The following is a 144,179-nucleotide window of genomic DNA, read 5'->3' on the forward strand; positions in this document are numbered from 1 at the left end:
GGCCTGGATTCGGTGTACTCACCCAGAACCCTGTACTGGCCTGGATCTGGCATACTTGCCAGTGCCCTGTGCTGGCCTGGATCTGGTGTTCTCGCCCGGGGCTGGCCTGAATCCGGCGCCCTGTGCTGGTCTGGATCTGGCGTACTCACCCAGTGCCCTTTGCTGGCCTGGATCCGGCGTACTCGCCCAGTGACCTGTGCTGGCCTGGATCCGGCGTACTCGCCCAGTGACCTGTGCTGTCCTGGATCCGGCATACTCGCCCAGTGCCCTGTGCTGGCCTGAATCCGGTGTACTCACCCAGTGCCCTGTGCTGGCCTGGATCCGGCATACTTGCCCAGTGCCCTGTGCTGGCCTGGATCCAACGTACTCACCCAGTGCCCAGTACTGGCCTGGATCCGGTGTACTCGCCCAGTACTGGCCTGGATCCAGCGTACTCACCCAGTACCTTGTGCTAGCCTGCAACCAGTGTACTCACCCAGCGCTGGCCTGGTGTACTCGCCTAATGCTCAGTACTGGCCTGGATCCGGCGTACTCACCCAGTGCCCTGCGCTGGCCTGGATCTGGTGTACTCGCCTAATGCTCAGTACTGGCCTGGATCCGGTGTACTCGCCCAGTGCTCAGTACTGGCCTGGATCCGGCGTACTCACCCAGTACCCTGTGCTGGCCTGGAACCGGTGTACTCACCCAGCACTGGCCTGATTCTGGTGTACTCGCCTAATGCTCAGTACTGGCCTGGATCCGGCGTACTCACCCAGTGCCCTGCGCTGGCCTGGATCTGGTGTACTCGCCTAATGCTCAGTACTGGCCTGGATCCGGTGTACTCGCCCAGTGCCCAGTACTGGCCTGGATCCGGCGTACTCACCCAGTACCCTGTGCTGGCCTGGAAAGGTGTACTCACCCAGCGCCCAGCGCTGGCCTGGATCTGGTGTACTCGCCTAATGCTCAGTACTCGCCTGGATCTGGCGTACTCACCCAGTGCCCTGCGCTGGCCTGGATCTGGTGTGCTCGCCTAATGCTCAGTACTGGCCTGGATCCGGCGTACTCACCCAGTGCCCTGTGCTGGCCTGGAACCGGTGTACTCGCCCAGTGGCCAGTACCGACCTTGAGAGGGGATGGAAATCTTCACTTTCTCACATGAAGCCGCACGGTCCTTAGTTGCAATGGTCGTCATAATGATCAGACTCCACAGGAGCACATTACTGGGGCGGCAGAAGAATCCCGGGAATGTGATTGGTGTAATCTGCGCCGGTGACATATTGTACAGATCTATAGATGAGGACAGTCGCACTACACGACATTTCATATTTCTGGGAATTGTACAGCGAGCGATTGTCTAATATACTGTAACAATATTCTGAGAAGCACAGAGCGGACGTATCGGATCCTGAGCCCATGAGCCCGCTGGCCTCCCCGCCACAAATCTCCTACATCTGTAAAGGAAGCCATTATATTACATAGAAGACAAATGCTTGTAGTGCAACTCCCCGATGTAATAATGAAGGTCCAAGGATGTTAGGGGCGGAGGGTTGTTGTGTTTGCTTTTAGGAGATTTTTTGGTGATCAATAATCTTGGGAAATCTTTATTATTATAGAAGGTTGTACAGGTTGTCGCCAGTTGATAATACAGGGTTGTCAGATGATTATCCCGGGTTGTCAGAAGATTATCCCGGGTTGTCAGATGATTATCCCGGGTTGTCAGAAGATTATCCCGGGTTGTCAGATGATTATACCGGGTTGTCACATGATTATGCTGAGTTGTCAGATGATTATACCGGGTTGTTTGATGATTATGCTGGGTTGTCAGATGATTATGCTGGGTTGTCAGATGATTATGCTGGGTTGTCAGATGATTATCCCGGGTTGTCAGATGATTATGCTGGGTTGTCAGATGATTATCCCGGGTTGTCAGATGATTATACCGGGTTGTCAGATGATTATACCGGGTTGTTTGATGATTATGCTGGGTTGTCAGATGATTATACCGGGTTGTTTGATGATTATGCTGGGTTGTCAGATGATTATCCCGGGTTGTCAGATGATTATCCCGGGTTGTCAGATGATTATACCGGGTTGTCAGATGATTATACCGGGTTGTTTGATGATTATGCTGGGTTGTCAGATGATTATACCGGGTTGTTTGATGATTATGCTGGGTTGTCAGATGATTATCCCGGGTTGTCAGATGATTATCCCGGGTTGTCAGATGATTATCCTGGGTTGTCAGATGATTATACCGGGTTGTCAGATGATTATCCTGGGTTGTCAGGTTATTATGCAGGGTTGTCACTCAGGACTCTGGAAGAGCTGAGTGACCTGCCCGGTGGTGGTTGTAGTGGGACCATACTGGTAGTTCCAAGACTTTCCAGTTGGGTCTCCTGATGGCGCCTGGAGCTGCTCCGATCAGTCTGGTTTGGCAGCTGGAGGGTTACGGCCGGCTGGGACATTTGAGGCTCAGCGGCACCCCCACCCCTCCTCCATCCTCTGTTACATTGTTACCTATTATGGAAACTGTGAGATGACAGATCCCAGAACTGACCAGGAACTGGGGACTGGACGGCTGGAGCCAAGAGGGGGGGGGGCGGCTGGAGGATGTACTGGACGGCGGAGCCGAGGGAGGGGGATTGGACGGACGGACAGAGCCGGGGGAGGGACTGGACGTTCGGAGCCGGGGGTGGGGGACTGGACGGCCGGACCCAGGACTGGACAGAGTCGGGGGAGGCACTGGACGGCCGGAGCCGAGGGGGGGACTGGACGGACGGAGCCAGGGAGAGGGACTGGACGGCCGGAGCAGGAGGTGGGACTGGACGGACGGAGCCGAGGGGGGGGGACTGGACGGCCGGAGCAGGGGGTGGGACTGGACAGCCAGGACTGGTCGGACGGAGCCGGGGGTGAGGGACTGGACGGCCGGAGCTGGGGGATGTACTGGATGGAGGAGCCGAGGGAGGGGGACTGGACGGACGGAGCCGGGGGGAGGCACAGGATGGCCGGAGCAGGGGGTTGGACTGGACGGCCGGAGCCGGGACTGGTCAGACGGAGCCGGGGGATGTACTGGACAGCCGGAGCCGGGGGTGGAGGACTGGACGGCCGGAGACGGGACTGGACAGACGGAGCCGGGGGATGTACTGGATGGAGGAGCCGGGGGAGGGGGACTGGACGGACGGAGCCGGGGGGAGGCACAGGATGGCCGGAGCAGGGGGTTGGACTGGACGGCCGGAGCCGGGACTGGTCAGACGGAGCCGGGGGATGTACTGGACAGCCGGAGCCGGGGGTGGAGGACTGGACGGCCGGAGACGGGACTGGACAGACGGAGCCGGGGGAGGGACTGGACGGCTGAAGCTGGGGAAGATCGGTGTCCGAGCAATGAACGGCGGCGGCAGCGTGACGATGCGAGATTTCCCAGTGACCCCCAGTCCCCCGATCCTGGTAATGTTGTTCGATGCAAGGATTCGCTGTTGTTTTTGTTTTTTATGTCGCGAAAATCCCCCATTATGAACAGCAAATCCCCTGGTGTCCCTTGTTTATAGTCTGCTAATAATAATCTTTATTTTTATATAGCGCTAACATATTCCGCAGCGCTTTACAGTTTGCACACATTATTATCTCTGTCCCCGATGGGGCTCACAATCTACATTCCCTATCAGTCTCTGGAATGTGGGAGGAAACCGGAGAACCCGGAGGAAACCCACGCAAACACGGAGAGAACATACAAACTCCTTGCAGATGTTGTCCTTGGTGGGGTTTGAACCCAGGACTCCAGCGCTGCAAGGCTGCTGTGCTAACCACTGAGCCACCGTACAATGCTAACCACTGAGCCACCGTACAATGCTAACCACTGAGCCACCGTACAATGCTAACCACTGCGCCACCGTACAGTGCTAACCACTGAGCCACCGTACAATGCTAACCACTGAGCCACCGTACAATGCTAACCACTGAGCCACCGTACAATGCTAACCACTGAGCCACCGTACAATGCTAACCACTGAGCCACCGTACAATGCTAACCACCCGAGCCACCGTACAATGCTAACCACTGAGCCACCGTACAATGCTAACCACCCGAGCCACCGTACAATGCTAACCACTGCGCCACCGTACAATGCTAACCACTGAGCCACCGTACAATGCTAACCACCCGAGCCACCGTACAATGCTAACCACTGAGCCACCGTACAATGCTAACCACTGAGCCACCGTACAATGCTAACCACTGAGCCACCGTACAATGCTAACCACTGAGCCACCGTACAATGCTAACCACTGAGCCACCGTACAATGCTAACCACTGAGCCACCGTACAATGCTAACCACTGAGCCACCGTACAATGCTAACCACTGAGCCACCGTACAATGCTAACCACTGCGCCACCGTACAATGCTAACCACTGCGCCACCGTACAATGCTAACCACTGCGCCACCGTACAGTGCTAACCACTGCGCCACCGTACAGTGCTAACCACTGCGCCACCGTACAGTGCTAACCACTGAGCCACCGTACAATGCTAACCACTGAGCCACCGTACAATGCTAACCACTGAGCCACCGTACAATGCTAACCACCCGAGCAACCGTACAATGCTAACCACTGAGCCACCGTACAATGCTAACCACTGAGCCACCGTACAATGCTAACCACTGCGCCACCGTACAGTGCTAACCACTGAGCCACCGTACAATGCTAACCACTGAGCCACCGTACAATGCTAACCACCCGAGCAACCGTACAATGCTAACCACTGAGCCACCGTACAATGCTAACCACTGAGCCACCGTACAATGCTAACCACTGAGCCACCGTACAATGCTAACCACCCGAGCCACCGTACAGTGCTAACCACTGAGCCACCGTACAATGCTAACCACTGAGCCGCCGTACAATGCTAACCACTGAGCCACCGTACAATGCTAACCACTGCGCCACCGTACAATGCTAACCACTGAGCCACCGTGCCGCCCATCTGTTACCATGGAAACCTAGAGCTCTGCATAGGAACTGCAGACATAAATCTGCGAGACACTACAGAGACTCCCCCTATAGAAGTCAATGCAGTTTACTGGCTGAAGAGCCGATCTCACCAAATGAGAAGCTGCTGCAGAACCCCTTTGGGAGGGCGCTCTGTGACCACCTGTATTCTGTGCTGGAAAACCTGCAATAAATTCACTGTGAGGACGGAGACCCCAGAACTGCCGTAAAATGACCGAGAACGTAAAGAGCTGTTGTCACAGAAACCTCGTGATCACGTGAGGAGCCGTCATGTGACCCCGCGGACAGGCAGCGCTGCGACTTGTAGTGCGCAAGAGAGAAGGCCACATAGACATAGATGGCGGCGACTGCGGGGACAGAGGAACAGCTGAGGGGAATAATGAGCCACAGCCTGACATCACCCGGGCCCAATACCATGAGGAGGAGCGATGTTCTGCAGAGAGGTCAGTGGTGTAATAATCTGCAGGATATATCACTATGTATCTGTCAGGAGGTGGAGGAGCGATGCTCTGCAGAGAGGTCAGTGGTGTAATAATCTGCAGGATATATCAGTATGTATGTCAGGAGGTGGAGGAGCGATGCTCTGCAGAGAGGTCAGTGGTGTAATAATCTGCAGGATATATCAGTATGTATGTCAGGAGGTGGAGGAGCGATGCTCTGCAGAGAGGTCAGCGGTGTAATAATCTGCAGGATATATCACTATGTATCTGCCAGGAGGTGGAGGAGCGATGCTCTGCAGAGAGGTCAGTGGTGTAATAATCTGCAGGATATATCACTATGTATCTGCCAGGAGGTGGAGGAGCGATGCTCTGCAGAGAGGTCAGTGGTGTAATAATCTGCAGGATATATCACTCTGTATCTGTCAGGAGGTGGAGGAGCGATGCTCTGCAGAGAGGTCAGTGGTGTAATAATCTGCAGGATATATCAGTATGTATGTCAGGAGGTGGAGGAGCGATGCTCTGCAGAGAGGTCAGCGGTGTAATAATCTGCAGGATATATCACTATGTATCTGCCAGGAGGTGGAGGAGCGATGCTCTGCAGAGAGGTCAGTGGTGTAATAATCTGCAGGATATATCACTATGTATCTGCCAGGAGGTGGAGGAGCGATGCTCTGCAGAGAGGTCAGTGGTGTAATAATCTGCAGGATATATCACTATGTATCTGTCAGGAGGAGGAGGAGCGATGCTCTGCAGAGAGATCAGTGGTGTAATAATCTGCAGGATATATCAGTATGTATGTCAGGAGGTGGAGGAGCGATGCTCTGCAGAGAGGTCAGCGGTGTAATAATCTGCAGGATATATCACTATGTATCTGCCAGGAGGTGGAGGAGCGATGCTCTGCAGAGAGGTCAGTGGTGTAATAATCTGCAGGATATATCACTGTGTATCTGTCAGGAGGTGGAGGAGCGATGCTCTGCAGAGAGGTCAGTGGTGTAATAATCTGCAGGATATATCACTATGTATCTGTCAGGAGGTGGAGGAGCGATGCTCTGCAGAGAGGTCAGTGGTGTAATAATCTGCAGGATATATCACTGTGTATCTGTCAGGGGGTGGAGGAGCGATGCTCTGCAGAGAGGTCAGTGGTGTAATAATCTGCAGGATATATCACTATGTATCTGTCAGGAGGTGGAGGAGCAATGCTCTGCAGAGAGGTCAGTGGTGTAATAATCTGCAGGATATATCACTGTGTATCTGTCAGGAGGTGGAGGAGCGATGCTCTGCAGAGAGGTCAGTGGTGTAATAATCTGCAGGATATATCACTATGTATCTGTCAGGAGGTGGAGGAGCAATGCTCTGCAGAGAGGTCAGTGGTGTAATAATCTGCAGGATATATCACTATGTATCTGTCAGGAGGAGGAGGAGCGATGCTCTGCAGAGAGGTCAGTGGTGTAATAATCTGCAGGATATATCACTCTGTATCTGTCAGGAGGTGGAGGAGCGATGCTCTGCAGAGAGGTCAGTGGTGTAATAATCTGCAGGATATATCACTATGTATCTGTCAGGAGGTGGAGGAGCGATGCTCTGCAGAGAGGTCAGTGGTGTAATAATCTGCAGGATATATCACTATGTATCTGTCAGGAGGTGGAGGAGCGATGCTCTGCAGAGAGGTCAGTGGTGTAATTATCTGCAGGATATATCACTATGTATCTGTCAGGAGGTGGAGGAGCGATGCTCTGCAGAGAGGTCAGTGGTGTAATAATCTGCAGGATATATCACTCTGTATCTGTCAGGAGGTGGAGGAGCGATGCTCTGCAGAGAGGTCAGTGGTGTAATAATCTGCAGGATATATCACTATGTATCTGTCAGGAGGAGGAGGAGCGATGCTCTGCAGAGAGGTCAGTGGTGTAATAATCTGCAGGATATATCACTGTGTATCTGTCAGGAGGTGGAGGAGCGATGCTCTGCAGAGAGGTCAGTGGTGTAATAATCTGCAGGATATATCACTGTGTATCTGTCAGGAGGTGGAGGAGCGATGCTCTGCAGAGAGGTCAGTGGTGTAATAATCTGCAGGATATATCACTATGTATCTGTCAGGAGGTGGAGGAGCGATGCTCTGCAGAGAGGTCAGTGGAGTAATAATCTGCAGGATATATCACTATGTATCTGTCAGGAGGTGGAGGAGCGATGCTCTGCAGAGAGGTCAGTGGTGTAATAATCTGCAGGATATATCACTGTGTATCTGTCAGGAGGTGGAGGAGCGATGCTCTGCAGAGAGGTCAGTGGTGTAATAATCTGCAGGATATATCACTGTGTATCTGTCAGGAGGTGGAGGAGCAATGCTCTGCAGAGAGGTCAGTGGTGTAATAATCTGCAGGATATATCACTATGTATCTGTCAGGAGGTGGAGGAGCAATGCTCTGCAGAGAGGTCAGTGGTGTAATAATCTGCAGGATATATCACTATGTATCTGTCAGGAGGAGGAGGAGCGATGCTCTGCAGAGAGGTCAGTGGTGTAATAATCTGCAGGATATATCACTCTGTATCTGTCAGGAGGTGGAGGAGCGATGCTCTGCAGAGAGGTCAGTGGTGTAATAATCTGCAGGATATATCACTATGTATCTGTCAGGAGGTGGAGGAGCGATGCTCTGCAGAGAGGTCAGTGGTGTAATAATCTGCAGGATATATCACTATGTATCTGTCAGGAGGTGGAGGAGCGATGCTCTGCAGAGAGGTCAGTGGTGTAATTATCTGCAGGATATATCACTATGTATCTGTCAGGAGGTGGAGGAGCGATGCTCTGCAGAGAGGTCAGTGGTGTAATAATCTGCAGGATATATCACTCTGTATCTGTCAGGAGGTGGAGGAGCGATGCCCTGCAGAGAGGTCAGTGGTGTAATAATCTGCAGGATATATCACTATGTATCTGTCAGGAGGTGGAGGAGCAATGCTCTGCAGAGAGGTCAGTGGTGTAATAATCTGCAGGATATATCACTATGTATCTGTCAGGAGGAGGAGGAGCGATGCTCTGCAGAGAGGTCAGTGGTGTAATAATCTGCAGGATATATCACTCTGTATCTGTCAGGAGGTGGAGGAGCGATGCTCTGCAGAGAGGTCAGCGGTGTAATAATCTGCAGGATATATCACTCTGTATCTGTCAGGAGGTGGAGGAGCGATGCTCTGCAGAGAGGTCAGTGGTGTAATAATCTGCAGGATATATCGCTATGTATCTGTCAGGAGGTGGAGGAGCGATGCTCTGCAGAGAGGTCAGTGGTGTAATAATCTGCAGGATATATCACTATGTATCTGTCAGGAGGTGGAGGAGCGATGCTCTGCAGAGGTCAGCGGTGTAATAATCTGCAGGATGTATCACTATGTGTCTGTCAGGAGGTGGAGGAGCGATGCTCTGCAGAGAGGTCAGCGGTGTAATAATCTGCAGGATATATCACTCTGTATCTGTCAGGAGGTGGAGGAGCGATGCTCTGCAGAGAGGTCAGTGGTGTAATAATCTGCAGGATATATCGCTATGTATCTGTCAGGAGGTGGAGGAGCGATGCTCTGCAGAGAGGTCAGTGGTGTAATAATCTGCAGGATATATCACTATGTATCTGTCAGGAGGTGGAGGAGCGATGCTCTGCAGAGAGGTCAGTGGTGTAATAATCTGCAGGATATATCACTCTGTATCTGTCAGGAGGTGGAGGAGCGATGCTCTGCAGAGAGGTCAGTGGTGTAATAATCTGCAGGATATATCACTATGTGTCTGTCAGGAGGAGGAGGAGCGATGTTCTGCAGAGAGGTCCGTGGTGTAATAATCTGCAGGATATATCACTCTGTATCTGTCAGGAGGTGGAGGAGCGATGCTCTGCAGAGAGGTCAGCGGTGTAATAATCTGCAGGATATATCACTCTGTATCTGTCAGGAGGTGGAGGAGCGATGCTCTGCAGAGAGGTCAGTGGTGTAATAATCTGCAGGATATATCGCTATGTATCTGTCAGGAGGTGGAGGAGCGATGCTCTGCAGAGAGGTCAGTGGTGTAATAATCTGCAGGATATATCACTATGTATCTGTCAGGAGGTGGAGGAGCGATGCTCTGCAGAGAGGTCAGTGGTGTAATAATCTGCAGGATATATCACTCTGTATCTGTCAGGAGGTGGAGGAGCGATGCTCTGCAGAGAGGTCAGTGGTGTAATAATCTGCAGGATATATCACTATGTGTCTGTCAGGAGGTGGAGGAGCGATGCTCTGCAGAGAGGTCAGTGGTGTAATAATCTGCAGGATATATCACTGTGTATCTGTCAGGAGGTGGAGGAGCGATGCTCTGCAGAGAGGACAGTGGTGTAATAATCTGCAGGATATATCACTATGTATCTGTCAGGAGGTGGAGGAGCGATGCTCTGCAGAGAGGTCAGTGGTGTAATAATCTGCAGGATATATCACTATGTATCTGTCAGGAGGTGTAGGAGCGATGCTCTGCAGAGGGGTCAGTGGTGTAATAATCTGCAGCATATATCACTATATATCTGTCAGGAGGAGGAGCGATGCTCTGCAGAGAGGTCAGTGGTGTAATAATCTGCAGGATATATCACTATATCTCAGGAGGTGGAGGAGCGATGCTCTGCAGAGAGGTCAGTGGTGTAATAATCTGCAGGATATATCACTATCTGTCAGGAGGAGGAGGAGCGATGCTCTGCAGAGAGGTCAGTGGTGTAATAATCTGCAGGATATATCACTATGTATCTGTCAGGAGGTGGAGGAGCGATGCTCTGCAGAGAGGTCAGTGGTGTAATAATCTGCAGGATATATCACTATGTATCTGTCAGGAGGTGTAGGAGCGATGCTCTGCAGAGGGGTCAGTGGTGTAATAATCTGCAGGATATATCACTATATATCTGTCAGGAGGAGGAGGAGCGATGCTCTGCAGAGAGGTCAGTGGTGTAATAATCTGCAGGATATATCACTATGTATCTGTCAGGATGAGGAGGAGCGATGCTCTGCAGAGAGGTCAGTGGTGTAATAATCTGCAGGATATATCACTACGTATCTGTCAGGAGATGGAGGAGCGATGCTCTGCAGAGAGGTCAGCGGTGTAATAATCTGCAGGATATATCACTATGTATCTGTCAGGAGGTGGAGGAGCGATGCTCTGCAGAAGTCAGTGGTGTAATAATCTGCAGGATATATCACTATCTGTCAGGAGGTGGAGGAGCGATGCTCTGCAGAGGGGTCAGTGGTGTAATAATCTGCAGGATATATCACTATGTATCTGTCAGGAGGAGGAGGAGCGATGCTCTGCAGAGAGGTCAGTGGTGTAATAATCTGCAGGATATATCACTATGTATCTGTCAGGATGAGGAGGAGCGATGCTCTGCAGAGAGGTCAGTGGTGTAATAATCTGCAGGATATATCACTACGTATCTGTCAGGAGATGGAGGAGCGATGCTCTGCAGAGAGGTCAGCGGTGTAATAATCTGCAGGATATATCACTATGTATCTGTAAGGAGGTGGAGGAGCGATGCTCTGCAGAAGTCAGCGGTGTAATAATCTGCAGGATATATCACTATCTGTCAGGAGGTGGAGGAGCGATGCTCTGCAGAGGGGTCAGTGGTGTAATAATCTGCAGGATATATCACTATGTATCTGTCAGGAGGAGGAGGAGCGATGCTCTGCAGAGAGGTCAGTGGTGTAATAATCTGCAGGATATATCACTATGTATCTGTCAGGAGGTGGAGGAGCGATGCTCTGCAGAGAGGTCAGTGGTGTAATAATCTGCAGGATATATCACTATGTATCTGTCAGGAGGTGGAGGAGCGATGCTCTGCAGTGAGGTCAGTGGTGTAATAATCTGCAGGATATATCACTGTGTATCTGTCAGGAGGTGGAGGAGCGATGCTCTGCAGAGAGGTCAGTGGTGTAATAATCTGCAGGATATATCACTATGTATCTGTCAGTAGGTGGAGGAGCGATGCTCTGCAGAGAGGTCAGTGGTGTAATAATCTGCAGGATATATCACTGTGTATCTGTCAGGAGGTGGAGGAGCGATGCTCTGCAGAGAGGTCAGTGGTGTAATAATCTGCAGGATATATCACTATGTATCTGTCAGGAGGAGGAGGAGCGATGCTCTGCAGAGAGGTCAGTGGTGTAATAATCTGCAAGATATATCACTATCTGTCAGGAGGTGGAGGAGCGATGCTCTGCAGAGAGGTCAGTGGTGTAATAATCTGCAGGATATATCACTATCTGTCAGGAGGTGGAGGAGCGATGCTCTGCAGAGAGGTCAGTGGTGTAATCTGCAGGATATATCACTATCTGTCAGGAGGTGGAGGAGCGATGCTCTGCAGAGAGGTCAGTGGTGTAATAATCTGCAGGATATATCACTATGTATCTGTCAGGAGGAGGAGGAGCAATGCTCTGCAGAGAGGTCAGTGGTGTAATCTGCAGGATATATCACTATCTGTCAGGAGGTGGAGGAGCGATGCTCTGCAGAGAGGTCAGTGGTGTAATAATCTGCAGGATATATCACTGTGTATCTGTCAGGAGGTGGAGGAGCGATGCTCTGCAGAGAGGTCAGTGGTGTAATAATCTGCAGGATATATCACTATGTATCTGTCAGGAGGAGGAGGAGCGATGCTCTGCAGAGAGGTCAGTGGTGTAATAATCTGCAAGATATATCACTCTGTATCTGTCAGGAGGTGGAGGAGCGATGCTCTGCAGAGAGGTCAGTGGTGTAATAATCTGCAGGATATATCACAATGTATCTGTCAGGAGGTGGAGGAGCGATGCTCTGCAGAGAGGTCAGCGGTGTAATAATCTGCAGGATATATCACTGTATCTGTCAGGAGGTGGAGGAGCGATGCTCTGCAGAGAGGTCAGTGGTGTAATAATCTGCAGGATATATCACTATGTATCTGTCAGGAGGTGGAGGAGCGATGCTCTGCAGAGAGGTCAGCGGTGTAATAATCTGCAGGATATATCACTATGTATCTGTCAGGAGGTGGAGGAGCGATGCTCTGCAGAGAGGTCAGTGGTGTAATAATCTACAGGATATATCACTATGTATCTGTCAGGAGGTGGAGGAGCGATGCTCTGCAGAGAGGTCAGTGGTGTAATAATCTGCAGGATATATCACTATGTATCTGTCAGGAGGTGGAGGAGCGATGCTCTGCAGAGAGGTCAGTGGTGTAATAATCTGCAGGATATATCACTATGTATCTGTCAGGAGGAGGAGGAGCGATGCTCTGCAGAGAGGTCAGTGGTGTAATATGCAGGATATATCACTATGTATCTGTCAGGAGGTGGAGGAGCGATGCTCTGCAGAGAGGTCAGTGGTGTAATAATCTGCAGAATATATCACTCTGTATCTGTCAGGAGGTGGAGGAGCGATGCTCTGCAGAGAGGTCAGTGGTGTAATATTCTGCAGGATATATCACTATCTGTCAGGAGGTGGAGGAGCGATGCTCTGCAGAGAGGTCAGTGGTGTAATAATCTGCAGGATATATCACTATCTGTCAGGAGGTGGAGGAGCGATGCTCTGCAGAGAGGTCAGTGGTGTAATAATCTGCAGGATATATCACTGTGTATCTGTTAGGAGGTGGAGGAGCGATGCTCTGCAGAGAGGTCAGCAGTGTAATAATCTGCAGGATATATCACTGTATCTGTCAGGAGGTGGAAGAGCGATGCTCTGCAGAGAGGTCAGTGGTGTAATAATCTGCAGGATATATCACTATCTGTCAGGAGGTGGAGGAGCGATGCTCTGCAGAGAGGTCAGTGGTGTAATAATCTGCAGGAGATATCACTATGTATCTGTCAGGAGGTGGAGGAGCGATGCTCTGCAGAGAGGTCAGTGGTGTAACAATCTGCAGGATATATCACTGTGTATCTGTCAGGAGGTGGAGGAGCGATGCTCTGCAGAGAGGTCAGTGGTGTAATAATCTGCAGGATATATCACTGTGTATCTGTCAGGAGGTGGAGGAGCGATGCTCTGCAGAGAGATCAGTGGTGTAATAATCTGCAGGATATATCACTGTATCTGTCAGGAGGTGGAGGAGCAATGCTCTGCAGAGAGGTCAGCGGTGTAATAATCTGCAGGATATATCACTGTATCTGTCAGGAGGTGGAGGAGCGATGCTCTGCAGAGAGGTCAGTGGTGTAATAATCTGCAGGTTATATCACTGTGTATCTGTCAGGAGGTGGAGGAGCGATGCTCTGCAGAGAGGTCAGTGGTGTAATAATCTGCAGAATATATCACTGTGTATCTGTTAGGAGGTGGAGGAGTGATGCTCTGCAGAGAGGTCAGCGGTGTAATAATCTGCAGGATATATCACTATGTATCTGTCAGGAGGTGGAGGAGCGATGCTCTGCAGAGAGGTCAGTGGTGTAATAAGCTGCAGGATATATCACTATGTATCTGTCAGGAGGTGGAGGAGCGATGCTCTGCAGAGAGGTCAGTGGTGTAATAATCTGCAGGATATATCACTATGTATCTGTCAGGAGGTGGAGGAGCGATGCTCTGCAGAGAGGTCAGTGGTGTAATAATCTGCAGGATATATCACTATGTATCTATCAGGAGGTGGAGGAGCGATGCTCTGCAGAGAGGTCAGTGGTGTAATAAGCTGCAGGATATATCACTATGTATCTGTCAGGAGGTGGAGGAGCGATGCTCTGCAGAGAGGTCAGTGGTGTAATAATCTGCAGGATATATCACTATGTATCTATCAGGAGGTGGAGGAGCGATGCTCTGCAGAGAGGTCAGTGGTGTAATAAGCTGCAGGATATATCACTATGTATCTGTCAGGAGGTGGAGGAGCGATGCTCTGCAGAGAGGTCAGTGGTGTAATAAGCTGCAGGATATATCACTATGTATCTGTCTGGAGGTGGAGGAGCGATGCTCTGCAGAGAGGTCAGTGGTGTAATAATCTGCAGGATATATCACTATGTATCTGTCAGGGGGTGGAGGAGCGATGCTCTGCAGAGAGGTCAGTGGTGTAATAATCTGCAGGATATATCACTATGTATCTGTCAGGAGGTGGAGGAGCGATGCTCTGCAGAGAGGTCAGTGGTGTAATAATCTGCAGGATATATCACTATGTATCTATCAGGAGGTGGAGGAGTGATGCTCTGCAGGGAGGTCAGTGGTGTAATAATCTGCAGGATATATCACTATGTATATGTCAGGAGGTAGAGGAGCGATGCTCTGCAGAGAGGTCAGTGGTGTAATAATCTGCAGGATATATCACTATGTATCTGTCAGGAGGTAGAGGAGCGATGCTCTGCAGAGAGGTCAGTGGTGTAATAAGCTGCAGGATATATCACTATGTATATGTCAGGAGGAGGAGGAGCGATGCTCTGCAGAGAGGTCAGTGGTGTAATAATCTGCAGGATATATCACTGTGTATCTGTCAGTAGGTGGAGGAGCGATGCTCTGCAGAGAGGTCAGTGGTGTAATAATCTGCAGGATGTATCACTATGTATCTGTCAGGAGGTGGAGGAGCGATGCTCTGCAGAGAGGTCAGTGGTGTAATAATCTGCAGGATATATCCCTATGTATGTCAGCAGGTGGAGGAGCGATGCTCTGCAGAGGTCAGTGGTGTAATAATCTGCAGGATATATCACTATGTATCTGTCAGGAGGTGGAGGAGCGATGCTCTGCAGAGAGGTCAGTGGTGTAATAATCTGCAGGATATATCACTGTGTATCTGTCAGGAGGTGGAGGAGCGATGCTCTGCAGAGAGGTCAGTGGTGTAATAATCTGCAGGATATATCACTGTATCTGTCAGGAGGTAGAGGAGCGATGCTCTGCAGAGAGGTCAGTGGTGTAATAATCTGCAGGATATATCACTGTGTATCTGTTAGGAGGTGGAGGAGCGATGCTCTGCAGAGAGGTCAGCGGTGTAATAATCTGCAGGATATATCACTGTATCTGTCAGGAGGTGGAAGAGCGATGCTCTGCAGAGAGGTCAGTGGTGTAATAATCTGCAGGATATATCACTGTATCTGTCAGGAGGTAGAGGAGCGATGCTCTGCAGAGAGGTCAGTGGTGTAATAATCTGCAGGATATATCACTGTGTATCTGTTAGGAGGTGGAGGAGCGATGCTCTGCAGAGAGGTCAGCGGTGTAATAATCTGCAGGATATATCACTGTATCTGTCAGGAGGTGGAGGAGCGATGCTCTGCAGAGAGGTCAGCGGTGTAATAATCTGCAGGATATATCACTGTATCTGTCAGGAGGAGGAGGAGCGATGCTCTGCAGAGAGGTCAGTGGTGTAATAATCTGCATGATATATCACTGTGTACCTGTCAGGAGGTGGAGGAGCGATGCTCTGCAGAGAGGTCAGTGGTGTAGTAATCTGCAGGATATATCACTGTGTATCTGTCAGGAGGTGGAGGAGCGATGCTCTGCAGAGAGGTCAGTGGTGTAATAATCTGCAGGATATATCACTGTGTATCTGTCAGGAGGAGGAGGAGCGATGCTCTGCAGAGAGGACAGTGGTGTAATAATCTGCAGGATATATCACTATCTGTCAGGAGGTGGAGGAGCGATGCTCTGCAGAGAGGTCAGTGGTGTAATAATCTGCAGGAGATATCACTATGTATCTGTCAGGAGGTGGAGGAGCGATGCTCTGCAGAGAGGTCAGTGGTGTAACAATCTGCAGGATATATCACTGTGTATCTGTCAGGAGGTGGAGGAGCGATGCTCTGCAGAGAGGTCAGTGGTGTAATAATCTGCAGGATATATCACTGTGTATCTGTCAGGAGGTGGAGGAGCGATGCTCTGCAGAGAGGTCAGTGGTATAATAATCTGCAGGATATATCACTGTGTATCTGTCAGGAGGTGGAGGAGCGATGCTCTGCAGAGAGGTCAGCGGTGTAATAATCTGCAGGATATATCACTGTGTATCTGTCAGGAGGTGGAGGAGCGATGCTCTGCAGAGAGATCAGTGGTGTAATAATCTGCAGGATATATCACTGTATCTGTCAGGAGGTGGAGGAGCAATGCTCTGCAGAGAGGTCAGCGGTGTAATAATCTGCAGGATATATCACTGTATCTGTCAGGAGGTGGAGGAGCGATGCTCTGCAGAGAGGTCAGTGGTGTAATAATCTGCAGGTTATATCACTGTGTATCTGTCAGGAGGTGGAGGAGCGATGCTCTGCAGAGAGGTCAGTGGTGTAATAATCTGCAGAATATATCACTGTGTATCTGTTAGGAGGTGGAGGAGTGATGCTCTGCAGAGAGGTCAGCGGTGTAATAATCTGCAGGATATATCACTATGTATCTGTCAGGAGGTGGAGGAGCGATGCTCTGCAGAGAGGTCAGTGGTGTAATAAGCTGCAGGATATATCACTATGTATCTGTCAGGAGGTGGAGGAGCGATGCTCTGCAGAGAGGTCAGTGGTGTAATAATCTGCAGGATATATCACTATGTATCTGTCAGGGGGTGGAGGAGCGATGCTCTGCAGAGAGGTCAGTGGTGTAATAATCTGCAGGATATATCACTATGTATCTGTCAGGAGGTGGAGGAGCGATGCTCTGCAGAGAGGTCAGTGGTGTAATAATCTGCAGGATATATCACTATGTATCTATCAGGAGGTGGAGGAGCGATGCTCTGCAGAGAGGTCAGTGGTGTAATAAGCTGCAGGATATATCACTATGTATCTGTCAGGAGGTGGAGGAGCGATGCTCTGCAGAGAGGTCAGTGGTGTAATAATCTGCAGGATATATCACTATGTATCTATCAGGAGGTGGAGGAGCGATGCTCTGCAGAGAGGTCAGTGGTGTAATAATCTGCAGGATATATCACTATGTATATGTCAGGAGGTAGAGGAGCGATGCTCTGCAGAGAGGTCAGTGGTGTAATAATCTGCAGGATATATCACTATGTATCTGTCAGGAGGTAGAGGAGCGATGCTCTGCAGAGAGGTCAGTGGTGTAATAATCTGCAGGATGTATCACTATGTATCTGTCAGGAGGTGGAGGAGCGATGCTCTGCAGAGAGGTCAGTGGTGTAATAATCTGCAGGATATATCCCTATGTATGTCAGCAGGTGGAGGAGCGATGCTCTGCAGAGGTCAGTGGTGTAATAATCTGCAGGATATATCACTATGTATCTGTCAGGAGGTGGAGGAGCGATGCTCTGCAGAGAGGTCAGTGGTGTAATAATCTGCAGGATATATCACTGTGTATCTGTCAGGAGGTGGAGGAGCGATGCTCTGCAGAGAGGTCAGTGGTGTAATAATCTGCAGGATATATCACTGTATCTGTCAGGAGGTAGAGGAGCGATGCTCTGCAGAGAGGTCAGTGGTGTAATAATCTGCAGGATATAGCACTATGTATCTGTCAGGAGGTGGAGGAGCGATGCTCTGCAGAGAGGTCAGTGGTGTAATAATCTGCAGGATATATCACTATCTGTCAGGAGGTGGAGGAGTGATGCTCTGCAGAGAGGTCAGTGGTGTAATAATCTGCAGGATATATCACTATGTATCTGTCAGGAGGTGGAGGAACGATGCTCTGCAGAGAGGTCAGTGGTGTAATAATCTGCAGGATATATCACTGTGTATCTGTCAGGAGGTGGAGGAGTGATGCTCTGCAGAGAGGTCAGTGGTGTAATAATCTGCAGGATATATCACTATGTATCTGTCAGGAGGTGGAGGAGCGATGCTCTGCAGAGAGGTCAGTGGTGTAATAATCTGCAGGATATATCACTGTATCTGTCAGGAGGTAGAGGAGCGATGCTCTGCAGAGAGGTCAGCGGTGTAATAATCTGCAGATATATCACTGTATCTGTCAGGAGGTGGAGGAGCGATGCTCTGCAGAGAGGTCAGCGGTGTAATAATCTGCAGGATATATCACTATGTATCTGTCAGGAGGTGGAGGAGCGATGCTCTGCAGAGAGGTCAGTGGTGTAATAATCTGCAGGATATATCACTGTGTATCTGTCAGGAGGTGGAGGAGCGATGCTCTGCAGAGAGGTCAGTGGTGTAATAATCTGCAGGAGATATCACTATGTATCTGTCAGGAGGTGGAGGAGCGATGCTCTGCAGAGAGGTCAGTGGTGTAATAATCTGCAGGATATATCACTGTCTGTCAGGAGGTGGAGGAGCGATGCTCTGCAGAGAGGTCAGCGGTGTAATAATCTGCAGGATATATCACTGTGTATCTGTCAGGAGGTGGAGGAGCGATGCTCTGCAGAGAGGTCAGTGGTGTAATAATCTGCAGGATATATCACTGTATCTGTCAGGAGGTAGAGGAGCGATGCTCTGCAGAGAGGTCAGCGGTGTAATAATCTGCAGGATATATCACTGTATCTGTCAGGAGGTGGAGGAGCGATGCTCTGCAGAGAGGTCAGCGGTGTAATAATCTGCAGGATATATCACTATGTATCTGTCAGGAGGTGGAGGAGCGATGCTCTGCAGAGAGGTCAGTGGTGTGATAATCTGCAGGATATATCACTGTGTATCTGTCAGGAGGTGGAGGAGCGATGCTCTGCAGAGAGGTCAGTGGTGTAATAATCTGCAGGAGATATCACTATGTATCTGTCAGGAGGTGGAGGAGCGATGCTCTGCAGAGAGGTCAGTGGTGTAATAATCTGCAGGATATATCACTGTCAGGAGGTGGAGGAGCGATGCTCTGCAGAGAGGTCAGCGGTGTAATAATCTGCAGGATATATCACTGTGTATCTGTCAGGAGGTGGAGGAGCGATGCTCTGCAGAGAGGTCAGTGGTGTAATAATCTGCAGGAGATATCACTATGTATCTGTCAGGAGGTGGAGGAGCGATGCTCTGCAGAGAGGTCAGTGGTGTAATAATCTTCAGGATATATCACTGTCTGTCAGGAGGTGGAGGAGCGATGCTCTGCAGAGAGGTCAGCGGTGTAATAATCTGCAGGATATATCACTGTGTATCTGTCAGGAGGTGGAGGAGCGATGCTCTGCAGAGAGGTCAGTGGTGTAATAATCTGCAGGATATATCACTATGTATCTGTCAGGAGGTGGAGGAGCGATGCTCTGCAGAGAGGTCAGTGGTGTAATAATCTGCAGGATATATCACTGTCTGTCAGGAGGTGGAGGAGCGATGCTCTGCAGAGAGGTCAGCGGTGTAATAATCTGCAGGATATATCACTGTGTATCTGTCAGGAGGTGGAGGAGCGATGCTCTGCAGAGAGGTCAGTGGTGTAATAATCTGCAGGATATATCACTGTATCTGTCAGGAGGTAGAGGAGCGATGCTCTGCAGAGAGGTCAGCGGTGTAATAATCTGCAGGATATATCACTGTATCTGTCAGGAGGTGGAGGAGCGATGCTCTGCAGAGAGGTCAGCGGTGTAATAATCTGCAGGATATATCACTATGTATCTGTCAGGAGGTGGAGGAGCGATGCTCTGCAGAGAGGTCAGTGGTGTGATAATCTGCAGGATATATCACTGTGTATCTGTCAGGAGGTGGAGGAGCGATGCTCTGCAGAGAGGTCAGTGGTGTAATAATCTGCAGGAGATATCACTATGTATCTGTCAGGAGGTGGAGGAGCGATGCTCTGCAGAGAGGTCAGTGGTGTAATAATCTGCAGGATATATCACTGTCAGGAGGTGGAGGAGCGATGCTCTGCAGAGAGGTCAGCGGTGTAATAATCTGCAGGATATATCACTGTGTATCTGTCAGGAGGTGGAGGAGCGATGCTCTGCAGAGAGGTCAGTGGTGTAATAATCTGCAGGAGATATCACTATGTATCTGTCAGGAGGTGGAGGAGCGATGCTCTGCAGAGAGGTCAGTGGTGTAATAATCTTCAGGATATATCACTGTCTGTCAGGAGGTGGAGGAGCGATGCTCTGCAGAGAGGTCAGTGGTGTAATAATCTGCAGGATGTATCACTGTATCTGTCAGGAGGTGGAGGAGCGATGCTCTGCAGAGAGGTCAGTGGTGTAATAATCTGCAGGATATATCACTATGTATCTGTCAGGAGGTGGAGGAGCGATGCTCTGCAGAGAGGTCAGTGGTGTAATAATCTGCAGGATATATCACTGTGTATCTGTCAGGAGGTGGAGGAGAGATGCTCTGCAGAGAGGTCAGTGGTGTAATAATCTGCAGGATATATCACTATGTATCTGTCAGGAGGTGGAGGAGCGATGCTCTGCAGAGAGGTCAGTGGTGTAATAATCTGCAGGATATATCACTATGTATCTGTCAGGAGGTGGAGGAGCGATGCTCTGCAGAGAGGTAAGTGGTGTAATAATCTGCAGGATATATCACTGTGTATCTGTCAGGAGGTGGAGGAGCGATGCTCTGCAGAGAGGTCAGTGGTGTAATAATCTGCAGGATATATCACTATCTGTCAGGAGGTGGAGGAGCGATGCTCTGCAGAGAGGTCAGTGGTGTAATAATCTGCAGGATATATCACTGTGTATCTGTCAGGAGGTGGAGGAGCGATGCTCTGCAGAGAGGTCAGCGGTGTAATAATCTGCAGGATGTATCACTATGTATCTGTCAGGAGGTGGAGGAGCGATGCTCTGCAGAGAGGTCAGCGGTGTAATAATCTGCAGGATATATCACTATGTATCTGTCAGGAGATGGAGGAGCGATGCTCTGCAGAGAGGTCAGTGGTGTAATAATCTGCAGGATGTATCACTGTGTATCTGTCAGGAGGTGGAGGAGCGATGCTCTGCAGAGAGGTCAGTGGTGTAATAATCTGCAGGAGATATCACTCTGTATCTGTCAGGAGGTGGAGGAGCGATGCTCTGCAGAGAGGTCAGTGGTGTAATAATCTGCAGGATATATCACTATCTGTCAGTAGGTGGAGGAGCGATGCTCTGCAGAGAGGTCAGTGGTGTCATAATCTGCAGGATATATCACTATGTATCTGTCAGGAGGTGGGGGAGCGATGCTCTGCAGGGAGGTCAGTGGTGTAATAATCTGCAGGATATATCACTCTGTATCTGTCAGGAGGTGGAGGAGTGATGCTCTGCAGAGAGGTCAGTGGTGTAATAATCTGCAGGATATATCACTGTGTATCTGTCAGGAGGTGGAGGAGCGATGCTCTGCAGAGAGGTCACTGGTGTAATAATCTGCAGGATATATCACTATATCTGTAAGGAGGTGGAGGAGTGATGCTCTGCAGAGAGGTCAGTGGTGTAATAATCTGCAGGATATATCACTATCTGTCAGGAGATGGAGGAGCGATGCTCTGCAGAGAGGTCACTGGTGTAATAATCTGCAGGATATATCACTATGTATCTGTAAGGAGGTGGAGGAGTGATGCTCTGCAGAGAGGTCAGTGGTGTAATATTCTGCAGGATATATCACTGTGTATCTGTCAGGAGGTGGAGGAGCGATGCTCTGCAGAGAGGTCAGTGTAATAATCTGCAGGATATATCACTATCTGTCAGGAGGTGGAGGAGCGATGCTCTGCAGAGAGGTCAGTGGTGTAATAATCTGCAGGATATATCACTCTGTATCTGTCAGGAGGTGGAGGAGCGATGCTCTGCAGAGAGGTCAGTGGTGTAATAATCTGCAGGATATATCACTATGTATCTGTAAGGAGGTGGAGGAGCGATGCTCTGCAGAGAGGTCAGTGGTGTAATAATCTGCAGGATATATCACTATGTATCTGTCAGGAGGTGGAGGAGTGATGCTCTGCAGAGAGGTCAGTGGTGTAATAATCTGCAGGATATATCACTCTGTATCTGTCAGGAGGTGGAGGAGCGATGCTCTTCAGAGAGGTCAGTGGTGTAATAATCTGCAGGATATATCACTATCTGTCAGTAGGTGGAGGAGCGATGCTCTGCAGAGAGGTCAGTGGTGTCATAATCTGCAGGATATATCACTATGTATCTGTCAGGAGGTGGGGGAGCGATGCTCTGCAGGGTGGTCAGTGGTGTAATAATCTGCAGGATATATCATTCTGTATCTGTCAGGAGGTGGAGGAGTGATGCTCTGCAGAGAGGTCAGTGGTGTAATAATCTGCAGGATATATCACTGTGTATCTGTCAGGAGGTGGAGGAGCGATGCTCTGCAGAGAGGTCACTGGTGTAATAATCTGCAGGATATATCACTATGTATCTGTAAGGAGGTGGAGGAGTGATGCTCTGCAGAGAGGTCAGTGATGTAATAATCTGCACGATATATCACTATCTGTCAGGAGATGGAGGAGCGATGCTCTGCAGAGAGGTCAGTGGTGTAATAATCTGCAGGATATATCACTATGTATCTGTCAGTAGGTGGAGGAGCGATGCTGTGCAGAGAGGTCACTGGTGTAATAATCTGCAGGATATATCACTATGTATCTGTCAGGAGGTGGAGGAGCGATGCTCTGCAGAAAGGTCAGTGGTGTAATAATCTGCAGGATATATCACTATCTGTCAGGAGGTGGAGGAGCGATGCTCTGCAGAGAGGTCAGTGGTGTAATAATCTGCAGGATATATCACTATGTATCTGTCAGGAGGTGGAGGAGCGATGCTCTGCAGAGAGGTCAGTGGTGTAATAATCTGCAGGATATATCACTATGTATCTGTCAGGAGGTGGAGGAGCGATGCTCTGCAGAGAGGTCAGTGGTGTAATAATCTGCAGGATATATCACTATCTGTCAGGAGATGGAGGAGCGATGCTCTGCAGAGAGGTCAGTGGTGTAATAATCTGCAGGATATATCACTGTATCTGTCAGGAGGTGGAGGAGCGATGCTCTGCAGAGAGGTCAGTGGTGTAATAATCTGCAGGATATATCACTGTGTATCTGTCAGGAGGTGGAGGAGAGATGCTCTGCAGAGAGGTCAGTGGTGTAATAATCTGCAGGATATATCACTATGTATCTGTCAGGAGGTGGAGGAGCGATGCTCTGCAGAGAGGTCAGTGGTGTAATAATCTGCAGGATATATCACTATGTATCTGTCAGGAGGTGGAGGAGCGATGCTCTGCAGAGAGGTAAGTGGTGTAATAATCTGCAGGATATATCACTGTGTATCTGTCAGGAGGTGGAGGAGCGATGCTCTGCAGAGAGGTCAGTGGTGTAATAATCTGCAGGATATATCACTATCTGTCAGAAGGTGGAGGAGCGATGCTCTGCAGAGAGGTCAGCGGTGTAATAATCTGCAGGATGTATCACTATGTATCTGTCAGGAGGTGGAGGAGCGATGCTCTGCAGAGAGGTCAGTGGTGTAATAATCTGCAGGATATATCACTATGTATCTGTCAGGAGGTGGAGGAGCGATGCTCTGCAGAGAGGTCAGTGGTGTAATAATCTGCAGGATATATCACTGTGTATCTGTCAGGAGGTGGAGGAGAGATGCTCTGCAGAGAGGTCAGTGGTGTAATAATCTGCAGGATATATCACTATGTATCTGTCAGGAGGTGGAGGAGCGATGCTCTGCAGAGAGGTCAGTGGTGTAATAATCTGCAGGATATATCACTATGTATCTGTCAGGAGGTGGAGGAGCGATGCTCTGCAGAGAGGTAAGTGGTGTAATAATCTGCAGGATATATCACTGTGTATCTGTCAGGAGGTGGAGGAGCGATGCTCTGCAGAGAGGTCAGTGGTGTAATAATCTGCAGGATATATCACTATCTGTCAGGAGGTGGAGGAGCGATGCTCTGCAGAGAGGTCAGTGGTGTAATAATCTGCAGGATATATCACTGTGTATCTGTCAGGAGGTGGAGGAGCGATGCTCTGCAGAGAGGTCAGCGGTGTAATAATCTGCAGGATGTATCACTATGTATCTGTCAGGAGGTGGAGGAGCGATGCTCTGCAGAGAGGTCAGCGGTGTAATAATCTGCAGGATATATCACTATGTATCTGTCAGGAGATGGAGGAGCGATGCTCTGCAGAGAGGTCAGTGGTGTAATAATCTGCAGGATGTATCACTGTGTATCTGTCAGGAGGTGGAGGAGCGATGCTCTGCAGAGAGGTCAGTGGTGTAATAATCTGCAGGAGATATCACTCTGTATCTGTCAGGAGGTGGAGGAGCGATGCTCTGCAGAGAGGTCAGTGGTGTAATAATCTGCAGGATATATCACTATCTGTCAGTAGGTGGAGGAGCGATGCTCTGCAGAGAGGTCAGTGGTGTCATAATCTGCAGGATATATCACTATGTATCTGTCAGGAGGTGGGGGAGCGATGCTCTGCAGGGAGGTCAGTGGTGTAATAATCTGCAGGATATATCACTCTGTATCTGTCAGGAGGTGGAGGAGTGATGCTCTGCAGAGAGGTCAGTGGTGTAATAATCTGCAGGATATATCACTGTGTATCTGTCAGGAGGTGGAGGAGCGATGCTCTGCAGAGAGGTCACTGGTGTAATAATCTGCAGGATATATCACTATATCTGTAAGGAGGTGGAGGAGTGATGCTCTGCAGAAAGGTCAGTGGTGTAATAATCTGCAGGATATATCACTATCTGTCAGGAGATGGAGGAGCGATGCTCTGCAGAGAGGTCACTGGTGTAATAATCTGCAGGATATATCACTATGTATCTGTCAGGAGGTGGAGGAGCGATGCTCTGCAGAAAGGTCAGTGGTGTAATAATCTGCAGGATATATCACTATCTGTCAGTAGGTGGAGGAGCGATGCTCTGCAGAGAGGTCAGTGGTGTCATAATCTGCAGGATATATCACTATGTATCTGTCGGGAGGTGGGGGAGCGATGCTCTGCAGGGTGGTCAGTGGTGTAATAATCTGCAGGATATATCATTCTGTATCTGTCAGGAGGTGGAGGAGTGATGCTCTGCAGAGAGGTCAGTGGTGTAATAATCTGCAGGATATATCACTATGTATCTGTCAGGAGGTGGAGGAGCGATGCTCTTCAGAGAGGTCAGTGGTGTAATAATCTGCAGGATATATCACTATCTGTCAGTAGGTGGAGGAGCGATGCTCTGCAGAGAGGTCAGTGGTGTCATAATCTGCAGGATATATCACTATGTATCTGTCAGGAGGTGGGGGAGCGATGCTCTGCAGGGTGGTCAGTGGTGTAATAATCTGCAGGATATATCATTCTGTATCTGTCAGGAGGTGGAGGAGTGATGCTCTGCAGAGAGGTCAGTGGTGTAATAATCTGCAGGATATATCACTGTGTATCTGTCAGGAGGTGGAGGAGCGATGCTCTGCAGAGAGGTCACTGGTGTAATAATCTGCAGGATATATCACTATGTATCTGTAAGGAGGTGGAGGAGTGATGCTCTGCATAGAGGTCAGTGATGTAATAATCTGCACGATATATCACTATCTGTCAGGAGATGGAGGAGCGATGCTCTGCAGAGAGGTCAGTGGTGTAATAATCTGCAGGATATATCACTATGTATCTGTCAGTAGGTGGAGGAGCGATGCTGTGCAGAGAGGTCACTGGTGTAATAATCTGCAGGATATATCACTATGTATCTGTCAGGAGGTGGAGGAGCGATGCTCTGCAGAAAGGTCAGTGGTGTAATAATCTGCAGGATATATCACTATCTGTCAGGAGGTGGAGGAGCGATGCTCTGCAGAGAGGTCAGTGGTGTAATAATCTGCAGGATATATCACTATGTATCTGTCAGGAGGTGGAGGAGCGATGCTCTGCAGAGAGGTCAGTGGTGTAATAATCTGCAGGATATATCACTATGTATCTGTCAGGAGGTGGAGGAGCGATGCTCTGCAGAGAGGTCAGTGGTGTAATAATCTGCAGGATATATCACTATCTGTCAGGAGATGGAGGAGCGATGCTCTGCAGAGAGGTCAGTGGTGTAATAATCTGCAGGATATATCACTATGTATCTGTCAGGAGGTGGAGGAGCGATGCTCTGCAGAGAGGTCAGTGGTGTAATCTGCAGGATATATCACTGTGTATCTGTCAGGAGGTGGAGGAGCGATGCTCTGCGGCGAGGTCAGTGGTGTAATAATCTGCAGGATATATCACTGTATCTGTCAGGAGGTGGAGGAGCGATGCTCTGTAGAGAGGTCAGTGGTGTAATAATCTGCAGGATATATGACTGTATCTGTCAGGAGATGGAGGAGCGATGCTCTGCAGAGAGGTCAGTGGTGTAATAATCTGCAGGATATATCACTATGTATCTGTCAGGAGGTGGAGGAGCGATGCTCTGCAGAGAGGTCAGTGGTGTAATAATCTGCAGGATATATCACTATGTATCTGTCAGGAGGTGGAGGACTGATGCTCTGCAGAGAGGTCAGTGGTGTAATAATCTGCAGGATATATCACTGTGTATCTGTCAGGAGGTGGAGGAGCGATGCTCTGCAGAGAGGTCAGTGGTGTAATAATCTGCAGGATATATCGCTATGTATCTGTCAGGAGGTGGAGGAGCGATGCTCTGCAGAGAGGTCAGTGGTGTAATAATCTGCAGGATATATCACTGTGTATCTGTCAGGAGGTGGAGGAGCGATGCTCTGCAGAGAGGTCAGTGGTGTAATAATCTGCAGTATATATCACTGTATCTGTCAGATGGTGGAGGAGCGTTGCTCTGCAGAGAGGTCAGTGGTGTAATAATCTGCAGGATATATCACTATGTATCTGTCAGGAGGTGGAGGAGCGATGCTCTGCAGAGATGTCAGTGGTGTAATAATCTGCAGGATATATCAGTATGTATCTGTCAGGAGGTGGAGGAGCGATGCTCTGCAGAGAGGTCAGTGGTGTAATAATCTGCAGGATATATCACTGTGTATCTGTCAGGAGGTGGAGGAGCGATGCTCTGCAGAGAGGTCAGTGGTGTAATAATCTGCAGGATATATCACTGTATCTGTCAGATGGTGGAGGAGCGTTGCTCTGCAGAGAGGTCAGTGGTGTAATAATCTGCAGGATATATCACTATGTATCTGTCAGGAGGTGGAGGAGCGATGCTCTGCAGAGATGTCAGTGGTGTAATAATCTGCAGGATATATCAGTATGTATCTGTCAGGAGGTGGAGGAGCGATGCTCTGCAGAGGTCAGTGGTGTAATAATCTGCAGGATATATCACTATGTATCTGTCAGGAGGTGGAGGAGCGATGCTCTGCAGAGATGTCAGTGGTGTAATAATCTGCAGGATATATCACTGTATCTGTCAGATGGTGGAGGAGCGTTGCTCTGCAGAGAGGTCAGTGGTGTAATAATCTGCAGGATATATCACTATGTATCTGTCAGGAGGTGGAGGAGTGATGCTCTGCAGAGAGGTCAGCGGTGTAATAATCTGCAGGATATATCACTATGTATCTGCCAGGAGGTGGAGGAGCGATGCTCTGCAGAGAGGTCAGTGGTGTAATAATCTGCAGGATATATCACTGTATCTGTCAGGAGGTGGAGGAGCGATGCTCTGCAGAGAGGTCAGTGGTGTAATAATCTGCATATCCACTTTGTTGTCAGTTCACTTTTATTAAATGTTGTCACATCACAGGAGACTTATTGCCACAACAGCCGGGGGAGGGGTGGATGATGGCGGGAGGTGAGAGGTCGCGGTCGGTGAATTTCTCATTTGTCTCCTTTCAGTTCAGCGCCCCCAGAATAACACGGAGGGTCCGCGCCCCCAGAATAACACGGAGGGTCGGCGCCCCCAGAATAACACGGAGGGTCGGTGTCCCCAGAATAACACGGAGGGTCCGTGCCCCCAGAATAACACGGAGGGTCCGTGCCCCCAGAATAACACGGAGGGTCCGTGCCCCCAGAATAACACGGAGGGTCAGCACCCCCAGAATAACACGGAGGGTCGGTGTCCCCAGAATAACACGGAGGGTCGGTGCCCCCAGAATAACACGTAGGGTCTGTGCCCCCAGAATAAGATGGAGGGTCGGTGCCCCCAGAATAACACGGAGGGTCGGTGTCCCCAGAATAACACGGAGGGTCCGTGCCCCCAGAATAACACGGAGGGTCCGTGCCCCCAGAATAACACGGAGGGTCGGTGCCCCCAGAATAACATGGAGGGTCGGTGTCCCCAGAATAACACGGAGGGTCCGTGCCCCCAGAATAACACGGAGGGTCCGTGCCCCCAGAATAACACGGAGGGTCCGTGCCCCCAGAATAACACGGAGGGTCCGCGCCCCCAGAATAACACGGAGGGTCGGTGCCCCCAGAATAACACGGAGGGTCGGTGTCCCCAGAATAACACGGAGGGTCCGTGCCCCCAATCTACCCCCAGAATAACACGGAGGGTCAGTGCCCCCAGAATAACACGGAGGGTCGGTGCCCCCAGAATAACACGGAGGGTCCGTGCCCCCAATCTACCCCCAGAATAACACGGAGGGTCGGTGTCCCCAGAATAACACGGAGGGTCCGTGCCCCCAATCTACCCCCAGAATAACACGGAGGGTCCGCGCCCCCAGAATAACACAGAGGGTCGATGTCCCCAGAATAACACGGAGGGTCAGTGCCCCCAGAATAACACGGAGGGTCGGTGTCCCCAGAATAACACGGAGGGTCAGTGCCCCCAGAATAACACAGAGGGTCGGTGTCCCCAGAATAACACGGAGGGTCGGTGTCCCCAGAATAACACGGAGGGTCGGTGTCCCCAGAATAACACGGAGGGTCGGTGCCCCCAGAATAACACGGAGGGTCCGTGCCCCCAATCTACCCCCAGAATAACACGGAGGGTCAGTGCCCCCAGAATAACACGGAGGGTCGGTGTCCCCAGAATAACACGGAGGGTCGGCGCCCCCAGAATAACACGGAGGGTCGGTGTCCCCAGAATAACACGGAGGGTCGGTGTCCCTAGAATAACACGGAGGGTCGGTGTCCCCAGAATAACACGGAGGGTCGGTGTCCCCAGAATAACACGGAGGGTCCGTGCCCCCAGAATAACACGGAGGGTCGGTGTCCCCAGAATAACACGGAGGGTCGGTGTCCCCAGAATAACACGGAGGGTCGGCGTCCCCAGAATAACACGGAGGGTCGGCGTCCCCAGAATAACACGGAGGGTCCGCGCCCCCAGAATAACACGGAGGGTCGGTGTCCCCAGAATAACACGGAGGGTTCGTGCCCCCAATCTACCCCCAGAATAACACGGAGGGTCCGCGCCCCCAGAATAACACGGAGGGTCGGTGTCCCCAGAATAACACGGAGGGTCCGTGCCCCCAATCTACCCCCAGAATAACACGGAGGGTCCGCGCCCCCAGAATAACACGGAGGGTCGGTGTCCCCAGAATAACACGGAGGGTCCGTGCCCCCAATCTACCCCCAGAATAACACGGAGGGTCCGCGCCCCCAGAATAACACGGAGGGTCGGTGCCCCCAGAATAACACGGAGGGTCGGTGCCCCCAGAATAACACGGAGGGTCGGTGCCCCCAGAATAACACGGAGGGTCGGTGCCCCCAGAATAACACGGAGGGTCGGTGTCCCCAGAATAACACGGAGGGTCCGTGCCCCCAATCTACCCCCAGAATAACACGGAGGGTCCGCGCCCCCAGAATAACACGGAGGGTCGGTGCCCCCAGAATAACACGGAGGGTCGGTGCCCCCAGAATAACACGGAGGGTCGGTGCCCCCAGAATAACACGGAGGGTCCGCGCCCCCAGAATAACACGGAGGGTCGGTGCCCCCAGAATAACACGGAGGGTCAGTGCCCCCAGAATAACACGGAGGGTCGGTGTCCCCAGAATAACACGGAGGGTCGGTGCCCCCAGAATAACACGGAGGGTCGGTGTCCCCAGAATAACACGGAGGGTCCGTGCCCCCAATCTACCCCCAGAATAACACGGAGGGTCCGCGCCCCCAGAATAACACGGAGGGTCGGTGCCCCCAGAATAACACGGAGGGTCCGCGCCCCCAGAATAACACGGAGGGTCGGTGCCCCCAGAATAACACGGAGGGTCGGTGCCCCCAGAATAACACGGAGGGTCGGTGCCCCCAGAATAACACGGAGGGTCGGTGCCCCCAGAATAACACGGAGGGTCGGTGCCCCCAGAATAACACGGAGGGTCGGTGTCCCCAGAATAACACGGAGGGTCCGTGCCCCCAATCTACCCCCAGAATAACACGGAGGGTCCGCGCCCCCAGAATAACATGGAGGGTCCGTGCCCCCAATCTACCCCCAGAATAACACGGAGGGTCCGCGCCCCCAGAATAACACGGAGGGTCAGTGCCCCCAGAATAACACGGAGGGTCGGTGCCCCCAGAATAACACGGAGGGTCCGCGCCCCCAGAATAACATGGAGGGTCGGTGCCCCCAGAATAACACGGAGGGTCAGTGCCCCCAGAATAACACGGAGGGTCGGTGCCCCCAGAATAACACGGAGGGTCCGCGCCCCCAGAATAACACGGAGGGTCGGTGCCCCCAGAATAACACGGAGGGTCGGTGCCCCCAGAATAACACGGAGGGTCGGTGCCCCCACTAGTTGGCTGGGCGAGGCTTCTGGGATGAAGGTGACTGATCTGGAATTCTCCTCAGGGCGGTTCCACCTGAATTTTCAAGGACGCAGGTGGTGGCGGATCCAGGAGGAGGAGGAGGAGGAGGCTTCTGTGCGGGTCCTTCACCCTCCGAGGGCAGCAGCACTCATCGCCCGGACACAACCTGCACAGGTGAGTCCTGACCCTGGGACCGGCCCTGCCGGCTGACCGGTGCGAGGTCACATCTGACAGTCAGAAAGTTGGGGGGAAATTCCTTCAGAACATTAATAGAGGGGTGGAGGCTCCATAGTCCGTAATCATCGGAGGGAGATGTTCTAATAGAGCTGAACTATGATTGCAGCTCTGGATGTGACCGGTGTATGACATTGTAATTCATGATGTCCACAGGGGGCGCCACCACCAGTCCTCCACCCCGGGGGGGTATTCATGTATGGAGCTTTTGGAAGGGTCACTGGAGTCTGAGGCTTCTCTGTTATCAGCGATTATTAATAGCACGGAGCGAAGAATGTGTCAGATTAATGGCAGAATGGCGATAACATAGGCGATGACGGAGCACGGCGACCTTCACAAGTCCCCGAAACTGTGTGTGTGCACTACTACTCCCATCCTCTGTTACTCTGTATATACACTGCACAGTACCACTCCTCCTGTCCTGTATATATACACTGCACAGCACCGCTCCTCCTGTATATATATACTGCACAGTACCACTCCTCCTGTCCTGTATATATACACTGCACAGCACCGCTCCTCCTGTATATATACACTGCACAGTACCACTCCTCCTGTATATATACACTGCACAGCACCGCTCCTCCTGTCCTGTATATATACACTGCACAGCACCGCTCCTCCTGTATATATACACTGCACAGTACCACTCCTCCTGTCCTGTATATACACTGCACAGTACCGCTCCTCCTGTATATATACACTGCACAGTACCACTCCTCCTGTATATATACACTGCACAGCACCGCTCCTCCTGTCCTGTATATATACACTGCACAGCACCGCTCCTCCTGTATATATACACTGCACAGTACCACTCCTCCTGTCCTGTATATACACTGCACAGCACCGCTCCTCCTGTATATATACACTGCACAGTACCACTCCTCCTGTCCTGTATATACACTGCACAGCACCGCTCCTCCTGTATATATATACTGCACAGTACCACTCCTCCTGTCCTGTATATATACACTGCACAGCACCGCTCCTCCTGTATATATACACTGCACAGTACCACTCCTCCTGTCCTGTATATATACACTGCACAGTACCACTCCTCCTGTATATATACACTGCACAGTACCACTCCTCTTGTCCTGTATATATACACTGCACAGTACCACTCCTCCTGTCCTGTATATATACACTGCACAGTACCACTCCTCCTGTATATATACACTGCACAGTACCACTCCTCCTGTCCTGTATATATACACTGCACAGCACCGCTCCTCCTGTATATATACACTGCACAGTACCGCTCCTCCTGTATATATACACTGCACAGTACCACTCCTCCTGTATATATACACTGCACAGCACCGCTCTTCCTGTATATATACACTGCACAGTACCACTCCTCCTGTCCTGTATATATACACTGCACAATACCACTCCTCCTGTATATATACACTGCACAGTACCGCTCCTCCTGTATATATACACTGCACAGTACCACTCCTCCTGTCCTGTATATATACACTGCACAGTACCACTCCTCCTGTCCTGTATATATACACTGCACAGCACCGCTCCTCCTGTATATATATACTGCACAGTACCACTCCTCCTGTCCTGTATATATACACTGCACAGTACCACTCCTCCTGTATATATACACTGCACAGCACCGCTCCTCCTGTATATATACACTGCACAGTACCACTCCTCCTGTCCTGTATATATACACTGCACAGCACCGCTCCTCCTGTATATATATACTGCACAGTACCACTCTTCCTGTATATATACACTGCACAGTACCACTCCTCCTGTCCTGTATATATACACTGCACAGTACCACTCCTCCTGTATATATACACTGCACAGTACCACTCCTCCTGTATATATACACTGCACAGTACCACTCCTCCTGTATATATACACTGCACAGTACCACTCCTCCTGTCCTGTATATATACACTGCACAGTACCACTCCTCCTGTCCTGTATATATACACTGCACAGTACCACTCCTCCTGTCCTGTATATATACACTGCACAGTACCACTCCTCCTGTATATATACACTGCACAGTACCACTCCTCCTGTCCTGTATATATACACTGCACAGTACCACTCCTCCTGTATATATACACCGCACAGTACCACTCCTCCTGTCCTGTATATATACACTGCACAGTACCACTCCTCCTGTCCTGTATATATACACTGCACAGTACCACTCCTCCTGTATATATACACCGCACAGTACCACTCCTCCTGTCCTGTATATATACACTGCACAGTACCACTCCTCCTGTCCTGTATATATACACTGCACAGTACCACTCCTCCTGTCCTGTATATATACACTGCACAGTACCACTCCTCCTGTATATATACACTGCACAGTACCACTCCTCCTGTCCTGTATATATACACTGCACAGTACCACTCCTCCTGTATATATACACTGCACAGTACCGCTCCTCCTGTATATATACACTGCACAGTACCGCTCCTCCTGTATATATACACTGCACAGCACCGCTCCTCCTGTATATATACACTGCACAGTACCGCTCCTCCTGTATATATACACTGCACAGTACCGCTCCTCCTGTCCTGTATATATACACTGCACAGTACCACTCCTCCTGTATATATACACCGCACAGTACCACTCCTCCTGTCCTGTATATATACACTGCACAGTACCACTCCTCCTGTCCTGTATATATACACTGCACAGTACCACTCCTCCTGTCCTGTATATATACACTGCACAGTACCACTCCTCCTGTATATATACACTGCACAGTACCACTCCTCCTGTCCTGTATATATACACTGCACAGTACCACTCCTCCTGTATATATACACTGCACAGTACCACTCCTCCTGTCCTGTATATATACACTGCACAGTACCACTCCTCCTGTCCTGTATATATACACTGCACAGCACCGCTCCTCCTGTATATATACACTGCACAGTACCGCTCCTCCTGTATATATACACTGCACAGTACCACTCCTCCTGTATATATACACTGCACAGTACCACTCCTCCTGTATATATACACTGCACAGTACCACTCCTCCTGTATATATACACTGCACAGTACCACTCCTCCTGTATATATACACTGCACAGTACCACTCCTCCTGTATATATACACTGCACAGTACCACTCCTCCTGTATATATACACTGCACAGTACCACTCCTCCTGTCCTGTATATATACACTGCACAGTACCGCTCCTCCTGTATATATACACTGCACAGTACCACTCCTCCTGTATATATACACTGCACAGTACCACTCCTCCTGTGTATATATACACTGCACAGTACCACTCCTCCTGTATATATACACTGCACAGTACCCCTCCTCCTGTATATATACACCGCACAGTACCGCTCCTCCTGTATATATACACTGCACAGCACCACTCCTCCTGTATATATACACTGCACAGTACCACTCCTCCTGTATATATATACACTGCACAGTACCCCTCCTCCTGTATATATACACTGCACAGTACCCCTCCTCCTGTATATATACACCGCACAGTACCGCTCCTCCTGTATATATACACTGCACAGTACCACTCCTCCTGTCCTGTATATATACACTGTACAGTACCACTCCTCCTGTATATATATACACTGCACAGTACCACTCCTCCTGTATATATACACTGCACAGTACCACTCCTCCTGTATATATACACTGCACAGTACCACTCCTCCTGTCCTGTATATATACACTGTACAGTACCACTCCTCCTGTATATATATACACTGCACAGTACCACTCCTCCTGTATATATACACTGCACAGTACCGCTCCTCCTGTATATATACACTGCACAGTACCGCTCCTCCTGTATATATACACTGCACAGTACCGCTCCTCCTGTATATATACACTGCACAGTACCGCTCCTCCTGTATATATACACTGCACAGTACCGCTCCTCCTGTATATATACACTGCACAGTACCGCTCCTCCTGTATATATACACTGCACAGTACCGCTCCTCCTGTATATATACACTGCACAGTACCGCTCCTCCTGTATATATACACTGCACAGTACCGCTCCTCCTGTATATATACACTGCACAGTACCGCTCCTCCTGTATATATACACTGCACAGTACCTCTCCTCCTGTATATATACACTGCACAGTACCGCTCCTCCTGTATATATACACTGCACAGTACCACTCCTCCTATATATATACACTGCACAGTACCACTCCTCCTGTCCTGTATATATACACTGCACAGTACCGCTCCTCCTGTCCTGTATATATACACTGCACAGTACCACTCCTCCTGTATATATACACTGCACAGTACCACTCCTCCTATATATATACACTGCACAGCACCACTCCTCCTGTCCTGTATATATACACTGCACAGTACCACTCCTCCTGTATATATACACTGCACAGTACCACTCCTCCTATATATATACACTGCACAGCACCACTCCTCCTGTCCTGTATATATACACTGCACAGTACCACTCCTCCTGTATATATACACTGCACAGTACCACTCCTCCTATATATATACACTGCACAGTACCGCTCCTCCTGTATATATACACTGCACAGTACCACTCCTCCTGTCCTGTATATATACACTGCACAGCACCACTCCTCCTGTCCTGTATATATACACTGTACAGTACCACTCCTCCTGTATATATATACACTGCACAGTACCACTCCTCCTGTATATATACACTGCACAGTACCACTCCTCCTGTATATATACACTGCACAGTACCACTCCTCCTGTCCTGTATATATACACTGTACAGTACCACTCCTCCTGTATATATATACACTGCACAGTACCACTCCTCCTGTATATATACACTGCACAGTACCACTCCTCCTGTATATATACACTGCACAGTACCACTCCTCCTGTCCTGTATATATACACTGTACAGTACCACTCCTCCTGTATATACAGTGGGGCAAAAAAGTATTTAGTCAGTCAGCAATAGTGCAAGTTCCACCACTTAAAAAGATGAGAGGCGTCTGTAATTTACATCATAGGTAGACCTCAACTATGGGAGACAAACTGAGAAAAAAAAATCCAGAAAATCACATTGTCTGTTTTTTTTATCATTTTATTTGCATATTATGGTGGAAAATAAGTATTTGGTCAGAAACAAACAATCAAGATTTCTGGCTCTCACAGACCTGTAACTTCTTCTTTAAGAGGCTCCTCTGTCCTCCACTCATTACCTGTAGTAATGGCACCTGTTTAAACTTGTTATCAGTATAAAAAGACACCTGTGCACACCCTCAAACAGTCTGACTCCAAACTCCACTATGGTGAAGACAAAAGAGCTGTCAAAGGACACCAGAAACAAAATTGTAGCCCTGCACCAGGCTGGGAAGACTGAATCTGCAATAGCCAACCAGCTTGGAGTGAAGAAATCAACAGTGGGAGCAATAATTAGAAAATGGAAGACATACAAGACCACTGATAATCTCCCCCGATCTGGGGCTCCACGCAAAATCCCACCCCGTGGGGTCAGAATGATCACAAGAACGGTGAGCAAAAATCCCAGAACCACGCGGGGGGACCTAGTGAATGAACTGCAGAGAGCTGGGACCAATGTAACAAGGCCTACCATAAGTAACACACTACGCCACCATGGACTCAGATCCTGCAGTGCCAGACGTGTCCCACTGCTTAACCCCTCTGTGACCTTAGGCGTACTATCCCGTCGAGGTGCCCTGGGCTTATCTGACCCTGGACGGGATAGTACGTCATAGCCGATCGGCCGCGCTCACGGGGGGAGCGCGGCCGATCGCGGCCGGGTGTCAGCTGCTTATCGCAGCTGACATCCGGCACTATGTGCCAGGAGCGGTCACGGACTGCCCCCGGCACATTAACCCCTGGCACACCGCGATCAAAGATGATCGCAATGTGCCGGCGGTGCAGGGAAGCACCGCGCAGGGAGGGGGCTCCCTGCGGGCTTCCCTGAGCCCCCCGCAGCAACGCGATGTGATCGCGTTGCTGCGAGGGTCTCCTCACCTCCCTCCCTGCTCGAGCCCCGGATCCAAGATGGCCGCGGATCCGGGTCCTGCAGGGAGGGAGGTGGCTTCACAGAGCCTGCTTAGAGCAGGCACTGTGAAGGCTGCAGCGCTGTATGTCAGATCAGTGATCTGACAGAGTGCTGTGCAAACTGTCAGATCACTGATCTGTGATGTCCCCCCCTGGGACAAAGTAAAAAAGTAAAAAAAAATTTTTCCAAATGTGTAAAAAAAATAAAAAAAAATATTCCAAAATAATGAAAAAAAAAAAAAATATTATTCCCATAAATACATTTCTTCATCTAAATAAAAAAAAAAAAACCAATAAAAGTACACATATTTAGTATCGCCGCGTCCGTAACGACCCGACCTATAAAACTGTCCCACTAGTTAACCCCTTCAGTAAACACCGTAAGAAAAAAAAAAAAAAAAACGAGGCAAAAAACAACGCTTTATTATCATACCGCCGAACAAAAAGTGGAATAACACGCGATCAAAAGGACAGATATAAATAACCATGGTACCGCTGAAAGCGTCATATTGTCCCGCAAAAAAAGAGCCGCCATACAGCATCATCAGCAAAAAAATAAAAAAGTTATAGTCCTGAGAATAAAGCGATGCAAAAATAATTATTTTTTCTGTAAAATAGTTTTTATCGTATAAAAGCGCCAAAACATAAAAAAATGATATAAATGAGGTATCGCTGTAATCGTACTGACCCGAAGAATAAAACTGCTTTATCAATTTTACCAAACGCGGAACGGTATAAACGCCTCCCCCAATAGAAATTCATGAATAGCTGGCTTTTGGTCATTCTTCCTCACAAAAATCGGAATAAAAAGCGATAAAAAAATGTCACGTGCCCAAAAATGTTTTCAATAAAAACGTCAACTCGTCCCGCAAAAAACAAGACCTCACATGACTCTGTGGACCAAAATATGGAAAAATTATAGCTCTCAAAATGTGGTATTGCAAAAAATATTTTTTGCAATAAAAAGGGTCTTTCAGTGTGTGACGGCTGCCAATCATAAAAATCCGCTAAAAAACTCGCTATAAAAGTAAATCAAACCCCCCTTCATCACCCCCTTAGTTAGGGAAAAATAAAAAAAAATGTATTTATTTCCATTTTCCCATTACGGCTAGGGTTACGGCTAGGGTTAGGGCTAGGGTTAGGGCTAGGGTTAGGGCTAGGGTTAGGGCTAGGGTTAGGGTTAGGGTTAGGGCTAGGGCTAGGGTTAGGGTTAGGGCTAGGGTTAGGGCTAGGGTTAGGGTTAGGGCTAGGGTTAGGGCTAGGGTTAGGGCTAGGGTTAGGGTTAGGGCTAGGGTTAGGGTTAGGGTTAGGGCTAGGGTTAGGGCTAGGGTTAGGGCTAGGGTTAGGGCTAGGGTTAGGGTTAGGGTTAGGGCTAGGGTTAGGGCTAGGGTTAGGGTTGGGGCTACAGTTAGGGTTGGGGCTAAAGTTAGGGCTAGGGTTTAGATTACATTTACAGTTGGGAATAGGGTTGGGATTAGGGTTAGGGGTGTGTCAGGGTTAGAGGTGTGGTTAGGGTTACCGTTGGAATTAGGGTTAGGGGTGTGTTTAGATTAGGGTTTCAGTTATAATTGGGGGGTTTCCACTGTTTCGGCACATCAGGGGCTCTCCAAACACGACATGGCGTCCGATCTCAATTCCAGCCAATTCTGCGTTGAAAAAGTAAAATTGTGCTCCTTCCCTTCCGAGCTCTCCTGTGTGCCCAAACAGGGGTTTACCCCAACATATGGGGTATCAGCGTACTCAGGACAAATTGGACAACAACTTTTGTGGACCAATTTCTCCTGTTACCCTTGGGAAAATACAAAACTGGGGGCTAAAAAATAATTTTTGTGGGAAAACAAAAAGATTTTTTATTTTCACGGCTCTGCGTTATAAACTGTAGTGAAACATTTGGGGGTTCAAAGTTCTCACAACACATCTAGATAAGTTCATTGAGGGGTCTAGTTTCCAATATGGGGTCACTTGTGGGGGGTTTCTACTGTTTAGGTACATTAGGGGCTCTGCAAACGCAATGTGACGCCTGCAGACCAATCCATCTAAGTCTGCATTCCAAATGATGCTCCTTCCCTTCCGAGCCCTCCCATGCGCCCAAACGGTGGTTCCCCCCCACATATCGGGTATCAGCGTACTCAGGACAAATTGGACAACAACATTTAGGGTCCAATTTCTCGTGCTAACCTTGGAAAAATACAAAACTGGGGGCTAAAATATAATTTTTGTGGAAAAAAAAATATTTTTTATTTGCATGGCTCTGCGTTATAAACTGTAGTGAAATACTTGGGGGTTCAAAGCTCTCACAACACATCAAGATGAGTTCCTTAGGGGGTCTACTTTCCAAAATGGTGTCACTTGTGGGGGGTTTCTACTGTTTAGGTACATTAGGGGCTCTGCAAACGCAATGTGACGCCTGCAGACCATTCCATCTAAGTCTGCATTCCAAATGGCGCTCCTTCCCTTCCGAACCCTCCCATGCGCCCAAACGGTGGTTCCCCCCCACATATGGGGTATCAGCGTACTCAGGACAAATTGGACAACAACTTTTGGGGTCCAATTTCTCCTGTTACCCTAGGGAAAATACAAAACTGGGGGCTAAAAAATAATTTTTGTGGGAAAAAAATTTTGTTTTATTTTTATGGCTCTGCATTATAAACTTCTGTGAAGCCCTTGGTGGGTCAAAGTGCTCACCACACATCCAGATAAGTTCCTTAGGGGGTCTACTTTCCAAAATGGTGTCACTTGTGGGGGGTTTCAATGTTTAGGCACATCAGTGGCTCTCCAAACGCAACATGGCGTCCCATCTCAATTCCTGTCAATTTTGCATTGAAAAGTCAAACGGCGCTCCTTCCCTTCCGAGCTCTCCCATGCGCCCAAACAGTGGTTTACTGCCACATATGGGGTATCAGCGTACTCGGGACAAATTGGACAACAACTTTTGAGGTCTAATTTCTTCTCTTACCCTTGGAAAAATAAAAAATTGGGGGCAAAAATATAATTTTTGTGAAAAAATATGATTTTTTATTTTTACGGTTCTGCATTATAAACTTCTGTGAAGCACTTGGTGGGTCAAAGTGCTCACCACACCTCTAGATAAGTTCCTTAGGGGGTCTACTTTCCAAAATGGTGTCACTTGTGGGGGGGTTTCAATGTTTAGGCACATCAGTGGCTCTCCAAACGCAACATGGCGTCCCATCTCAATTTCTGTCAATTTTGCATTGAAAAGTCAAACTGCGCTCCTTCCCTTCCGAGCTCTCCCATGCACCCAAACAGTGGTTTACTGCCACATATGGGGTATCAGCGTACTCAGGACAAATTGGACAACAACTTTTGAGGTCCAATTTCTTCTCTTACCCTTGGAAAAATAAAAAATTGGGGGCAAAAATATAATTTTTGTGAAAAAATATGATTTTTTATTTTTACGGTTCTGCATTATAAACTTCTGTGAAGCACTTGGTGGGTCAAAGTGCTCACCACACATCCAGATAAGTTCCTTAGGGGGTCTACTTTCCAAAATGGTGTCACTTGTGGGGGGTTTCAATGTTTAGGCACATCAGTGGCTCTCCAAACGCAACATGGCGTCCCATCTCAATTTCTGTCAATTTTGCATTGAAAAGTCAAACTGCGCTCCTTCCCTTCCGAGCTCTCCCATGCGCCCAAACGGTGGTTTACTGCCACATATGGGGTATCAGCGTACTCAGGACAAATTGGACAACAACTTTTGAGGTCCAATTTCTTCTCTTACCCTTGGAAAAATAAAAAATTGGGGGCAAAAATATAATTTTTGTGAAAAAATATGATTTTTTATTTTTACGGTTCTGCATTATAAACTTCTGTGAAGCACTTGGTGGGTCAAAGTGCTCACCACACATCCAGATAAGTTCCTTAGGGGGTCTACTTTCCAAAATGGTGTCACTTGTGGGGGGTTTCAATGTTTAGGCACATCAGTGGCTCTCCAAACGCAACATGGCGTCCCATCTCAATTTCTGTCAATTTTGCATTGAAAAGTCAAATAGCGCTCCTTCCCTTCCGAGCTCTCCCATGCGCCCAAACAGTGGTTTACTGCCACATATGGGGTATCAGCGTACTCAGGACAAATTGGACAACAACTTTATGGGTCCAATTTCTCCTGTTACCCTTGGTAAAATAAAACAAATTGGAGCTGAAGTAAATTTTTTGTGTAAAAAAGTTAAATGTTCATTTTTATTTAAACATTCCAAAAATTCCTATTAAACACCTGAAGGGTTAATAAACTTCTTGAATGTGGTTTTGAGCACCTTGAGGGGTGCAGTTTTTAGAATGGTGTCACACTTGGGCATTTTCTATCATATAGACCCCTCAAAATGACTTCAAATGAGACGTGGTCCCTAAAAAAAAATGGTGTTGTAAAAATGAGAAATTGCTGGTCAACTTTTAACCCTTATAACTCCCTAACAAAAAAAAAAATTGGTTCCAAAATTATGCTGATGTAAAGGAGACATGTGGGAAATGTTACTTATTAAGTATTTTGTGTGACATATCTCTGTGATTTAATTGCATAAAAATTCAAAGTTTGAAAATTGCGAAATTTTCAAAATTTTCGCCAAATTTCCGTTTTTTTCACAAATAAACGCAGGTACTATCAAAGAAATTTTACCACTATCATGAAGTACAATATGTCACGAGAAAACAATGTCAGAATCACCAGGATCCGTTGAAGCGTTTCGGAGTTATAACCTCATAAAGGGACAGTGGTCAGAATTGTAAAAATTGGCCTGGTTATTAACGTGCAAACCACCCTTGGGGGTAAAGGGGTTAAGCCAGTACATGTCTGGGCCCGTCTGAAGTTTGCTAGAGAGCATTTGGATGATCCAGAAGAGTTTTGGGATAATGTCCTATGGTCTGATGAAACCAAACTGGAACTGTTTGGTAGAAACACAACTTGTCGTGTTTGGAGGAAAAAGAATACTGAGTTGCATCCATCAAACACCATACCTACTGTAAAGCATGGTGGTGGAAACATCATGCTTTGGGGCTGTTTCTCTGCAAAGGGGCCAGGACGACTGATCCGGGTACATGAAAGAATGAATGGGGCCATGTATTGTGAGATTTTGAGTGCAAACCTCCTTCCATCAGCAAGGGCATTGAAGATGAAACGTGGCTGGGTCTTTCAACATGACAATGATCCAAAGCACACCACCAGGGCAACGAAGGAGTGGCTTCGTAAGAAGCATTTCAAGGTCCTGGAGTGGCCTAGCCAGTCTCCAGATCTCAACCCTATAGAAAACCTTTGGAGGGAGTTGAAAGTCCGTGTTGCCAAGCAAAAAGCCAAAAACATCACTGCTCTAGAGGAGATCTGCATGGAGGAATGGGCCAACATACCAACAACAGTGTGTGGCAACCTTGTGAAGACTTACAGAAAACGTTTGACCTCTGTCATTGCCAACAAAGGATATAGTACAAAGTATTGAGATGAAATTTTGTTTCTGACCAAATACTTATTTTCCACCATAATATGCAAATAAAATGTTAAAAAAACAGACAATGTCATTTTCTGGATTTTTTTTTCTCAGTTTGTCTCCCATAGTTGAGGTCTACCTATGATGTAAATTACAGACGCCTCTCATCTTTTTAAGTGGTGGAACTTGCACTATTGCTGACTGACTAAATACTTTTTTGCCCCACTGTATACACTGCACAGTACCACTCCTCCTGTATATATACACTGCACAGTACCACTCCTCCTGTATATATACACTGTACAGTACCTCTCCTCCTGTATATATACTCTGCACAGTACCACTCCTCCTGTATATATACTCTGCACAGTACCACTCCTCCTGTCCTGTATATATACACTGCACAGCACCGCTCCTCCTGTATATATACACTGCACAGCACCGCTCCTCCTGTATATATACACTGTACAGTACCTCTCCTCCTGTATATATACACTGCACAGCACCACTCCTCCTGTATATATACACTGCACAGTACCACTCCTCCTGTATATATACACTGCACAGTACCACTCCTCCTGTCCTGTATATATACACTGCACAGTACCACTCCTCCTGTATATATACACTGCACAGTACCACTCCTCCTGTATATATACACTGCACAGTACCACTCCTCCTGTCCTGTATATATACACTGCACAGTACCACTCCTCCTGTCCTGTATATATACACTGCACAGTACCACTCCTCCTGTATATATACACTGCACAGTACCACTCCTCCTGTATATATACACTGCACAGTACAACTCCTCCTGTATATATACACTGCACATTACCCTCCTCCTGTATATATACACTGCACAGTACCACTCCTCCTGTATATATACACTGCACAGTACCTCTCCTCCTGTATATATACACTGCACAGTACAACTCCTCCTGTATATATACACTGCACAGTACCACTCCTCCTGTATATATACACTGCACAGTACCCCTCCTCCTGTATATATACACCGCACAGTACCACTCCTCCTGTATATATACACTGCACAGTACCACTCCTCCTGTATATATACACTGCACAGTACCACTCCTCCTGTATATATATACTGCACAGTACCACTCCTCCTGTATATATACCCTGCACAGTACCACTCCTCCTGTATATATACACTGCACAGTACCACTCCTCCTGTATATATACACTGCACAGTACCGCTCCTCCTGTATATATACACTGCACAGTACCACTCCTCCTGTATATATACACTGCACAGCACCACTCTTCCTGTATATATACACTGCACAGTACCACTCCTCCTGTCCTGTATATATACACTGCACAGTACCGCTCCTCCTGTCCTGTATATATACACTGCACAGTACCACTCCTCCTGTCCTGTATATATACACTGCACAGTACCACTTCTCCTGTATATATACACTGCACAGCACCACTCCTCCTGTATATATACACTGCACAGTACCACTTCTCCTGTATATATACACTGCACAGTACCGCTCCTCCTGTATATATACACTGCACAGTACCACTCCTTCTGTCCTGTATATACACTGCACAGTACCGCTCCTCCTGTCCTGTATATATACACTGCACAGTACCGCTCCTCCTGTCCTGTATATATACACTGCACAGTACCGCTCCTCCTGTCCTGTATATATACACTGCACAGTACCACTCCTCCTGTCCTGTATATATACACTGCACAGTACCTCTCCTCCTGTATATATACACTGCACAGTACCCCTCCTCCTGTATATATACACTGCACAGTACCACTCCTCCTGTATATATACACTGCACAGTACCACTCCTCCTGTATATATACACTGCACAGTACCACTCCTCCTGTATATATACACTGCACAGTACCACTCCTCCTGTATATATACACTGCACAGTACCACTCCTCCTGTCCTGTATATATATACACTGCACAGTACCACTCCTCCTGTCCTGTATATATATACACTGCACAGTACCACTCCTCCTGTCCTGTATATATACACTGCACAGTACCACTCCTCCTGTCCTGTATATATACACTGCACAGTACCACTCCTCCTGTATATATACACTGCACAGTACCACTCCTCCTGTCCTGTATATATACACTGCACAGTACCACTCCTCCTGTCCTGTATATATACACTGCACAGTACCACTCCTCCTGTATATATACACTGCACAGTACCACTCCTCCTGTCCTGTATATATATACACTGCACAGTACCACTCCTCCTGTCCTGTATATATACACTGCACAGTACCACTCCTCCTGTCCTGTATATATATACTGCACAGTACCACTCCTCCTGTATATATACCCTGCACAGTACCACTCCTCCTGTATATATACACTGCACAGTACCACTCCTCCTGTATATATACACTGCACAGCACCACTCTTCCTGTATATATACACTGCACAGTACCACTCCTCCTGTATATATACACTGCACAGTACCACTCCTCCTGTATATATACACTGCACAGTACCACTCCTCCTGTATATATACACTGCACAGTACCACTCCTCCTGTATATATACACTGCACAGTACCACTCCTCCTGTCCTGTATATATACACTGCACAGTACCACTCCTCCTGTATATATACACTGCACAGTACCACTCCTCCTGTATATATACACTGCACAGCACCACTCTTCCTGTATATATACACTGCACAGTACCACTCTTCCTGTATATATACACTGCACAGTACCACTCCTCCTGTCCTGTATATATACACTGCACAGCACCACTCCTCCTGTATATATACACTGCACAGTACCACTTCTCCTGTATATATACACTGCACAGTACCGCTCCTCCTGTATATATACACTGCACAGTACCACTCCTTCTGTCCTGTATATACACTGCACAGTACCGCTCCTCCTGTCCTGTATATATACACTGCACAGTACCGCTCCTCCTGTATATATACACTGCACAGTACCCCTCCTCCTGTATATATACACTGCACAGTACCACTCCTCCTGTATATACACTGCACAGTACCACTCCTCCTGTATATACACTGCACAGTACCACTCCTCCTGTATATATACACTGCACAGTACCACTCCTCCTGTATATATACACTGCACAGTACCACTCCTCCTGTATATATACACTGCACAGTACCACTCCTCCTGTATATATACACTGCACAGTACCACTCCTCCTGTCCTGTATATATATACACTGCACAGTACCACTCCTCCTGTCCTGTATATATACACTGCACAGTACCACTCCTCCTGTCCTGTATATATACACTGCACAGTACCACTCCTCCTGTATATATACACTGCACAGTACCACTCCTCCTGTATATATACACTGCACAGTACCACTCCTCCTGTATATATACACTGCACAGTACCACTCCTCCTGTATATATACACTGCACAGTACCACTCCTCCTGTCCTGTATATATACACTGCACAGTACCACTCCTCCTGTATATATACACTGCACAGCACCACTCTTCCTGTATATATACACTGCACAGTACCACTCCTCCTGTATATATACACTGCACAGTACCACTCCTCCTGTATATATACACTGCACAGTACCACTCCTCCTGTATATATACACTGCACAGTACCACTCCTCCTGTATATATACACTGCACAGTACCACTCCTCCTGTCCTGTATATATACACTGCACAGTACCACTCCTCCTGTATATATACACTGCACAGTACCACTCCTCCTGTATATATACACTGCACAGCACCACTCTTCCTGTATATATACACTGCACAGTACCACTCTTCCTGTATATATACACTGCACAGTACCACTCCTCCTGTCCTGTATATATACACTGCACAGCACCACTCCTCCTGTATATATACACTGCACAGTACCACTTCTCCTGTATATATACACTGCACAGTACCGCTCCTCCTGTATATATACACTGCACAGTACCACTCCTTCTGTCCTGTATATACACTGCACAGTACCGCTCCTCCTGTCCTGTATATATACACTGCACAGTACCGCTCCTCCTGTATATATACACTGCACAGTACCCCTCCTCCTGTATATATACACTGCACAGTACCACTCCTCCTGTATATACACTGCACAGTACCACTCCTCCTGTATATATACACTGCACAGTACCACTCCTCCTGTATATATACACTGCACAGTACCACTCCTCCTGTCCTGTATATATACACTGCACAGCACCACTCCTCCTGTATATATACACTGCACAGTACCACTCCTCCTGTATATATACACTGCACAGTACCACTCCTCCTGTATATATACACTGCACAGTACCACTCCTCCTGTCCTGTATATATACACTGCACAGTACCACTCCTCCTGTATATATACACTGCACAGTACCACTCCTCCTGTATATATACACTGCACAGTACAACTCCTCCTGTATATATACACTGCACATTACCCTCCTCCTGTATATATACACTGCACAGTACCACTCCTCCTGTATATATACACTGCACAGTACCTCTCCTCCTGTATATATACACTGCACAGTACAACTCCTCCTGTATATATACACTGCACAGTACCACTCCTCCTGTATATATACACCGCACAGTACCCCTCCTCCTGTATATATACACCGCACAGTACCACTCCTCCTGTATATATACACTGCACAGTACCGCTCCTCCTGTATATATACACTGCGCAGTACCACTCCTCCTGTCCTGTATATATACACTGCACAGCACCACTCCTCCTGTATATATACACTGCACAGCACCACTCCTCCTGTATATATACACTGCACAGCACCACTCCTCCTGTATATATACACTGCACAGTACCACTCCTCCTGTATATATACACTGCACAGTACCACTCCTCCTGTCCTGTATATATACACTGCACAGCACCACTCCTCTTGTATATATACACTGCACAGTACCACTCCTCCTGTATATATACACTGCACAGTACCACTCCTCCTGTATATATACACTGCACAGTACCACTCCTCCTGTCCTGTATATATACACTGCACAGTACCACTCCTCCTGTCCTGTATATATACACTACACAGTACCATTCCTCCTGTATATATACACTGCACAGTACCACTCCTCCTGTATATATACACTGCACAGTACCACTCCTCCTGTCCTGTATATATACACCGCACAGTACCACTCCTCCTGTATATATACACTGCACAGTACCACTCCTCCTGTATATATACACTGCACAGTACCACTCCTCCTGTATATATACACTGCACAGTACCACTCCTCCTGTATATATACACTGCACAGTACCACTCCTCCTGTATATATACACTGCACAGTACAACTCCTCCTGTATATATACACTGCACATTACCCTCCTCCTGTATATATACACTGCACAGTACCGCTCCTCCTGTATATATACACTGCACAGTACCACTCCTCCTGTATATATACACTGCACAGTACCACTCCTCCTGTATATATACACTGCACAGTACCACTCCTCCTGTATATATACACTGCACAGTACCACTCCTCCTGTATATATACACTGCACAGTACAACTCCTCCTGTATATATACACTGCACATTACCCTCCTCCTGTATATATACACTGCACAGTACCACTCCTCCTGTATATATACACTGCACAGTACCACTCCTCCTGTATATATACACTGCACAGTACCACTCCTCCTGTATATATACACTGCACAGTACCACTCCTCCTGTATATATACACTGCACAGTACCACTCCTCCTGTATATATATACTGCACAGTACCACTCCTCCTGTATATATACACTGCACAGTACCACTCCTCCTGTATATATACACTGCACAGTACCACTCCTCCTGTATATATACACTGCACAGTACAACTCCTCCTGTATATATACACTGCACATTACCCTCCTCCTGTATATATACACTGCACAGTACCACTCCTCCTGTATATATACACTGCACAGTACCACTCCTCCTGTATATATACACTGCACAGTACAACTCCTCCTGTATATATACACTGCACATTACCCTCCTCCTGTATATATACACTGCACAGTACCACTCTGTATATATACACTGCACAGCACCACTCCTCCTGTATATATACACTGCACAGCACCACTCCTCCTGTATATATACACTGCACAGTACAACTCCTCCTGTATATATACACTGCACATTACCCTCCTCCTGTATATATACACTGCACAGTACCACTCTGTATATATACACTGCACAGCACCACTCCTCCTGTATATATACACTGCACAGCACCACTCCTCCTGTATATATACACTGCACAGTACCACTCCTCCTGTATATATACACTGCACAGTACCACTCCTCCTGTCCTGTATATATACACTGCACAGCACCACTCCTCTTGTATATATACACTGCACAGTACCACTCCTCCTGTATATATACACTGCACAGTACCACTCCTCCTGTATATATACACTGCACAGTACCACTCCTCCTGTCCTGTATATATACACTGCACAGTACCACTCCTCCTGTCCTGTATATATACACTACACAGTACCATTCCTCCTGTATATATACACTGCACAGTACCACTCCTCCTGTATATATACACTGCACAGTACCACTCCTCCTGTCCTGTATATATACACCGCACAGTACCACTCCTCCTGTATATATACACTGCACAGTACCACTCCTCCTGTATATATACACTGCACAGTACCACTCCTCCTGTATATATACACTGCACAGTACCACTCCTCCTGTATATATACACTGCACAGTACAACTCCTCCTGTATATATACACTGCACATTACCCTCCTCCTGTATATATACACTGCACAGTACCGCTCCTCCTGTATATATACACTGCACAGTACCACTCCTCCTGTATATATACACTGCACAGTACCACTCCTCCTGTATATATACACTGCACAGTACCACTCCTCCTGTATATATACACTGCACAGTACCACTCCTCCTGTATATATACACTGCACAGTACAACTCCTCCTGTATATATACACTGCACATTACCCTCCTCCTGTATATATACACTGCACAGTACCACTCCTCCTGTATATATACACTGCACAGTACCACTCCTCCTGTATATATACACTGCACAGTACCACTCCTCCTGTATATATACACTGCACAGTACCACTCCTCCTGTATATATACACTGCACAGTACCACTCCTCCTGTATATATACACTGCACAGTACCACTCCTCCTGTATATATACACTGCACAGTACCACTCCTCCTGTATATATACACTGCACAGTACCACTCCTCCTGTATATATACACTGCACAGTACAACTCCTCCTGTATATATACACTGCACATTACCCTCCTCCTGTATATATACACTGCACAGTACCACTCCTCCTGTATATACACACTGCACAGTACCACTCCTCCTGTATATATACACTGCACAGTACCACTCCTCCTGTATATATACACTGCACAGTACCACTCCTCCTGTATATATACACTGCACAGTACCACTCCTCCTGTATATATACACTGCACAGTACCACTCCTCCTGTATATATACACTGCACAGTACCACTCCTCCTGTATATATACACTGCACAGTACCACTCCTCCTGTATATATACACTGCACAGTACCACTCCTCCTGTATATATACACTGCACAGTACAACTCCTCCTGTATATATACACTGCACATTACCCTCCTCCTGTATATATACACTGCACAGTACCACTCCTCCTGTATATATACACTGCACAGTACCACTCCTCCTGTATATATACACTGCACAGTACCACTCCTCCTGTATATATACACTGCACAGTACCACTCCTCCTGTATATATACACTGCACAGTACCACTCCTCCTGTATATATATACTGCACAGTACCACTCCTCCTGTATATATACACTGCACAGTACCACTCCTCCTGTATATATACACTGCACAGTACCACTCCTCCTGTATATATACACTGCACAGTACAACTCCTCCTGTATATATACACTGCACATTACCCTCCTCCTGTATATATACACTGCACAGTACCACTCCTCCTGTATATATACACTGCACAGTACCACTCCTCCTGTATATATACACTGCACAGTACAACTCCTCCTGTATATATACACTGCACATTACCCTCCTCCTGTATATATACACTGCACAGTACCACTCTGTATATATACACTGCACAGCACCACTCCTCCTGTATATATACACTGCACAGCACCACTCCTCCTGTATATATACACTGCACAGTACAACTCCTCCTGTATATATACACTGCACATTACCCTCCTCCTGTATATATACACTGCACAGTACCACTCTGTATATATACACTGCACAGCACCACTCCTCCTGTATATATACACTGCACAGCACCACTCCTCCTGTATATATACACTGCACAGTACCACTCCTCCTGTATATATACACTGCACAGTACCACTCCTCCTGTCCTGTATATATACACTGCACAGCACCACTCCTCTTGTATATATACACTGCACAGTACCACTCCTCCTGTATATATACACTGCACAGTACCACTCCTCCTGTATATATACACTGCACAGTACCACTCCTCCTGTCCTGTATATATACACTGCACAGTACCACTCCTCCTGTCCTGTATATATACACTACACAGTACCATTCCTCCTGTATATATACACTGCACAGTACCACTCCTCCTGTATATATACACTGCACAGTACCACTCCTCCTGTCCTGTATATATACACCGCACAGTACCACTCCTCCTGTATATATACACTGCACAGTACCACTCCTCCTGTATATATACACTGCACAGTACCACTCCTCCTGTATATATACACTGCACAGTACCACTCCTCCTGTATATATACACTGCACAGTACAACTCCTCCTGTATATATACACTGCACATTACCCTCCTCCTGTATATATACACTGCACAGTACCGCTCCTCCTGTATATATACACTGCACAGTACCACTCCTCCTGTATATATACACTGCACAGTACCACTCCTCCTGTATATATACACTGCACAGTACCACTCCTCCTGTATATATACACTGCACAGTACCACTCCTCCTGTATATATACACTGCACAGTACAACTCCTCCTGTATATATACACTGCACATTACCCTCCTCCTGTATATATACACTGCACAGTACCACTCCTCCTGTATATATACACTGCACAGTACCACTCCTCCTGTATATATACACTGCACAGTACCACTCCTCCTGTATATATACACTGCACAGTACCACTCCTCCTGTATATATACACTGCACAGTACCACTCCTCCTGTATATATACACTGCACAGTACCACTCCTCCTGTATATATACACTGCACAGTACCACTCCTCCTGTATATATACACTGCACAGTACCACTCCTCCTGTATATATACACTGCACAGTACAACTCCTCCTGTATATATACACTGCACATTACCCTCCTCCTGTATATATACACTGCACAGTACCACTCCTCCTGTATATACACACTGCACAGTACCACTCCTCCTGTATATATACACTGCACAGTACCACTCCTCCTGTATATACACACTGCACAGTACCTCTCCTCCTGTATATATACACTGCACAGTACAACTCCTCCTGTATATATACACTGCACAGTACCACTCCTCCTGTATATATACACTGCACAGTACCACTCCTCCTGTATATATACACTGCACAGTACCACTCCTCCTGTATATATACACTGCACAGTACCGCTCCTCCTGTATATATACACTGCACAGTACCGCTCCTCCTGTATATTTACACTGCACAGCACCGCTCCTCCTGTATATATACACTGCACAGTACCACTCCTCCTGTATATATACACTGCACAGCACCACTACTCCTGTATATATACACTGCACAGTACCACTCCTCCTGTATATATACACTGCACAGTACCACTCCTCCTGTATATATACACTGCACAGTACCACTCCTCCTGTATATATACACTGCACAGTACCACTCCTCCTGTATATATACACTGCACAGTACCACTCCTCCTGTATATATACACTGCACAGTACCACTCCTCCTGTATATATACACTGCACATTACCACTCCTCCTGTATATATACACTGCACAGTACCACTCCTCCTGTATATATACACTGCACAGTACCACTCCTCCTGTATATATACACTGCACAGTACCTCTCCTGTATATATACACCGCACAGTACCCCTCCTCCTGTATATATACACTGCACAGTACCACTCCTCCTGTATATATACACTGCACAGTACCACTCCTCCTGTATATATACACTGCACAGTACCACTCCTCCTGTATATATACACTGCACAGTACCGCTCCTCCTGTATATATACACTGCACAGTACCGCTCCTCCTGTATATTTACACTGCACATTACCCTCCTCCTGTATATATACACTGCACAGTACCACTCCTCCTGTATATATACACTGCACAGCACCACTCCTCCTGTATATATACACTGCACAGTACCACTCCTCCTGTATATATACACTGCACAGCACCACTACTCCTGTATATATACACTGCACAGTACCACTCCTCCTGTATATATACACTGCACAGTACCACTCCTCCTGTATATATACACTGCACAGTACCACTCCTCCTGTATATATACACTGCACAGTACCACTCCTCCTGTATATATACACTGCACAGTACCACTCCTCCTGTATATATACACTGCACAGTACCACTCCTCCTGTATATATACACTGCACATTACCACTCCTCCTGTATACAGGTCCTTCTCAAAAAATTAGCATATAGTGTTAAATGTCATTATTTCCCATAATGTAATGATTACAATAAAACTTTCATATATTATAGATTCATTATCCACCAACTGAAATTTGTCAGGTCTTTTATTGTTTTAATACTGATGATTTTGGCATACAACTCCTGATAACCCAAAAAACCTGTCTCAATAAATTAGCATATCAAGAAAAGGTTCTCTAAACGACCTATTACCCTAATCTTCTGAATCAACTAATTAACTCTAAACACATGCAAAAGATACCTGAGGCTTTTATAAACTCCCTGCCTGGTTCATTACTCAAAACCCCCATCATGGGTAAGACTAGCGACCTGACAGATGTCAAGAAGGCCATCATTGACACCCTCAAGCAAGAGGGTAAGACCCAGAAAGAAATTTCTCAACAAATAGGCTGTTCCCAGAGTGCTGTATCAAGGCACCTCAATGGTAAGTCTGTTGGAAGGAAACAATGTGGCAGAAAACGCTGTACAACGAGAAGAGGAGACCGGACCCTGAGGAAGATTGTGGAGAAGGAGCGATTCCAGACCTTGGGGAACCTGAGGAAGCAGTGGACTGAGTCTGGTGTGGAAACATCCAGAGCCACCGTGCACAGGCGTGTGCAGGAAATGGGCTACAGGTGCCGCATTCCCCAGGTAAAGCCACTTTTGAACCATAAACAGCGGCAGAGGCGCCTGACCTGGGCTACAGAGAAGCAGCACTGGACTGTTGCTAAGTGGTCCCAAGTACTTTTTTCTGATGAAAGCAAATTTTGCATGTCATTCGGAAATCAAGGTGCCAGAGTCTGGAGGAAGACTGGGGAGAAGGAAATGCCAAAATGCCTGAAGTCCAGTGTCAAGTACCCACAGTCAGTGATGGTGTGGGGTGCCATGTCAGCTGCTGGTGTTGGTCCACTGTGTTTCATCAAGGGCAGGGTCAATGCAGCTAGCTATCAGGAGATTTTGGAGCACTTCATGCTTCCATCGGCTGAAATGCTTTATGGAGATGAAGATTTCATTTTTCAGCACGACCTGGCACCTGCTCACAGTGCCAAAACCACTGGTAAATGGTTTACTGACCATGGTATTACTGTGCTCAATTGGCCTGCCAACTCTCCTGACCTGAACCCCATAGAGAATCTGTGGGATATTGTGAAGAGAAAGTTGAGAGACGCAAGACCCAACACTCTGGATGAGCTTAAGGCCGCTATTGAAGCATCCTGGGCCTCCATAACATCTCAGCAGTGTCACAGGCTGATTGCCTCCATGCCACGCTGCATTGAAGCAGTCATTTCTGCCAAAGGATTCCCCACCAAGTATTGAGTGCATAACTGAACATTATTATTTGATGGTTTTTTTGTTTGTTATTAAAAAACACTTTTATTTGATTGGATGGGTGAAATATGCTAATTTATTGAGACAGGTTTTTTGGGTTATCAGGAGTTGTATGCCAAAATCATCAGTATTAAAACAATAAAAGACCTGACAAATTTCAGTTGGTGGATAATGAATCTATAATATATGAACGTTTAATTGTAATCATTACATTATGGTAAATAATGAAATTTAACACTATATGCTAATTTTTTGAGAAGGACCTGTATATACACTGCACAGTACCGCTCCTCCTGTATATATACACTGCACAGTACCACTCCTCCTGTATATATACACTGCACAGTACCACTCCTCCTGTATATATACACTGCACAGTACCACTCCTCCTGTATATATACACTGCACAGTACCACTCCTCCTGTATATATACACTGCACAGCACCGCTCCTCCTGTATACATACACTGCACAGTACCGCTCCTCTTGTATATATACACTGCACAGTACCACTCCTCCTGTATATATACACTGCACAGTACCACTCCTCCTGTCCTGTATATATACACTGCACAGTACCACTCCTCCTGTATATATACACTGCACAGTACCACTCCTCCTGTCCTGTATATATACACTGCACAGTACCACTCCTCCTGTATATATACACTGCACAGTACCACTCCTCCTGTCCTGTATATATACACTGCACAGTACCGCTCCTCCTGTCCTGTATATATACACTGCACAGTACCACTCCTCCTGTATATATACACTGCACAGTACCACTCCTCCTGTCCTGTATATATACACTGCACAGTACCACTCCTCCTGTCCTGTATATATACACTGCACAGTACCGCTCCTCCTGTATATATACACTGCACAGTACCACTCCTCCTGTATATATACACTGCACAGTACCACTCCTCCTGTATATATACACTGCACAGTACCACTCCTCCTGTATATATACACTGCACAGCACCGCTCCTCCTGTATACATACACTGCACAGTACCGCTCCTCTTGTATATATACACTGCACAGTACCACTCCTCCTGTATATATACACTGCACAGTACCACTCCTCCTGTCCTGTATATATACACTGCACAGTACCACTCCTCCTGTATATATACACTGCACAGTACCACTCCTCCTGTCCTGTATATATACACTGCACAGTACCACTCCTCCTGTATATATACACTGCACAGTACCACTCCTCCTGTCCTGTATATATACACTGCACAGTACCGCTCCTCCTGTCCTGTATATATACACTGCACAGTACCACTCCTCCTGTATATATACACTGCACAGTACCACTCCTCCTGTCCTGTATATATACACTGCATAGTACCGCTCCTCCTGTCCTGTATATATACACTGCACAGTACCACTCCTCCTGTATATATACACTGCACAGTACCTCTCCTCCTGTATATATACACTGCACAGTACCACTCCTCCTGTCCTGTATATATACACTGCACAGTACCACTCCTCCTGTCCTGTATATATACACTGCACAGTACCACTCCTCCTGTGTGTATACACTGCACAGTACCGCTCCTCCTGTCCTGTATATATACACTGCACAGTACCACTCCTCCTGTCCTGTATATACACTGCACAGTACCACTCCTCCTGTATATATACACTGCACAGTACCTCTCCTCCTGTATATATACACTGCACAGTACCACTCCTCCTGTCCTGTATATATACACTGCACAGTACCACTCCTCCTGTCCTGTATATATACACTGCACAGTACCACTCCTCCTGTCCTGTATATATACACTGCACAGTACCACTTCTCCTGTCCTGTATATATACACTGCACAGTACCACTCCTCCTGTCCTGTATAAATACACTGCACAGTACCACTCCTCCTGTATATATACACTGCACAGTACCTCTCCTCCTGTCCTGTATATACACTGCACAGTACCACTCCTCCTGTCCTGTATATATACACTGCACAGTACCACTCCTCCTGTCCTGTATATATACACTGCACAGTACCACTCCTCCTGTATATATACACTGCACAGTACCACTCCTCCTGTAAATATACACTGCACAGTACCACTCCTCCTGTATATACACTGCACAGTACCTCTCCTCCTGTCCTGTTTATATACACTGCACAGTACCACTCCTCCTGTCTTGTTGTCACGACCCCTGGTTCTTTCTCAAGGGGTTTTATCTATATCCCTCTTCCCAGTTCCGGTTTGGAACTTGCAGCTCTCTGCCCCTCCCCCCCCCTTTCCTCTTACCCTCATGTCATACTGGGCACTGCACCTTGGATAATTAGTCACCAGAAAGGCTGCCTTAGTTTGGACTTGCTAATGGGCACACTGCAGCGAGGGCGATATAACTACTCCCACTCAGGCGGGAACGATAATTATTAAACCGTCGGTCGCTACCGGGTTTCCCAAATGCACAGGACAAATCCGCTGCCACCAGCTCCAATTCCTTAATTAATAACGGGTCTGGAGCCAACCCAAATTATTAGCGTAATTCACTACAGAGGATGTGACAGTACGTTATAGAGCAAGGAGTAACAAAGCTAGTAATTTTATATATTTTACTCCAAAAAGGTAGGCAGTGTTTACAAAATTATGAAAAGACTTTATAAAAGTAGACCAGTATCGCATGTACAAATAATTACAAATAAATAGGGATTAACAGAAGAAAATCGACTTATGATTCGTTCATATCGTGGCTGACCATGTGGATGGAGGAAGGGAGCATATGTCAAAATTCATCAGAGCAGCTTGCAGAGCTGCTGTTAGCTCTTTTCCTGGGCAAAGAGTGCCTCATAACTCAGCAAGGTTAAGAAATGCCCTCTGGTCCTGACATCAGAGTGGGCGGAGCTATGGAATGCATTCCTACTATCTCAGAGGGACTTCGAGTTAAGGAACATTCATATCCCCCCCGTAGCTCCAGGATGCAACCTCGTATAGCGACGACGGAATTACCATTGATCTTGTTTTGTGACTAGCATTCTGTTAAGACCAAACTTGACCTGGCTTTGCACCGCGAGTAGGCAGTAATTCGTTTCTCGGATACCCAGGGTACAGGAAATTGGAAAACACACTGGGTGATGGGCCGGCCAATGCACATACCAAATATATAACTTTCATATCTGTGTCACTAATTGGGGGTCAAATTATGCCTCACTATTAGGTTTCTCCATGAACAAAAGAGGTTTCAGACAAAAGACGGGTTTTCTGCACACTCCTGCATTCGAGAGGGAGGGGGGACAGAGCCCCACACTGGAGTTTCAAGTTACAGCTATATTGAAGGTGGAGGGAGTTGCCTGCAGGCCAAGAGAGAAGAAGAGCTTTCTATGCAGAGTTAAGAGGGGGGGTCGGAAAGCCCACAGCATGTGTCCGCTCAGCTCTTGGATGTAGCAGAGCTCAGTGTGCGTGATAATAGACAATCAAATACCTCATGTTCCTGACACTTGTGTTATATAACATTATATTATATGAATGTCTTTGCTGTGCCGTGTCATCACTCTTGTCACTGTATTTTGTCCCTCAGGAGCAGCGATCACAAGGGGATGATTTACGATTGCTGCAATCATTCGGAAGATGTAAAGCAGAAAAGAGCCATATGAAGCGACTGATCCTGGGAGCTTACAATCCTCGGAGGGTCCTGTCCTGTAACTTCACACTCCTTTATGATTTGCCTCTGAATCTCTTTAATAGACCCTCAGTGGTTTTATTATAACGTGCTGCTGCTGAAAAACTATGGATTCCCTGGTAATTGAACAGGGGGACACAGAGGAAAAACTTCTAGCACGGAAAGATGTGCTTAGACCTTTCCCCAGAACACGTAGGACGATGAAAGGTGAGGGCGGAATGATTGATGGAGACCACCAAGGGGCAGTATACTGCTTGCAATGATATATTCTTAAAAGTGCACAGACCCTAAATTATGGTCCGAGAGTCATATCTCCCAACTTTGGAGAAACAAGAATGAAAAGCGCAGACTTTACAGTGCACAATGGCGTTTTTTTATTTACTACAAACCTGTACCCTAAACTCATCCAGTCTTTTATAGAACTCTGGCAAAAATTAAGAGACCCCCACATCAAACCCCTGTCATGGCCGCCCAATCTCCAGACCTGAACCCCACTGAAAACCTCTGGAATGTAATCAAGAGGATGATGGATAATCACAAGCATCACTCAAAGAACGGCTGACATTATTGTACCAGGAGCGGCATGTTTTTGTTATTATGACCATTTCTCATTTTCAGAAAAAAAATACAAAATTTATTGCTTGGAACTTCGGAGACATGTTTTCAGAAGATTATAGACTAAAAGAGCAATTTACATTTTACTCAAAAATATAAAGAGAAAATCAGACAAACTGGACATTTTGCAATGGTCTCTTAATTTTTGCCAGAGCTAGGTATGGCCACATAGAATTATTATCCTAGTAAGGTCCATTAGTATTTGCATACAATATGATGCCTCCACAACCTCCTGCAAACAATATGATGTCCCCACAGTACATTCCCCCCACACACTATGGTGTCCCCACAGTACATTCCCCCCACACAGTATGATGTCCCCACAGTACATTCCCCCCACACAGTATGATGTCCCCACAGTACATTCCCCCCACACAGTATGATGTCCCCACAGTACATTCCCCCACACAGTATGGTGTCCCCACAGTACATTCCCCCCACACAGTATGATGTCCCCACAGTACATTCCCCCACACACAGTATGATGTCCCCACAGTACATTCCCCACACACAGTATGATGTCCCCACAGTACATTACCCCCACACAGTATGATGTCTCCACAGTACATTCCTCACACACAGTATGATGTCTCCACAGTACATTCACCCCACACACAGTATGATGTCCCCACAGTACATTACCCCCACACAGTATGATGTCTCCACAGTACATTCCCCCCACACAGTATGATGTCCCCACAGTACATTCCCCCCACACAGTATGATGTCCCCACAGTACATTCCCCCCACACAGTATGGTGTCCCCACAGTACATTCCCCCCACACAGTATGATGCCCCCACAGTACATTCCCCCACACACAGTATGATGTCCCCACAGTACATTCCCCACACACAGTATGATGTCCCCACAGTACATTACCCCCACACAGTATGATGTCTCCACAGTACATTCCTCACACACAGTATGATGTCTCCACAGTACATTCCCCCTCACACAGTATGATGTCCCCACAGTACATTCCTCACACACAGTATGATGTCTCCACAGTACATTCCCCCTCACACAGTATGATGTCCCCACAGTACATTCCTCTCACACAGTATGATGTCTCCACAGTACATTCCTCACACACAGTATGATGTCCTCACAGTACATTCCTCTCACACAGTATGATGTCCCCACAGTACATTCCCCCCACACAGTGTGATGTCCCACAGTACATTCCTCTCACACAGTATGATGTCCCCACAGTACATTCCCCCAACACAGTATGATGTCCCCACAGTACATTCCTCACACACAGTATGATGTCTCCACAGTACATTCCCCCCCCACACAGTATGATGTCCCCACGGTACATTCCCCCACACACAGTATGATGTCCCCACAGTACATTCCTCACACACAGTATGATGTCCCCACAGTACATTCCTCACACACAGTATGATGTCCCCACAGTACATTCCTCACACACAGTATGATGTCTCCACAGTACATTCCCCCTCACACAGTATGATGTCCCCACAGTACATTCCCCCCACACAGTGTGATGTCCCACAGTACATTCCTCACACACAGTATGATGTCCCCACAGTACATTTCTCACACACAGTATGATGTCCTCACAGTACATTCCCCCCCCACACAGTATGGTGTCTCCACAGTACATTCCCCCCACACAGTATGATGTCCCCACAGTACATTCCCCCCACACAGTGTGATGTCCCCACAGTACATTCCTCACACACAGTATGATGTCTCCACAGTACATTCCCCCCCCCACACAGTATGATGTCCCCACGGTACATTCCCCCACACACAGTATGATGTCCCCACAGTACATTCCTCACACACAGTATGATGTCCCCACAGTACATTCCTCACACACAGTATGATGTCTCCACAGTACATTCCCCCTCACACACAGTATGATGTCCCCACAGTACATTCCCCTCACACAGTATGATGTCCCCACAGTACATTCCCCCCACACAGTGTGATGTCCCACAGTACATTCCTCACACACAGTATGATGTCCCCACAGTACATTTCTCACACACAGTATGATGTCCTCACAGTACATTCCCCCCCCACACAGTATGGTGTCTCCACAGTACATTCCCCCCACACAGTGTGATGTCCCACAGTACATTCCTCACACACAGTATGATGTCTCCACAGTACATTCCCCCCCCCACACAATATGATGTCCCCACGGTACATTCCCCCACACACAGTATGATGTCCCCACAGTACATTCCTCACACACAGTATGATGTCCCCACAGTACATTCCCCCCCCCACACAATATGATGTCCCCACGGTACATTCCCCCCACACAGTATGATGTCCCCACAGTACATTCCTCACACACAGTATGATGTCCCCACAGTACATTCCTCACACAGTATGATGTCCCCACAGTACATTCCTCACACACAGTATGATGTCTCCACAGTACATTCCCCCCCCCACACAATATGATGTCCCCACGGTACATTCCCCCCACACAGTATGATGTCCCCACAGTACATTCCCCCCACACAGTATGATGTCCCCACAGTACATTCCCCACACACAGTATGATGTCTCCCATGTACATTCTACCACACACACAGTATGATGTCCCCACATACAGTGTGATGTCCCCACCACCCTCCACATACCATATGATGCCCCCACTTTCCCGTCTGTCCTTCTTGCTGCCAGTCATGTGACCAGAGAATATTGTGTGATCTCAGGGTCCTACAGGGCCTTTCTTCTCTACATACAACAATGTCATTGGAGATTGGGGAACCATCAGATCCCTACTCCAGTTAGTCAAATTCAGGACTGTGCCGCTGCATCCAGGACCATGGGGGGATATGTCAGGTGGTGCTGGGGTGGGAGTGCCTTGATCAGTGCTGGTAGAAGTGTGGAGTGGTGTGCAGAGATCTCCAGAACAGGCTCCTGATCTTTCCTTCTTTCCCGCAGCGTTCCTCCTGGGGATGAAGGACATCCTGTTCCGCGTGGGCGATGACTGGTATTTCCTCTTTGCTCTGGGGGTCATCATGGCTCTCATCAGCTTCACCATGGACTTCACCGTCTCTAAATTACTGAATGGTATATATTGTCCTCTACTTATTGTTACAGGCGGAGGATGTGCCACATGCCTAATCCTTGTGTTTCTGCCCCTTCATGTCTCCGCACAGCTCAGCGGTGGCTCCAGCAGGAACTGGGGGGCAACAGCCTGCTCAGATACCTCTCCTGGGTGGTGTACCCCATCGCCCTGGTCGCCTTCTCCACCGGCTTTGCTCAGAGTATCACCCCTCATTCTGGGGGTAAGAGCACTTATAATTGATTAGTTATATCCCATGATGCATCACTGCCTGCTGCTGTTATGTAAATCTTTCCGCTCCTGGGCGGAGCTTTGGTGTCACATGACCTGATAACAACATAAGTGGGAGGAGTCTGACTTGCAACTGTTGCAGAATTAGGATGCACAAACGGCTACAATGTAGAGACAGTAACCATGACAACGGTGGAGGGCGTGCACTGAGGGGTGGAGCTTATACACACAATGGAGGGGCTCTAGGGGAATTTTACAGAATTACTCGGTGACTTCACGCCTTCATGGGTCGTGTGAGATTCTGCAGTGACGTCACGTCCCGGGCACAGGAACAGCGCAATTTCTGGATGAAAAGCTGCCATATTCCTCTTTACCCACAGGCTCAGGAATCCCAGAACTGAAGACAATCCTCACCGGCGTCATCCTGGAGGAATATCTGACCATCAAGAACTTTGGGGCCAAGGTGGTGGGTCTGACCTGCACCCTGTCCGCGGGTAGCACCATGTTCCTGGGCAAAGTGGTGAGTGCTGGGGTAATGGTGCCATCTATATGGGGTCACTCTGTGTAGTGTTGGCCTGTACCCCATACCGATGCCAGTACAGAGCTGAGGTGGTCCCTTCCTGTCATTACAGGGACCCTTTGTCCATCTGTCCAGCATGATCGCTGCGTACCTCGGACGGATGAGGACCTCTGTCACTGGACACTATGAGGTCAGTATCCCAAACCCTGTCCTTCATTACAGACTATATCCAGCAGGGGGCAATGCTGCGGCTCCACTGCTAAGGGGGCACGACCCGGGGGTCACCATGGAGAAAGAAATGACCCCAGGATCCTGCGTAACCCTACAATTACCTCCACAGAACAAGAGCAAGGAGCACGAGATGCTGGTGGCAGCGGCGGCCGTGGGCGTCTCCACGGTATTTGGCGCACCCATCAGTGGTAGGGGATCTCGCCTCTTCTCCATCTCCTAATTCTTGCTCCATTAATGCTGGTGTCAGTGACGTGTGATCTCTGCAGGCGTGCTCTTCAGCGTGGAGGTGATGTCATCGCATTTCGCTGTGCGGAATTATTGGCGCGGATTCTTCGCTGCGACTTGTGGAGCCTTCATGTTCCGTCTTTTAGCCGTGTTCAATAGCGAGCAAGGTAAAATCGGGGCTGGATCCTCGTACATGTATGTGGAGGCGGGGAGCAGGGTCAGCGGAGGCGGGGAGCAGGGTCAGCGGAGGCGGGGAGCAGGGTCAGCGGAGGCGGGGAGCAGGGTCAGCGGAGGCGGGGAGCAGGGTCAGCGGAGGCGGGGAGCAGGGTCAGCGGAGGCGGGGAGCAGGGTCAGCGGAGGTGGGGAACAGGGTCAGCGGAGGCGGGGAACAGGACCAGTGGAGGTGGGGAGCATGGTTGGGGGAGGCGGGGAGCAGGGTCAGCGGAGGTGGGGAGCAGGGTCAGCGGAGGCGGGGAGCAGGGTCAGCGGAGGCGGGGAGCAGAGTCAGCGCAGGCGGGGAGCAGGGTCAGCGGAGGTGGGGAGCAGGACCAGCGGAGGTGGGGAGCAGGGTCAACGGAGGCGGGGAGCAGGGTCAGCGGAGGCGGGGAGCAGGGTCAGCGGAGGCAGAGAGCAGGGTCAGCGGAGGCGGGTAGCATTGTTGGCGGGGAGCAGGGTCGGCGGAGGCGGGGAGCAGGGTCGGCGGGGGCGGGGAGCAGGGTCGGCGGGGGTGGGGAGCAGGGTCGGCGGAGGCGGGGAGCAGGGTCGGCGGAGGCGGGGAGCAGGGTCAGCGGAGGCGGGGAGCAGGGTCAACGGAGGCGGGGAACAGGGTCAGCGGAGGCGGGGAACAGGACCAGTGGAGGTGGGGAGCATGGTTGGGGGAGGCGGGGAGCAGGGTCAGCGGAGGCGGGGAGCAGGGTCAGCGGAGGCGGGGAGCAGGGTCAGCGTAGGCGGGGAGTAGGGTCAGCGGAGGTGGGGAGCAGGACCAGTGGAGGTGGGGAGCAGGGTCAACAGGCGGGGAGCAGGGTCAGCGGAGGCAGAGAGCAGGGTCAGCGGAGGCGGGGAGCATTGTCGGCGGGGAGCAGGGTCGGCGGGGAACAGGGTCGGCGGGGGTGGGGAACAGGGTCAGCGGAGGCGGCGAGCAGGGTCCGCAGAGGCGGAAAGCAGGGTCAGCGGAGGCAGAGTCAGTGGAGGCGAGGCATAGAATGCAGGGTTTTCAGAGGCGGGAAGCAGAGTGCAGGATCGTTGGACACTTAAAGAAAAGTGCAGGGTTGTGGAGTCGTGGTGCAGAGTGCACGGTCGGTGGAGGCAGGGTGCAGAGGGCAGGGTCAGCGGAAGCAGGGTGCAGAGGGCAGGGTCAGCAGACGTAGGGTGCAGAGGGCAGAGTCGGCGGAGGCGGGGTGCAGAGGGCAGGGTCGGCAGAGGCGGGGTGCAGAGGGCAGGGTCGGCAGAGGCGGGGTGCAGAGGGCAGGGTCGACGGACAGTAGAATTTAAATTGAGTATTTATTTTCTCCTAGAAACGATCTCTGCCATCTTCAGAACCAACTTTAAGGTCACCTTCCCCTTTGACCTCCCGGAGACTTTCTTCTACATGATCCTGGGGTGAGGACGAGCGCCGCCTCGCTGAGATCTGATACGTTGTGGTTGTTATATGAATACGTGAAGAATAAGACAGTAATTAATGAAACACAAAATAACGGCAAAACCAGTCACCACCCTCCTCTATAAAGGTGCTCATAATAGAATCTGGCCACACATCAACCCTCAGGCCAACTCATCCACACTCCTCTGTCCTCCTCCAGACTCCTCTGTCCTCATCCTTCAGACTGCTTGGACTTCTTCCTTTCTCTGACTCCTCCGTCTTCCACCTTCTTTTCCGTCTTGCACATTCTCCTCCAGACTCCGTCATCCTCCTCGGTCCTCCAGACTCCTCCATCCTCCAGACTCCTTGGTCTTCCTCCTTCTCCTCCAGACTTCTCTGTCTTCCTCCTTCTCCTCCAGGCTCCTCTGTCTACCTCCTTCTCCTCCAGGCTCCTCTGTCTACCTCCTTCTCCTCCAGGCTCCTCTGTCTACCTCCTTCTCCTCCAGGCTCCTCTGTCTTGCTCCTCCACACTCTTCTGTCTTCCTCCTTCTCCTCCACGCTCCTCTGTCTTCCTCCTCCTGCAGGCTCCTCTGTCTTCCTCCTCCTGCAGGCTCCTCTGTCTTCCTCCTCCTCCAGGCTCCTCTGTCTTCCTCCTCCTCCAGGCTCCTCTGTCTTCCTCCTTGAGACTCCTCTGTCTTCCTGCTTCTCATTCAGACTCCTCTGTCTTCCTCCTTCAGACTCCTCTGTCTTCCTCCTTCAGACTCCTCTGTCTTCCTCCTTCTCCTCCAGACTCCTTGGTCTTCCTCATCCTCCAGGCTCCTTGGTCTTTCTCATCCTCCATGCTCCTCTGTCTTCCTCCTTCTCCTCCAGACTCCTGTCTTCCTCCTTCAGACTCCTTGGTCTTCCTCCTTCTCCTCCTTCAGACTCCTTGGTCTTCCTCCTTCTTCTCCAGACTCCTCTGTCTTCCTCCTTCTCCTTCAGACTCCTCTGTCTTCCTCCTCCTCCTTCAGACTCCTCTGTCTTCCTCCTCCTCCTTCAGGCTCCTCTGTCTTCCTCCTTCTCCTCCTCCAGGCTCCTGTCTTCCTCCTTCTCCTCCTCCAGACTCCTTGGTCTTCCTCCTCCAGGCTCCTCTGTCTTCCTCCTTCTCCTCCAGGCTCCTCTGTCTTCCTCCTTCTCCTCCTCCAGACTCCTTGGTCTTCCTCCTCCAGGCTCCTCTGTCTTCCTCCTTCTCCTCCAGGCTCCTCTGTATTCCTCCTTCTCCTCCTCCAGACTCCTCTGTCTTCCTCCTTCTCCTCCAGGCTCCTGTCTTCCTCCTTCTCCTCCAGGCTCCTCTGTCTTCCTCCTTCTCCTCCTCCAGACTCCTTCGTCTTCCTCCTCCAGGCTCCTCTGTCTTCCTCCTCCTCCTCCAGGCTCCTCTGTATTCCTCCTTCTCCTCCTCCAGACTCCTCTGTCTTCCTCCTTCTCCTCCAGGCTCCTGTCTTCCTCCTTCTCCTCCAGGCTCCTGTCTTCCGCCTTCTCCTCCAGGCTCCTGTTTTCCTCCTCCTCCTTCAGGCTCCTCTGTCTTCCTCCTTCTCCTCCTCCAGGCTCCTCTGTCTTCCTCCTTCTCCTCCAGGCTCCTCTGTCTTCCTCCTTCTCCTCCAGGCTCTCTGTCTTCCTCCTCCAGGCTCCTCTGTCTTCCTCCTTCTCCTTCAGACTCCTCTGTCTTCCTCCTTTTTCTCCAGGCTCCTCTGTCTTCCTCCTTTTCCTCCAGGCTCCTCTGTCTTCCTCCTTCTCCTCCAGGCTCCTCTGTCTTCCTCCTTCTCCTCCAGGCTCCTCTGTCTTACTCCTCCTCCAGGCTCCTGTCTTCCTTCTTCTCCTCCTCCAGGCTCCTGTCTTCCTCCTCCTCCTTCAGACTCCTCTGTCTTCCTCCTTCTCCTCCTCCAGGCTCTCTGTCTTCCTCCTCCAGGCTCCTCTGTCTTCCTCCTTCTCCTCCTTCAGGCTCCTCTGTCTTCCTCCTTTTCCTCCAGGCTCCGTGACATTATCTATGGATGTAAAGTCTGGAGACCCCCATACACCCGTCGGCCTGTGGGGTCATTACTGAGGTGCAGCCACTAGTGGAGCAGAGTCGCTTTACGATCTCTGTTGTGTCCAGAGTCGAATCCTGAGGACCCGACTTACAGGGACGACTGTGCTGGTTTCAGTCAGGGAGGGTGCGTGCATTGTTAGGGTGCTGATCTCTGCTCGTGCCACAGGGTGATCTGCGGGACGGTGAGCTGCGCCTACCTATTCTGCCAGCGCTGGATCCTGGGCTACGTCAGAAGGAATCCGTACACCAGCAGGATTCTGGCCAATGAGTAAGTGTGAGGGTGACCCAGCGCTGCCCCCCATCACATGGGCACCCGCCGCATTGTCATCCCTGTCTGCATTTCACCCTCCAGCCACATCCAGAGCAGTAACAGAAGTATTGTATTTACAGCTCTGGAGGTGACCCGAGGATAAGACACGATATAACAGCAGAATAGTGACCGCAGCTCTGGAGGTGACTGGAGCATAAGACATGATGTAACTGCAGAATAGTGACCGCAGCTCTGGAGGTGACTGGAGGATAAGACTCAATGTAACAGCAGAATAGTGACCGCAGCTCTGGAGGTGACCCGAGGATAAGACACGATATAACAGCAGAATAGTGACCGCAGCTCTGGAGGTGACTGGAGGATAAGACACAATGTAGCAGCAGAATAGTGTCAGCAGCTCTGGAGGTGACTGGAGGATAAGACACGATGTAACAGCAGAATAGTGACTGCAGCTCCGGAGGTGACTGGAGTATTGGACATGAAACAGCAGTTTTGTTGATGCAGCTTTGGATGTGACTGGAGTGCAGGAGATGATCTCACTGGAGGTAGTGGAGTCGCTTGCTCTGAGTTGTCCCCTTCTCCCTCGTTGCAGTAAACCCGTGTACTCGGCGTTGCTGGCGCTCCTCATGGCGTCCATTACATTTCCGGATTTCCTCGGACGGTTCCTGGCGTGTCGGGTCAGTGTTCTCTGTGGATTTCACTGTACATGAACCTGGAAGCTCAGGATGAACAGAGACAAGCTGCTGTCATGTTGTGCAGCAGGAGAAGCCACAATGAGGGGGCTGTGACTTCCGGGGTCCTGGGGGTTATGGGCCCCGGGGAGTTCTGATCTGTGGGGTCCTGGGGGATCTTGCACTTTCCCCACAAGCCCCTTGTACCTTTTGCAGTGGTCTCTCGGATCTGTTTCTCGCAGTTTTATGCCATTTTTGTTTTTGCGCCGTCCGCAGCTCTCCATGAAGGAACTTCTCGTCTCCCTTTTCGATAACCGCACGTGGTGGACGCTTTCCCAGAATATGTCCTCACCGAGCCCCGTAACCGTGGACCCCAATAACCTGTGGGTGGAATGGGCGAACCCGCAAATCTCCATCTTCGGCACGCTGGCGTTCTTCATCGTTATGAAGGTGCGTCATCGTCACATTAACGGACTGGATCCAGCGAGGACAGAACCGCCGCATCGTCCTCAGTCTGGTGTTAGATTGGATGCTCCAAAGTCATGTGACATCGACCGCTACATCACTCAGTGACATCATCAGACCTCGTGTCAGTGACATCATCAGACCTCGTGAGTGTCCGTGATGTCATCAGAGCACGTGAGTGTCGGCGATCTCATCAGAGCACGTGAGTGTCAGTGATGTCATCAAAGCACGTGAGTGTCAGTGATGTCATCAGACCTCATGAATGTTGGTGATGTCATCAGACCTTGAGTGTCCGTGATGTCATCAGAGCACGTCAGTGTCGGTGACATCATCAGACCTCGTGAGTGTCCGTGATGTCATCAGAGCACGTGAGTGTCGGTGATCTCATCAGACCTTGTGTCAGTGATGTCATCAGGCCTCATGAGTGTCGGTGATGTCATCAGAGCACGTGAATGTCGGCAACATCATCAGGCCTCGTGAGTGTCGGTGACATCATCCGACCTCATGAATGTTGGTGATGTCATCAGACCTCGGGAGTGTCAGCGATCTCATCAGACCTTGTGTCAGTGATGTCATCAGACCTCTTGAGTGTCAGTGACGTCATCTGACCCTGTGAGTGTCGGTGACATCATCAGACCCCATGTCGGTGATGCCATCAGACCCCGTGAGTGTCGGTGATGTCATCAGACCCCATGAGTGTCGGTGATGCCATCAGACCCCGTGAGTGTCGGTGATGTCATCAGACCCCATGAGTGTCGGTGATGCCATCAGACCCCGTGAGTGTCGGTGATGTCATCAGACCCCGTGAGTGTCGGTGATGTCATCAGACCCCGTGAGTGTCGGTGATGTCATCAGACTCCGTGAGTGTTGGGTGATGTCATCAGACCTTGTGAGTGTCAGTAACATCATCAGACCCCGTGTCGGTGACGTCATCAGACCCCGTGAGTGTCTGTGACGTCATCAGACGTCGTGAGTGTCGGTAACGTCATCGGACCCCGTGTCGGTGATGTCATCAGACTTCGTGGGTGTCGGTGACGTCATCAGACTTCGTGGGTGTCGGTGACGTCATCAGACTTCGTGGGTGTCGGTGATGTCATCAGACCTCGTGTCGGTAACATCATCAGACCCCGTGTCGGTGATGTCATCAGGCCCCGTGTCGGTGACGTCATCAGACCCCGTGAGTGTCGGTGATGTCATCAGGCCCCGTGTCGGTGATGTCATCAGACCTCGTAGGTGTCGGTGACGTCATCAGACCTAGTGAGTGTCGGTGAGGTCATCAGACCTCGTGGGTGTTGGTGACGTCATCAGACCTCATGGGTGTCGGTGACGTCATCAGACCTCGTGGGTGTCGGTGACGTCATCAGACCTAGTGAGTGTCGGCGATGATATCAGACCTCGTGGGTGTCGGTGAGGTCATCAGACCCCGTACGTGTCGGTGACGTCATCAGACCTCGTGAGTGTCGGCGATGTCATCAGACTATTTGCCGTCTCATCGTTCTGCTCTTCTTCGTTTTTTTAGTTCTGGATGTTCATCCTCGCCACCACGCTGCCGCTGCCCGCCGGGTACTTCATGCCGGTCTTCATATATGGTGAGCACAACTGCAGAAGCTGGAGAAGGAGCGGATATCACAACCAACATCCCTGTGTGTGCTCTCATCATCCACAGGAGCCGCCATCGGACGATTGGTGGGTGAGACAATAGCGTATATATTCCCAGATGGTATCACCGCTGATGGCGTAGTTAACCCCATCATCCCTGGAGGGTACGCTCTAGCCGGTGAGTCCTTGTATATATTATATATGATAAACGTGACAAAGAGATGAGATCTGACAGATTTCATAGAATAAGAGATGGAAGGGACCCCCGAGGTCATCATGTCCGACCCCCCCGCTCAATGCAGGATTCACTAAACCATCTTAGACAGATGCAGTATTAGCTAGTATTTCACGAGAGATTTACTATAGTATCTTATCCTCCAGAGCTGCACTCACTATTCTGCCGTTACATCAGGTCTCATCCTCCAGAGCAGCACTCACTATTCTGCCGTGACATCACGTCTTATCCTCCAGAGCTGCACTCACTATTCTGCCGTTACATCGTGTCTCATCCTCCAGAGCTGCACTCACTATTCTGCTGTTACATCGTGTCTTATCCTCCAGAGCTGCAGTCAGTATTTTGCTGCTTTGCTGTCAGCTCTCAGGAGCAGTACCTCACTTCTCACTCCTGCAGTGCATTGTGGGAGATACAGAGGTCTATACCCTACGTCTCCCAGCAGAGCTGTGCATTATGGGATGTCCGTGCAGCAGCTCCAGCTTCGCTTTGGTTGCAGCTTTGGCTGGGACTGGAGTGTTGTCACCTGCATCTCTCCCGTTAGGTGCCGCGGCGTACTCGGGGGCAGTGACGCACACGCTCTCCACCGCGCTCCTGGTGTTCGAGGCTACGGGTCAGATCGCGCACATGCTCCCGGTCATCCTCTCGGTGCTGATCGCCAACGCCATCGCCCAGAAGTTCCAGCCGTCGTTCTATGACGGGACCATCATTGTGAAGAAGCTGCCGTACCTGCCGCGGATCCGTAACCGCCAGATAAAGTAGGTGGTGCATATCCCGGGGACCGTGGGGGTGACGGCGCCGTCGTGTAACCTCCGGCCGCCCCTTCACAGCTCCTACAAGGTGAAGACCCAGGAGTTCATGAGGACGGACCTGGAACTGCTGCCCCGAGACGCCGACTTCCACCGCGTCCTGCAGGTCATCACATCCTCCGACGACACAGCGTTCCCGGTGGTGGACAACACGGGTGTGTGAGCGGCGCGGAGCACGGGGTGCAGGACTACAGCTCCCATCATGCCCTGACAGTGTCTGCTGAGAGTTGTAGTCCCAGTGCGGGGGTCGCTGATGTAAACGCTGCACTGAATATTCTCAATGTTTCTCCAACAGAAACTCGAGTCTTGGTCGGCACCGTGCAGAGAAGTCGTCTCATCAGCTTCCTGGAGACACACGAGGCCAAGCAGGAGCCCGGGGCCCCTGAGCACAAGGTAAGAGGGCACTGTAGGGGCCACATTCTGTACAGACCCTGAACAGGGGCCCCGAGCACAAGGTAAGAGGGCACCGCCGGGGCCACACTGTGCACTGAACCAGGGGCCCCTGAGCACAAGGTAAGAGGGCACTGTAGGGGCCACACTCTGTACAGACCCTGAACAGGGGCCCCGAGCACAAGGTAAGAGGGCACCGCCGGGGCCACACTGTGCACTGAACCAGGGGCCCCTGAGCACAAGGTAAGAGGGCACTGTAGGGGCCACACTCTGTGCAGACCCTGAACAGGGGCCCCCGAGCACAAGGTAAGAGGGCACCGCCGGGGCCACACTGTGCACTGAACCAGGGGCCCCTGAGCACAAGGTAAGAGGGCACTGTAGGGGCCACACTCTGTGCAGACCCTGAACAGGGGCCCCTGAGCACAAGGTAAGAGGGCACTGTAGGGGCCACACTCTGTACAGACCCTGAACAGGGGCCCTCGAGCACAAGGTAAGAGGGCACTGTAGGGGCCACACTCTGTACAGACCCTGAACAGGGGCCCCCGAGCACAAGGTAAGAGGGCACCGCCGGGGCCACACTGTGCACTGAACCAGGGGCCCCTGAGCACAAGGTAAGAGGGCACCGCCGGGGCCACACTGTGCACTGAACCAGGGGCCCCTGAGCACAAGGTAAGAGGGCACTGTAGGGGCCACACTCTGTACAGACCCTGAACAGGGGCCTCGAGCACAAGGTAAGAGGGCACCACCGGGGCCACACTGTGCACTGAACCAGGGGCCCCTGAGCACAAGGTAAGAGGGCACTGTAGGGGCCACACTCTGTGCAGACCCTGAACAGGGGCCCCTGAGCACAAGGTAAGAGGGCACCGCCGGGGCCACGCTCTGTACAGACCCTGAACAGGGGCCCTCGAGCACAAGGTAAGAGGGCACTGTAGGGGCCACATTCTGTACAGACCCTGAACAGGGGCCCCTGAGCACAAGGTAAGAGGGCACTGTAGGGGCCACACTCTGTGCAGACCCTGAACAGGGGCCCCGAGCACAAGGTAAGAGGGCACTGCCGGGGCCACACTCTGTACAGACCCTGAACAGGGGCCCCGAGCACAAGGTAAGAGGGCACTGTAGGGGCCACACTCTGTACAGACCCTGAACAGGGGCCTCGAGCACAAGGTAAGAGGGCACCGCCGGGGCCACACTGTGCACTGAACCAGGGGCCCCTGAGCACAAGGTAAGAGGGCACTGTAGGGGCCACACTCTGTACAGACCCTGAACAGGGGCCTCGAGCACAAGGTAAGAGGGCACCGCCGGGGCCACACTGTGCACTGAACCAGGGGCCCCTGAGCACAAGGTAAGAGGGCACTGTAGGGGCCACACTCTGTGCAGACCCTGAACAGGGGCCCCCGAGCACAAGGTAAGAGGGCACCGCCGGGGCCACACTGTGCACTGAACCAGGGGCCCCTGAGCACAAGGTAAGAGGGCACTGTAGGGGCCACACTCTGTGCAGACCCTGAACAGGGGCCCCGAGCACGGGGTAAGAGGGCACTGCCTGGGCCACACTCTGTATAGACACTGAACAGGGGCCCCGAGCACGGGGTAAGAGGGCACTGCCTGGGCCACGCTCTGTGCACTGAACCAGGGGCCCCTGAGCACAAGGTAAGAGGGCACTGCCGGGGCCACACTCTGTACAGGCCCTGAACAGGGGCCCCTGAGCACAAGGTAAGAGGGCACCGCCGGGGCCACACTCTGTACAGACACTGAACAGGGGCCCCGAGCACGGGGTAAGAGGGCACCGCTGGGGCCACACTGTGCACTGAACCAGGGGCCCCTGAGCACAAGGTAAGAGGGCACTGCCGGGGCCACACTCTGTACAGACCCTGAACAGGGGCCCCGAGCACGGGGTAAGAGGGCACTGCCTGGGCCACGCTCTGTGCCCTCAACCAGGGGCCCCTGAGCACAAGGTAAGAGGGCACTGTAGGGCCCCCACTCTGTACAGACCCTGAACAGGGGCCCCGAGCACGGGGTAAGAGGGCACTGTCTAAGCTACACTGTGCACTGAACCAGGGGCCCCTGAGCACAAGGTAAGAGGGCACCGCCGGGGCCACACTCTGTACAGACCCTGAACAGGGGCCCCAAGCACGGTGTAAGAGGGCACCGCCGGGGCCACGCTCTGTACAGACCCTGAACAGGGGCCCCAAGCACAAGGTAAGAGGACAGCATAGGGGCTTCAGTGAGATGAACTACAGCTTTGGATGTGACTAGAGTACGATGTGTCCTCTCCGCAGGGTCTGAGTGATGGATTCAGCATTGATCCGGTCACGTTCCAGCTGTCGTCCTGGACGTCTTTACACGAGGTGAGGACTCCTGAGATGACGGGAGACATAAACCTCCAGGTGACAACTCCCCACAGGCCCCGTATAACCCTCATCATCCCCCTCCTCAGGCTCATCACCTCTTTGTGCTGCTCAACCTGCAGCAAGCCTTCGTCACGGAGTTCGGGAAGATTGTCGGCTGCGTCACCCGGAAGGAGGTTCGTCACAGTCTTTTCTACTTATCAGGAAAATTTGTGCCCCCCTCTCATCTGTAATGGTGTTAGTGTATATGATTGCAGCTCGCGGGCGCCCCCTGTAATCGCGATGAGGTTTGCAGCTCGCGGACGCCCCCTGCAGACGTGTCGAGGTTTGCAGATCGCGGGTGCCCCCTGCAGACGTGTCGAGGTTTGCAGCTCGCGGGCGCCCCCTGTAATCGCGATGAGGTTTGCAGCTCGCGGACGCCCCCTGCAGACGTGTCGAGGTTTGCAGATCGCGGGCGCCCCCTGCAGACGTGTCGAGGTTTGCAGCTTGCGGGCGCCCCCTGTAGTCACGGCGAGGTTTGCAGCTCGCGGACGCCCCCTGCAGACATGTCGAGGTTTGCAGATCGCGGGCGTCCCCTGTAATCGCGATGAGGTTTGCAGCTCGCGGGCGCCCCCTGTAATCGCGATGAGGTTTGCAGCTCGCGGGCGCCCCCTGTAATCGCGATGAGGTTTGCAGCTCGCAGGCATCCCCTGTAATTGCGATGAGGTTTGCAGCTCGCGGGCGTCCCCTGCAGACGTGTCGAGGTTTGCAGCTCGCGGGCGCCCCCTGTAATCGCGGCGAGGTTTGCAGCTCGCGGGCGCCCCCTGTAATCGCGATGAGGTTTGCAGCTCGCGGGCGCCCCCTGTAATCGCGATGAGGTTTGCAGCTCGCAGGCATCCCCTGTAATTGCGATGAGGTTTGCAGCTCGCGGGCGTCCCCTGCAGACGTGTCGAGGTTTGCAGCTCGCGGGCGCCCCCTGTAATCGCGGCGAGGTTTGCAGCTCGCGGGCGCCCCCTGTAATCGCGATGAGGTTTGCAGCTCGCGGGCGTCCCCTGTAATCGCGATGAGGTTTGCAGCTCGCGGGCGTCCCCTGCAGACGTGTCGAGGTTTGCAGCTCGCGGGCGCCCCCTGTAGTCGCGGCGAGGTTTGCAGCTCGCGGGCGCCCCCTGCAGTCGCGTCGAGGTTTGCAGCTCGCGGGCGCCCCCTGTAATCGCGGCGAGGTTTTCAGCTCGCGGGCGCCCCCTGCAGTTGCAGCGAGGTTTGCAGCTCGCGGGCGCCCCCTGTAGACGCGGCGAGGTTTGCAGCTCGCGGGCGCCCCCTGTAGTTGTGGCGAGGTTTGCAGCTCGCGGGCGCCCCCTGTAGACGCGGCGAGGTTCGCAGCTCGCGGGCGTCCCCTGTAGTCGCGGCGAGGTTCACAGCTCGCGGGCGCCCCCTGTAGACGCGGCGAGGTTCGCAGCTCGCGGGCGCCCCCTGTAGACGCGGCGAGGTTCGCAGCTCGCGGGCGCCCCCTGTAGACGCGGCGAGGTTTGTAGCTCGCGGGCGCCCCCTGCAGTTGCGGCGAGGTTTGCAGATCGCGGGTGTCCCCTGTAGTCGCGGCGAGGTTTGCAGCTTGCGGACGCCCCCTGTAATCGCTGAGGTTTGCAGCTCGTGGGCGTCCCCTGCAGACGTGTCGAGGTTTGCAGCTCGCGGGCGCCCCCTGTAGACGCGGCGAGGTTTGCAGCTCGCGGGCGCCCCCTGTAGTTGTGGCGAGGTTTGCAGCTCGCGGGCGCCCCCTGTAGACGCGGCGAGGTTCGCAGCTCGCGGGCGTCCCCTGTAGTCGCGGCGAGGTTCACAGCTCGCGGGCGCCCCCTGTAGACGCGGCGAGGTTCGCAGCTCGCGGGCGCCCCCTGTAGACGCGGCGAGGTTCGCAGCTCGCGGGCGCCCCCTGTAGACGCGGCGAGGTTTGTAGCTCGCGGGCGCCCCCTGCAGTTGCGGCGAGGTTTGCAGATCGCGGGCGCCCCCTATAGACGCGGCGAGGTTTGCAGCTCGCGGGCGCCCCCTGTAGTTGTGGCGAGGTTTGCAGCTCGCGGGCGCCCCCTGTAGACGCGGCGAGGTTCGCAGCTCGCGGGCGCCCCCTGTAGACGCGGCGAGGTTCGCAGCTCGTGGGCGCCCCCTGTAGACGCGGCGAGGTTTGTAGCTCGCGGGCGCCCCCTGCAGTTGCGGCGAGGTTTGCAGATCGCGGGTGTCCCCTGTAGTCGCGGCGAGGTTTGCAGCTTGCGGGCGCCCCCCTGTAATCGCGATAAGGTTTGCACCTCGCGGGCGCCCCCTGCAGACGTGTCGAGGTTTGCAGCTCGCGGGCGCCCCCTGTAATCGCTGAGGTTTGCAGCTCGTGGGCGCCCCCTGCAGACGTGTCGAGGTTTGCAGCTCGGGGGCGCCCCCCTGTAATCGTGATAAGGTTTGCAGCTCGCGGGCGCCCCCTGTAATCGCGATGAGGTTTGCAGCTCGCAGGCGTCCCCTGTAATTGCGATGAGGTTTGCAGCTCGCGGGCGTCCCCTGCAGACGTGTCGAGGTTTGCAGCTCGCGGGCGCCCACTGTAATCGCGATGAGGTTTGCAGCTCGCGGGCGCCCCCTGTAGACGCGGCGAGGTTTGCAGCTCGCGGGCGCCCCCTGTAATCGCGGCGAGGTTTGCAGCTCGCGGGCGCCCCCCTGTAATCGCAATAAGGTTTGTACCTCGCGGGCGCCCCCTGCAGATGTGTCGAGGTTTGCATCTCGCGGGCGCCCCCTGTAGTCGCGGCGAGGTTTGCAGCTCGCGAGCGCCCCCTGTAGATGCGGCGAGGTTTGCAGCTCGCGGGCGCCCCCCTGTAATCGCGATAAGGTTTGTACCTCGCGGGCGCCCCCTGCAGACGTGTCGAGGTTTGCAGCTCGCGGGCGCCCCCTGTAGTCGCGGCGAGGTTTGCAGCTCGCGGGCACACCCTGTAGTCGCGGCGAGGTTTGCAGCTCGCGGGCGCCCCCTGTAGTCGCGGCGAGGTTTGCAGCTTGCGGGCGCCCCCTGTAGATGCAGTGACGGATATTTCTTATTTCAGATGAGGACGGCCATCGAGAATCTGGCAAACCCAAAATGAAGCCGCTGGAGGTCCGGGATCGACACCTCAGAACCCTGGAGCCTCCAAAGCGCAGAACCCGAATGTGATGAGTGGAGAAAAGACCAAGCTCCTCGTTAGCGCACAAGAACCACAACTCCCATCAGGCTCTTCTGTAACTTTCCAGAAACTTTGTGTTTCAGTTCTTCATCAGTGAATCTGGATCTTGTTCAGTCTGAGATCCTGTCCGGGGCCCAGCTGAACGATTAGATCCCGGAGTGCCGGTACAAGGGGTCCGATTGTAACCCGGCCGGAAGAATGTTTCCTTCCACTGACACTAAGCGCCGGAACTGCAGAACCTTGTATTCTAGAAAGACTGACATTCATCTGCAGAAGACAGAGCATTATAATGCTCCGCCCCTGAGGATGTGATGTTGTAATGCTCCGCCCCTGAGGATGTTATAATGCTCCGCCCCTGAGGATGTGATGTTATAATGCTCCGCCCCTGAGGATGTTATAATGCTCCAGCCCAGACTCTTAAGATGCAGATCCCAGTCTGCGGCTGTGGGATCTGGTCCTCACCTCAGACACCGTTCTCAGTGGATCCACTTAGGGAAGATGTGGGATCTCATTTGCTATCTCCCTGTAATTAGAAGAGTTCACTATCTCAGCCTGCAGTGTAAAGCATGGACGCATTCCTGATGGTTGGCATTGGAGGTCAGCTTTTTAATTCTCATTGCCATGGAGCGACGTCCAGTCCTCGGTGTTGGCCAATCTTCACCTCTGCATGTAACATCTGTGGCCGGACGTCCTGGAGGCCTCGGGCTCATGATGTCATAACGAAGAAGTGAGGACCGGACGCCGGACCAGGGCTGTGAGAGGCGCATTGCTCATCCCTAGCCGCCATGTTCACATATCCATGTACATTCTTATCCTTTACTCATCCAGTCGCTCTACAAATTATACATAAGTAACACAAGATACAGATGAGAGGGGAAATCTAATAATAGCAAAAACAACCCTCCCTCCTTTACACTGCAGCCTGCATCCAGAAACACGTTCCACACAAGTGACGGTTACTATGACCCGCACCCGATCGTCCTCCGAGGACGCCTCCTCGCCCGCACCCGATCGTCCTCCGAGGACGCCTCCTCGCCCGCACCCGATCGTCCTCCGAGGACGCCTCCTCGCCCGCACCCGATCGTCCTCCGAGGACGCCTCCTCGCCCGCACCCGATCGTCCTCCGAGGACGCCTCCTCGCCGGCACCCGATCGTCCTCCGAGGACGCCTCCTCGCCCGCACCCGATCGTCCTCCGAGGACGCCTCCTCGCCCGCACCCGATCACTCTCCGAGGACACCTCCTCACCCGATCGTCCTCCGAGGACGCCTCCTCGCCCGCACCCGATCGTCCTCCGAGGACGCCTCCTCGCCCGCACCCGATCGTCCTCCGAGGACGCCTCCTCGCCCGCACCCGATCGTCCTCCGAGGACGCCTCCTCGCCCGCACCCGATCGTCCTCCGAGGACGCCTCCTCGCCCGCACTCGATCGTCCTCCGAGGACGCCTCCTCGCCCGCACCCGATCACTCTCAGCGGACGCCTCCTCGCCCGCACCCGATCACTCTCAGAGGACGCCTCCTCGCCCGCACCCGATCGTCCTCCGAGGACGCTTCCTCACCCGCACCCGATCGTCCTCCGAGGACGCCTCCTCGCCCGCACCCGATCGTCCTCCGAGGACGCCTCCTCGCCCGCACCCGATCGTCCTCCGAGGACGCCTCCTCGCCCGCACCCGATCACTCTGAGGATGCCCCCTCACCCGCACCCGATCAATCTCAGAGGACGCCCCCTCACCCGCACCCGATCACTCTCAGAGGACGCCTCCTCACCCGCACCCGATCACTCTGAGGACGCCCCCTCACCCGCACCCGATCAATCTCAGAGGACGCCTCCTCACCCGCACCCGATCACTCTCAGCGGACGCCTCCTCACCCGCACCCGATCACTCTCAGAGGACGCCTCCTCACCCGCACCCGATCACTCTCAGCGGACGCCTCCTCACCCACACCCGATCACTCTCAGAGGACGCCTCCTCACCCGCACCCGATCGTTCTCAGGACACCTCACCCACACCCGATCACTCTGAGGACGCCTCCTCACCCGCACCCGATCACTCTCAGAGGACGCCTCCTCACCCGCACCCGATCGTTCTCAGGACACCTCCTCACCCGCACCCGATCACTCTGAGGACGCCTCCTCACCCACACCCGATCATCCTTCGAGGACGCCTCCTCATCTGCACCTGATCATTCTCAGTGTCCTGCAATTTCAATAGTAGTGATAAGTGTCAGATTTCGCTCAGATTGCTGCACGTACGACGGATAAAGGTTTTGTATTATTACTTGTCGTGTGATTATTGAGGACGATTGTGTGATATTACCACTTCTCACAAAGTAAAAATTCTCTGTGTCAAAGATCATATACAGCAGTAGAAATCGCACATCATTGCAGTACCCGATAGAGCCACCAGATGTCACTAGTCTAGTAGTCCCATCTCTGCAGTACCGGTTACAGACACCAGATGTCACTAGTTCCCTCACAGATAATGTTGCTCAGGTCTCCGCTTGCTGTCAGGGAATTGGGACTGGTTTTTACTCTGGATGAAATTGTTGAGTATCTTCGTTTTCTACCACATATTGTACTGATCTGCCCTGGACTAGTCGGCAGCTGACCGATAATATCCACATTCCTCAGTGTAAATCTCAGCTCTCCTGGTAACTGCTACCTGCACTGATACACTGCAGCAAACTCTCAGGACAGGATACAGATTCCTCTTTAGTTTACAAAGAGTTTTTCAGACTGATACATAGTGACAAAGCCTCAGCTGTGAGGTCAGAGCGCTGTGGCTTCTCGTGCACGGGATCCTGTGATCATCGTGTTTCTTAGTGGATCAGATGTAACAGAAGAGGCCGATACAGTCACGACGCGGAGCCACATGACGCGGAGCCACACGACACGCTCCTGTGAGGCCGGACCCTCCTAGTGACGACATATTGCTGACAGGAGGGCTCTGTCCATCACAGTGTCTCCCCAGGACGCTCAGTGACCGCTGCAGGCAGTCAGTTGTAGAAGACCTCGTCCTCGGATAACGAGCTGCTGTCCACGTAGCGCAGGGAGCTGTTCACACGCGGTTTGCAGGCTGCGCTTTCGCCCTCCGGTGCCGCCGCTGCCTTGGAGATGTCAGAGCTGCTGCTCCTCCCGCCGCCCAGTAACAGAACGGGGAACACGGACTGGTGGGATCGCGGCTCCCTCACGTCCCATCGCTCCATCGGCGGCACAGCGGAGGAGCAGGAGAGTCCGGGGAGGCTCCCACCCAGATCAGAGCCGCAGCCCCCCGCAGTGAAGCTCAGCAGCCGACGCTGCAGGTAGAGACCCTCCAGATCTGAAAGAAAACAGAGGACAAGAGACTGCCAGGGGCAACCACCAGGGGGCGACCACCAGGGGGAGACCACCAGGGGGCGACCACCAGGGGGCGACCACCAGGGGGCGACCACCAGGGGGCGACCACCAGGGGGAGACCACCAGGGGGAGACCACCAGGGGGAGACCACCAGGGGGCGACCACCAGGGGGAGACCACCAGGGGGAGACCACCAGGGGGCGACCACCAGGGGCCGACCACCAGGGGGAGACCACCAGGGGGAGACCACCAGGGGGCGACCACCAGGGGGAGACCACCAGGGGCCGACCACCAGGGGGAGACCACCAGGGGGAGACCACCAGGGGGCGACCACCAGGGGGCGACCACCAGGGGGAGACCACCAGGGGGCGACCACCAGGGGGCGACCACCAGGGGGCGACCACCAGGGGGCGACCACCAGGGGGAGACCACCAGGGGGAGACCACCAGGGGGCGACCACCAGGGGGCGACCACCAGGGGGAGACCACCAGGGGGAGACCACCAGGGGGAGACCACCAGGGGGAGACCACCAGGGGGAGACCACCAGGGGGCGACCACCAGGGGGCGACCACCAGGGGGAGACCACCAGGGGGCGACCACCAGGGGGAGACCACCAGGGGGAGACCACCAGGGGGCGACCACCAGGGGGCGACCACCAGGGGGAGACCACCAGGGGGAGACCACCAGGGGGAGACCACCAGGGGGAGACCACCAGGGGGAAACCACCAGGGGGAAACCACCAGGGGGAAACCACCAGGGGGAGACCACCAGGGGGAGACCACCAGGGGGAGACCACCAGGGGGAGACCACCAGGGGGCGACCACCAGGGGGAGACCACCAGGGGGAGACCACCAGGGGGAGACCACCAGGGGGAAACCACCAGGGGGAAACCACCAGGGGGAAACCACCAGGGGGAGACCACCTATCCACAACTCCTATCATCTCCGCCTGATAGATGGATAGTGAGCTGCCGTTACATCATGCGTTATCCTCCAGTCACCTCCAGAGCTGCAGTCACTTCTGCTGTTACATCATGTCTCATCCTCCAGTCACCTCCAGAGCTGCAGTCACTATTTGGCTGTTACATCGTGTCTTATCCTCCAGTCACCTCCAGAGCTGCACTCACTATTCTGCTGTGACATTATAGCTTATCCTCCAATCACCTCCAGAGCTGCAGTCACTATTCTGCTGTTACATTATGGCTTATCCTCCAATCACCTCCAGAGCTGCAGTCACTATTCTGCTGTGACATTATAGCTTATCCTCCAATTAACTCCAGAGCTGCAGTCACTATTCTGCTGTGACATCGTGTCTTATCCTCCAGTCACCTCTAGAGCTGCAGTCACTATTCTGCTGTGACATCGTGTCTTATCCTCCAGTCACCTCCAGAGCTGCAGTCACTATTCTGCTGTGAAATTATGGCTTATCCTCCAGTCACCTCCAGAGCTGCACTCACTATTCTGCTGTGACATTATGGCTTATCCTCCAGTCACCTCCAGAGCTGCACTCACTATTCTGCTGTGACATTATAGCTTATCCTCCAATCACCTCCAGAGCTGCAGTCACTATTCTGCTGTTACATTATGGCTTATCCTCCAATCACCTCCAGAGCTGCAGTCACTATTCTGCTGTGACATTATAGCTTATCCTCTAATTAACTCCAGAGCTGCAGTCACTATTCTGCTGTGACATCGTGTCTTATCCTCCAGTCACCTCTAGAGCTGCAGTCACTATTCTGCTGTGACATTATGGCTTATCCTCCAGTCACCTCCAGAGCTGCACTCACTATTCTGCTGTGACATTATGGCTTATCCTCCAGTCACCTCCAGAGCTGCACTCACTATTCTGCTGTGACATTATGGCTTATCCTCCAGTCACCTCCAGAGCTGCAGTCACTATTCTGCTGTGACATTATGGCATTCACTATAGTTAGACGAGTCCCCAGATTTCAGTTAGTATCTTGTCCACTGCTCCAGTTACTCCCAGAGCTGCTGTAGGCAGGGGCGATCAGAGCATGCTTGGAGTTGTGGTTCTTATGCGGAGTATACTGTCACCTGACATGTCCCCTGGTGGGTGCAGTGACCGGTCCCCCGGGGTCCGCTGCTGGTCCTGGAGACCCCGATGCTGTGGGGGATGTGACCCACTCAGCCGTCACCAGAGGGTCCGGGCCCCGGGAAATCAGCGCTGCAGATGGGACCCCGCCATTAACCCTGGCACTGCTGCGCTTGTTACAATGTATCAGTGGAGCCGGTCAGAGTCATGGCCGGACACACTGTCACGACCCCTCCAGCTGTGTGAGCGGGACCCTGGGACATGGCGTGGGACGGGACTGACCTTGCTGCTGACGAACCTCTTGGGAGCCGAGTCCATACTGCATCTCCTCATCGTCCAGGGAGGACCAGGCGCTGAGCGTGGCTTCAGTGATGGCGAACTGCTCCGCGACCCCTGAGGGAGAGACACAGGTAAGCCTGGCCCGGACCACCGCTCACTGCAATGAGGGGCCCAGAAGACCCCAGGGTGAGGATGATGGGGGTGGTCGTCACCCTTGTGGCCCCCAACTTCACCTGCAGCAAATCGTGCTTCCTTCAGCTCATCAGTCAGGTCTGAGTAATGCTCCTCGTCGGCTGTGGAGGGGTCCCAGCCGGATTGGGGGGCGCTCCAGCCTTTCCACTCGATCAGGTGGGCGACGCGTCCGCGGGCCATAGCGGTGGGCTTGGTGATGTGATCTTTTATGGTTTGTACCAGACCTAGAGGCGGAAATCACAGGTCACAGGGGGCTCCGGGAGTCATACGACTGCTGGGGACCCCAATAATATAACCATTGAGGGTCTCCTGGTCACATGACTCTGGGAGACCTCCACCTTACCGGACTGGTCCCACAGAATGAGAAGCGTCGGATCCACGCAGTGTCCACAGTAATCACTGAACTGCAGCAGCAAAATACAGGGCCCGGACAAAAAGAAAAATAGGTAAGAAGCCCCCGATGCCTCTCTAAAGAGCTAGACGCCAATATATGCAACGTCAGACAAAATTATACTGCCATAAAGTACCAAAATAATACCGCCATACACCAATGACATCATATAATAACCGTATAATACCGCCATACACCAATGACATCATATAATAACCGTATAATACCGCCATACACCAATGACATCATATAATAACCGTATAATACCGCCATACACCAATGACATCATATAATAACCGTATAATACCGCCATACACCAATGACATCATATAATAACCGTATAATACCGCCATACACCAATGACATCATATAATAACCGTACAATACCGCCAGACACCAGTGACATCATATAATAACCGTATAATACCACCATACACCAATATCATATAATAACCGTATAATACCGCCATACACCAATGACATCATATAATAACCGTATAATACCGCCATACACCAATTACATCCTATAATAACCGTATAATACCGCCATACACCAATGACATCATATAATAACCGTATAATACCACCATACACCAATGACATCATATAATAACCGTATAATACCGCCATACACCTATCACATCATATAATAACCATATAATACTGCCATACACCAATGACATCATATAGGGACAGCACGGTGGCTCAGTGGTTAGCACAGCAGCCTTGCAGCGCTGGGGTCCTGGGTTCTAATCCCACTCAGGACAACATCTGCATAGAGTTTGTATGTTCTCTCCGTGTTTGCGTGGGTTTCCTCCGGGTTCTCCGGTTTCCTCCCACATTCCAAAAAGACATACTGATAGGGAATTTAGATTGTGAGCCCCATCGGGGACAGTGATGATAATGTGTGCAAACTGTAAAGCGCTGCGGAATATGTTAGCGCTATATAAAAATAAAGATTATTATAATAACCGTATAATACCGCCATATGACATCATATAATAACCGTACAATACCGCCATACACCAATGACACCTATCACATCATATAATAACTGTATAACACCACCATACACCTATCGTATCATATAATAACCATATAATACCACCATACACCTATCACATCATATAATAACCGTATAATACCACCATACACCTATCACATCATACAATAACCGTATAATACCGCCATACACCTATCACATCATATAATACCCGTATAATACCACCATACACCTATCGCATCATATAATAACCGTATAATACCGCCATACACCAATGACATCATATAATAACCGTACAATACCGCCATACACCAATGACATCATATAATAACCGTACAATACCGCCATACACCAATGACATCATATGATAACCATATAATACCGCCATACACCAATGACATCATATGATAACCGTATAATACCGCCATACACCTATCACATCATATAATAACCGTATAATACCACCATACACCTATCACATCATATAATAACCGTATAATACCACCATACACCTATCACATCATATAATACCCGTATAATACCACCATACACCTATCACATCATATAATAACCGTATAATACCACCATACACCTATCGTATCATATAATAACCGTATAATACCGCCATACACCTATCGCATCATATAATAACCGTATAATACCGCCATACACCAATGACATCATATAATAACCGTATAATACCGCCATACACCTATCACATTATATAATAACCGTATAATACCGCCATACACCTATCACATCATATAATAACCGTATAATACCACCATACACCTATCGTATCATATAATAACCGTATAATACCACCATACACCTATCGCATCATATAATAACCGTACAATACCACCATACACCTATCACATCATATAATAACCGTATAATACCGCCATACACCTATCACATTATATAATAACCGTATAATACCACCATACACCTATCGTATCATATAATAACCGTATAATACCGCCATACACCTATCGCATCATATAATAACCGTATAATACCGCCATACACCAATGACATCATATAATAACCGTATAATACCGCCATACACCTATCACATTATATAATAACCGTATAATACCACCATACACCTATCGTATCATATAATAACCGTATAATACCACCATACACCTATCGCATCATATAATAACCGTATAATACCGCCATACACCTATCACATCATATAATAACCGTATAATACCGCCATACACCTATCACATTATATAATAACCGTATAATACCACCATACACCTATCGTATCATATAATAACCGTATAATACCACCATACACCTATCACATCATATAATAACCGTATAATACCACCATACACCTATCGTATCATATAATAACCGTATAATACCGCCATACACCTATCACATCATATAATAACCGTATAATACCACCATACACCTATCGTATCATATAATAACCGTATAATACCACCATACACCTATCGTATCATATAATAACCGTATAATACCACCATACACCTATCGTATCATATAATAACCGTATAATACCACCATACACCTATCGCATCATATAATAACCGTACAATACCACCATACACCTATCACATTATATAATAACCGTACAATACCACCATACACCTATCACATCATATAATAACCGTATAATACCACCATACACCTATCACATTATATAATAACCGTATAATACCACCATACACCTATCACATTATATAATAACCGTATAATACCACCATACACCTATCACATCATATAATAACCGTATAATACCACCATACACCTATCACATCATATAATAACCGTATAATACCGCCATACACCTATCACATTATATAATAACCGTACAATACCACCATACACCTATCGCATCATATAATAACCGTATAATACCACCATACACCTATCACATCATATAATAACCGTACAATACCGCCATACACCTATCACATCATATAATAACCGTATAATACCGCCATACACCTATCGCATCATATAATAACCGTATAATACCGCCATACACCTATCACATTATATAATAACCGTACAATACCACCATACACCTATCGCATCATATAATAACCGTACAATACCGCCATACACCTATCACATCATAACCGTATAATACCGCCATACACCTATCACATTATATAATAACCGTATAATACCACCATACACCTATCGCATCATATAATAACCGTACAATACCACCATACACCTATCACATCATACAATAAATGTATAATAAACCCATAAACTGATCACAGCATATAACAACATATAATACGGCAGATGGTCTCTATAATAATACCGAAATGACAAAAAAAGACTCGCACATCCAAACTAGTGTGAATAGGTGCATACCAGGAGCAGCTACCTCAATACATAAATATACAAAAAAGGTTACACTCTATCGTGCAAAAGCATGTCTAATCTGAAATATATGAAATATGAATAGCAAAATGGCTTTTGAACATTAGGAAAATATTTAAGAGACGCTTTGCACAGAATTTGATATAATCAAATAGTGTGAGCCCATCAACCAGTCGTCAAGGTGGTCTCAGAACTGATGGGTCCCTGATCTCCCTGTCCAAATGTGAACACTTACCAAAGGCCAATGTCTGTAACCTTTTTTGTATATTCATGTATGGAGGTAGCGGCTCCTCGTATGCACCTATTCACACTAGTTTGGATGTGCCAGTCTTTTTTTGTCATTTCTATGTTAGCTGACTGACTGAGCACTCCTCCCACCACCATGTGGTTTTTAATGGCATCTCATCACACTTGGTCCCAGCCAACCCATATGTAGGCTTTGCTGAACAGAGGTGTCCACAGTCACCCAGGCATACAGACATTGGCCTTCGGTAAGTGTTCACATTTGGACAGGGGGGTCAGGGACCCATCAGTTTTATGAGACCACCTTGACGATGGTTGATGGGCTCACACTATTTGATTATATCAAATTCTGTGCAAAGCGTCTCTATAATAATACCACCATACAGCGATCACATCATATAATAACATATAATACGGCAGATGTCTCTATAATAATACCACCATACAGCGATCACATCATATAATAACATATAATACGGCAGATGTCTCTATAATAATACCACCATACAGCGATCACATCATATAATAACATATAATACGGCAGATGTCTCTATAATAATACCACCATACAGCGATCACATCATATAATAACATATAATACGGCAGATGTCTGTATAATAATACCACCATACAGCGATCACATCATATAATAACATATAATACGGCAGATGTCTCTATAATAATACCACCATACAGCGATCACATCATATAATAACATATAATACGGCAGATGTCTCTATAATAATACCACCATACAGCGATCACATCATATAATAACATATAATACGGCAGATGTCTGTATAATAATACCGCCATACACTGATCACAGCATATAATAACATATAATACGGCAGATGTCTGTATAATAATACTGCCATACACCGATCACAGCATATAATAACATATAATACGGCAGATGTCTCTATAATAATACCGCCATACACCAGGGAACGATCTTGGATGCTTTGATCTTCCTCCGCTCTCACCCCGGGGGCCACCTCTGGACAAAGCCCTTTGTATCCCTTGCACACTCCTTGAGAAAGCCACCAGGCGAAACGCGCGTCGGAGCCACGCACTATTGGTATATACTTTCATCACTCCTTTTATACGTGTAATGCGTGTCTGTAATATTGATCTGCACTTTGTGTGCGATGCTGCTGCTGTAATAGGAGGGTGGAATTCTGTCATTGTGCTGCGCTTCTGCATATGTTGTCGCTTGTTTCTATATTTTCTATACATTCTATATTTTACAGTCTTCGTCATCTTTATTCGCACAATCTGTTGTGAGTGAACATATCGCTATTAGGAGCCGGGCGGTCCACGGTCCCCCCCACGGCCCGGCGCAGACACTCACCGATCAGGGAGGAGGTCGCCAGCTCTGTGATCTCGTAGCTCGCGGAAGTCGCCTCGGAGTCGCACATGAAGCCATCGGACGCCTTGTAACACGTCTGTAGAGGAAGAGAGCTGTCAGGTGACCGCGGGGGCAGGGTCACCGGCCCCATCCCTCTCCTCACCGGCCCCATCCCTCTCCTCACCGGCCCCATCCCTCTCCTCACCGGCCCCATCCCTCTCCTCACCGGCCCCATCCCTCTCCTCACCGGCCCCATCCCTCTCCTCACCTGCCCCATCCCTCTCCTCACCTGCCCCATCCCTCTCCTCACCGGCCCCATCCCTCTCCTCACCGGCCCCATCCCTCTCCTCACCGGCCCCATCCGTCTCCTCACCGGCCCCATCCCTCTCCTCACCGGCCCCATCCCTCTCCTCACTTGCCCCATCCCTCTCCTCACCGGCCCCATCCCTCTCCTCACCTGCCCCATCCCTCTCCTCACCGGCCCCATCCCTCTCCTCACTTGCCCCATCCCTCTCCTCACCTGCCCCAGCACGTCCTCCTCATCCTCCTCTGCGCTGTCGGTGGGTGCGGCGCCCTCTGGTGGTATTTCCGGAGAGAACACTGTGGGGCAGCTCAGTTTTGTGTTTTTGGTGGAGAAGTGAAATTCTTTGTGTCCAGTGAAGAAAAACTCTGCAAAAGAAGGAAAACACTGAAACCAGGACAGAGACCCCCAAACTCCAAGAGTAAGAAGTGCGGCCCCCAAAACCCTCTGCTCCCTGTACTCCAGAACTGGCAGAAAACAACGGAGACTGAACTGAGCGGCGTAACGTTATCTGTCCAGGAAGAGCAGAGACCGCAGCATTATATCAGTATTATAGACCGCGGTATTATATCAGTATTATAGACCGCGGTATTATATCAGTATTATAGACCGCGGTATTATATCAGTATTATAGACCGCGGTATTATATCAGTATTATAGACCGCGGTATTATATCAGTATTATAGACCGCGGTATTATATCAGTATTATAGACCGCGGTATTATATCAGTATTATAGACCGCGGTATTATATCTGTATTATAGACCGCGGTATTATATCAGTATTATAGACCGCTGTATTATATCAGTATTATAGACCGCGGTATTATATCGAGAGAGGACCCTGCCCGCGAGGGCTCACAATCTACAAGGGATGGGTGAGGATACAGGAGGAGAGAGGACCCTGCCCGCGAGGGCTCACAATCTACAAGGGATGGGTGAGAATACAGGAGGAGAGAGGACCCTGCCCGCGAGGGCTCACAATCTACAAGTGATGGGTGAGGATACAGGAGGAGAGAGGACCCTGCCCGCGAGGGCTCACAATCTACAAGGGATGGGTGAGGATACAGGAGGAGAGAGGACCATGCCCGCGAGGGCTCACAATCTACAAGGGATGGGTGAGGATACAGGAGGAGAGAGGACCCTGCCCGCGAGGGCTCACAATCTACAAGGGATGGGTGAGGATACAGGAGGAGAGAGGACCCTGCCCGCGAGGGCTCACAATCTACAAGTGATGGGTGAGGATACAGGAGGAGAGAGGACCCTGCCCGCGAGGGCTCACAATCTACAAGTGATGGGTGAGGATACAGGAGGAGAGAGGACCCTGCCCGCGAGGGCTCACAATCTACAGGGGATGGGTGAGAATACAGGAGGAGAGAGGACCCTGCCCGCGAGGGCTCACAATCTACAAGGGATGGGTGAGGATACAGGAGGAGAGAGGACCCTGCCCGCGAGGGCTCACAATCTACAAGTGATGGGTGAGGATACAGGAGGAGAGAGGACCCTGCCCGCGAGGGCTCACAATCTACAAGTGATGGGTGAGGATACAGGAGGAGAGAGGACCCTGCCCGCGAGGGCTCACAATCTACAGGGGATGGGTGAGAATACAGGAGGAGAGAGGACCCTGCCCGCGAGGGCTCACAATCTACAAGTGATGGGTGAGGATACAGGAGGAGAGAGGACCCTGCCCGCGAGGGCTCACAATCTACAAGTGATGGGTGAGGATACAGGAGGAGAGAGGACCCTGCCCGCGAAGGCTCACAATCTACAGGGGATGGGTGAGGATACAGGAGGAGAGAGGACCCTGCCCGCGAGGGCTCACAATCTACAGGGGATGGGTGAGAATACAGGAGGAGAGAGGACCCTGCCCACGAGGGCTCACAATCTACAAGGGATGGGTGAGGATACAGGAGGAGAGAGGACCCTGCCCGCGAGGGCTCACAATCTACAGGGGATGGGTGAGGATACAGGAGGAGAGAGGACCCTGCCCGCGAGGGCTCACAATCTACAAGTGATGGGTGAGGATACAGGAGGAGAGAGGACCCTGCCCGCGAAGGCTCACAATCTACAGGGGATGGGTGAGGATACAGGAGGAGAGAGGACCCTGCCCGCGAGGGCTCACAATCTACAGGGGATGGGTGAGAATACAGGAGGAGAGAGGACCCTGCCCACGAGGGCTCACAATCTACAAGGGATGGGTGAGGATACAGGAGGAGGGAGGACCCTGCCCGCGAAGGCTCACAATCTACAAGGGATGGGTGATGATACAGGAGGAGAGAGGACCCTGCCCGCGAGGGCTCACAATCTACAAGTGATGGGTGAGGATACAGGAGGAGAGAGGACCCTGCCCGCGAAGGCTCACAGTCTGCAGGGGATGGGTGAGGATACAGGAGGAGAGAGGACCCTGCCCGCGAGGGCTCACAATCTACAAGGGATGGGTGAGAATACAGGAGGAGAGAGGACCCTGCCCGCGAGGGCTCACAATCTACAAGGGATGGGTGAGAATACAGGAGGAGAGAGGACCCTGCCCGCGAGGGCTCACAATCTACAAGTGATGGGTGAGGATACAGGAGGAGAGAGGACCCTGCCCGCGAAGGCTCACAGTCTGCAGGGGATGGGTGAGGATACAGGAGGAGAGAGGACCCTGCCCGCGAGGGCTCACAATCTACAAGTGATGGGTGAGGATACAGGAGGAGAGAGGACCCTGCCTGCGAAGGCTCACAGTCTGCAGGGGATGGGTGAGGATACAGGAGGAGAGAGGACCCTGCCCGCGAGGGCTCACAATCTACAAGGGATGGGTGAGGATACAGGAGGAGAGAGGACCCTGCCCGCGAGGGCTCACAATCTACAAGTGATGGGTGAGGATACAGGAGGAGAGAGGACCCTGCCCGCGAAGGCTCACAGTCTGCAGGGGATGGGTGAGGATACAGGAGGAGAGAGGACCCTGCCCGCGAGGGCTCACAATCTACAAGGGATGGGTGAGGATACAGGAGGAGAGAGGACCCTGCCCGCGAAGGCTCACAGTCTGCAGGGGATGGGTGAGGATACAGGAGGAGAGAGGACCCTGCCCGCGAGGGCTCACAATCTACAAGGGATGGGTGAGGATACAGGAGGAGAGAGGACCCTGCCCGCGAAGGCTCACAATCTACAAGGGATGGGTGAGGATACAGTAGGTGAGGGTAGAGCTGGTCATGCAGCGGTTTGGTCGATCGGTGGTTACTGCAGGTTGTAGGCTTGTCTGAAGAGGTGGGTCTTCAGGTTCTTTTTGAAGGTTTCTATGGTAGGCGAGAGTCTGATGTGTTGTGGTAGAGGGTTCCAGAGTAGGGGGGATACGCGAGAGAAATCTTGTATGCGATTGTGGGAAGAGGAGATAAGAGGGGAGTAGAGAAGGAGATCTTGTGAGGATCGGAGGTTGCGTGTAGGTAAGTACCGGGAGACAAGGTCACAGATGTATGGAGGAGACAGGTTGTGGATGGCTTTGTACGTCATGGTTAGGGTTTTGTGATGGAGTCTCTGGGTAATGGGGAGCCAGTGAAGGGATTGACAGAGGGGAGAGGCCGGGGAATAGCGGGGGGACAGGTGGATTAGTCGGGCAGCAGAGTTTAGAATAGATTGGAGGGGTGCGAGAGTGTTAGAGGGGAGGCCACAGAGCAGGAGGTAGCAGTAGTCAAGGCGGGAGATGATGAGGGCATGGACTAGGGGTTTTTGCAGATTCATGGTTGAGGATTGTACGGATCTGTGAAATATTTTTGAGTTGAAGGCGGCAGGAAGAGGAATAGTTATGTGACAGGTGTAGACTGTATTACACGGTGCCCTGTAGTGGAGGATTATATTGTATTATTACACTCTGTAGATTATATGATGCGACAATTCTTTATATTGACTCTGACAGCTGCAGTCTATGAAGCTTCTCCTGTGCACATACAGTACAGAGGTGGCGGGGAGACAGCAGGGAGTTTCCATGGCAACGCAGATACGCACAATACATGAAATATACAAACAACCTCACATGACGAAACCGCGTCACCAGGAGACATCACCCTGCACGCATCATGCACACAGACAGATATAACATCATACAGTGCAGTGTAAGGCTGTGTGCACACGGTGCGGTTTTTTCGCGTTTTTTTCCACAGCTTTTCCCGATAAAAACGCTATAAAACCGCAAAAAAAACCACATACAATAAGCATCCCATCATTTAGAATGAATTCCGCATGTTTTGTGCACATGATGCGTTTTTTTCTACAAAAAAACACATCGCGGTAAAAAACGCAGCGTGTTCATTAATTTTGCGGTTTTGAGTACAGATAATGTAGATGTCACCTGCAGTCCTATGTAACACCACAGATAATGTAGAGGTCACCTGCAGTCCTATGTAACACCACAGATAATGTAGTAGATGTCACCTGCAGTCCTATGTAACACCACAGATAATGTAGTAGATGTCACCTGCAGTCCTATGTAACACCACAGATAACACAGTGATATCTCTCTCAGTACAGATAATGTAGTAGATGTCACCTGCAGTCCTATGTAACACCACAGATAACACAGTGATAACTCTGAGTACAGATAATGTAGTAGATATCACCTGCAGTCCTATGTAACACCACAGATAACACAGTGATAACTCCCTGAGTACAGATAATGTAGATGTCACCTGCAGTCCTATGTAACACCACAGATAACACAGTGATAACTCCCTGAGTACAGATAATGTAGTAGATGTCACCTGCAGTCCTATGTAACACCACAGATAACACAGTGATAACTCCCTGAGTACAGATAATGTAGATGTCACCTGCAGTCCTATGTAACACCACAGATAATGTAGTAGATGTCACCTGCAGTCCTATGTAACACCACAGATAACACAGTGATAACTCTCTGAGTACAGATAATGTAGTAGATGTCACCTGCAGTCCTATGTAACACCACAGATAACACAGTGATAACTCCCTGAGTACAGATAATGTAGATGTCACCTGCAGTCCTATGTAACACCACAGATAACACAGTGATAACTCCCTGAGTACAGATAATGTAGTAGATGTCACCTGCAGTCCTATGTAACACCACAGATAACACAGTGATAACTCCCTGAGTACAGATAATGTAGAGGTCACCTGCAGTCCTATGTAACACCACAGATAACACAGTGATATCTCTCTGAGTGCAGATAATGTAGTAGATGTCACCTGCAGTCCTATGTAACACCACAGATAACACAGTGATATCTCTCTGAGTACAGATAATGTAGATGTCACCTGCAGTCCTATGTAACACCACAGATAACACAGTGATAACTCCCTGAGTACAGATAATGTAGATGTCACCTGCAGTCCTATGTAACACCACAGATAACACAGTGATAACTCCCTGAGTACAGATAATGTAGATGTCACCTGCAGTCCTATGTAACACACTGTATTATCATTGTTTGTCCTCCATACAACAGGTTGTGTCCTCACTTCCCAGCAGCCTCGGTGTGAGGCTCGGGGGTCTCTGCTCGGGGGTCTCTTTCTCCTGACTGAAGGTTACAGTCACTTTGACTTCTCATTCATCGTCTCCATCACTCTGCATTAACCCTTTCCCGCTCACCTACCTTTAGAGATACATGAGCCCATAGTGGTGACCTGTGTGCCATTGACCCGGGGGGGGGGGGGGGGGGGGGGAGGGGGGAGTCAGCTCTGTGGGGTCACTGTTTCCCCCAAATGTCCAAGTCCCAACATGGTGAATGGAGGAGGTCGGAGGGGCTCCGTGGATCCGGGGGTCTCCTTGTCGCAGGGAGTCGAGGACATCTGGCCGCCGCCTTCACCTGGTCCGTGCAGCGCAGATTCCTGGCTGCGGTTGGCAGGGGGTCAGTTCGGAGGGTCTGACAGACATGGCAGCGCCAGGGAGGAAGATTCCGGCACAGATTCTACTGGGAACCGGCGTCACATCGACCAGCTCCGGTGCTCGGCTGCAGATTCCGCCCCTCTCTCCTCTTTGGGAGGGTTTGTCGTGTAACCGGGGAAGGATCCGGCCTCATCTGCGGAGGTGACAGCTGATCCTCCAGAGAGAAAGGCGACGTGTCCTCCAGGGCAGCAGCAACAGGCAGCAGCCATCCAAAGAGGCTGTCACCAGGCGGCGGAGTGCCGGAACCGAGAACACACCTGACCCACCTGACAGCAGCGGCCATTATACTGCAATCAGTGCCACAAACACCATGTAATGTCAGAAACAAGACTGCCCCTATGTACAAGAATATAACTACTACAATACTGCCCCTATGTACAAGAATATAACTACTATAATACTGCCCCTATGTACAAGAATATAACTACTATAATACTGCTCCTATGTACAAGATTATAACTACTACAATACTGCCCCTATGTACAAGAATATAACTACTATAATACTGCCCCTATGTACAAGAATATAACTACTATAATACTGCCCCTATGTACAAGAATATAACTACTATAATACTGCCCCTATGTACAAGAATATAACTACTACAATACTGCTCCTATGTACAAGAATATAACTGCTATAATACTGCTCCTATGTACAAGAATATAACTACTATAATACTGCTCCCTATATACAAGAATATAACTACTATAATACTGCCCCTATGTACAAGAATATAACTACTATAATACTGCCCCTATGTACAAGAATATAACTACTATAATACTGCTCCTATGTACAAGAATATAACTACTATAATACTGCCCCTATGTACAAGAATATAACTACTATAATACTGCCCCTATGTACAAGAATATAACTACTATAATACTGCCCCTATGTACAAGAATATAACTACTACAATACTGCCCCTATGTACAAGAATATAACTACTACAATACTGCCCCTATGTACAAGAATATAACTACTATAATACTGCCCCTATGTACAAGAATATAACTACTATAATACTGCCCCTATGTACAAGAATATAACTACTACAATACTGCTCCTATGTACAAGAATATAACTGCTATAATACTGCTCCTATGTACAAGAATATAACTACTATAATACTGCCCCTATGTACAAGAATATAACTACTACAATACTGCCCCTATGTACAAGAATATAACTACTACAATACTGCCCCTATGTACAAGAATATAACTACTATAATACTGCCCCTATGTACAAGAATATAACTACTATAATACTGCCCCTATGTACAAGAATATAACTACTACAATACTGCTCCTATGTACAAGAATATAACTGCTATAATACTGCTCCTATGTACAAGAATATAACTACTATAATACTGCTCCCTATATACAAGAATATAACTACTATAATACTGCCCCTATGTACAAGAATATAACTACTATAATACTGCCCCTATGTACAAGAATATAACTACTATAATACTGCTCCTATGTACAAGAATATAACTACTATAATACTGCCCCTATGTACAAGAATATAACTACTATAATACTGCCCCTATGTACAAGAATATAACTACTATAATACTGCCCCTATGTACAAGAATATAACTACTATAATACTGCCCCTATGTACAAGAATATAACTACTATAATACTGCTCCTATGTACAGGAATATAACTGCTATAATACTGCCCCTATGTACAAGAATATAACTACTATAATACTGCCCCTATGTACAGGAATATAACTGCTATAATACTGCCCCTATGTACAAGAATATAACTACTATAATACTGCCCCTATGTACAAGAATATATCTACTATAATACTGCTCCTATGTACAGGAATATAACTGCTATAATACTGCCCCTATGTACAAAAATATAACTACTATAATACTGCCCCTATGTACAAGAATATATCTACTATAATACCGCCCCTATGTACAAGAATATAACTACTATAATACTGCCCCTATGTACAAGAATATAACTACTATAATACTGCCCCTATGTACAAGAATATAACTACTATAATACTGCCCCTATGTACAAGAATATAACTACTATAATACTGCTCCTATGTACAGGAATATAACTGCTATAATACTGCCCCTATGTACAAGAATATAACTACTATAATACTGCCCCTATGTACAGGAATATAACTGCTATAATACTGCCCCTATGTACAAGAATATAACTACTATAATACTGCCCCTATGTACAAGAATATAACTACTATAATACTGCCCCTATGTACAGGAATATAACTGCTATAATACTGCCCCTATGTACAAAAATATAACTACTATAATACTGCCCCTATGTACAAGAATATATCTACTATAATACTGCCCCTATGTACAAGAATATAACTAATATAATACTGCCCCTATGTACAAGAATATAACTACTATAATACTGCCCCTTGTACAAAAATATAACTACTATAATACTGCCCCTATGTACAAGAATATAACTACTATAATACTGCCCCTTGTACAAGAATATAACTAATATAATACTGCCCCTATGGACAAGAATATAACTACTATAATACTGCCCCTATATACAAGAATATAACTACTATAATACTGCCCCTATGTACAGGAATATAACTGCTATAATACTGCCCCTATGTACAAGAATATAACTACTATAATACTGCCCCTATGTACAAGAATATAACTACTATAATACTGCCCCTATGTACAGGAATATAACTGCTATAATACTGCCCCTATGTACAAAAATATAACTACTATAATACTGCCCCTATGTACAAGAATATATCTACTATAATACTGCCCCTATGTACAAGAATATAACTAATATAATACTGCCCCTATGTACAAGAATATAACTACTATAATACTGCCCCTTGTACAAAAATATAACTACTATAATACTGCCCCTATGTACAAGAATATAACTACTATAATACTGCCCCTTGTACAAGAATATAACTAATATAATACTGCCCCTATGGACAAGAATATAACTAATATAATACTGCCCCTATGTACAAGAATATAACTGCTATAATACTGCCCCTATGTACAAGAATATAACTACTATAAAACTGCCCCTATGTACAAGAATATAACTACTATAATACTGCCCCTATATACAAGAATATAACTACTATAATACTGCTCCTATGTACAAGAATATAACTACTATAATACTGCCCCTATGTACAAGAATATAACTACTATAATACTGCCCCTTGCAAATATGTACAAGGTAATTATAACATAAAAGGGATTAAAGGAGAAAAGATAACACTCACATGTTCTCAGTTCATTGCATTGCAGGCAACCATACGTCCCAGTTCATTGGACGTGCTCAGGGCTCTTCCAGGAGAAGACAAAAAAATCAAGAAGACTGAGCTGGGGATCTTGGCAGACAGTTATAGCTTCAGCCTGTGACATCCCAGAAAGGGGTTGGATCACCTCGTCCCTCCTACCTCTTCAGTCTAACTAAACTTTAAACTATTTTCTCTAATTTCTATAACTTCGCTACAAGACATGTCATAGTCATAACAAACCCAGCATTCATCTCGGATTAACGTGGGCATTCCAATGAGATCAAATATATCCTATCTGTGATACATATTTACAGAGAAATCCCTACTTCTTTACCAGATGGAGTTAGAAGCCCGTGTTTAGAGGGATGGGCAGATCCACCGAGGGAGAGTAAGAATATATATTTTCGTGTTCTTAACGTAAACGGTTTGCATAATATCTTAAAAAAACAGAACAAAGAACTTCCATGGATTTCTGGAAACTTCTAGTGGATGCTTTCCTGAAACGGAAAGTACTTGCAAGCAGCATAATACAAAGAATAAGGTGGCTAGCATGTATGTATTTGAAACTTCTAGACACTTCTAAACAGTTCTCTGCTAGAGGAAGATTTGAGCCTAGTCGTAAATACCTTTCGGCCATAAAACTCCCCCCAGTACATTGGCAAGGCAGCCCTTGGCTGAGTGAAAGGGAAGGGGGGGGGGGGCATTTTTAGCCCGCAGCCTGCTAACAAGAGAAACTACTTATATGATATTTCATACCATATCGTGACAGCTGGATACAAGGGAGATGATCCTGTCTGGTGTCATAGATGTTCCCGAACAGATCCAGATCACACTGGAGCGTAAAGCTGATAGATCCTGCTGGAAGGAACATGGATCAGAGCGTAGACCTCAGATGACGGAAACGTCAGGAACTCTTTCACAAGAAGTTTCCCAATGTAAATTCTAGATGGAAAGGTCCTCCTGTGTACTTCATCCTGGGGGCGTCCCTCTGCTGAGATGGGGGGCTCGCTGGTCTTGTGGTGCTGGGGAGCAGTTTCTTGGGCTGAAGTTGGTCTGCAGGAAAACCCGCGCTCGAGCTCTCCAGGGCCGCAGGAGGAGCCGCGCCGGAGCTCTCCAGGGCCGCAGGAGGACCCGCGCCGGAGCTCTCCAGGGCCGCCGGAGGACCCGCGCCCGAGCTCTCCAGGGCCGCCGGAGGACCCGCGCCCGAGCTCTCCAGGGCCGCCGGAGGACCCGCGCCCGAGCTCTCCAAGGCTGCAGGAGGACCCGCGCCGGAGCTCTCCAGGGCCGCAGGAGGACCCGCGCCGGAGCTCTCCAAGGCTGCAGGAGTACCCGCGCCGGAGCTCTCCAAGGCTGCAGGAGGACCCGCGCCGGAGCTCTCCAAGGCTGCAGGAGGACCCGCGCCGGAGCTCTCCAGGGCTGCAGGAGGACCCGCGCCGGAGCTCTCCAAGGCTGCAGGAGGACCCGCGCCGGAGCTCTCCAAGGCTGCAGGAGGACCCGCGCCGGAGCTCTCCAAGGCTGCAGGAGGACCCGCGCCAGAGCTCTCCAGGGCTGCAGGAGGACCCGCGCCGGAGCTCTCCAGGGCTGCAGGAGGACCCGCGCCGGAGCTCTCCAAGGCTGCAGGAGGACCCGCGCCCGATCTCTCCTCAGCTACAGGTTTACTGACACCCAAATCTGCTACCGACTGCTGTACAAAGTGGTCTCCATTCACTGACATCAACGGCAGAGTCCATATTATTGTCAGCTAAAGACAGTATTGGTCTTCTCATAGAGGCTAAAGAAAATTTTAGGATCCCTTAGGCACAAGGGCCAACTGCAACCCCTGCACCCATTGTAGTTACCCCTGTGTGGACGATTTATTGGAAAATAGATGCCACCGACTGGGGTCTCACTATGGTCATAGAGCAGGGAGTGTCGCTATGGTCACACGGCGGGGGGTCTCACTATCATCACAGAGCGGGGGTCTCAGTATCGTCACACGGCAGGGGGTGTCGCTATGGTCACAGGGCGGGGGGTCTCAGTATCGTCACACGGCAGGGGGTGTCGCTATGGTCACAGGGCGGGGGGTCTCAGTATCGTGACACGGCGGGGGGTCTCAGTATCGTCACACAGCGGGGGGTCTCGCTATGGTCACACATCGGGGGCCTCACAGTATTAATACTTTCTCACGCACCGGACGCCATTCGCTTCATTTTTGTTGCACGCAGAGTTCAATTCTCTTAACTCCTTATCTGCGGACAAACATTCCTCTGCAATAATATCAGTATCTTCAGGGGTATTTGGCTGGGACCCCTAATTACACAGAGCATCTAATATTAACCCTTTCCCACATAAGGGTGTAACTGATCATCCGCACTGGGGTGACTGCATGTGCAGAGGGCTGAGGAGCCGAGCTCCGTCCACACGAGGCCGATACCGGCACATTACCGCCGGCGCGGAGATACAGAAGAGATGGGCTCAGCAGACAGTATCACACGAGAGGATTAGATACACGGCTCAGCAGACAGTATCACACGAGAGGATTAGATACACGGCTCAGCAGACAGTATCACACGAGAGGATTAGATACACGGCTCAGCAGACAGTATCACACGAGAGGATTAGATACATGGCTCAGCAGACAGTATCACACGAGAGGATTAGATACACGGCTCAGCAGACAGTATCACACAGGAGAGGATTAGATACACGGCTCAGCAGACAGTATCACACAGGAGAGGATTAGATGCACGGCTCAGCAGTCAGTATCACACAGGAGAGGATTAGATACACGGCTCAGCAGACAGTATCACACGAGAGGATTAGATACACGGCTCAGCAGTCAGTATCACACAGGAGAGGATTAGATACACGGCTCAGCAGACAGTATCACACGAGAGGATTAGATACACGGCTCAGCAGACAGTATCACACAGGAGAGGATTAGATACACAGCTCAGCAGTCAGTATCACACGAGAGGATTAGATGCACGGCTCAGCAGTCAGTATCACACAGGAGAGGATTAGATACACGGCTCAGCAGACAGTATCACACGAGAGGATTAGATACACGGCTCAGCAGTCAGTATCACACAGGAGAGGATTAGATACACGGCTCAGCAGACAGTATCACACAGGAGAGGATTAGATACACAGCTCAGCAGTCAGTATCACACGAGAGGATTAGATGCACGGCTCAGCAGTCAGTATCACACAGGAGAGGATTAGATACACGGCTCAGCAGACAGTATCACACGAGAGGATTAGATACACGGCTCAGCAGTCAGTATCACACAGGAGAGGATTAGATACACGGCTCAGCAGACAGTATCAAACGAGAGGATTAGATACACGGCTCAGCAGTCAGTATCACACGAGAGGATTAGATACACGGCTCAGCAGACAGTATCACACGAGAGGATTAGATACACGGCTCAGCAGACAGTATCACACGAGAGGATTAGATACACGGCTCAGCAGTCAGTATCACACGAGAGGATTAGACACACGGCTCAGCAGTCAGTATCACACGAGAGGATTAGATACACGGCTCAGCAGTCAGTATCACACAAGAGGATTAGATACACGGCTCAGCAGACAGTATCACACGAGAGGATTAGATACACGGCTCAGCAGACAGTATCACACGAGAGGATTAGATACACGGCTCAGCAGACAGTATCACACGAGAGGATTAGATACACGGCTCAGCAGACAGTATCACACAGGAGAGGATTAGATACACGGCTCAGCAGACAGTATCACACGAGAGGATTAGATACACGGCTCAGCAGACAGTATCACACAGGAGAGGATTAGATACACGGCTCAGCAGACAGTATCACACAGGAGAGGATTAGATACACGGCTCAGCAGACAGTATCACACGAGAGGATTAGATACACGGCTCAGCAGACAGTATCACACGAGAGGATTAGATACACGGCTCAGCAGACAGTATCACACAGGAGAGGATTAGATACACGGCTCAGCAGACAGTATCACACGAGAGGATTAGATACACGGCTCAGCAGACAGTATCACACGAGAGGATTAGATACATGGCTCAGCAGATAGTATCACACAGCATAGGATTAGATACACGGCTCAGCAGACAGTATCACACAGGTGAGGATTAGATACACAGCTCAGCAGTCAGTATCACACAGGAGAGGATTAGATACACGGATCAGCAGTCAGTATCACACAGGATAGGATTAGATACATGGCTCAGCAGTCAGTATCACACAGGAGAGGATTAGATACACAGCTCAGCAGTCAGTATCACACAGGAGAGGATTAGATACACAGCTCAGCAGTCAGTATCACACAGGAGAGGATTAGATACACGGCTCAGCAGACAGTATCACACAGGAGAGGATTAGATACACGGCTCAGCAGACAGTATCACACGAGAGGATTAGATACACGGCTCAGCAGACAGTATCACACGAGAGGATTAGATACACGGCTCAGCAGACAGTATCACACAGGAGAGGATTAGATACACGGCTCAGCAGACAGTATCACACGAGAGGATTAGATACACGGCTCAGCAGTCAGTATCACACAGGAGAGGATTAGATACACGGCTCAGCAGTCAGTATCACACGAGAGGATTAGATACACGGCTCAGCAGACAGTATCACACAGGAGAGGATTAGATACACGGCTCAGCAGTCAGTATCACACAGGAGAGGATTAGATACACGACTCAGCAGACAGTATCACACGAGAGGATTAGATACACAGCTCAGCAGACAGTATCACACGAGAGGATTAGATACATGGCTCAGCAGACAGTATCACACGAGAGGATTAGATACACGGCTCAGCAGTCAGTATCACACAGGAGAGGATTAGATACACGGCTCAGCAGTCAGTATCACACAGGAGAGGATTAGATACACGGCTCAGCAGTCAGTATCACACAGGAGAGGATTAGATACACGGCTCAGCAGTCAGTATCACACAGGATAGGATTAGATACCAGGCTCAGCAGTCAGTATCACACGAGAGGATTAGATACACGGCTCAGCAGTCAGTATCACACAGGATAGGATTAGATACCAGGCTCAGCAGACAGTATCACATGAGAGGATTAGATACACGGCTCAGCAGTCAGTATCACACAGGGGAGGATTAGATACATGGCTCAGCAGATAGTATCACACAGCATAGGATTAGATACACGGCTCAGCAGACAGTATCACACAGGGGAGGATTAGATACACGGCTCAGCAGTCAGTATCACACAGGAGAGGATTAGATACACGGATCAGCAGACAGTATCACACAGGATAGGATTAGATACATGGCTCAGCAGTCAGTATCACACAGGAGAGGATTAGATACACAGCTCAGCAGTCAGTATCACACAGGAGAGGATTAGATACACGGCTCAGCAGACAGTATCACACAGCATAGGATTAGATACACGGCTCAGCAGTCAGTATCACACAGGGGAGGATTAGATACACGGCTCAGCAGTCAGTATCACACAGGGGAGGATTAGATACATGGCTCAGCAGATAGTATCACACAGCATAGGATTAGATACACGGCTCAGTAGTCAGTATCACACAGGAGGGGATTAGATACATGGCTCAGCAGTCAGTATCACACAGGAGAGAATTAGATACATGGCTCAGCAGTCAGTATCACACAGGAGAGGATTAGATACACAGCTCAGAAGACAGTATCACACAGGAGAGGATTAGATACACGACTCAGCAGACAGTATCACACAGCATAGGATTAGATACACGGCTCAGCAGTCAGTATCACACAGGGGAGGATTAGATACACGGCTCAGCAGTCAGTATCACACAGGGGAGGATTAGATACATGGCTCAGCAGATAGTATCACACAGCATAGGATTAGATACACGGCTCAGTAGTCAGTATCACACAGGAGGGGATTAGATACATGGCTCAGCAGTCAGTATCACACAGGATAGGATTAGATACACGGCTCAGCAGTCAGTATCACACAGGAGAGAATTAGATACATGGCTCAGCAGTCAGTATCACACAGGAGAGGATTAGATACACAGCTCAGCAGTCAGTATCACACAGGAGAGGATTAGATACACAGCTCAGAAGACAGTATCACACAGGAGAGGATCAGATACACGGCTCAGCAGTCAGTATCACACAGGAGAGGATCAGATACACGGCTCAGCAGTCAGTATCACACAGGGGAGGATTAGATACACGGCTCAGCAGTCAGTATCACACAGGAGAGGATTAGATACACGGCTCAGCAGTCAGTATCACACAGGGGAGGATTAGATACACGGCTCAGCAGTCAGTATCACACAGGAGAGGATTAGATACACGGCTCAGCAGTCAGTATCACACAGGAGAAGATTAGATACACGGCTCAGCAGTCAGTATAACACAGGAGAGGATTAGATACACGGCTCAGCAGTCAGTATCACACAGGAGAGGATTAGATACACAGCTCAGAAGACAGTATCACACAGGAGAGGATTAGATACACAGCTCAGCAGACAGTATCACACAGGAGAGGATTAGATACACGGCTCAGCAGTCAGTATAACACAGGAGAGGATTAGATACACGGCTCAGCAGTCAGTATCACACAGGAGAAGATTAGATACACGGCTGTTGTAGTTCCTCTCCTCTTCGCTCTCGGCACACGGTGGTGACAGCGCTGTCGTGGAGTCTTCAGGGAGGCGTTCGTACGCTGTGTCCTTGAGCAAAGTCGCTGCTGTACGTGTGTCAGATGCCAATTACCCACCAAGGAGAGGACACGGCCAGACTTAACCTCTTCACTGCTGAGGGGAGATGGAACAAGTTTCGGTGGCAACAGGAGACTGCGGGGAACCTCAGCCCGAGCCGTGACCGACAACCACTAGTAGCAGCCATCGCACTGCCCATGACTCGGGTTGTCACCCAGGTTTCCACACACCCTGAGATATGGCTGTACCATATGTACCAGGGGTCCCCAACTCTGGTCCTCAAGAGCCACCAACAGGTCATGTTTTCAGGATTTCCTTAGTATTGCACAGGTGATAATTGCATCACCTGTGCAATACTAAGGAAATCCTGAAAAATGACCTGTTGGTGGCTCTTGAGGACTGGAGTTGAGAAACACTGATATGTACCATGAACCAGGGGGCACTGGATGAGCAGAGCTCAGTATAAGGTTGGGGCCATTCCCATCTCAATAGCAGTGGTGACACACGGCGGGGTCCTAGGAGGGCACAGAGGTGTATCTAGGTTTTCTGGCACCCGGGTCAACAATTCCGTTTGGCGCCTCCTCCCCAAGCACATGGGCGATTTGTACACCTAATTTATTATTATGCTTTTCTTATATAGCGCTATCTTATTCCACAACACTTTACAGACATCGCTGTCCCCAATGGGGCTCACAACATAGATTCCGGAGAACCCGGATTAAACCCACGCAAACACGGGGAGAACATACAAACTCCTTGCAGATGTTGTCCTTGGTGGGATTTGAACCCAGGACCCCAGCGCTGCAGTGCTAACCACTGAGCCACCGTGCTGCCCTTACAGTCACAGGCCGACGAGCCGCTCTCCCCAATTCTCTCTGTGTCCAGTGGAAAACTGAAAGAAGCAGGAGAAGCTCGCTGTCACATGACCATAAGCATGAAAATCGCATGTGAGTGAAATGTCTGGAACCAGCGAGCAGAATCCTGACAGTGAGTCTATTAGACGCTGCTAGGACGGGCTACAAGGCTTTATGCTATAAATAAGAGGCTGGAGGTGACAGTCTGAGGTCGCTCTACGTGCCTGCAGGCTTCTGAATTCTTACAACGCACGCTCTGCACACTGAGGATTCTGCCTGCCGATGGTGAGAGAGCACGGCCACGTCAGCACACGTATGCGATCTGAACACTTCTGGACACAGTCCAACTAGTCTTGTTCGGCCTCGCTAAATACATTTCCATTAAGGCTATGCATGTCTTGTCAGCATGTGACCGCATGTATGTAAATCGCCAGCACAAAAGAATCCTGACAGTGTCCAGTGCGCAGTGTGAGAATGCAGAAGTCTGCAGTCACATAGAATGACTGCAGACTCATCACAAACATGGACAACCCCTTTAATGTTCCTAACATAAATAAAAATATGAGAATTAGTATCACAAAACCCTTCCAGGAACCTTATAGATGAACGACTCCAGAGACAACGACTCTTTCATTTTAGCTTCATTTTGTCCAGACGTCATGATGACTCTTCTCTCCCACAGCTCGTTTCTGCAGACTTCCATCTTCTCCGGTCTTGTGCAGCACGTCCGCACACGACGCCCTGAAAGATAGCAGTGTCATTATACCAATATCTGCGGAGCCTCTGAATAAATAACTGCCCCTCACTATGTCCTCCGCACAAAATATCACCCCACACCGCCCTCTCCTTCCTATACTGGGGCTCCTCCTCATGTTGTCTTCTCTCACATCCCCCTGACTCCCCATACTGTGTCTGCATCTATCCCTCCAAATCACCATGCTGTGAATGCACCCATCCCCCCATACATGCCCCCATCTTCCCACTTGCCCCTCATACTGGGGTTTCAAATCTTTCCTATTTTCCATATTGTATCTGCACCTGTCCTTCCTCAAATCTCTCCCCTCACCCGTTGCACTAAATCATTACCTCAAAGAATAAATCCCCCAACACAGAATAAATCCCCCCCACACACACAGAATAAATCCCCCCCACACACACAGAATAAATCCCCCCCCACACACACACACAGAATAAATCCCCCCCCACACACACACAGAATAAACCCCCCCCCACACACACAGAATAAATCCCCCCACACACACACACAGAATAAATCCCCCCCACACACACACAGAATAAATCCCCCCCACACACACACACAGAATAAATCCCCCCCCACACACACACACAGAATAAATCCCCCCCCACACACACACACAGAATAAATCCCCCCCCACACACACACAGAATAAATCCCCCCCCACACACAGAATAAACCCCCCCCACACAGAATAAATCCCCCCCCACACACACAGAATAAATCCCCCCCCACACACAGAATAAATCCCCCCCCACACACACAGAATAAATCCCCCCCCCACACACACAGAATAAATCCCCCCCCCACACACACAGAATAAATCCCCCCAACACACACAGAATAAATCCCCCCAACACACACACACACAGAATAAATCCCCCCCCCACACACAGAATAAATCCCCCCCCACACACAGAATAAATCCCCCCACACACAGAATAAATCCCCCCCCCACACACACAGAATAAATCCCCCCCACACACACACAGAATAAATCCCCCCCCACACACACACACAGAATAAATCCCCCCACACACACACAGAATAAATCCCCCCCCACACACAGAATAAATCCCCCCACACACACAGAGAATAAATCCCCCCCACACACACACAGAGAATAAATCCCCCCCCACACACACAGAATAAATCCCCCCCACACACACACAGAATAAATCCCCCCCACACACACACACAGAATCCCCCCCCACACACAGAATAAATCCCCCACACACACACACAGAATAAACCCCCCCCACACTCAGAATAAATCCCCCCCACACACACACAGAATAAATCCCCCCCCACACACAGAATAAATCCCCCCACACACACACACACACAGAATAAATCCCCCCCCCCACACACACACACGGAATAAATCCCCCCCCCACACACACGGAATAAATCCCCCCCCACACACACACACAGAATAAATCCCCCCCCACACACACAGAATAAATCCCCCACACACACACAGAATAAATCCCCCCCCCCACACACAGAATAAATCCCCCCCCCCACACACAGAATAAATCCCCCCCCACACACACACGGAATAAATCCCCCCCCCCCACACACACACGGAATAAATCCCCCCCCCCACACACACACAGAATAAATCCCCCCCACACACACACAGAATAAATCCCCCCCACACACACACAGAATAAATCCCCCCCCACACACACAGAATAAATCCCCCCCCACACACACAGAATAAATCCCCCCCCACACACACAGAATAAATCCCCCCACACACACACACAGAATAAATCCCCCCCCCACACACACAGAATAAATCCCCCCCCCACACACAGAATAAATCCCCCACACACACACAGAATAAATCCCCCCCACACACACAGAATAAATCCCCCCCCACACACACAGAATAAATCCCCCCCACACACACAGAATAAATCCCCCCCCCACACACACAGAATAAATCCCCCCCCACACACACACACAGAATAAATCCCCCCCACACACACAGAATAACCCCCCCCCACACACACAGAATAAATCCCCCCCACACACACACAGAATAAATCCCCCCCACACACACAGAATAAATCCCCCCCCACACACACACAGAATAAATTCCCCCCACACACACACACAGAATAAATCCCCCCCACACACACACACAGAATAAATCCCCCCCACACACACACACAGAATAAATCCCCCCCACACACACACAGAATAAATCCCCCCCCACACACACACAGAATAAATCCCCCCCCCACACACAGAATAAATCCCCCCCACACACACACAGAATAAATCCCCCCCACACACACACAGAATAAATCCCCCCCACACACAGAATAAATCCCCCCCCCACAGAATAAATCCCCCCCACACACACACAGAATAAATCCCCCCCCACACACAGAATAAATCCCCCCCCACACACAGAATAAATCCCCCCCCACACACAGAATAAATCCCCCCCACACACACAGAATAAATCCCCCCACACACAGAATAAATCCCCCCACACACAGAATAAATCCCCCCACACACACACAGAATAAATCCCCCCCCACACACAGAATAAATCCCCCCCCCACACACAGAATAAATCCCCCCCACACACACAGAATAAATCCCCCCCCACATAAAATAAATCCCCCCCACAGAATAAATCCCCCCCCACACACAGAATAAATCCCCCCCACACACAGAATAAATCCCCCCCACACACAGAATAAATCCCCCCCACACACAGAATAAATCCCCCCCACACACACACAGAATAAATCCCCCCCCCACACACAGAATAAATCCCCCCCCACACACAGAATAAATCCCCCCCCCACACACACAGAATAAATCCCCCCACACACAGAATAAATCCCCCCACACACAGAATAAATCCCCCCACACACACACAGAATAAATCCCCCCCCACACACAGAATAAATCCCCCCCCACACACAGAATAAATCCCCCCCACACACACAGAATAAATCCCCCCCCACATAAAATAAATCCCCCCCACAGAATAAATCCCCCCCCACACACAGAATAAATCCCCCCCACACACAGAATAAATCCCCCCACACACACAGAATAAATCCCCCCCCCACACACACAATCCATCTTCCCCCCCCTCACACAATCCATCTCCCCCCCCTCACACAATCCATCTTCCCCCCCCTCACACAATCCATCTTCCCCCCCCCTCACACAATCCATCTCCCCCCCCTCACACAATCCATCTTCCCCCCCCCTCACACAATCCATCTTCCCCTCCCCCCCCCTCACACAATCCATCTTCCCCTCCCCCCCCCTCACACAATCCATCTTCCCCCCCCTCACACAATCCATCTCCCCCCCCCTCACACAATCCATCTCCCCCCCCCCCTCACACAATCCATCTTCCCCCCCCCTCACACAATCCATCTTCCCCCCCCCACCTCACACAATCCATCTTCCCCCCCCTCACACAATCCATCTTCCCCCCCCTCACACAATCCATCTCCCCCCCCTCACACAATCCATCTTCCCCCCCTCACACAATCCATCTTCCCCTTCCCCCCCCTCACACAATCCATCTTCCCCCCCCCACCTCACACAATCCATCTTCCCCCCCCCTCACACAATCCATCTTCCCCCCCTCACACAATCCATCTTCCCTCCCCCCCCCTCACACAATCCATCTTCCCTCCCCCCCTCACACAATCCATCTTCCCTCCCTCCCCCCCCTCACACAATCCATCTTCCCCTCCCCCCCCCTCACACAATCCATCTTCCCTCCCTCCCCCCCCCTCACACAATCCATCTTCCCCCCCCTCACACAATCCATCTTCCCCCCCCCTCACACAATCCATCTTCCCCCCCCCTCACACAATCCATCTTCCCCTCCCCTCACACAATCCATCTTCCCTCCCCCCCCCTCACACAATCCATCTTCCCTCCCCCCCCCTCACACAATCCATCTTCCCTCCCCCCCCCTCACACAATCCATCTTCCCTCCCTCCCCCCCTCACACAATCCATCTTCCCTCCCTCCCCCCCCCTCACACAATCCATCTTCCCCCCCCCTCACACAATCCATCTTCCCTCCCTCCCCCCCCCTCACACAATCCATCTTCCCCCCCCCTCACACAATCCATCTTCCCCTCCCCTCACACAATCCATCTTCCCTCCCCCCCCCTCACACAATCCATCTTCCCTCCCCCCCCCTCACACAATCCATCTTCCCTCCCCCCCCCTCACACAATCCATCCTCCCTCCCCCCCTCACACAATCCATCTTCCCTCCCCCCCCTCACACAATCCATCTTCCCTCCCTCCCCCCCCTCACACAATCCATCTTCCCTCCCTCCCCCCCCTCACACAATCCATCTTCCCCTCCCCCCCCTCACACAATCCATCTTCCCCTCCCCCCCTCACACAATCCATCTTCCCCCCCCCCCTCACACAATCCATCTTCCCTCCCCCCCCTCACACAATCCATCTTCCCTCCCTCCCCCCCCTCACACAATCCATCTTCCCCTCCCCCCCCTCACACAATCCATCTTCCCCTCCCCCCCATCACACAATCCATCTTCCCCTCCCCCCCCTCCTCACACAATCCATCTTCCCCTCCCCCCCCTCCTCACACAATCCATCTTCCCCTCCCCCCCCTCACACAATCCATCTTCCCCTCCCCCCCCCTCACACAATCCATCTTCCCCTCCCCCCCCCCCTCACACAATCCATCTTCCCCTCCCCCCCCCTCACACAATCCATCTTCCCCTCCCCCCCCTCACACAATCCATCTTCCCCTCCCCCCCCCTCACACAATCCATCTTCCCCTCCCCCCCCCTCACACAATCCATCTTCCCCTCCCCCCCCCCTCACACAATCCATCTTCCCCTCCCCCCCCCCTCACACAATCCATCTTCCCTCCCCCCCCTCACACAATCCATCTTCCCCTCCCCCCCCCCTCACACAATCCATCTTCCCCTCCCCCCCCCCTCACACAATCCATCTTCCCCTCCCCCCCCCCTCACACAATCCATCTTCCCCTCCCCCCCCCCTCACACAATCCATCTTCCCTCCCCCCCCTCACACAATCCATCTTCCCCTCCCCCCCCTCACACAATCCATCTTCCCCTCATGTTCCCTCCGGCTCCGCTGTGCGGCACTCACCACCGATGCGCTTCTTCCTGCGCCGGAAGTGACGTCAGCAGCGTGGTCACATGACCCGCTCACGCTCTGGCGTCGCTCTGTCCCGGCGTCTGGACGTGAGCAGTAGATTTCACCCGGAGCTGCAGCTTGATAACCGGCTCAGAGAACGGCCGCTGCCGGGGGAGACACTGCGGAGCGCCGCATGACAGCCTGACTGCGCCCCCTGCCGGCTGCCGCCCTAGCTACACCCCTGGGAGGACAGACCCCTGCAGTGTGAGGGGACACGGAGGTCTGTGGGGTTCATTCATGGATGGATGGCTGCACACAGTGCCGAACCTCCAGCTCTACACAATAATCGCCCATTACAGTCACAGCCGGAGATCTGAGCCGGCAGTTCCGGAGTCGGCCACCAGAGGGCGCACAGTCACCACACATTCCCCACGGTCACAGCACACTCGGATTTTGCGCATGTCTCTTGTTGGGTCATGTGACCTCCAGTCCAGCGCATGTCGCTACAGGAAGTGACATCACCTCCAGCTCTGACTCCTCCCCTTTGTCTTTCTGCTGCTAAAGCTATCAGAGGAGAAATGAACATGTGACAATATTTTAAAGTGAAATTGTTGGCGTTGCCCTTAGCAACAGATCACAGCACAACTTTGTTATATATTCAGTTGAAAGCTGCGCAGTGATTGGTTGCTGACGACAACAAGCAGGTTTTGTATTGACTGCCAGTAGATAGGATAGCGGCGATGTGATGAGACTCCGCCTCCTGTGGAAAGCAAGATGCATCCTGGGAAATGCAGTCTGCATTAGGGGACAAGGAGTCAAGATGGTGGACAACCGCAAAACAGCCAGTGTACACAGCGCCGTACAGCCACGGAGAGCAGACTCCACAGGGGGACGACCTGAGGGACAGGAACCCAGGACCCCGACTGTAGGGCCACAATCCTGACCCCACATCCCACCTGTGACTCCCATACCTGCACGTAGGAGCCACGATGCAGCCGCACACATACATACGTCATCATGTGCGGGATCCATAATGGCCGCCATATTGGTTATCACCCAATGACAGACAACTGATAAATATGTGACAAGGACACAGCTCAGGACTTCTAGCACAGGAGCGGAGCCTGCGTGGATCTGGAGTCGGTGGAGCGGCCTGGACTCTGCGTGGATCCGGAGTCGGTGGAGCGGCCCGGACTCTGCGTGGATCTGGAGTCGGTGGAGCGGCCCGGACTCTGCGTGGATCTGGAGTCAGTGGAGCTGCCCGGACTCTGCGTGGATCCGGAGTCGGTGGAGCGGCCCGGACTCTGCGTGGATCCGGAGTCGGTGGAGCGGCCCGGACTCTGCGTGGATCTGGAGTGGGTGGAGCAGCCCGGACTCTGCGTGGATCTGGAGTCGGTGGAGCGGCCCGGACTCTGCGTGGATCCGGAGTCGGTGGAGCGGCCCGGACTCTGCGTGGATCCGGAGTCGGTGGAGCGGCCCGGACTCTGCGTGGATCTGGAGTGGGTGGAGCAGCCCGGACTCTGCGTGGATCCGGAGTCGGTGGAGCGGCCCGGACTCTGCGTGGATCCGGAGTCGGTGGAGCGGCCCGGACTCTGCGTGGATCTGGAGTGGGTGGAGCAGCCCGGACTCTGCGTGGATCTGGAGTCGGTGGAGCGGCCCGGACTCTGCGTGGATCCGGAGTCGGTGGAGCGGCCCGGACTCTGCGTGGATCCGGAGTCGGTGGAGCGGCCCGGACTCTGCGTGGATCTGGAGTCGGTGGAGCGGCCTGGACTCTGCGTGGATCCGGAGTCGGTGGAGCGGCCCGGACTCTGCGTGGATCCGGAGTCGGTGGAGCGGCCCGGACTCTGCGTGGATCCGGAGTCGGTGGAGCGGCCCGGACTCTGCGTGGATCCGGAGTCGGTGGAGCGGCCCGGACTCTGCGTGGATCTGGAGTGGGTGGAGCAGCCCGGACTCTGCGTGGATCTGGAGTCGGTGGAGCGGCCCGGACTCTGCGTGGATCCGGAGTCGGTGGAGCGGCCCGGACTCTGCGTGGATCCGGAGTCGGTGGAGCGGCCCGGACTCTGCGTGGATCTGGAGTGGGTGGAGCAGCCCGGACTCTGCGTGGATCCGGAGTCGGTGGAGCGGCCCGGACTCTGCGTGGATCCGGAGTCGGTGGAGCGGCCCGGACTCTGCGTGGATCTGGAGTGGGTGGAGCAGCCCGGCCTGGACTCTGCGTGGATCCGGAGTCGGTGGAGCGGCCCGGACTCTGCGTGGATCCGGAGTCGGTGGAGCGGCCCGGACTCTGCGTGGATCTGGAGTCGGTGGAGCGGCCTGGACTCTGCGTGGATCCGGAGTCGGTGGAGCGGCCCGGACTCTGCGTGGATCCGGAGTCGGTGGAGCGGCCCGGACTCTGCGTGGATCTGGAGTGGGTGGAGCAGCCCGGCCTGGACTCTGCGTGGATCCGGAGAAGGTGGAGCAGCCCGGACTCTGCGTGGATCCGGAGAAGGTGGAGCAGCCCGGACTCTGCGTGGATCTGGAGTGGGTGGAGCAGCCTGGCCCGGACTCTGCGTGGATCCGGAGAAGGTGGAGCAGCCCGGACTCTGCGTGGATCTGGAGTGGGTGGAGCAGCCTGGCCCGGACTCTGCGTGGATCCGGAGAAGGTGGAGCAGCCCGGACTCTGCGTGGATCTGGAGTGGGTGGAGCAGCCTGGCCCGGACTCTGCGTGGATCCGGAGAAGGTGGAGCAGCCCAGCCCAGACTCTGCGTGGATCTGGAGTCGGTGGAGCGGCCTGGACTCTGCGTGGATCCGGAGAAGGTGGAGCGGCCCGGACTCTGCGTGGATCTGGAGTGGGTGGAGCAGCCTGGCCCGGACTCTGCGTGGATCCGGAGAAGGTGGAGCAGCCCGGCCCGGACTCTGCGTGGATCCGGAGAAGGTGGAGCAGCCCGGCCCGGACTCTGCGTGGATCTGGAGGTGGAGCAGCCCGGCCCGGACTCTGCGTGGATCCGGAGTCGGTGGAGCGGCCCGGACTCTGCGTGGATCTGGAGTCGGTGGAGCGGCCCGGACTCTGCGTGGATCTGGAGTGGGTGGAGCAGCCTGGCCTGGACTCTGCGTGGATCCGGAGTCGGTGAAGTGGCCTGGACTCTGCGTGGATCCGGAGTCAGTGGAGCGGCCCGGACTCTGCATGGATCTGGAGTCGGTGGAGCGGCCTGGCCCGGACTCTGCGTGGATCCGGAGTCGGTGGAGCGGCCCGGACTCTGCGTGGATCTGGAGTGGGTGGAGCAGCCTGGCCTGGACTCTGCGTGGATCCGGAGTCGGTGGAGCGGCCCGGACTCTGCGTGGATCTGGAGTCGGTGGAGCGGCCCGGACTCTGCGTGGATCTGGAGTGGGTGGAGCAGCCTGGCCTGGACTCTGCGTGGATCCGGAGTCGGTGAAGTGGCCTGGACTCTGCGTGGATCCGGAGTCAGTGGAGCGGCCCGGACTCTGCATGGATCTGGAGTCGGTGGAGCGGCCTGGCCCGGACTCTGCGTGGATCCGGAGTCGGTGGAGCAGCCCGGCCTGGACTCTGCATGGATCTGGAGTCGGTGGAGCGGCCCGGACTCTGCGTGGATCTGGAGTGGGTGGAGCAGCCTGGCCCGGACTCTGCGTGGATCCGGAGTCAGTGGAGCAGCCTGGCCCGGACTCTGCGTGGATCCGGAGTCGGTGAAGTGGCCTGGACTCTGCGTGGATCCGGAGTCGGTGAAGTGGCCTGGACTCTGCGTGGATCCGGAGTCAGTGGAGCGGCCCGGACTCTGCATGGATCTGGAGTCGGTGGAGCGGCCTGGCCCGGACTCTGCGTGGATCCGGAGTCGGTGGAGCAGCCCGGCCTGGACTCTGCATGGATCTGGAGTCGGTGGAGCAGCCTGGCCCGGACTCTGCGTGGATCCATAGTCAGTGGAGCAGCCCGGCTCGGACTCTGCGTGGATCCGGAGTCGGTGGAGCGGCCCGGCCTGGACTCTGTGGATCCGGAGTCGGTGGAGCGGCCTGGACTCTGCGTGGATCCGGAGTCGGTGGAGCGGCCCGGCCTGGACTCTGCGTGGATCCGGAGAAGGTGGAGCAGCCCGGCCCGGACTCTGCGTGGATCTGGAGAAGGTGGAGCAGCCCGGCCCGGACTCTGCGTGGATCCGGAGAAGGTGGAGCAGCCCGGCCTGGTCTCTGCATGGATCTGGAGTCGGTAGAGCAGTCCGGCCCGGACTCTGCGTGGATCCGGAGAAGGTGGAGCAGCCCGGCCCGGACTCTGCGTGGATCCGGAGAAGGTGGAGCAGCCCGGCCTGGTCTCTGCGTGGATCTGGAGTCGGTGGAGCGGCCCGGACTCTGCGTGGATCCGGAGAAGGTGGAGCAGCCCGGCCCGGACTCTGCGTGGATCCGGAGAAGGTGGAGCAGCCCAGCCCGGACTCTGCGTGGATCCGGAGTCGGTGGAGCGGCCCGGCCCGGACTCTGCGTGGATCCGGAGTCGGTGGAGCGGCCCGGACTCTCCGTGGATCCGGAGTCGGTGGAGCGACCCGGCCCGGACTCTGCGTGGATCCGGAGAAGGTGGAGCAGCCCAGCCTGGACTCTGCGTGGATCCGGAGTCGGTGGAGCGGCCCGGCCCGGACTCTGCGTGGATCCGGAGTCGGTGGAGCGGCCCGGACTCTCCGTGGATCCGGAGTCGGTGGAGCGACCCGGCCCGGACTCTGCGTGGAGTCGGTGGAGCTGCCTGGACTCTGCGTGGATCCGGAGTCGGTGGAGCGGCCCGGACTCTGCGTGGATCCGGAGTCGGTGGAGCGGCCCGGACTCTGCGTGGATCCGTAGTCGGTGGAGCGGCCCGGCCCGGACTCTGCGTGGATCCGGAGTCGGTGGAGCGGCCCGGCCCGGACTCTGCGTGCATCCGTAGTCGGTGGAGTGGCCCGGCCCGGACTCTGCGTGCATCCGGAGTCGGTGGAGCGGCCCGGCCCGGACTCTGCGTGGATCCGGAGAAGGTGGAGCAGCCCGGCCCGGACTCTGCGTGGATCCGGAGTTGGTGGAGCGGCCCGGCCTGGACTCTGCGTGGATCCGGAGTCGGTAGAGCAGCCCTGCCCGGACTCTGCGTGGATCCGGAGTTGGTGGAGCGGCCTGGACTCTGCGTGGATCCGGAGTCGGTAGAGCAGCCCGGCCTGGACTCTGCGTGGATCCGGAGTCGGTGGAGCGGCCCGGCCCGGACTCTGCGTGGATCCGGAGTCGGTGGAGCGGCCCGGACTGTGCGTGGATCCGGAGTTGGTGGAGCGGCCTGGACTCTGCGTGGATCCGGAGTCGGTAGAGCAGCCCGGCCTGGACTCTGCGTGGATCCGGAGTCGGTGGAGCGGCCCGGCCCGGACTCTGCGTGGATCCGGAGTCGGTGGAGCGGCCCGGACTCTGCGTGGATCCGGAGTCGGTGGAGCGGCCCGGACTCTGCGTGGATCCGGAGTCGGGGCGTTCCTGATGCAGCTGGAATGTGTCTGAGTCACATCCTGGAGATGATATAGAACATTCCTGACATTCCGGCCTCAATCATACAGAAGCTGCTCCACCTGCAGAGATACAGTGAGGGCGTATCCGAGCCGCGTGTATACCGCGTGCCCACAAATACATGACCAACAGCGGCTGCACCACAGGAGCTGACACCCCAAGTCACCGGCCCAGCACAGACCCCAAGATCCTGACCCCTTGAGATCTGCAGAGCATCGCTCCTCCTGACAGATCTGCAGAGCATCGCTCCTCCCTGTGATCATTGCTGGGTTGGAGCCGGTATATCTGAGGTCGGGGTGCGGTTCTCACCTTTGTCATCTGGTTGTCTTGGAGATGAGATAAGTCGCAGTGATCGCACTGTCCCAAGACGCGGCGTCCCCGGATGGCGGTGATTACTCCTCGCTCAATAAATATTCTATATTCAATAAGTGGAAGGGTCACATGACCGTCGTCTGATACCTGAACACGGGGGTCAGAGGTCGCTGTACCCGAGCACAGAGGTCATTGGTGGAAACTGGTATCCTAGATGAAAACCAGGTGACAGCTAACGCCTGTATCTCACTGCCATCATGACCACCGCCAGGTCTGTCTCCTCTGTGCCCAACCCCAGGCACTGCCATCATGACCACCGCCAGCTCTGTCTCCTCTGTGCCCACCCCCGGGCACTGCCATCCTGACCACCGCCAGCTCTGTCTCCTCGGTGCCCACCCCCAGGCACTGCCATCATGACCACCGCCAGCTCTGTCTCCTCTGTGCTCACCCCCGGGCACTGCCATCCTGACCACCGCCAGCTCTGTCTCCTCTGCCCACCTCCGGGCACTGCCATCTTGACCACCGCCAGCTCTGTCTCCTCTGTGCTCACCCCCGGGCACTGCCATCCTGACCACCGCCAGCTCTGTCTCCTCTATGCCCACCCCCGGGCACTGCCATCCTGACCACCGCCAGGTCTGTCTCCTCTGTGCTCACCCCCGGGCACTGCCATCCTGACCACCGCCAGCTCTGTCTCCTCTATGCCCACCCCCGGGCACTGCCATCCTGACCACCGCCAGCTCTGTCTCCTCTGTGCTCACCCCCGGGCACTGCCATCCTGACCACCGCCAGCTCTGTCTCCTCTGCCCACCCCCGGGCACTGCCATCTTGACCACCGCCAGCTCTCTCTCTATGCCCACCCCCGGGCACTGCCATCCTGACCACCGCCAGGTCTGTCTCCTCTGTGCTCACCCCCATGCACTGCCATCCTGACCACCGCCAGCTCTGTCTCCTCTGTTGCCACCCCTGGGCACTGCCATCCTGACCACCGCCAGGTCTGTCTCTGTGCCCACCCCAGGCACTGCCATCCTGACCACCGCCAGGTCTGTCTCCTCCGTGCCCACCCCCAGGCACTGCCATCCTGACCACCGCCAGCTCTGTCTCCTCTGTGCCCACCCCTGGGCACTGCCATCCTGACCACCGCCAGGTCTGTCTCCTCTGTGCTCACCCCCGGGCACTGCCATCCTGACCACCGCCAGCTCTGTCTCCTCTGCCCACCCCCGGGCACTGCCATCTTGACCACCGCCAGCTCTCTCTCCTCTATGCCCACCCCCGGGCACTGCCATCCTGACCACCGCCAGGTCTGTCTCTGTGCTCACCCCCGGGCACTGCCATCCTGACCACCGCCAGCTCTGTCTCCTCTGTTGCCACCCCCGGGCACTGCCATCCTGACCACCGCCAGGTCTGTCTCTGTGCCCACCCCGGGCACTGCCATCCTGACCACCGCCAGGTCTGTCTCCTCCGTGCCCACCCCCAGGCACTGCCATCCTGACCACCGCCAGGTCTGTCTCCTCTGTGCCCACCCCTGGGCACTGCCATCCTGACCACCGCCAGGTCTGTCTCCTCTGTGCTCACCCCCGGGCACTGCCATCCTGACCACCGCCAGGTCTGTCTCCTCTGTGCTCACCCCCGGGCACTGCCATCCTGACCACCGCCAGGTCTGTCTCCTCTGTGCCCACCCCCGGGCACTGCCACCCTGACCACCGCCAGGTCTGTCTCCTGTGCCCACCCCCGGGCACTGCCACCCTGACCACCGCCAGCTCTGTCTCCTGTGCCCACCCCCGGGCACTGCCACCCTGACCACCGCCAGCTCTGTCTCCTCTGTGCTCACCCCCGGGCACTGCCATCCTGACCACCGCCAGGTCTGTCTCCTCTGTGCCCACCCCCGGGCACTGCCATCCTGACCACCGCCAGGTCTGTCTCCTCTGTGCTCACCCCCAGGCACTGCCATCCTGACCACCGCCAAATCTGTCTCCTCTGTGCCCACCCCCGGGCACTGCCATCCTGACCACCGCCAAGTTTGTCTCCTCTGTGCTCACCCCCGGGCACTGCCATCCTGACCACCGCCAGGTCTGTCTCCTCTGTGCCCACCCCCGGGCACTGCCATCCTGACCACCGCCAGGTCTGTCTCCTCTGTGCTCACCCCCGGGCACTGCCATCCTGACCACCGCCAGCTCTGTCTCCTCTGCCCACCCCCGGGCACTGCCATCTTGACCACCGCCAGCTCTCTCCTCTATGCCCACCCCCGGGCACTGCCATCCTGACCACCGCCAGGTCTCTCTCCTCTGTGCTCACCCCCGGGCACTGCCATCCTGACCACCGCCAGCTGTCTCCTCTGTTGCCACCCCCGGGCACTGCCATCCTGACCACCGCCAGGCCTGTCTCCTCTGTGCCCTCCCTCGGGCACTGCCATCCTGACCACCACCAGCTCTGTCTCCTCTGTGCCCACCCCCGGGCACTGCCATCCTGACCACCGCCAGGTCTCTCTCCTCTGTGCCCAGCCCCGGGCACCGCCATCCTGACCACCGCCAGCTCTGTCTCCTCTGTTGCCACCCCCGGGCACTGCCATCCTGACCACCGCCAGGCCTGTCTACTCTGTGCCCACCCTCGGGCACTGCCATCCTGACCACCACCAGCTCTGTCTCCTCTGTGCCCACCCCAGGGCACTGCCATCCTGACCACCGCCAGCTCTGTCTCCTCTGTGCCCACCCCCGGGCACGGCCATCCTGACCACCGCCAGCTCTGTCTCCTCTGTGCCCACCCCCGGGCACTGCCATCCTGACCACCGCCAGGTCTCTCCTCTGTGCTCACCCCCGGGCACTGCCATCCTGACCACTGCCAGCTCTGTCTCCTCTATGCCCACCCCCAGGCACTGTCATCCTGACCACTGCCAGCTCTGTCTCCTCTATGACCACCCCCGGGCACTGCCATCCTGACAACCGCCAGGTCTGTCTCCTCTGTGCTCACCCCCGGGCACTGCCATCCTGACCACCGCCAGCTCTGTCTCCTCTATGCCTACCCCCGGGCACTGCCATCCTGACCACCGCCAGGTCTGTCTCCTCTGTTGCCACCCCCGGGCACTGCCATCCTGACCACCGCCAGGTCTGTCTCTTCAGTACCCACCCCCGGGCACTGCCATCCTGACCATCGCCAGGTCTGTCTCCTCTGTGCTCACCCCCGAGCACTGCCATCCTGACCACCGCCAGCTCTGTCTCCTCTATGCCCACCCCCGGGCACTGCCATCCTGACCATCGCCAGGTCTGTCTCCTCTGTGCTCACCCCCGGGCACTGCCATCCTGACCACCGCCATCAGGTCTGTCTCCTCCGTGCTCACCTATGGGCAGTGCCATCCTGACCACCGCCAGCTCTGTCTCCACTGTGCCCACCCCCGGGCATGGCCATCCTGACCACCGCCAGCTCTGTCTCCTCTGTGCCCACCCCCGGGCACTGCCATCCTGACCACCGCCAGGTCTCTCCTCTGTGCTCACCCTCGGGCACTGCTATCCTGACCATCGTCAGGTCTGTCTCCTCTGTGCCCACCCCCGGGCACTGCCACCCTGACCTTCACCAGGTCTGTCTCCTCTGTGCCCACCCCCGGGCACTGCCATCCTGACCACCGCCAGGTCTGTCTCCTCTGTGCCCACCCCCGGGCACTGCCATCCTGACCACCGCCAGGTCTGTCTCCTCTGTGCTCACCCCCGGGCACTGCCATCCTGACCACCGCCAGGTCTGTCTCCTCTGTGCTCACCCCCGGGCACTGCCATCCTGACCACCGCCAGCTCTGTCTACTCGGCCCACCCCCGGGCACTGCCATCTTGACCACCGCCAGCTCTCTCTCCTCTATGCCCACCCCCGGGCACTGCCATCGTGACCACCGCCAGGTCTCTCTCCTCTGTGCTCACCCCTGGGCACTGCCATCCTGACCACCGCGAGCTCTGTCTCCTCTGCCCACCCCCGGGCACTGCCATCATGACCACCGCCAGGTCTGTCTCCTCTGTGCCCAACCCCAGGCACTGCCATCATGACCACCGCCAGCTCTGTCTCCTCTGTGCCCACCCCCGGGCACTGCCATCCTGACCACCGCCAGCTCTGTCTCCTCGGTGCCCACCCCCAGGCACTGCCATCATGACCACCGCCAGCTCTGTCTCCTCTGTGCTCACCCCCGGGCACTGCCATCCTGACCACCGCCAGCTCTGTCTCCTCTGCCCACCTCCGGGCACTGCCATCTTGACCACCGCCAGCTCTGTCTCCTCTGTGCTCACCCCCGGGCACTGCCATCCTGACCACCGCCAGCTCTGTCTCCTCTATGCCCACCCCCGGGCACTGCCATCCTGACCACCGCCAGGTCTGTCTCCTCTGTGCTCACCCCCGGGCACTGCCATCCTGACCACCGCCAGCTCTGTCTCCTCTATGCCCACCCCCGGGCACTGCCATCCTGACCACCGCCAGCTCTGTCTCCTCTGTGCTCACCCCCGGGCACTGCCATCCTGACCACCGCCAGCTCTGTCTCCTCTGCCCACCCCCGGGCACTGCCATCTTGACCACCGCCAGCTCTCTCTCTATGCCCACCCCCGGGCACTGCCATCCTGACCACCGCCAGGTCTGTCTCCTCTGTGCTCACCCCCATGCACTGCCATCCTGACCACCGCCAGCTCTGTCTCCTCTGTTGCCACCCCTGGGCACTGCCATCCTGACCACCGCCAGGTCTGTCTCTGTGCCCACCCCAGGCACTGCCATCCTGACCACCGCCAGGTCTGTCTCCTCCGTGCCCACCCCCAGGCACTGCCATCCTGACCACCGCCAGCTCTGTCTCCTCTGTGCCCACCCCTGGGCACTGCCATCCTGACCACCGCCAGGTCTGTCTCCTCTGTGCTCACCCCCGGGCACTGCCATCCTGACCACCGCCAGCTCTGTCTCCTCTGCCCACCCCCGGGCACTGCCATCTTGACCACCGCCAGCTCTCTCTCCTCTATGCCCACCCCCGGGCACTGCCATCCTGACCACCGCCAGGTCTGTCTCTGTGCTCACCCCCGGGCACTGCCATCCTGACCACCGCCAGCTCTGTCTCCTCTGTTGCCACCCCCGGGCACTGCCATCCTGACCACCGCCAGGTCTGTCTCTGTGCCCACCCCGGGCACTGCCATCCTGACCACCGCCAGGTCTGTCTCCTCCGTGCCCACCCCCAGGCACTGCCATCCTGACCACCGCCAGGTCTGTCTCCTCTGTGCCCACCCCTGGGCACTGCCATCCTGACCACCGCCAGGTCTGTCTCCTCTGTGCTCACCCCCGGGCACTGCCATCCTGACCACCGCCAGGTCTGTCTCCTCTGTGCTCACCCCCGGGCACTGCCATCCTGACCACCGCCAGGTCTGTCTCCTCTGTGCCCACCCCCGGGCACTGCCACCCTGACCACCGCCAGGTCTGTCTCCTGTGCCCACCCCCGGGCACTGCCACCCTGACCACCGCCAGCTCTGTCTCCTGTGCCCACCCCCGGGCACTGCCACCCTGACCACCGCCAGCTCTGTCTCCTCTGTGCTCACCCCCGGGCACTGCCATCCTGACCACCGCCAGGTCTGTCTCCTCTGTGCCCACCCCCGGGCACTGCCATCCTGACCACCGCCAGGTCTGTCTCCTCTGTGCTCACCCCCAGGCACTGCCATCCTGACCACCGCCAAATCTGTCTCCTCTGTGCCCACCCCCGGGCACTGCCATCCTGACCACCGCCAAGTTTGTCTCCTCTGTGCTCACCCCCGGGCACTGCCATCCTGACCACCGCCAGGTCTGTCTCCTCTGTGCCCACCCCCGGGCACTGCCATCCTGACCACCGCCAGGTCTGTCTCCTCTGTGCTCACCCCCGGGCACTGCCATCCTGACCACCGCCAGCTCTGTCTCCTCTGCCCACCCCCGGGCACTGCCATCTTGACCACCGCCAGCTCTCTCCTCTATGCCCACCCCCGGGCACTGCCATCCTGACCACCGCCAGGTCTCTCTCCTCTGTGCTCACCCCCGGGCACTGCCATCCTGACCACCGCCAGCTGTCTCCTCTGTTGCCACCCCCGGGCACTGCCATCCTGACCACCGCCAGGCCTGTCTCCTCTGTGCCCTCCCTCGGGCACTGCCATCCTGACCACCACCAGCTCTGTCTCCTCTGTGCCCACCCCCGGGCACTGCCATCCTGACCACCGCCAGGTCTCTCTCCTCTGTGCCCAGCCCCGGGCACCGCCATCCTGACCACCGCCAGCTCTGTCTCCTCTGTTGCCACCCCCGGGCACTGCCATCCTGACCACCGCCAGGCCTGTCTACTCTGTGCCCACCCTCGGGCACTGCCATCCTGACCACCACCAGCTCTGTCTCCTCTGTGCCCACCCCAGGGCACTGCCATCCTGACCACCGCCAGCTCTGTCTCCTCTGTGCCCACCCCCGGGCACGGCCATCCTGACCACCGCCAGCTCTGTCTCCTCTGTGCCCACCCCCGGGCACTGCCATCCTGACCACCGCCAGGTCTCTCCTCTGTGCTCACCCCCGGGCACTGCCATCCTGACCACTGCCAGCTCTGTCTCCTCTATGCCCACCCCCAGGCACTGTCATCCTGACCACTGCCAGCTCTGTCTCCTCTATGACCACCCCCGGGCACTGCCATCCTGACAACCGCCAGGTCTGTCTCCTCTGTGCTCACCCCCGGGCACTGCCATCCTGACCACCGCCAGCTCTGTCTCCTCTATGCCTACCCCCGGGCACTGCCATCCTGACCACCGCCAGGTCTGTCTCCTCTGTTGCCACCCCCGGGCACTGCCATCCTGACCACCGCCAGGTCTGTCTCTTCAGTACCCACCCCCGGGCACTGCCATCCTGACCATCGCCAGGTCTGTCTCCTCTGTGCTCACCCCCGAGCACTGCCATCCTGACCACCGCCAGCTCTGTCTCCTCTATGCCCACCCCCGGGCACTGCCATCCTGACCATCGCCAGGTCTGTCTCCTCTGTGCTCACCCCCGGGCACTGCCATCCTGACCACCGCCATCAGGTCTGTCTCCTCCGTGCTCACCTATGGGCAGTGCCATCCTGACCACCGCCAGCTCTGTCTCCACTGTGCCCACCCCCGGGCATGGCCATCCTGACCACCGCCAGCTCTGTCTCCTCTGTGCCCACCCCCGGGCACTGCCATCCTGACCACCGCCAGGTCTCTCCTCTGTGCTCACCCTCGGGCACTGCTATCCTGACCATCGTCAGGTCTGTCTCCTCTGTGCCCACCCCCGGGCACTGCCACCCTGACCTTCACCAGGTCTGTCTCCTCTGTGCCCACCCCCGGGCACTGCCATCCTGACCACCGCCAGGTCTGTCTCCTCTGTGCCCACCCCCGGGCACTGCCATCCTGACCACCGCCAGGTCTGTCTCCTCTGTGCTCACCCCCGGGCACTGCCATCCTGACCACCGCCAGGTCTGTCTCCTCTGTGCTCACCCCCGGGCACTGCCATCCTGACCACCGCCAGCTCTGTCTACTCGGCCCACCCCCGGGCACTGCCATCTTGACCACCGCCAGCTCTCTCTCCTCTATGCCCACCCCCGGGCACTGCCATCGTGACCACCGCCAGGTCTCTCTCCTCTGTGCTCACCCCTGGGCACTGCCATCCTGACCACCGCGAGCTCTGTCTCCTCTGCCCACCCCCGGGCACTGCCATCCTGACCACCACCAGCTCTGCCTCCTCTGTTGCCACCCCCGGGCACTGCCATCCTGACCACCGCCAGGTCTGTCTCCTCTGTTGCCACCCCCGGGCACTGCCATCCTGACCACCGCCAGGTCTGTCTCTTCAGTACCCACCCCCGGGCACTGCCATCCTGACAACCGCCAGGTCTGTCTCCTCTGTGCTCACCCCCGGGCACTGCCATCCTGACCACCGCCAGCTCTGTCTCCTCTATGCCCACCCCCGGGCACTGCCATCCTGACCACCGCCGGGTCTGTCTCCTCTGTTGCCACCCCCGGGCACTGCCATCCTGACCACCGCCAGGTCTGTCTCTTCAGTACCCACCCCCGGGCACTGCCATCCTGACCATCGCCAGGTCTGTCTCCTCTGTGCTCACCCCCGAGCACTGCCATCCTGACCACCGCCAGCTCTGTCTCCTCTGTGCTCACCCCCGGGCACTGCCATCCTGACCACCGCCATCAGGTCTGTCTCCTCCGTGCTCACCTATGGGCAGTGCCATCCTGACCACCGCCAGCTCTGTCTCCACTGTGCCCACCCCCGGGCATGGCCATCCTGACCACCGCCAGCTCTGTCTCCTCTGTGCCCACCCCCGGGCACTGCCATCCTGACCACCGCCAGGTCTCTCCTCTGTGCTCACCCTCGGGCACTGCTATCCTGACCACCGTCAGGTCTGTCTCCTCTGTGCCCACCCCCGGGCACTGCCACCCTGACCTTCACCAGGTCTGTCTCCTCTGTGCCCACCCCCGGGCACTGCCATCCTGACCACCGCCAGGTCTGTCTCCTCTGTGCCCACCCCCGGGCACTGCCATCCTGACCACCGCCAGGTCTGTCTCCTCTGTGCTCACCCCCGGGCACTGCCATCCTGACCACCGCCAGGTCTGTCTCCTCTGTGCCCACCCCCGGGCACTGCCATCCTGACCACCGCCAGGTCTGTCTCCTCTGTGCTCACCCCCGGGCACTGCCATCCTGACCACCGCCAGCTCTGTCTACTCGGCCCACCCCCGGGCACTGCCATCTTGACCACCGCCAGCTCTCTCTCCTCTATGCCCACCCCCGGGCACTGCCATCGTGACCACCGCCAGGTCTCTCTCCTCTGTGCTCACCCCTGGGCACTGCCATCCTGACCACCGCGAGCTCTGTCTCCTCTGCCCACCCCCGGGCACTGCCATCCTGACCACCACCAGCTCTGCCTCCTCTGTTGCCACCCCCGGGCATTGCCATCCTGACCATCGCCAGGTCTGTCTCCTCTGTGCCCACCCTCGGGCACTGCCATCCTGACCACCACCAGCTCTGTCTCCTCTGTGCCCACCCCAGGGCACTGCCATCCTGACCACCGCCAGCTCTGTCTCTGTGCCCACCCCCGGGCACGGCCATCCTGACCACCACCAGCTCTGCCTCCTCTGTGCCCACCCCCGGGCACTGCCATCCTGACCACCGCCAGGTCTCTCCTCTGTGCTCACCCCCGGGCACTGCCATCCTGACCACCGCCAGCTCTATCTCCTCTATGCCCATCCCCAGGCACTGCCATCCTGACCACCGCCAGCTCTATCTCCTCTATGCCCACCCCCGGGCACTGCCATCTTGACCACCGCCAGGTCTGTCTCCTCTGTGCTCACCCCCGGGCACTGCCATCCTGACCACCGCCAGGTCTGTCTCCTCTGTTGCCACCCCCGGGCACTGCCATCCTGACCACTGCCAGGTCTGTCTCTTCAGTACCCACCCCCGGGCACTGCCATCCTGACCATCGCCAGGTCTGTCTCCTCTGTGCTCACCCCCGGGCACTGCCATCCTGACCACCGCCATCAGGTCTGTCTCCTCCGTGCTCACCTATGGGCAGTGCCATCCTGACCACCGCGAGCTCTGTCTCCTCTGTGCCCACCCCCGGGCACTGCCATCCTGACCACCACCAGCTCTGCCTCCTCTGTTGCCACCCCCGGGCACTGCCATCCTGACCATCGCCAGGTCTGTCTCCTCTGTGCCCACCCTCGGGCACTGCCATCCTGACCACCACCAGCTCTGTCTCCTCTGTGCCCACCCCAGGGCACTGCCATCCTGACCACCGCCAGCTCTGTCTCCTCTGTGCCCACCCCCGGGCACGGCCATCCTGACCACCGCCAGCCCTGTCTCCTCTGTGCCCACCCCCGGGCACTGCCATCCTGACCACCGCCAGGTCTCTCCTCTGTGCTCACCCCCGGGCACTGCCATCCTGACCACCGCCAGCTCTATCTCCTCTATGCCCAACCCCAGGCACTGCCATCCTGACCACCGCCAGCTCTGTCTCCTCTATGCCCACCCCCGGGCACTGCCATCTTGACCACCGCCAGGTCTGTCTCCTCTGTGCTCACCCCCGGGCACTGCCATCCTGACCACCGCCAGGTCTGTCTCCTCTGTTGCCACCCCCGGGCACTGCCATCCTGACCACCGCCAGGTCTGTCTCTTCAGTACCCACCCCCGGGCACTGCCATCCTGACCATCGTCAGGTCTGTCTTTTCTGTGCTCACCCCCGGGCACTGCCATGCTGACCACCGCCATCAGGTCTGTCTCCTCCGTGCTCACCTATGGGCAGTGCCATCCTGACCACCGCCAGCTCTGTCTCCTCTGTGCCCACCCCCGGGCACGGCCATCCTGACCATCGCCAGGTCTGTCTCCTCTGTGCCCACCCCCGGGCACTGCCATCCTGACCATCGCCAGGTCTGTCTCCTCTGTGCTCACCCCTGGGCACTGCCATCCTGACCACCGCCAGCTCTGTCTCCTCTATGCCCACCCCCGGGCACTGCCATCCTGACCACCGCCATCTGGTCTGTCTCCTCCGTGCTCACCTATGGGCAGTGCCATCCTGACCACCGCCAGGTCTGTCTCCTCTGTGCTCACCCCCGGGCACTGCCATCCTGACCACCGCCAGGTCTGTCTCCTCTGTGCTCACCCCCGGGTACTGCCATCCTGACCACCGCCAGCTCTGTCTCCTCTGTGCTCACCCCCGGGCACTGCCATCCTGACCACCGCCAGCTCTGTTTCCTCTGTGCCCACCCCCGGGCACTGCCATCCTGACCACCGCCAGCTCTGTTTCCTCTGTGCCCACCCCCGGGCACCGCCATCCTGACCACCGCCAGCTCTGTCTCCTCTATGCCCACCCCCGGGCACTGCCATCATGACCACCGCCAGCTCTGTTTCCTCTGTGCCCACCCCCGGGAACCGCCATCCTGACCACCGCCAGCTCTGTCTCCTCTATGCCCACCCCCGGGCACTGCCATCCTGACCACCGCCAGCTCTGTTTCCTCTGTGCTCACCCCCGGGCACTGCCATCCTGACCATCGCCAGGTCTGTCTCCTCTGTGCTCACCCCTGGGCACTGCCATCCTGACCACCGCCAGCTCTGTCTCCTCTGTGCTCACCCCCGGGCACTGCCATCCTGACCACCGCCAGCTCTGTCTCCTCTGTGCCCACCCCCGGGCACTGCCATCCTGACCACCGCCAGCTCTGTCTCCTCTGTGCCCACCCCCGGGCACTGCCATCCTGACCACCGCCAGCTCTGTCTCCTCTGTGCTCACCCCCGGGCACTGCCATCCTGACCACCGCCAGCTCTGTTTCCTCTGTGCCCACCCCCGGGCACTGCCATCCTGACCACCGCCAGCTCTGTTTCCTCTGTGCCCACCCCCGGGCACCGCCATCCTGACCACCGCCAGCTCTGTCTCCTCTATGCCCACCCCCGGGCACTGCCATCCTGACCATCGCCAGGTCTGTCTCCTCTGTGCCCACCCCCGGGCACTGCCATCCTGACCACCGCCAGCTCTGTCTCCTCTATGCCCACCCCCGGGCACTGCCATCCTGACCACCGCCAGCTCTGTCTCCTCTATGCCCACCCCTGGGCACTGCCATCCTGACCACCGCCAGCTCTGTCTCCTCTATGCCCACCCCCGGGCACTGCCATCCTGACCACCGCCATCAGGTCTGTCTCCTCCGTGCTCACCTATGGGCAGTGCCATGCAGGCCGCTGCCGGGTCTGTCGCCTGTGTTGGGCTCACCCTAAACCGAATGCACAAGACGACATTCACACTGTCCTGCTCCACTGCCACCAAAAGCGCAGTCCCGGTCGTGCTAGTAGCTAGTTGGGCCTGTAGGTGGCGCCCTCTGCTCTCCGGAGACCCCGTCCTGGCAGAGATTTCAGTATCTGGCAGATTTTCATTTTACCCATTGTGTTTTATGGCTGAATCAGAGGGTGGAAGAGTCCTGGGGGCGGCGGCACCTGGAAAAGAATCTGCAACCGCCCACGCCTGCGGCGGAGACGTGAGGATGGCGGCACAAGCCACTGGGCGCTGAGCAGGATCACACAGGATTAGATACATATCAGTATCACAGGAGAGGATTAGATACACGGCTCAGCAGTCAGTATCACACAGGAGAGGATTAGATACACGGCTCAGCAGACAGTATCACACAGGAGAGGATTAGATACACGGCTCAGCAGACAGTATCACAGGAGAGGATTAGATACACGGCTCAGCAGTCAGTATCACACAGGATAGGATTAGATACACGGCTCAGCAGTCAGTATCACACGGGAGGATTAGATACATGGCTCAGCAGTCAGTATCACACAGGAGAGGATTAGATACACAGCTCAGCAGACAGTATCACACAGGAGAGGATTAGATACACGGCTCAGCAGTCAGTATCACACAGGAGAGGATTAGATACACAGCTCAGCAGACAGTATCACACAGGAGAGGATTAGATACACGGCTCAGCAGTCAGTATCACACAGGAGAGGATTAGGTACACGGCTCAGCAGTCAGTATCACACAGGATAGGATTAGATACACGGCTCCGCGGACAGTATCACACAGGATAGGATTAGATACACGGCTCAGCAGTCAGTATCACACAGGAGAGGATTAGATACACGGCTCAGCAGTCAGTATCACACAGGAGAGGATTAGATACACGGCTCCGCGGACAGTATCACACAGGATAGGATTAGATACACGGCTCAGCAGTCAGTATCACACAGGACAGGATTAGATACACGGCTCAGCAGACAGTATCACACAGGAGAGGATTAGATACACGGCTCAGCAGACAGTATCACACAGGAGAGGATTAGATACACGGCTCAGCAGACAGTATCACACAGGAGAGGATTAGATACACGGCTCAGCAGTCAGTATCATACAGGAGAGGATTAGATACACGGCTCAGCAGACAGTATCACACAGGAGAGGATTAGATACACGACTCAGCAGTCAGTATCACACGGGAGGATTAGATACATGGCTCAGCAGTCAGTATCACACAGGATAGGATTAGATACACGGCTCAGCAGTCAGTATCACACGGGAGGATTAGGTACACAGCTCAGCAGTCAGTATCACACAGGAGAGGATTAGATACACGGCTCAGCAGTCAGTATCACACAAGTTAGGATTAGATGCACAGCTCAGCAGTCAGTATGACACGGGAGGATTAGATACACAGCTCAGCAGTCAGTATCACACAAGTTAGGATTAGATACACGGCTCAGTAGTCAGTATCACACGGGAGGATTAGATGCACAGCTCAGCAGACAGTATCACACAGGAGAGGATTAGATACACGGCTCAGCAGTCAGTATCACACAGGAGAGGATTAGATACACGGCTCAGCAGACAGTATCACATGAGAGGATTAGATACACGGCTCAGTAGTCAGTATCACACGGGAGGATTAGATGCACAGCTCAGCAGACAGTATCACACAGGAGAGGATTAGATACACGGCTCAGCAGACAGTATCACATGAGAGGATTAGATACACGGCTCAGCAGTCAGTATCACACTGGAGAGGATTAGATACACGGCTCAGCAGTCAGTATCACACAGGAGAGGATTAGATATACGGCTCAGCAGTCAGTATCACACAGGAGAGGATTAGATACACGGCTCAGCAGTCAGTATCACACAGGAGAGGATTAGATACACGGCTCAGCAGACAGTATCACACAGGAGAGGATTAGATACACGGCTCAGCAGTCAGTATCACACAGGAGAGGATTAGATATACGGCTCAGCAGTCAGTATCACACAGGAGAGGATTAGATACACGGCTCAGCAGACAGTATCACACAGGAGAGGATTAGATACACGGCTCAGCAGACAGTATCACACAGGAGAGGATTAGATACAGCTCAGCAGTCAACATCACACAGGACAGGATTAGATACACAGCTCAGCAGTCAGTATCACACAGGAGAGGATTAGATACACGGCTCAGCAGACAGTATCACACAGGAGAGGATTAGATACACGGCTCAGCAGTCAGTATCACACAGGAGAGGATTAGATACACGGCTCAGCAGTTAGTATCACACAGGAGAGGATTAGATACACGGCTCAGCAGTCAGTATCACACAGGATAGGATTAGATACACGGCTCAGCAGTCAGTATCACATGAGAGGATTAGATACACGGCTCAGCAGTCAGTATCACACAGGAGAGGATTAGATACATGGCTCAGCAGTCAGTATCACACAGGGGAGGATTAGATACACGGCTCAGCAGTCAGTATCACACAGGATAGGATTAGATACACAGCTCAGCAGTCAGTATCACACAGGGGAGGATTAGATACACGGCTCAGCAGTCAGTATCACACAGGATAGGATTAGATACACGGCTCAGCAGTCAGTATCACACAGGAGAGGATTAGATACACAGCTCAGCAGTCAGTATCACACAGGATTGGATTAGATACACGGCTCAGCAGTCAGTATCACATGAGAGGATTAGATACACGGCTCAGCAGACAGTATCACACAGGAGAGGATTAGATACACGGCTCAGCAGTCAGTATCACATGAGAGGATTAGATACACGGCTCAGCAGTCAGTATCACACAGGATAGGATTAGATACACGGCTCAGCAGTCAGTATCACACGGGAGGATTAGGTACACAGCTCAGCAGTCAGTATCACACAGGAGAGGATTAGATACACGGCTCAGCAGTCAGTATCACACAGGAGAGGATTAGATACACAGCTCAGCAGTCAGTATCACACAAGTTAGGATTAGATGCACAGCTCAGCAGTCAGTATCACACGGGAGGATTAGATACACAGCTCAGCAGTCAGTATCACACAAGTTAGGATTAGATACACGGCTCAGTAGTCAGTATCACACGGGAGGATTAGATGCACAGCTCAGCAGACAGTATCACACAGGAGAGGATTAGATACACGGCTCAGCAGTCAGTATCACACAGGACGGATTAGATACACGGCTCAGCAGACAGTATCACACAGGAGAGGATTAGATACATGGCTCAGCAGACAGTATCACATGAGAGGATTAGATACACGGCTCAGCAGTCAGTATCACACTGGAGAGGATTAGATACACGGCTCAGCAGACAGTATCACACAGGAGAGGATTAGATACACAGCTCAGCAGTCAGTATCACACAGGAGAGGATTAGATATACGGCTCAGCAGTGAGTATCACACAGGAGAGGATTAGATACACGGCTCAGCAGTCAGTATCACACAGGAGAGGATTAGATACACGGCTCAGCAGTCAGTATTACACAGGAGAGGATTAGATACAGCTCAGCAGTCAACATCACACAGGACAGGATTAGATGCACAGCTCAGCAGTCAGTATCACACAGGAGAGGATTAGATACACGGCTCAGCAGACAGTATCACACAGGAGAGGATTAGATACACGGCTCAGCAGTCAGTATCACACAGGAGAGGATTAGATACACGGCTCAGCAGTCAGTATCACACAGGAGAGGATTAGATACACGTCTCAGCAGTCAGTATCACACAGGATAGGATTAGATACACGGCTCAGCAGTCAGTATCACATGAGAGGATTAGATACACGGCTCAGCAGTCAGTATCACACAGGAGAGGATTAGATACACGGCTCAGCAGTCAGTATCACACAGGGGAGGATTAGATACACGGCTCAGCAGTCAGTATCACACAGGATAGGATTAGATACACAGCTCAGCAGTCAGTATCACACAGGGGAGGATTAGATACACGGCTCAGCAGTCAGTATCACACAGGATAGGATTAGATACACGGCTCAGCAGTCAGTATCACACAGGAGAGGATTAGATACACAGCTCAGCAGTCAGTATCACACAGGATAGGATTAGATACACGGCTCAGCAGTCAGTATCACATGAGAGGATTAGATACGCGGCTCAGCAGACAGTATCACACAGGAGAGGATTAGATACACGGCTCAGCAGTCAGTATCACATGAGAGGATTAGATACACGGCTCAGCAGTCAGTATCACACAGGATAGGATTAGATACATGGCTCAGCAGTCAGTATCACACAGGAGAGGATTAGATACACAGCTCAGCAGTCAGTGTCACACAGGGGAGGATTAGATACACGGCTCAGCAGTCAGTATCACACAGGATAGGATTAGATACACAGCTCAGCAGTCAGTATCACACAGGATAGGATTAGATACACGGCTCAGCAGTCAGTATCACACAGGAGAGGATTAGATACACAGCTCAGCAGACAGTATCACACAGGAGAGGATTAGATACACGGCTCAGCAGTCAGTATCACACAGGAGAGGATTAGATACACGGCTCAGCAGTCAGTATCACACAGGAGAGGATTAGATACACGGCTCAGCAGACAGTACCACACAGGAGAGGATTAGATACACGGCTCAGCAGTCAGTATCACACAGGAGAGGATTAGATACACGGCTCAGCAGTCAGTATCACACAGGAGAGGATTAGATACACGGCTCAGCAGTCAGTATCACACAGGAGAGGATTAGATACACGGCTCAGCAGACAGTATCACACAGGATAGGATTAGATACACGGCTCAGCAGTGGGTATCACACAGGAGAGGATTAGATACACGGCTCAGCAGTCGGTATCACACAGGAGAGGATTAGATACACGGCTCAGCAGTCAGTATCACACAGGAGAGGATTAGATACACGGCTCAGCAGTCAGTATCACACAGGATAGGATTAGATACACGGCTCAGCAGACAGTACCACACAGGAGAGGATTAGATACACGGCTCAGCAGTCAGTATCACACAGGATAGGATTAGATACACGGCTCAGCAGTCAGTATCACACAGGAGAGGATTAGATACACGGCTCAGCAGTCAGTATCACACAGGAGAGGATTAGATACACGGCTCAGCAGTCAGTATCACACAGGAGAGGATTAGATACACGGCTCAGCAGTCAGTATCACACAGGAGAGGATTAGATACACGGCTCAGCAGTCAGTATCACACAGGAGAGGATTAGATACACGGCTCAGCAGTCAGTATCACACAGGAGAGGATTAGATACACTGCTCAGAACACAGTATAAAACAGGAGAGGATTAGATACATGGCTCAGCAGTCAGTATCACACAGGAGAGGATTAGATACACGGCTCAGAACACAGTATAAAACAGGAGAGGATTAGATACATAGGGTTCCTCTCTGGGTCAGTTCTATTGTAGTCATTTTTTATTATAGAAAATATCTAAATAATAAGCGTTTTTCTTTAATCTTGTGGCTCGGTGTCTGTCCGGCCCCTTACTAAGGTCTGTGGGATTCATTCATTGGGGGGCAGGACGCAGCCCATATTATATAGGGTGATGTTTTATTAATTCCAGCAACTTGTAAATCTTTAGAATCCGCAGATTATGCGCAGGTCACCGGGATCTGCAGGGGAAGGAGCAGGGTCCACCAGCAGCACAGAGGATTTCAGAAGGGGTGTGTGCTGATATTGTGGGCAGTCTCATTGTGGTGGTCTTTATGCGGCGGTCTCAATCCTGGTGTCTCTCTGTTTGACTCCATGGTAGACTTTCTGTGGTGGTCTCTTTGTGGTGGTCTCTCGGTCATCCTGGCGCCACCATTAGCGCTGCCTCCAGGCCTTGCCGTCCTCAAACACTGCTGTGAAACATCCGAAAGGGACAGTCCCAAAATAAAGCAGAATTATTATAAAACATGAGCACTTATTTCAGATGTCGCTATTATAACGCTCGGACCCCGTCGTAGGTGCTGGTAATGGGTTAGCGAAGAGTTGCTCCGGTTGGCGGCCATATGTGGGGGGAATCCCGAGTCTGCAGAGATGTGTTTATACACAGTGACTTCTGGGGTAGGTGGGATGCAGGATGGTCATGGACAGACCCCCGGTCGGAGGTGGTGCCATCACAGGAGAAGCAGCTGGGGGCACCACCACATTCCGCACTTACAGCTCCGCTGTGCCCCAAAACTGTAAGGCTGAAGGGGACTCACAGCCTCCATAGTTACGAGCCCCAAATGTGTGTATTTACATAAACTGACCCCCAAAAGTAATCCCCCCTGACATTTTTTGTGTTGTAATTTCACCGTTGTTTTATTTTAGGGTTTGCATCGGTTCATGCAGAGAACATCCCAACAACGGTGGACTTTTGGTTTTCTTTTTATTGTGAATCAAACAATTAGAACAAAATAACTGAAAATTTCCGTGTGCATTGTCACGATTCATGGGGAGTATACCTTTATCATCCCCACCGCTCACACCAATTTGTCATGGATTGGGGTTGTTTGGTTGCCCCTGGTTCTTTCTGAAGGGGATTTACCTATATCACACTTCCCAGTTCGGAACCTGCAGCTCTCTGGCGCCCCCCTTACCCTCAGGTTAGACTGGGTACTGCACCTAGGATAATTAGTCGCCAGAAAGGCTGCCTTACTTTGTACTGGCTAATGGGCACGCTGCAGCGAGGGCGATATAACTACTCCCACTCAGGTGGGAACAATAATTGTCAACGCCGCTGGCCGCTACAAATCCTCCCAAATGCACAGGACAAATCCCGCTGCCACCAGCTCCGATTTCTTAATTATTAACGGGTCCGGAACCAACCCAGATTAGCGTAATTCACCTCAGAGGACGTGACGGTTCGTTATAGAGCAAGGAGAAACCAAGCTAGTAATTTTATAGTTTACTCCAAAAAAGGTAGGCAGTGTTTACAGAAGTATAAAAAGGTATGATAAAGAAGACAAGTATCGTATGTACAGAACAATTACAAATAAAAAGGGATTCAAGTTGAAAAAGACACTTACATTTCGTTCATATCATTTCATCTCACATCTCATTTCACACATCTGTGAAAAGCAGCTAGACCCTGGGAAAAAAAAAGACACGTGAAGACTGCTGCTTCACTCACTTATTTCCTAGTCTAAAACCAATGCACTCCCCCTGTGGTGACCTCACTTAGATGCTGAATCCTCCCCTTTTCTTAGAGTTATGGCAACCGTTTTTATACATAGCTCTCTGTATGAACCTTGTATACGAAAGACACAATGATCAGGATGTGCACCACATCAGGGGGACTCAAGTGTAAACACGGTTTACGGAGAAATCCGCTCTTTGCGCTCATTGGGTTTAGCTTCAAGCGATTTCCGTGAGCTATAGATCTCTCGATGGACATCCGGAATATATAATCCTTATATCTCTACCTCGGATCGGTGCCAATATACCTAGCTTTAAAAGAACAATAGAATTCCATGCTTGCTGTACCAGTTTCAGCCATTATCAGGTGGGAGGGGGGAATGAGGAGTTTTACACAGGAGTCTGGTTTTCGCAGCACCAAGCCATAAAAATTCCGGTGGGAGGAGGGAAATGAGGGGTTTAGGATTACACAGGCAGGCAGAGGCAGAGGCTGAAGCTGTTTTTTTCCTCCGGTGACGGGGCTGTCATCACCCACAGGCATGGGTCTGAAAAGCCATGGACCTTTTTGGTATGTACTCAAAACATGGCATATTCATATTATCGTGACATGCATAACTATTCACCCCCCAAAGTCAGTACTTTGTAGAGCCTCCCTTTACAGCTGCAGGTCGCTTTGGATAAGTCTCTAGTTTTCCACATTTTGCTTCTGGGATTTTTGCCCATTCCTCAAGATAAAATTGCTCTGGCTCATTCACATTAGATCAGAGGTGTCAAACTGCATTCCTCGAGGGCCGCAAACAGGTCATGTTTTCTGGATTTCCTTGTATTGCACAGGTGATAATTTAATCACCTGCACAGAATGATTCCAGCACCTTGTGTAATACAAGGAAATCCTGAAAGCATGACCTGTTTGCGGCCCTCGAGGAATGCAGTTTGACACCTGGATATTAGCGAAGGGAATGAGGATGTCGAGTCCATATGGGTTGAAATTCATGGAGGGAAAAATGGTAACAAAATTCTCATTGGGGTCTGTTACAAACCCCCAAATATAACAGAAAGCATGGAAAGTCTACTTCTAAAGCAGATAGATGAAGCTGCAACCCATAATGAGGTCCTGGTTATGGGGGACTTTAACTACCCGGATATTAACTGGGAAACAGAAACCTGTGAAACCCATAAAGGCAACAGGTTTCTGCTAATAACCAAGAAAAATTATCTTTCACAATTGGTGCAGAATCCAACCAGAGGAGCAGCACTTTTAGACCTAATACTATCTAATAGACCTGACAGAATAACAAATCTGCAGGTGGTTGGGCATTTAGGAAATAGCGACCACAATATTGTGCAGTTTCACCTGTCTTTCACTAGGGGGACTTGTCAGGGAGTCACAAAAACATTGAACTTTAGGAAGGCAAAGTTTGAACAGCTTAGAGATGCCCTTAATCTGGTAGACTGGGACAATATCCTCAGAAATGAGAATACAGATAATAAATGGAAAATGTTTAAGAACATCCTAAATAGGCAGTGTAAGCGGTTTATACCTTGTGGGAATAAAAGGACTAGAAATAGGAAAAACCCAATGTGGCTAAACAAAGAAGTAAGACAGGCAATTAACAGTAAAAAGAAAGCATTTGCACTACTAAAGCAGGATGGCACCATTGAAGCTCTAAAAAACTATAGGGAGAAAAATACTTTATCTAAAAAACTAATTAAAGCTGCCAAAAAGGAAACAGAGAAGCACATTGCTAAGGAGAGTAAAACTAATCCCAAACTGTTCTTCAACTATATCAATAGTAAAAGAATAAAAACTGAAAATGTAGGCCCCTTAAAAAATAGTGAGGAAAGAATGGTTGTAGATGACGAGGAAAAAGCTAACATATTAAACACCTTCTTCTCCACGGTATTCACGGTGGAAAATGAAATGCTAGGTGAAATCCCAAGAAACAATGAAAACCCTATATTAAGGGTCACCAATCTAACCCAAGAAGAGGTGCGAAACCGGCTAAATAAGATTAAAATAGATAAATCTCCGGGTCCGGATGGCATACACCCACGAGTACTAAGAGAACTAAGTAATGTAATAGATAAACCATTATTTCTTATTTTTAGGGACTCTATAGCGACAGGGTCTGTTCCGCAGGATTGGCGCATAGCAAATGTGGTGCCAATATTCAAAAAGGGCTCTAAAAGTGAACCTGGAAATTATAGGCCAGTAAGTCTAACCTCTATTGTTGGTAAAATATTTGAAGGGTTTCTGAGGGATGTTATTCTGGATTATCTCAATGAGAATAACTGTTTAACTCCATATCAGCATGGGTTTATGAGAAATCGCTCCTGTCAAACCAATCTAATCAGTTTTTATGAAGAGGTAAGCTATAGACTGGACCACGGTGAGTCATTGGACGTGGTATATCTCGATTTTTCCAAAGCGTTTGATACCGTGCCGCACAAGAGGTTGGTACACAAAATGAGAATGCTTGGTCTGGGGGAAAATGTGTGTAAATGGGTTAGTAACTGGCTTAGTGATAGAAAGCAGAGGGTGGTTATAAATGGTATAGTCTCTAACTGGGTCGCTGTGACCAGTGGGGTACCGCAGGGGTCAGTATTGGGACCTGTTCTCTTCAACATATTCATTAATGATCTGGTAGAAGGTTTACACAGTAAAATATCGATATTTGCAGATGATACAAAACTATGTAAAGCAGTTAATACAAGAGAAGATAGTATTCTGCTACAGATGGATCTGGATAAGTTGGAAACTTGGGCTGAAAGGTGGCAGATGAGGTTTAACAATGATAAATGTAAGGTTATACACATGGGAAGAGGGAATCAATATCACCATTACACACTGAACGGGAAACCACTGGGTAAATCTGACAGGGAGAAGGACTTGGGGATCCTAGTTAATGATAAACTTACCTGGAGCAGCCAGTGCCAGGCAGCAGCTGCCAAGGCAAACAGGATCATGGGGTGCATTAAAAGAGGTCTGGATACACATGATGAGAGCATTATACTGCCTCTGTACAAATCCCTAGTTAGACCGCACATGGAGTACTGTGTCCAGTTTTGGGCACCGGTGCTCAGGAAGGATATAATGGAACTAGAGAGAGTACAAAGGAGGGCAACAAAATTAATAAAGGGGATGGGAGAACTACAATACCCAGATAGATTAGCGAAATTAGGATTATTTAGTCTAGAAAAAAGACGACTGAGGGGCGATCTAATAACCATGTATAAGTATATAAGGGGACAATACAAATATCTCGCTGAGGATCTGTTTATACCAAGGAAGGTGTCGGGCACAAGGGGGCATTCTTTGCGTCTGGAGGAGAGAAGGTTTTTCCACCAACATAGAAGAGGATTCTTTACTGTTAGGGCAGTGAGAATCTGGAATTGCTTGCCTGAGGAGGTGGTGATGGCGAACTCAGTCGAGGGGTTCAAGAGAGGCCTGGATGTCTTCCTGGAGCAGAACAATATTGTATCATACAATTATTAGGTTCTGTAGAAGAACGTAGATCTGGGGATTTATTATGATGGAATATAGGCTGAACTGGATGGACAAATGTCTTTTTTCGGCCTTACTAACTATGTTACTATGTTACCTCTGCATTAGACGTTTCCTCTGGTGAACAGCGATCTTCACTCTGACCACGGATTCATAGGATTAAGGTGCGGGCTGAGACTTGGGCGCTCCAGAACATTCACAATTCCCCTTACACCATCAGTGTTGCTTTAGCAGAATACTTGAGATCATTGTCTTGTTGGAAGGTCAACAATGAATATTCCTTTATTGCGCACCATCGATCATCCCTCGACTTGGATCATTTTCCGTGTCCTTGCTGCCGAAAACATCCCCATAGCAAAATGCTGCCACCATGTTTCACTGTGGGGATGGTGTTCTTGGAGAGATGAGCCGTGTTAGTTTGGTGCCAGACATAGCGTTTACATTGGTGGTCAAAAAGTTTAATTTTGGTCTCATCTGACCACAGCACATTCCTCCATATTTGGGGAGTCTCCCACGTCTTTTGGCAAACTCACACAGGCTGTAATGTAACAAAATAGGTAAAAAGACAAGGGGGTGAATACTTTTGCAAGCCACTGTATCTCCCAGCCATGATCCTCCCCCCATCCCTTGATGCAGTCTCTGGTTGGGCTCGGAGATCAGAGGAATATTCTGTCCTGTAATTTACATTCCTGTGTTGTGTGGGGAAGTCGCAGCTCCTCGGGGCTGTAATTACTCCGCAGTGGGGGCTCCTCCATGTACAGGGGGCTCCTCCTCACATCTGCAGCCAGCATGAGCGTCAAATTGTGTCTCTGGACTATGGGGGTGCTCAGTACTGGGGGTTCATGTCTCTACCGTCCGGCATTAAGGGTCTCAGGAGTGTTATCTGAACAGGTGGAGCTGTGATGTTCAGGAGATGATCCATAATCAGATCAGAGCGGAACGCAAACTTCTGAACCCTGGAGAGTCCCGACTGCAGGCACCCCCCTCTACAGAGACCCGACTGCAGGCACCCCCCTCTACAGAGACCCGACTGCAGGCGCCCCCCCCCCCAGAGACCCGAATGCAGGTGCCCCCCCCCAGAGACCCGACTGCAGGCGCGCCCCCCCCCCTACAGAGACCCGACTGCATGCACCCCCCCAGAGACCCAACTGCAGGCGCCCCCCCTACAGAGACCCGACTGCAGGCGCCCCCCCTACAGACCCGACTGCCTGCACCCCCCAGAGACCCGACTGCATGCACCCCTCCTAGAGACCCGTCTGCAGGCGCCCCCCCTTACAGAGACCTGACTGCATGCGCAGCCCCCTACAGAGACCCGACTGCAGGTGCCCCCAAGACACGACTGCAGGCGCCCCCCCTACAGAGACCCAACTGCAGGCGCACCCCCCCTACAGAGACCCAACTGCAGGCGCCCCCCCCTACAGAGACCCGACTGCAGGCGCCCCCCCCAGAGACCCGAATGCAGGTGCCCCCCCTACAGAGACCCACCTGCAGGCGCCCCCCCCTACAAAGACCTGACTACATGCACCCCCCTACAGAGACCCGACTGCAGGTGCCCCCCCTACAGAGACCCGACTGCAGGCGCCCCCCCCTACAGAGACCCAACTACAGGCGCACCCCCCTTCAGAGACCCACCTGCAGGCGCCCCCCCCTACAAAGACCTGACTACATGCACCCCCCTACAGAGACCCAAATGCAGGTGCCCCCCCCTACAGAGACCCGACTGCAGGCGCCCCCCCTACAGACCCGACTGCCTGCACCCCCCAGAGACCCGACTGCATGCACCCCTCCTAGAGACCCGTCTGCAGGCGCCCCCCCCTACAGAGACCTGACTGCAGGCGCACCCCCTCTACAGAGACCCAACTGCAGGCGCCCCCCCCTACAAAGACCTGACTACATGCACCCCCCCTACAGAGACCCAACTGCAGGCGCCCCCCCCCTACAGAGACCCAAATGCAGGTGCCCCCCCCCAGAGACCCGACTGCAGGCGTCCCCCCCTACAGAGACCCAAATGCAGGCGCACCCCCTCTACAGAGACCCAACTGCAGGCGCCCCCCCCTACAAAGACCTGACTACATGCACCCCCCCTACAGAGACCCAACTGCAGGCGCCCCCCCCTACAGAGACCCAACTGCAGGTGCCCCCCCCAGAGACCCAACTGCAGGCGCACCCCCTCTACAGAGACCCAACTGCAGGCGCCCCCCCCTACAGAGACCCAACTGCAGGTGCCCCCCCCCAGAGACCCAACTGCAGGCGCCCCCCCCAGAGACCCAACTGCAGGCGCACCCCCTCTACAGAGACCCAACTGCAGGCGCCCCCCCCTACAGAGACCCAACTGCAGGTGCCCCCCTACAGAGACCCAACTGCAGGTGCCCCCCCCAGAGACCCAACTGCAGGCGCACCCCCTCTACAGAGACCCAACTGCAGGCGCCCCCCCTACAGAGACCCAACTGCAGGCGCCCCCCCCTACAAAGACCTGACTACATGCACCCCCCCTACAGAGACCCAACTGCAGGCGCCCCCCCCTACAGAGACCCAAATGCAGGTGCCCCCCCCAGAGACCCAACTGCAGGCGCACCCCCTCTACAGAGACCCAACTGCAGGCGCCCCCCCTACAGAGACCCAACTGCAGGCGCCCCCCCTACAGAGACCCAACTGCAGGCGCCCCCCCCTACAAAGACCTGACTACATGCACCCCCCCTACAGAGACCCAACTGCAGGCGCCCCCCCCTACAGAGACCCAAATGCAGGTGCCCCCCCCAGAGACCCAACTGCAGGCGCTAGGATGAGAGCATTTCAGCCTCTGCTCCCTGTTATCAGCCACCATGCAGTCCTGCCGTCTCTTTCTGGCCGATTCCCTGTGTGATCAGTCGTCACACCACAGCCGCGCTCAGCACATTCCTCACATTTTGGGCCACGTTGGCTCCGACCGCCGCAGTCTGTAATTATAATTCACCACGAGGCAAAAGCCGCGACCGGGCGTAACCAGCACCATGGTGGGGACAGAGGGCAGCCGCCCACGTCACCCCGGGCCCCCGGCAGCCGCCCATGTCACCCCGGGCCCCCGGCAGCCGCCTACGTCACCCCGGGCCCCCAGCAGGGGTCCACGTCACCCCGGGCCCCCAGCAGGGGCCCACGTCACCCTGTGTTCCCAGACCTCACATCCCCAAATTCATTCCACTAGGAAAACCTTCCCATCTGTGGCCCCAAACCTTCCCATGGCCTTGGGATCATCTTTAGGGAACGGTGTGGCCCTGTGGCTGATGAGGAGCCCGGAGCATTGTCTGGATCCACTAGTAACAAACCCTCAGCTGTGAGAGCAGGATGAGCCATACAACAGGCTGGGCTGACAGCAGAGATCTTGGGTCTGAATTCAGACATCGGTGACACAATGCGAGTCCAGACTGATGTCGGGTCCACGGCCGGGCCAGATATAGGGGGTCCATACTCACTGACGTGTCCACGGCCAGGCCAGATATCGGGGGTCCGTACTCACTGGCATCGGATCCACAGCCGGGCCACATATCGGGGGTCTATACTCACTGGCATCGGATCCACAGCCGGGCCACATATCGGGGGTCTATACTCACTGGCATCGGGTCCACAGCCGGGCCACATATCGGGGGTCTATACTCACTGGCATCGGGTCCACAGCCGGGCCACATATCGGGGGTCCATACTCACTGGCATCGGGGCCACAGCCGGGCCACATATCGGGGGTCTATACTCACTGGCATCGGGTCCACAGCCGGGCCACATATCGGGGGTCTATACTCACTGGCATCGGGTCCACAGCCGGGCCACATATCGGGGGTCTATACTCACTGGCATCGGGTCCACAGCCGGGCCACATATCGGGGGTCTATACTCACTGGCATCGGGTCCACAGCCGGGCCACATATCGGGGGTCTATACTCACCTGCGTCTGAACTGAAACCTAGCGGTAAGGAATTAGATCACAGTCTGGGAATCTTCTTAATGATGGAGCCTCAATTCTAGAAATGGCCGGTGAGAAAACTTGGAACCGACGCTATAAACGAGGCCACCGTCAGATCTCAGACATTTTGGGCCGGCAGACCCCCGTATAACCCGGTAAGTATCCAGTGACGCAGATGATGCAACAAGGAGCGAAGAAAACGGAATGAACTACACGAGAAAGATGATAAGGGGGAAAGGCCACATCCGTCCTCCCCGACCATCACCACCAGCTCCACCGCCATTAATCACATCAGTCTCCCACATATCCGACCACATCCCCCGAATATCAAGCTGCGATTCTCTGTGGTATCCCACTGTGGGACTAAAGGAACCAGCAGGACAGCACAGCAAAGCCCTGTATCTAACCTATCCTGTGTGATACTGTCTGCTGAGCCGTGTATCTAATCCTCCCGTGTGATACTGACTGCTGAGCCGTGTATCTAATCCTCCCCTGTGTGATACTGACTGCTGAGCCGTGTATCTAATCCTCTTCTGTGTGATACTGTCTGCTGAGCCGTGTATCTAATCCTCCCGTGTGATACTGACTGCTGAGCTGTATCTAACCTATCCTGTGTGATACTGACTGCTGAGCCGTGTATCTAATCCTCTCGTGTGTGATACTGTCTGCTGAGCCGTGTATCTAATCCTCTCGTGTGTGATACTGTCTGCTGAGCCGTGTATCTAACCTATCCTGTGTGATACTGTCTGCTGAGCCGTGTATCTAATCCTCCCGTGTGATACTGTCTGCTGAGCCGTGTATCTAACCTATCCTGTGTGATACTGTCTGCTGAGCCGTGTATCTAATCCTCCCGTGTGATACTGTCTGCTGAGCCGTGTATCTAATCCTCTCCTGTGTGATACTGACTGCTGAGCTGTGTATCTAATCCTATCCTGTGTGATACTGACTGCTGAGCCGTGTATCTAATCCTCCCGTGTGATACTGTCTGCTGAGCCGTGTATCTAATCCTCCCGTGTGATACTGTCTGCTGAGCCGTGTATCTAATCCTATCCTGTGTGATACTGACTGCTGAGCCGTGTATCTAATCCTCTCCTGTGTGATACTGACTGCTGAGCCGTGTATCTAATCCTCTCCTGTGTGATACTGACTGCTGAGCCATGTATCTAACCTATCCTGTGTGATACTGA

The 144,179-nt window shown here is 51.9% G+C and overlaps 3 protein-coding genes and 1 long non-coding RNA gene across 4 annotated transcripts; 1 reads left to right on the plus strand and 3 right to left on the minus strand.

Annotated features, from left to right (window-relative positions):
- The first annotated feature begins 4,893 nt into the window (after window positions 1–4,893).
- Window positions 4,894–78,982, plus strand: LOC138651669 (chloride channel protein ClC-Kb-like). Its single transcript, XM_069742056.1, has 21 exons — window positions 4,894–5,428; window positions 30,728–30,858; window positions 58,143–58,451; window positions 61,796–61,924; window positions 62,014–62,142; window positions 62,531–62,670; window positions 62,783–62,860; window positions 63,011–63,089; window positions 63,168–63,293; window positions 64,641–64,725; window positions 66,937–67,038; window positions 67,631–67,715; window positions 67,986–68,159; window positions 69,694–69,763; window positions 69,841–69,951; window positions 70,550–70,763; window positions 70,836–70,969; window positions 71,110–71,207; window positions 73,481–73,549; window positions 73,639–73,725; window positions 76,591–78,982. The coding sequence occupies exons 3-21, from the start codon at window positions 58,352–58,354 to the stop codon at window positions 76,627–76,629; spliced, it is 2,049 nt and encodes a 682-aa protein (XP_069598157.1). The 5' UTR covers window positions 4,894–5,428; window positions 30,728–30,858; window positions 58,143–58,351; the 3' UTR covers window positions 76,630–78,982.
- Window positions 78,983–79,398: 416 nt separating this feature from the next.
- On the minus strand, window positions 79,399–94,417 carry FAM131C (family with sequence similarity 131 member C). Its single transcript, XM_069742062.1, has 6 exons — window positions 93,839–94,417; window positions 88,453–88,601; window positions 87,936–88,029; window positions 82,604–82,786; window positions 82,374–82,484; window positions 79,399–80,023 (listed from the first exon to the last, which is right to left on the minus strand). Exons 1-6 carry the CDS (start codon window positions 93,858–93,860, stop codon window positions 79,701–79,703), a joined length of 882 nt encoding a protein of 293 aa, XP_069598163.1. The 5' UTR covers window positions 93,861–94,417; the 3' UTR covers window positions 79,399–79,700.
- A 3,951-nt stretch (window positions 94,418–98,368) lies between these two features.
- Window positions 98,369–99,166, minus strand: LOC138651573 (protein SPT2 homolog). Its single transcript, XM_069741866.1, has one exon. The coding sequence runs from the start codon at window positions 99,164–99,166 to the stop codon at window positions 98,369–98,371; it is 798 nt and encodes a 265-aa protein (XP_069597967.1).
- A 5,568-nt stretch (window positions 99,167–104,734) lies between these two features.
- On the minus strand, window positions 104,735–111,884 carry LOC138651677 (uncharacterized). The gene is made up of 3 exons (XR_011315513.1): window positions 110,896–111,884; window positions 105,585–105,730; window positions 104,735–105,027 (listed from the first exon to the last, which is right to left on the minus strand). It is a non-coding gene; the product is annotated as an uncharacterized lncRNA (long non-coding RNA).
- Window positions 111,885–144,179: the final 32,295 nt, after the last annotated feature.

This window comes from Ranitomeya imitator, chromosome 10 (genome assembly GCF_032444005.1).
Source record: "Ranitomeya imitator isolate aRanImi1 chromosome 10, aRanImi1.pri, whole genome shotgun sequence".
In the NCBI taxonomy this organism is placed as follows: Eukaryota; Metazoa; Chordata; class Amphibia; order Anura; family Dendrobatidae; genus Ranitomeya; species Ranitomeya imitator.

Bases quoted from the DNA above. Each gene is read 5' to 3' on its own strand.
- FAM131C (XM_069742062.1), bottom strand. From the start codon at position 93,860: ATGGGCTCATGTATCTCTAAAG. The intron at 88,602-93,838 runs GTAGGTGAGCGG...CTTCTTTTGCAG, and splicing joins GGGCTCATGTATCTCTAAAG to AGTTTTTCTTCACTGGACAC. The intron at 82,485-82,603 runs GTGAAGTTGGGG...TCTCTCCCTCAG, and splicing joins GGAAGCACGATTTGCTGCAG to GGGTCGCGGAGCAGTTCGCC.
- LOC138651573 (XM_069741866.1), bottom strand. From the start codon at position 99,166: ATGTCAGTGAATGGAGACCACTTTGTACAGCAGTCGGTAGCAGATTTG.
- LOC138651669 (XM_069742056.1), top strand. From the start codon at position 58,352: ATGGATTCCCTGGTAATTGAACAGGGGGACACAGAGGAAAAACTTCTA. The intron at 62,671-62,782 runs GTGAGTGCTGGG...CTGTCATTACAG, and splicing joins CCATGTTCCTGGGCAAAGTG to GGACCCTTTGTCCATCTGTC. The intron at 67,716-67,985 runs GTCAGTGTTCTC...CGCCGTCCGCAG, and splicing joins GACGGTTCCTGGCGTGTCGG to CTCTCCATGAAGGAACTTCT.